Raw genomic sequence first — 142,766 nt, 5'->3', positions numbered from 1 at the left:
TTACCAGCCCAGAAAGATGTTTCAGGACACCCCTTTCCTCCCAGCTTCCCTGCCCTCTGCAGCTCCAGCTGGTGCACCCCATCTCCCTCTCCCCCTCCCTGCTAGGCTGGGCCCCAACAGGAGACCTTTGAGGTGCCTGAGCTTATTCTCTGACCTTGAGTACCCTTGAGCTACTGCCTCACTCTATTCCTCACTTTTCTTCTTCTTAAGGTTTCTAATTGGATTTTGCCAGTGTATTTATTTCAAAACTTGTCATCTTACTGACCTCGCTCATAGTCTCTTATTAGTTTTCAAGTTGATTCTCTTGAGTTTTCTGGATAAACAATAATATCATGTACAAATAATGATGGCAATTTCTCCTCCTTTCCAAATGTTGTGTTTCCCTTTGTCTTTTAATGTACTCTTGCTTTGGCTAAAACTTCCAAAACAATGTGAAATAATTGTGATAATAGCAGGCTTTCTCATCCCACCCTCACTAAAATATGAATGACCCTGGCTAGGTGTGTTATTGCTAAGAATGATGTTGATGGTTGGTTGCACATAGGTTTTTAAAATTATTATTATGCCAAGGAAATGTTCTTTTATTTTTATTTTACTAAGGGTTTTCAGCAGAGTGGATATTCAGTTCTATCAAATGAGTTTTTGATGTCAGTTAAGATTATCACAAAACTATTTCCTTTCTGGTAATTGACATGATTAATCATAGGGACTGATTTTGTGATATGTAAATGTCATCACTTCTAACGTAGACATCTGTGAATTGGGGAAGAGATCCATTGCCGGGGAGAATCTGGGTTGGCTGGATCTGTAGTGTGCTGAGTTCCATGGATGTGAACTCGTAACTTTTCCCTCATCACCCCCTACTCGGGGATGGCCTGTCGGGCGGAGCACTGTGATGCTTAAGGGCTTGAGCTGGGGCTCTGGAGAGCTGGATGGGGTGTCAGCTTGTCCCAGGGTGATCTTTCTAAAGGCCAGTCTGATCACGTGACTCCCTTTAGTGGCTCCCCATTGCCTTCAGCAGGAAACTCGAGCTTCTGTGTGCATTTTCCAGGCCTCTTACAACTGGCCTCTGTCCACACCCCACCCCCGCTTTTAACCCCTAATATCTCCCCTAGAACCATACAGGACCAGAACTCCTGGAAGGCGGCTCCCCAGCGTCTCCTATGCCTCTAGCCCTCTCACTTGGCTGCTCACCTGCCTGGAATGTCCTTTCCACCTTCCTTCCCAGGCAGGACTTATCAGTCCCTGCTCCTCTGACCTCGCAAAGCTCAGTTACCTGCCTCTTTGCTACTTACCAGGGGGAGGGTAGCTTCTATGTTCACCTCTATCTCTAGAAGCCCCAGGAGTTGAGGAACAGCCTGATCCACCCCATCTCATCTCCCAGCCCAGTGTCTGCCCCGCCGCAAATGTTTCTCAGTCAGCCCTAGGTTAAACATTTTGTTCACACTCGTGGACCACCTGCTTGACCCACCTCCTGTAACCCACAGGGTTCGCTGTCCCACTGGTGGGCGCTGAGAGGCCCCAGGCGCAGGCCTCACAGGCGGCTGCAGCCCCCTGGAGCCTCTTTAGAAAATGCAGTCGGCCTTGTTTCCTCCTCAGAAACAATGACTTAGCACAGCGTCCGGGCCCCAGGGAAGAGTATTACCCCCTCAAAAGCTGCTGCCATTGGAGACACAGTAGAGGAAGCCAAGTGGGCCCAGGAGGGACCAGATGACTTGGGATAGATGGGAGGGAGGGAGCCGGAGAGGCTGTGATAGGCTGCATCCCTTGGGGTTTCCTGCACATCCCAGATGCTGGCACCTGCTCTGGGCCTGGGCCTGGCAATAACTCTGTGTCTGGCTCTCCACCGGGCCTCAGGTTCATCCCCTGATTCCCCCAGAGTCTTCTCACCTCACTCTCCATGGGATCCATTTTCAACTCTCTGTGTTCCCCCCAACTACTAGGCAGCCAGCTAAAGTCCTCACCTCTTCAGATATGCCGATACTGATGAAGCATCCCAAGTCTGAAAATCTGAAACCTGCAATACTCCAACATTTGAAACTTTTTGAGCGTGGACATGATGCTCAAAGGAAATGCTCATCAGAGCATTTCAGATTTGAGATTTGCAGATTTGGGATGCTTAACCAGTAACGATTTGTAAATATTCCAAAATCTGAAAAAAAATATCCCCAATCGGAAATACTTATGATCCTAAGCAACCTGTATCAAATGGAGGCCTGCTTGGCTGCTAAGCCTGGGGTGGGACAAGAGCAGCCCAGACCTGCCTCTTCTTTTTTGCTCTCTTCTTCATCCAAGCAATCCTGAGTTACACAACACATTCCTGGCTACAATATAATAAGAGGTTAGGTGACATGACTTCAAGGGCATCGGAGTTGGGTTGTGGAGTCTGGCAGACCCAGGTTCAAATTCTAGCTCCACCTCTTGCTAACTGTGATTTGGGGCAAGTTACCTAGCCTCTCTGAGCCCCAGTTTCTTCGTCTGTGAAACAGAGTACCTACCTATGGAGGTGTTGTGAGGATTACATGAAATGACTGACTGACTATAAAGCACTTAACACAGTGCCTGGAATGTAGTAGGAGTTCAATGGACATTAGCTGTTTTATAAGTTACAGGTCAGCTCAGGCTGGGCCATAGCTGTTGCTTCGTGCATGGGCATGCGTGGGCGGAGAAACTGAGGCCCAGAGAGGAGCAGGACATCACATTGCTGCGTCCCCTTCATCGGCCTGGGCTGACACCTACTGAGGAGCTCTCTGCTGTAATGGTTTAAATCACAATGAGCCTGACGCATGGAGTCTTGGATCTCGGGCTTGCCTTCTGCACAACCTGGCAGCCTCTTATTTAACATACCTTTACATTGCACTAAATGCCAGGCACAGTTATAAGCCCTTTATATGTATAATAACAATATTATGCATATTAACCTTAATCCTTCTAGCAAACCTGTGAGAGAGATACTATCAGTATCCCCATTTTACAGATGAGGGAATGGAACAGTTCGAGGGCTTGCTTGCTTAAGGTCACACGGCTAGCAGGTGGGAGGGCCACTCTTCACCAGCAGGGATGCCACTGACAAGGTTTCCACCCTGAGGTGAACACAGCCTGGGCTCTGCGGTGTGATCACCGCAGGGTGATCTGGGGCGTCTGGAGCACCTGAAGCCTGTCTTCTCCCTGCACCTTGATGCTCGGGTGGAGGAGGCATTTTGGAGGGGACTTGGTGGCTTTGACTGGGCACAGTGGGAGCATCTGCTTTGTCCTATTAATGCCATTCACTAGATGCCACATCTCAGGCCACAGCAGGTATTTCCCTCGAGAGAGGACAGTGAAAACTTGGAACAGAAGAGCTTTTTATTATTCAGAATAACTGCACTATTTAATTTACTATTAATAATAGCTCTTGAGTCAACCTTCTCCTGAAGAGAAGTGAGAACTGAAAGGATGTCCCTCTCTTTTCTCCCCTCCTCCCTCCTTTTCTGCCTCCTTACTTCAGAATGCTGTGAACTCAGTCACGAATGATTGAGCTGTTTTGGGGGTAGGAGTGGGAGACATGGAGGCCCAGCTCATGCAGTGAGCCTGGTTACTCCTCCTCCCTGCAGAGCCTTGCTCTGCTGCTCCTCAGGGGTCCCTGGAGGCCACGACCCATCTGCTGTCAGATCCCTCGGGGTGAGTATGACCCTGTCCTCCTAGGCTGGGCTGGAGGCTAGAGGCCAGGAGGCTGCTTCAGCTGCAGCAAAGGGAAGGCTGCACTCAGCAATCCTTGCCCTACTTGTCCCGAAGGCAGTAGTGTGTGTGCTGAAATAAGAAGGCAGGGATCCCTTCAGAGACCCATCTTCTGCCCTCTGCATCCAGTGAAGGACTCAGTGTAAGAAGAAGCACGTCCAGAAAGGACTAGAGCCAGGAATGAGACTTGAACCCAAGTTATGGGAGGATTTGGCTTAGAGTTCAGAAGAGTTGGGGGACCGAGAACTGCTTTCAAAGAACCAGAGGGATTTGGTTCTTTATCCACAAGCCCTCACCGAGGGCCTGCTCTTCCAGGTGCTGGGAACATGTGAAGCTCCCAGAGGGGCAGAGGCAGTGAGATATAACTAATGCCACTGTAAGGCAGTGCTCCAAGGGCAGGACCACCATGTCTGGTGGAAGTCATAGGAGGTGAGGACTTGGCTTGCCTGATTCAGAGCTAGATGGGCCTCCTGGCTCCCTGAGGCAAGGGATACAGATGGTCTTCTAGGGTTGACTTTAGCCTTTGGGCGTTTATTCAACACGTCACCCACGCTCCTGGCACCAACGTCCTTGACTCTGCCTTCTGTATTGGGGCCCTCTGGGATCTCAGGTGTGTCAGGTGGCCCACTGGGGCTGACCTTCCAGAAGATAGAGCCCTGTTTCTCTCTTTCTCCTAATACCCAACTGTGCAGAGCTAGAGGACAGTGGCTGTCCCCACAAAGGTCTCTCACGGCTGCAGACCAGCATCCTGTCCACCTCCTCTCACCCCTGGGACATAGTCAACCAGCCTGCTCTCCTCTTGTCAACCTCCTCACACCCTGCCCATCTGTAGAGTGGACTGAATCCTAGATATCCTTAGGTGATTGAAGAGTGCTTTCTAACACTCTGCTGTGGGGTGGTTTCCGTCTGGCTTTCCAAACGTGCCAGAGCCGGGTTCCACATACCTGCATGCACATACACTCCTAAGCACACACGCTGCCTCCACGCATCCCGGCTCTCATTGTGAGGGCCCCACTCTTTATTCAAGGAGCGGTCTCGGGTGTCTGAATGGATGCTTGAAGGCTCCGTCTTTGCAATTAACACACTGCTGCAGTATTATTAGCCTCTGATAGGCAGGTCTGCCTTTGCCAGAGACTATAAATATGTGGGGCCAATGACTCAGCAAATCTGTTGCTATTTTTCTTGCAGGTCCGTGTGGATCTGTGTCTGTGTACACCATGGCCCCATCTCCCAGCAGCTCCCATGGCTTGTATCCATGGAAACGCAGTCCTCCCCAACTATGGTTCTCTGCTGACAAACCCTGGGAGTCTCCCCAGCCCCCTACCCACCTCGGAGAGGGAGCGTGGACCACACAGGCTCCAGCCAGCAGGAGGGCGGCACTGTGGAGGAGGTGGCCACTTTCTCAGTTGCTTCGAAGGGCCAGGCAAGGCCAGGCCTCCAAGACCTTCCTCCGTGGGTCTGTGGTCAATGCCTTGTCACCTGCTTAAGGGAAGCGGCCTCATGAGAGAGCCCTCACTGAGGCCCTGGGCCCTGGTGGGATTAAGTTGGTAGGGCAGTCCCTGAGGGCTGTTGGCAGTGTGGCAGGGGAGGCAGGGAGGGGTTGCTGCCCTCACCAGTGGGGAGCACTAGCACTTGAGAGAGGGAGGCTGGGGAGTAGGGAGAGGGCCAGTGGCAGTGAGGTGAGGGAAGGGGATGTGCAACGTGGGATTAAATCTTGGAGCCTTGGCCGGGCGCCGTGACTCACGCCTGTAATCCCAGCTCTTTGGGAGGCCGAGGTGGGCGGATCACCTGAGGTCAGGAGTTCAAGACCAGCTGGACCATTGAGAAACCCTGTCTCTACTAAAAATACAAAAAAATTTAGCCAGGCGTGGTGGCACATACCTGTAATCCCAGCTACTCGGGAGGCTGAGGCAGGAGAATCACTTGAACCTGGGAGGCAGAGGTTGCGGTGAGCCGAGATCGCGCCATTGCACTCCAGCCTGGGCAACAAGGGCGAAACTCTGTCTCAAAAAAAACAAAACAAAACAAACAAAAAAAACTTACTCAAATAAGCTATGGGATAGAGGAAAGAGCATGGCTTTGGAGTCCCTCCTTCTGTCCCTCCTTTTCTTCCACAAACATTCACATTTGCTTCTTCTGGACCAGGCTCTATGCTGGGTGTGAAGACCCAGAGATGGATGTTTCAGAATTAGACTCTTTCTCCTAGATGACCCACAGTCTTGGGAGAGAAGACAAATTCTTCAAGTCAGAGAGCTCAGGGGTCCTGAAGGTCAGGACGGATGTCTGTATGGGAGCAGTGGGGCATAGGAGGGTGGTCAGAGAGGCCTCCTAGGGAGCTGCAGCCCATGGGGCAGGCCAGGAAGATGAGGCAGGGTTGGGGACTGGCCACCTGGAGGTGAGAGAGGGCAGCGCCGGGAGCCGGTGGGTGAGAGACTCATGCACTGGAGTTCTAACTCTGGCTCCTGTTGGCAGTGCTCCCTGTGGAAAGCCACCTAAGGTCTCTGGCGTGTAAAATGGGAAATGGCAATACCTACCTCACGGGCCTAGATGAGGATTAAATAAAACATCTGGCCCCTCATTCAGCATTTATTGTATTCATTCTATGCCGGGACTGTCCCATGCCTTTTGCTTTCCTCCCTGCAGGGTCTCTGTCTCTTCATCTGTCAAATGAGGGAGCTGGGCCAGATGATGTCTAGAGCCTCTGACATTCCCTGTCCTCAGTTTCCCCATTTTTGAAATAGGGAGAAGAATCTTCCAACAGGCTCCAGAAGGGAAGGAATGGATGGTGGAATCAACAGATATTTACTAAGAGCAGCTTGGGACAGGGCACAGTGACTCATGCCTGTAGTCCAAGCACTTTGGGAGGCCGAGGTGGGAGCATCGCTTGAGCCCTGGAGTTCGAGACCAGCCTGGGCAAGAGTAATCAAAAAATCAAAACGCCAGGTATGGTAGCATGTGCCTGTAATCCCAGCTACTTGGGAGGCTGAGGTGGGAGGGTGCTTGAGCCTGGGAGGTCAAGGGTGCAGTGAGCCCAGTGAGCCATGATTGCACTACTGCACTCCAGCCTGGGTGACAGAGCGAGACCCTGTATGTTCAAAAAAAAAAGAAATATAAAAAAAAGAAAAAGAAAAAGAAAAAAGCAGCTTGCTTTTCCCCAGCTTAGGGAAAGCACAAGCCAGACAGATGTCACCACTGCTACCTCTATGGGATGTGGGGGAACAGGACACCCATCACTCCCAATGTGGCTGGAGAGGCCCAGTGAGGTCTGCAGCCATGGAACAGCGGCTCTGGGTGTCTCGTGTCGCTGCTCTGCTGCTCTCTCCCTTCCTGTATCTTGTGTGTCTTGGGTAAGAAAGGACTTGCTCAAGGCCCTGGGATCTGAGTTCTAAGGACCATCTTGCCCACCAGGGACCTTCAGACCCTTAAATCCTTGTACTCAAAACCCTAGGGAGGCTGAAGATCTGAATTTATTAACACCGCTTTGTCATATTGTAGTGAAATCTCACACGGAGCCTCTGAGGTAACCACTATTGCCCTCTCCATTTTGCAGGTGAGGAAACTGGGGCTCAGAGAGTTTAGGGACTGGCCTAAAGTCACCAAGATGCAATGGCAGGACCAGGATTTCAATCCAGGTCAGCGTGTCTCCAGCCCCATGTTCTTTCTGGGGTTCTGCACCCACCCTCTGGAACTCTGGTAGACCTCCTGAATCCATCAGGGAAGTAAAGGAGATATAAATAGCACGTGGGATTGTGAAGTGAAAAAAGCAAGTTGCAGAACAATACCTACAGGATTATTGCAGTCACGTAAAAGAACTACTTGAAACGATGCATCTATATAATGAGATAAATGCACAGAAGCAGGTCTGGAGGGAGGTCTATCCTGGGTTGAACGGTATTCCCCCTGGGTAGAGGAGTTCAATATATTTCAGAATTGGTTAAGATTTTATTACAATGAGAATGTATTTATGTACTACTTTTGCAATAACAACCTCCCTCTCCCATGAGGCAGGAGATGGAGTGACCCATCTCCTTATGACATGAGCCATGTAAGGGCTGGGGCAGGTGGTGACCTGCAGGGGAATGTAGGCTCATGGGAACTTTGGTGACAGAATGGCAGGTTTATGTCAGAACTCTCTGCGTGCTTTTCTTGTCTTTTAACAGCCTGGAAACTCCTTCAGTCATTTTATAGTGAGGAACCCTTGGCCGGGCGCGGTGGCTCACGCCTGTAATCCCAGCATTTTGGGAGGCTGAGGTGGGTGGATCATTTGAGGTCAGGAGTTCCAGACCAGTGTGGCCAGCATGGTGAAACTCCGCCTCTCCTAAAAATACAAAAATTAGCTGGGCATGGTGGCACATGCCTGTAATACCAGTTGCTCAGGAGGCTGAGGCAAGAGAATCGTGTGAACCCAGGAGGTGGAGGTTGCAGTGAGCTGAGATCTCACCACTGCACTCTAACCTGGGGAACAGAGCAAGATTCTGTCTCAAAAAAAAAAAAAAAGAAAAAAAAAGAAAAAAAAAAAAGGAAAAGAAAAAGAAAAAACGTGAGGAACGCTTAAATCTAGATAGCCTCAGCCCAAGGTCAGAGAGCTTCATTTCCATGGATTGGTTGCTTAGTAACTTGCTTTATCTTGAAGACAGACCTGGCTTTGACTTTATACAGTTAGTTACAGATTCTTTGAACCTCAGTTTTCCTATCTGTAAAATGGGATTGATATACCTCCTTTGAAGAGTGTTTATGACGGTTCAGCGAGGTCAAGTTTGCTAAGTGGCCATCACAGGACAGAGGTTCTTTTCAACATCATTTCCCAACTCTCTTTTCTCTTCCCTTTCTTTGTCTAAGGAATGCCATTCTAGACTCAGCATGGTGCAGATGAGACATAGGCCTTGGTGTGAATCGGGCCTTGGCCGCGTCAGTTCTTGGCATCTGACGCTGAGGACATATTAGATGTCGGGAATCATGCTAAGGGCCATACACACAACTCCCTTAATCCGAATCTTGCTGCCTACCTCAGAGGTGGGCACCACCTATTATTATTCCCGCTTTACAGATGTGGGAATTGAGGTATCAACATCACCCTGGCTTCGTAAAATGACTTAGAAAGAATTTCCTCTTTTTCTGTTATCTGGAGGAGTTTGTATAATAAGGTTTGTTTATTTACTCTTAAATATTCGCAAGAATTCACCAGGAAAATCATCGAGGCCTGGAGTTCTCTGTGAAAAGAGTTTGACTATAAATTCAATTTCTTCAGGAGTTCTAGAAGCAGTCCTGTTCCTCTGCCCCTGCCTCCTCCTTAATCCTCAGCTCCCAAATCTGAGTCCTGGAGGAGGTGATTATAATCGCAGGCCCTGCAAGGTACCCCCAGCTTTATTGTACCCATGTGGACAATGACCCTCCTTCTGGCCTTGACCCTCCTCCTCATTGAATGGCAGGGCAGAGTGGGGTTGGGGAGAAGGCAAAATGCCAACAATGAGATCCGACTTTGCTACCTTGGCTCCAAGCTTGCATCTCTCCCTGCTCTGGTAAGCTGTAAGAACAAGGCTTGTGGCTGGAGGACCCATCCCTGAGGCCAACCTTCTGGAACTGTTCCTGACGATCCACTATGCAAGGTGCACTAGGCCCTGTGACAACTTGGCACAGCAGAGCTGCTCCACCTGGCACTGGGATCTCTAGGAGAAGCTCAATAAACCTAGAATGAATGAATGAGCAAGTGAACAATGACTCACCGAATAACTGAAACACCTGCTGTAGGTACCCAGCTTAGAAAGGTAAAAAGACACTTCATCTGGTGCAAGGCAGACACAGGGACACGTGGTCCATGACATCTTTGGTGACAAATGCAGTGCTACAGGTGGCATGGGGTATTGTAGGGGTACAAGGGAAAATGTCTAACCCATCCTGGGGGTGGGTGATGGGGTCGCAGGGACTTTTTGGAAGAGGGGACACAGGCTGAGTCTTGAAAGACACCTAGGAGCTAGTCAGGAGGCTGGTGGAGCTGGGAGAGAGCATGGGGTAAGAAAAGCAGGGCACTTCCACAGAAGGGGAAGACACTGCCTGGTCCCTGAGCTCGGTCTGTTAGAGAAGCTACTGGTCACTCAAAAGTCAGCCTCATTTCCAGGTCATTTCTTGCTCCGAAGGATCCTGGACTCACAGTGCATGGAAGGGCAGTGTTCTGACCTTTCCTGCCAATACCAAGGTCCGGGGAAAGAGATCGCTTTCCACCTGAGCTCAGCACTTCTATCTGGAGGAGGATGGTAAAACAATTAAGGATGCATTTGGCAGTGAGTAAGAGAGAACCTAATAAACAGTATCCTAACTGTTTATTAGGATGTGGTGGGGTGAGGAAAGTATTTATTCCGTACAAGAAATTCGGGGATGGGCAGTCTGGGGCCACCAGGCCGTCAAGACTCCAGGCTCCTCTCATTGTCCCTTCCACCAACCTTAGTGTGAAAGCTTTTGTCTTCATGCTTGTTGCCTCATAATTGCAAGATGGCTGCAGCAACTCCACACCTAGGTCCAACTTCCAGGCAGAAAGAAGATGGAAAGGCTGAGGGGAATGCCAGTTCTGTACCTTTTAGAAAGAATGTCCTGAAGCCCTAGCCAATGACTTCACTCCTATCTCATTGACCAGAAGTGGGTCCCATGGCCGTCTCTAGATCAGTCACTGGAAGGTGGCTGGGGAAAAAAGGGCGTGAGGGGAGAGGCTTGGGTCAACCAGCCAGCAGCATCTGCTATAGTGGTCACCCTATAGCAGAGGCAGGGGGGAAGCTGGCCACTCCAGAAAGGCCTCCCTTCAACAGTCATTCAACAAATGCTAACCATTGCCCCCACTGTGCCCAGCAACGTGGGTCCTGGAGCCCAGTGGAGGAAGTGAGCTTTCAACACAAGGCCAGGCAGAAAGGAGAACAAGACACCAAAGCAGAGAGTCCCTCCTTGGATGGGAGCATCAGAGGGTCCCGAGCCTGCCAAGGCCTTTTCTTGCCTTTGAAGAAAAGAAGATTAAATAGGACCAGCCTCAAAACCCCAGCAGAAAGGACCTGGCCTCTTTATCTGACTGACCGATGAAGTGGTTTCCTCTAGGGGTTGAAGGAAGGCGTGCAGATGAGTGTGAGTAGTGCAGTTATGCCACGATCATTCAGGAAGAATTGGGGTGGTGTGGGAGTGGGGAGAGGTCACTGCTGTGCCATCAGTGTCAGCCTCATACGGTATTGCAGAGCCCAGGCCCGTCCTCTACTCCTCCCATTTCACTGATGTAACCTGACATAGCCTTCCCCTTGGAGGCCTGAGCCCAAGAAGTTACCTTCTGATGTTACCACCCAGCAAGGTCGTTCAGGCCTTCTTGAACTTGCCCCGTGATTCTGCCAACCAATTTCAGAGCAGATCACTCTGGGTCTAGTAGGAAATGCCCAGGGCTGGGCATCAGAAGGCCTGTGTGACCTTGGGCAAGTCAGCCAACCTCTCTGAGCCTTTACTGACACCTTGTGGCAGCTTCTGCCCAAAACCAAAGTGCTTGGGTGAAAATAAAAACCTGTATTTTTCCCTTCCACTACTCCCCTGCCACTATGCCCTGGTCTGAGTCACATCACCACAGAAGGGTAGCCTTCCAACACACCTCCCCATCCCACCTCTCCAGCCACCATCCTGGAAGAATCAGTGAAAAGATTTCCCAGGGAAGCAGTAGCGGCTCAGTCCTCCAGTCTCCAGTTGCAGAACTCAGTCCTGCACAGCACTAGTACTTTCATCAGCTCCAAGATGAGGACATGATGGACACGTGCTTATCACATGACGTCAGAAAATCTCCAGAGGCCAGGCATTGGTGTTTCACGCCTGTAAGCTTTGGGAGGCCAAGGTGGGAGGAGTGCTTGAGGCCAGGAGTTCAAGACCAGCCTGAACAACATGGTGAGATGAGACCTTGTCTCTACAAAAAATTTAAAAATTAGCTAGGTGTGGTGGCACATGCCTGTGGTCCTAGTTACTTGGGAGGATCGCCTGAGCCCCAGAGGTCGAGTCTGCAGTAAGCTGTGAACACGGCACTGCACTTCAGCCTGGGTGAAGAGCGAGACCCCGTATCAAAAAAAAAAAAAAAAAAAAAGGAAAGAAAATCTTCAGAAGGGAAAAGTCCACAGCCTCTCCTAGATTACTGCTTGGTCATATGTTTGTGTGTGTGTGTCTGTGCACATGTGTGTTCACATCTGTGTACACATACACCTGTGTGTGTGTTTTGTCATGGACCTGGGGAACTTCTTGCCAGGCTCCTGCAATGGGATGGTTTCAACCAAAGCTCTAGCTGGGACAGGGCCCCTCGGTTTTGGCTTTTGAGATGAATGCCCCAACCTAGTTAGTTATCAGTGCTCGGTTTTCTTGGCTTCCTTTCCTGCCCCATCTACACCCTCCGTCTTGCAATCCCACCATCCAAACCTGCTCCAAACCAGAGGTTAAAATGGATTTAATAAAACCACTCCTAGAGGCAGCTGTTCATGGCTAATAGGGGTGCCTAGAGTGGATGGATAGGTTGGGAAGGGCCTTCCAGGCCTAGCGCCAAGTACTATTGGTGGAATTTCAAACCAGGTCTCTGTGGCTAAAACATTTTCTCTTCCAGACTACTGGTCTGACCCAGTGGCATGAGGAAGCAGTTTTGGGCAGGAGGGAAAAGCTGTCCTGAGCTTTCCACACCTCCACCCAGCCATCTGGGAATTCTGGGGTAGGGTATGATCTGTGGATGTGGCGTGGAGACTTGGCGTGGACCTGCAGTGGTCGGCTGACTCCACTCCATCAAGAAGATTAAGAGGTAATTGAGCAGCTGCTCTGGATGAGGCAGCTGCTGCTTAAAAGTTGGAGGTTGGCCTGAAACCCTCCCATTAAATGTGCTTGTCCCTGGGATTCAAGAACTCTCTTCAAAAGGCAGGGAGCCCAACCAGGCCCTCCTATGGCTGGAGGAAACCAGTAGCAACCCAGAGCAGATGGGGAAACTGAGGCTCAGAGAGGAGTAGCTGACTCCCACTGTATCAGGTTAAGTGTCATGGCAGCTTGCTGCCTGAGGTTGGGTGGTATGGCCAAAGGTGGCTCTGGGCCGGAATCCTTCCTGCTGGGCTCCAGGAACCTCCTCTCCTGTTGGATCAGAGCCAGGAGTACAGGCTTTTGGAGCCAGGGTTCAGACCACCCTACTGGCACTGCTATATTCCGGCTTCTTCTCCCCACCCTACAACACTGTCCCTAAGGCATGTTTCCATTACTTTTGTGCTCTGAAACATTCAATGGCTCCCTATCACCTTCAGGGTCTGCTGCAACATTCCCTGCTGGCCCTCTCCCCACATCACCAGCCTCACTCTGTCTGGACTGCCTGCCACTCTCAGCACCCACCTGCCTTCTGCCCTCTCCTCCATCTCCACCATGACCTTCCTGCCATCCTCCCATCCCTCAAAAGCCATTTCTCCAGGAAGCCTTCCTGTCTCGGAAAAAATGAGGGAATAGCAAGATGCTGCCTCCAAAGGGTTGCGGTGAGGCTGTCACCAATGAAATATTGCATACCCAGGGCACATCACAGTGCCTCTTGTACAATGAGGATTCCAACAAAGGGAGGTGGGTCGATTTGATCATCATCATTGATGTGTTTTGGCTATGTCCCCACCCAAATCTCATCTTGAATTGTAGGTCCCATAATCCTCATGTGTCTTGGAAGGGACCAGGTGGAGATAATTGAACCATGGGGTGCAGTTTCCCCTATCCTGTTCTTGTGATAGTGAGTTAGTTCTCATAAGATCGGATGGTTTTATAAGAGGCTTCCTCCTTCATTGGGCACTGATTCTTCTCTCTCCTGATGCCATGTAAAGAAGGTCGTGTTTGCTTCCCCTTCTGCCATGATTGTAAGTTTCCTGAAGCCTCCCCAGCCATGCTGAACTGTAAGTAAATTAAACCTCTTTCCTTTATAAATTACTCAGTCTCAGGTATGCCTTCATTAGCAGTGCAAGAATGGACTAATACAATCACCATCTTCAACCACTCTTCCTCCTCCTTTCTGTGGAATAATAAGGGGATAATAAGAGGGACTCTGTGGTTCCCTCTTCTGAGCTGTCAGAGCCCCCTTGGTCCCTGTCCTGTGCTCTGTTTAATTAGAGGAGCAATGTGTGGGCATGCGCCCCTTCTCTCAGACTCCTCCATGGCTGGGTCCTGAACCCCTGAACTCCGGGGCCCAGGACAACAGTGCTCACACTTTTGAATCTCAGGACAGCCTGAGTTGCTAGGCTTTCTTCCTCAGCCCTGGAGAGCACTAATGGTGTCTTTCAAACCTGGTCTCCTGGATGTGTGAGCCTGATTGGGTGGGGACCCGCCCTGGGCCTGGTGAGAGCTCTCATTACCTTCCTTCCATGCCAGCTAGGCCTTGTGGTGAAGCCAGCCCTCAGTCTTTGATGGAAGGAAGGCTTAATTACCCCCTCAGGCAGAGGGAGAGGATAATGAGGAGCAGATGAAAAGCCTGGGGAGGCTGCTCCTTCAAGAGTCCCCCACCTCTTAGCACCCAGGCTGCCCCTGGCCCCACCTTCAGCCTCTTTGGCCTCAGGTTACGGCCTTACACCCTGGTCTGCAGAGGGCCCCAGCACCCATGGCCCTTGTGTGACTCACAGATAACAGGGATTACCTTGGATCCTCTCTACCACAGTGCCTGAAATCTCATTAGCACTTCCTATTGGGGTCACACCAAGCACTCCTACCCGATATAGAAAGAGTGGTTAGAATTTTTCACACCACACTGGAATCCTGGGACAGTTTGGATAAGGAAGCCAGACGTTAAGGCTTCTGGTTTGTATGAAACCTGAAATTTGTGATGGAATGGGAAGCAAAGGACAAATTTCACAGAAGGAAGCCAGTGGAAGGGGTCATAGGCCTGCCTCCTCATGGGGCTTGGCTGGGAATTTGTGCTTGGGACCACATGGCTGGGCTTGGAGACTTTCTTCCCTCCATTGCAGAGCAGCTGAAGGGCTTGGTATGTTCTTGGCTCTCAGCAGGCCGGGAGGAGGGGATGAGGAGGTGTCAAGTGTGTCTGGGCAACAGTGACAAAGGATGAGGGACAGTAGTTGGGCAGACAAGTAAAGATCATTCTTGCAGGGCAGGCCGAGGATCCTGGGTTCTTTCTTGTGGGGGGCACGGGGTGCTGTGGGGCGAACTAGGGTGTTTTGTCTTCCTGTTCCCTAACTCCTGGGCCATCCCTTGGAAATGCCACTGTGCTCAGCCCAACAGGGAAACCCTGAGGGCTCTGGCCCCACAGCTGCATACGAGGCTTGCAGGGTGCTTAGCTTGAATGCCAGTCTGTCCGCCCTGGTGTGGGCACCTCTAGAGCAGGACTGGTGGAGAGGGGCCTGAGGAAAGTACTTCTGTCTGGACTAGCACCTGCCCCGGTCATGGTCCCCCAAACTCCCCATTAGTGCTAGTTCTTCCCAAAGAGGCCTCAGAGGGGCAGGTAGGTGCTGGGGGGCACTGTGGTACATGCTGTCATTGACTGATTTTAGGGTCCTGGGCCAGTTACTTTACTCTTCTAAGACCTAGTTGCCCCATCTGTAAAATGGGGATTGTAACAGTATCTCAAGGTTGTAGTGAGGACTAAAAAAACATAGTGTATGTAAAATGCTCAGCGTAATGCCTGGCATGGGGCAAATGCTCCCCGCTGTTAGCTGCTATTACAGTTATTATTATTAATCCCACTGGGCAACGTTTCTCCACCTTTTAAATTCCAGGCTCACTTTTGATTGAGAAGCATACAAACTTCACACTCCTCCCATTAATAGCATAGGATTTAAAACGTCAAAGAAATAAAAGGTTGAGGCAAAAAACAAATCAAAGCACTTATTATATGGAATATGCTTTTTCAGAAGACAGCGCAACCCCCAACCACACACACACAATTGAGGCTCACTACAGGGGTGGGAGCTGGGAGGACTGGCAGCCCCCCTCTGAGAGGCTTCAGGGTGGAGGGCCAGGAGCACAGGGTGGGCTCTGGCGGGTGTCCCTCCTCCCTCGCTGGCCCACAGTGGCCTCTGGATCCCAGCCCAGCCTCCCAGCTCTGGCAACAAGGACTTTGAGGGAACAGAGGAAGCTCTTTGGAATACAAATACCTTTGCACCCTCTGGTCTCAGCCGGCGCCCTATTCTCATGCTAATACAGAGAGAGTTTGGGAGATGCTTGAAGGGGAAATTGCCAACTGTAGGAAACCCGGCCCAAGCCTGGGGCCCTGGGGACAGGGCTAGAGCCTCTAGGGTCCTTTCCAGTGTAGCTTCCCAGTACCCAGCGCTGAGTTCCAGCCCCATGCCCCAGCAGTCCTGGCACGTCCCCTGGTGGGCTGGGTAGATTCTACAACTCAGGGTCTATTTGCTGGACAATTGCCCCTTCCAGTTCTCCCCATGCAAATAATAATTTGCTTGACAATAATAGCAGCTGTTTACTGCAGCCCTCATTTGCCAGGCTTTGGGGAGGTGCTCCATGCATCTTAGTTATCTCCTGTAACCCTCACTGTGCAGCCCATGGAAATGAAGCTCAAAGAGAGTGGCAATTTGCCCCAGACCTTGCAACTGTGGTGCCAGGATCCAAGTGCAGGTGTGTGCACTCCACTGGACTCATGGGGCTGGTGGTTTCGGAGGCCTGATGAGCCACAAGGTGGCATCAGGGGGGCCTGGGAGGTGAGGGACATGGGGTTTGGCACATACAGTCTAGGCCGGAAGTAGTACAGGCATAGGCAGGACCCGCATGTCAGAAAAGGACTTAGTTGGTGGCTCAGGTCCAGCAGACAGTCTCCGCAGGTGCTGAGTCTGAGTTCTCAGCCCCCAGGCCAGGCTGGGGTAGAGGAACAGATGGAGATGGGTAGGCGCTCTTGAGTTGACCTGGAATTTGGAAAGGTGATCTGCTGATGGCTTATGGGGTATGCTGGGGGCAGGCCCTGGACCTGGACAATCTTTCCCTACAATCTCTCCCTACAGAGGAGAACACCTACTCCTCCTTCAAGGCCCAATTCAAACCCCAGCTCACTGGTGGAGGCTTCCCTGACTCTCCCAAGCTAACACCTACCTCCATACTCCTGTCTTCCCCAGCCTCTGTGTGGCATCATTCAGGTGCGGCTCTGCCTCCTGCCCTAGGCTGGGAAGTCCTGAGGGAAGAGGCCTTGCCTGATTCATCTCCATGACTCCAGTGCCCAGCATGGGACCTGGCACACAGCATGGCTTGGGAAATGTTTGCGGAATAAATGAGTGACTCTACAGGATGGCTCCAACTGAAGGAGGCTGTGATCTTCACTCTTGCAGAGTCTCCAACAAAAGGAAGCCACTGAAACCTAAGCAGGAGGGTGCTGCTTAGTATCCCGGATTTCTCTGTGCCCAGAACCACGTCTCCCCTGCTCTTCTCTGATTTCCACCATAGCTGTATGGATGGTTCTGGATGGACTTGGGCTCACCCTATGCTGGCCCTGTTCCCCTCAAGTGCACTAACGCCGGGAAAGGCAGCTTGACCGGTGGATCAAGGCAGGCTGGAAGTGCAGGGGAGCTAACACCTCCAGGACTGCCCTCAACCAGCAGGGATGGGAGCCAGTGTGTAGCTGCTCCAGGCTCCCACCTTCCAGGTGGGGAGTTCTGGAGACAGAGGCCCCACCTTCCACTGAGGGGCCCTTAAGGCTGTTCCCTTAGGTTGGCTGTCCGTCTTTCCTGGCTTGCTCTCCTGCTCCCTCAGGACAGTGAGCTATGCAGTGGAAATTTTGTAACTGTGGAGTCTTATTCTCACTGGGCTCTGACCCTGATTCCTGAGGCTTCCAGTCCAACAAAACCACATCTTGGCTTCCAAGGGTTCTCTGGGGGTATATGGGAAGCTCCAGTAGAAGAGAGTTATTCAGGGAATTATGTCCTGAAATTAAACTCCACTGTCCCCAAGGGAGGGAGGGAATAGGGCCTGGTGACGCTGGGATGGGGAGGGGAGAGAGAAGTTGTTGGGGGTTTGATGGGAAACCCATTTTGCCTTAATTGTATTGTGCACATTAAAACAACAGCTACCAGAGCAAAGGGGTGGGGGTACAGGCAGAGCAGAAAAATGGCTAGAATGAGCGGGCAGGGGAGGGCGTGTCTGTAGACTCATTTGGGATAAGAGGTTGGGGGTTAGGGATTCCTTGGTCTGTCAAGGACAGCCCCACCCACCTCTTGCCAAGTGGAGTGTAGAGAAGGTGGCAGGCAGAGGGCAGAAACCAGGACTCTGCTGCACTGACACCTGCTAGGTGCTAGGCATGGTAGTAGGTGCTTTGCTGGACGCCACTCACTTATAAGCTGCTTTACATGCACCACCACATGTAACCTTTGCAGCAGACCTTGAAGGTTGGCACTATTGCTATCCTAAGTTGCCATGAGGGAACTACACAGGGAGGGAAGTGACTTGCTCAGGACCCCCCAGCCATTTAACAACCCCATGCACCACAGCTGGATGAGCAAGATCTCTGCAGTGAAGGGAGAGAGGAATTGAGGCCAAGCTACTGGGGAGGGCTGGAGATGCCATTCTGGAGGATCTGTGATGTTGGCAGAGACTCTATCTACACAACAAGTCAGCTACCCCCTAACGAATGCATTGATTCATTCATTCATTCCATCACTTACTTCAGCATGTGGGCCTGCATGGTTGTGAAAACAGAATATGACCTTGTAAAAGGAGAAGCCTTGGGCCCTTGATACAAGGTAGGAGGAGGATGGAGAGCTCTAAGAGGTGCTAAGAAAGCTTCCTAGACAGGTATGGAAGGACTGCGGATGGGCTACTTTCCCTCTTTAGATTCTGCTGTGGGATGCTAGCACAAAGCCTGGAAAATGCACCTGACTTTGCCTAGAGGGGAATAGGTCTCTTCCTCAGTGCGGGGTGGGGGTGGGGGGTCACGCAGGAGGGTACCTCTCTTGCTAGTCTTGCCCAGAGCTCCTGAGGAAGGGCCCCTGTGACAGCTCCTCTCCCCTGATCAAGTGGCCTAGGCTTCAGGTAGCAGGACTAGTGAGCTGGTTGGGCAGACATGGCTGTCCCTGCCTGAGCCCAAGTAGTGCCAGCCATGGCCTTCCCAGAAGCCTCAGACTCCAGGCAGAGCTGCTTCACCCTGGCTGTCCTAGCTGCTGGATGCCTGCCTGGTGTGTCTCTCAAGGCCTATCTTCCAAGACTTAGAGAGTGACCACTGGAAAAGACACATCTGGACCCTGAGCCTCCAACAAACTTCAGATGTTCCCTCATCAGCATCTCATGTGGCATAAACTTCCCAAATCCTTACTGAGGAAGTTGTGAGCTGTACATATCTCTCAGGAGTCCAACAGCAACTGTCTATTCAACAAATAGTGGTGCTGGCCTTTATTCTCAATGTAGACTTCCATCGGGGCTCAGTGTGTGGCCAGGGTCAGGGCTCAGTGTACGACCAGGGTTGGGGCTTGGTCTATGACCAGAGTCAGGGCTCAGTGTGTGCCCAGGTTTGGGGCTCAGTGTGTGACCAGGGTCAAGAGCCGCTGCATAGACAGAGTCACGGCTCAGTCTATGAATGCGATCAGAGTTCAGCCTGGAGCTGCTGTCAGAAACTAATCTTTTTCGGGTCTTGACTTTCCTTTAGAGCAAGATTACAGGCTCAGGGACTGCCTGCTAAGAGCAAGGTAAGGCAAAACAGGCTGAGTTCGAATCCTGGCTTACCACTTGCCAACTCACCTGGAGCAATATCCTGATCCTGCAAACCTTGAGTTGCTTACCTGTAAATGAGAACAAGGGGATGCACCTGTCTTAGTTCATTCTGTGCTGCTGTAACAGAATTCTTGAGACTGGGTAACTTAAAATGTAAAGGTATTTAGTGGATCATGGTTCTGGAGGCTGGGGAGTCCAAGATGAAGGTGTCAGCATCTAATAAGGGCCTTCTTGCTGTGTCATCCCATGGTGGAAGCAGAGAAGACATGTGCACATGGGGAGGTGGGTAGAGCATAAAAGGGGGCCAAACTTGTCCTTTTATAAGGAACCCACTCCCAGGATAACAAACCCGCTCCTATGATAATGACATTAATCCATTCATGAGGGCAGAGCCCTTATGGCCTAATCACCTCTCATTAGACCCCACCTCTTAACATTATTGCATTGGGGATTAAGTTTACAACACATGCCTTTTGGGGGACACACACAAACCATAGCAGTGCCTCATAGGTTGGGAAGCCTTAACAAGGTGAAAAGCACCTATCTCTGAATGTGGCACTTAGTGAATGCTCAGGAAATGGCAACCTCTGCTTTATCCATTATAACCATCATACTAGAGGCTCAGGATCTAAATACTTTACACCTGGCTCCAGTCCTGCCCTCCTGATTCAGGTTTGAGTCAGAGAGTCAAAGGGTCCAGTCTCCCTGCTTGTCCATGGCCAAGGGAGTCACTGGGTCCTGGGAAACTTCCCTGGAGTCACGAAGGCTTGGGGTAGGGAAGCCTCTTGGGGCAAGATCTCACCCCTTTGATGACCATCAGTTTTTCTCAGAGGCTTCAAGAACTTTACCTGGCTACTGCTTGTGCTCTCTGGTGGGCAGATGAGCCCTGCAGACCTGGTCCCTTTAGTCCACAGATTCGGGATGAGGACCCCAGTCTCCTAGATGCAGCTCGTAGCACTCCCTCCCGTCTGCCCTACTCTGCTCCAAGGGCCCTTTGCTGCCCAGGCTCTGGGTGCCTCTTCCTGCCTTCTCCAGCAGTCCCATGACCCACTTCTTAGCCTCTCCCATCACAACACTCCAGGATTCTGTCACTGTTTTTGGCTTCCTCTCCCACCCATCTTCCATGTGCATGTTTTCTAAGAGGACAGAATTCTAACCACCAGCCAGCCCTTCCTGCCCCATCCAACAAAACAGATCATCTGTTCTCCACTTTCCCAGAGGAGAAGTGAAAACAAGCGGCTGAGATTGCAACAGGATTTGAGACAGGTTGTGTTGGCATGGGAGAGCTGTGGGAGGCAGGCACGAGCTGGGGATGGGGTGCTCTTCTGGGACTCTGGCCACTAATCTTGAGTAGCATAGGGACGTTTTGTCAGAAACAAAGAATGAACTGAGTAATCTAGAATCTCTGTTTCCCGTCTGAGGACCCCAGTCTTATCAGAGAAGCATTATGGATTCCCAGCCAGACCACTGGGGGCACATCCCAGCCCTGCATCTTCCAGGCTGAGTGGCCTTGGGCATGTCACTCAACCTCTCTGGGCTTCAGTTTTCTCATCTGTAAAATGGGCTGTTGTGAGAAGTAAAGGAGCACGAAGCACATGTTCCATGTAATTGTTAGCTATTATCATCTACTGTAGCAGACCCTCAACACTTCCAGCAGCTCGCTCCCAGCAGTAAAAAAAGTAAGTGTGGGCCGGGCGTGGTGGCTCACGCCTGTAATCCCAACACTTTGGGAGGCTGAGGTGGGCAGATCATGAGGTCAAGAGATCAAGACCATCCTGGCCAACATGATGAAACCCCGTCTCTACTAAAAATACAAACATTAGCTGGGCATGGTGGCATGCATCTGTAGTCCCAGCTACTTGGGAGGCTGAGGCAGGAGAATTGTTTGAACCCAGGAGGCAGAGGTTGCAGTGAGCCGAGATCACACCACTACACTTCAGCCTGGCAACAGAGTGAGACTCTATCTCCAAAAAAAAAAAAAAAATTAAGTGTGTCCCCAATACATATCAATATTAATTAATTTGTAAATTATATGCGTGTATTTCAGTGCTAATGTAGTCTACATGTTATAAAATGTATACAATAGTCATGTTAAAAGAATAAGATAAAGAACAAAATACAAATAGAAGCTCTAATACCTTCTTCCCATACCCCAGCGGATCCTTTTCTGCCCCCACTGGAGGCAGGAACAGTACTTTGGAAACCTCTTCATGTCCCGGTAGCCTGAGTAAATTGCAGAAAAGCTTCTGCCAGGGCCAATGTGAAAGAAGCTCCAGGGCCCCCACGTGGGAGCCAGGGAGTGCTAATGTGGGTGATTAAATCATTTACAATAATCCATTTGGAACAGCAGCCGTGTCTAACATGGGGCGTGATGACTGCTCCACAAATAGAAAGGTGGCCAGGGAGGCAGTTGGTGGGACGTATTCCAAGGGCATGGGGTAGGCACACAGACTTACCCTTGCTACTCACTGTCTTTCTGCAGTTATCCTGCCAGCCTCTGTGCCTGTCCAGTGCAATGGATCAGTCTGCCCGCTCCCTGCACAAACGTGCCTGTCCTCTTCTGCCTCTGAATCGGTCTGATCTCTTCTAGGAAGCCCTCATTGATGGCTCTTCTCTCTCTTTCTTTTTTTTTTTTTTTTTTTTTTTGAGACAGAGTCTTGCTCTGTTGTCCAGGCTGGAGTGCAGTGGCGTGATCTTGGCTCACTGCAACCTCCACCTCCTGGCTTCAAGTGATTCTCCTGCCTCAGCCTCCCGAGTAGCTGGGATTACAAGCACACACCACCATGCCTGGCTAATTTTTGTATTTTTAGTAGAGACAGGGTTTCACCATGTTGGCGAGGTTGGTCTCAAACTCCTGACCTTAAGTGATCTGCCCACCTCAGCCTCCAAACATGCTGGGATTACAGGAGTAAGCCACCACACCTGGCCCCTCAGACTACTTTCTACACTGTAGCAGGCTGATCCTTTGCTCCATACCCTCAGTGTCCTTGACACTGTGGCCTCTTTGGCCCTTGACGACCACCTTCCCTTACCACCCTGACTCCCCTCCTGTTGCTCTCCTCTTCACTCATTCTGTTCCGGTCACACTGGCCTCCTTGCTGCATCTCAACAAATGCTGATCACTTCCCCACCTCTTGGCCTTTGCACTGGCTGTTCCCTCTGCTGGTTATGGCCTCTAAGCCTAGGTGACCCTCAAGGCTTACTCTATCATGGCTTTTCCATCTCATCTCAGATGACATCTTTCCTGACCAGCCAGTAGAAAATAGCAAACCACCCCTGTCACCCCTTTTTTTTCTTATTTCCTTAGCCTGCTTTGATTTTCCCATAGCCCTTGTGTTTAATTGTTTTTTGTTTTGTTTTGTTTTTTACTGTCCACCTCTGCCAGCTAAGCTGTAAGCTCCTTAAGGTTAGGCCTTTGCTTTGTAAACTGCAGCATCCCCAGGTTCTAGAACTGAACCTGACACGCGGCAGGTGTTCAGGAAACACTGGTTGAATGAATGTGTTTCCATTACTATCCCATGAGGCTGAATCCTGTCTCTCCCTGGCCTAGGCCCATAGGAGAGAGGCTAGGGGCTTCTCCTCTTCCATCTCTCCCATTGATCAATGCTCCAATTTAATGGCTGGTCCCTCCCATCTGGCATTCCCCTTCACCATATCCATCACATGTATAATTACTTGTTGGGAAGGGGTCTAGCTTCCCCATCACCTAGCCCCCTAAAGTGCTCAAAACAAGTTTTTTTTCGGGGTGAGGATCCAAACAGTGCTGGATTAGAGGGAACCAGGAGGGCCCAGGAGCCACCCAGACAGCCCCTTCCAGATTTCCAAGTCAGTTTTGAAAGAGCAGGCAGTTACTTTGCTCCCTAATTACCAGCCTCACTGTGGACATCCTCAGAAGACACATCTTTCCTAATTGAAACAGCAGGGTGGATTGTAGGCTCTGGGCAGCATCCTTTGCTTTCCTGGTAGGAGCCAGAGGCAGGCAAAGGTGTTTCATTAAGAGAGCTGTGGAAAGGGAGTGGTCATGGTGCCCACTGCCTCCTGGAGGCCCACAATTTAGATGCACAATGAAACAGCAAATATGAGAATGAAAGAATCAAGTCCTTGATCTGTCTCCCCCTCTCAGGGCCTGGGCCTCGCCTGCCTCTCCTTCTCCCATCAACTCTCTCCTGTATAGCCACAGACTCCAGCCAAGCAGCAAATCTGCTGAGCACCTGCCCAGGTGACTTTTGGCCTCCTGCCATCTGTGGGCAGGGAGGTGTGGCTCAGGGGTGGTCCTGGGATTGTGGGCAGCCCCTCTCCTCCCTGGAAGAGATAAAATCTTGGCCCAGGCCAGCCAAGCTCAAGGTCTTAAGGCTTATTCAGCTTGCCGGAGTTACTGCTTATGGCAGAGCCTACTGAGCCTACTGACTGCATTCCCTGTACCTAGTCTCCCCCTTTTTTCTGAGTAATAAGAACACTTCGGTTTTCCTCTAGGTGGCAAGATGCCCAGCTAAAAGACTACATTTCCCAGTCTCCCTTGCAGCTACACATCACCAGTTATTTTGTAGGGTGGATTTTTAAGCAGATGTTGTAGGGAGGATTTGGGGGAACATCCCTTCAGGGGAAGACAGGCAGATAACATGTGCCCTTTTATTTTTCACTATCCTCCTTATTTCTGCTTCTTGCCCAGAATGTGGATGTGATGGATGGAGCTCAAGTAACCATCTTGGGCCCTTGAGGATGACAGCCCTATATAAGGGATGGTAGGTCAAAAGAGAGAAGGAAGGTAGATTCCTGAGCATCATAGAGCTTCCATACAAACTTGGACAGCTTAACTCCAGACTTCTTTTTTGAGAGAAAATAAACTGCGAATTTAGTTGAGTTTCTGTTATTAATGGCTGAAAGCAAACTCTAATTCACTGACCTCTTTAAGAATGTGGTAAAAGGTGGGACCTCACTCCACAGGTGCATACAACAGCAACAGACATGGACACATGTGTGCTCTCTCTCTCTCTTTTTCTCTCTCTATTTTTTACACAATTAGTGGGGGAGAAAAAGCCATAGACATTCTCCAAGTAAGCAGACTCAATCATTCTTTTAGTTTGTCACCCAGGCTTTAGTCCCTATTGCTCACTGTGTCTAGCTAGGGCTTTGAGGTGCAAACCCATGATCTGGCATTTAGAATGCATTTTATTGACAGTCCTTTGCATTCACTGCTGTGAGATCAAGTATTTGCATCATGGAGTAGAAAATAACACGGGACCTGCTCTTGTCAAGTCCTGGGTGGGGATCAGGAAGGAACACTACACTGGTTTATTACCAATACAGATGGGATAAAATTTAGATCTACAGAGGGCCACAACCAGGAGGTGCTCTGGATCTCAGGAAACAGCGGCCTGCAGGAATGAGAGAGGGCTTCCTGGAGGAGGAAGGAACACTAGACCTGAAAGGGCCAGCTGAGAGCAGTAAGCCTTGAGAAGAGATGTAGCGGGGACAGGGGTCACCTGAAGGCAGCAATTAAGATGACAATGTTAAGGGGACTTTGGCCTCGGAGTCCATAGGGGACTGAGCAGGCGAAATACCTTCTCCTGGAGACACAGAGATCATTATTGTCAGACCAAGCCCCGGTGGGAGGCTGAGGAGTGTGAACTCAGTCTTTTTATGCTAAGAATATCAGGAAGAGCCTTGACCATTGGGCCTGGCAGGCAGGACGTGGGGCCAGAGACCATGTGGGTCATTTCAGAGACTGGGAGGCTGGAGGTCCCCACACTTCACACCCTGTACCAGGTGCAGCTCATGAAGCTCTGAGGAAGCCGCCCTACGTGGTCCCAATTCCTTGCCTACACTGCTGGTTGTCAGTGCCTCGCTCTGCCCCTCTGCCTCTCTTCTCAAGGCTTGTGCCCTCCACTGACTCTTCCAGGTCTAGTGTTCCTTCCTCCTCCAGGAAGCCCTCTCTCATTCCTGCAGGCCACTGTTCCCGGAGATCCAGAGCACCTCCTGGTTATGGCCCTCTGTAGACCTAAATTTTATCCCGACCTCTGCCTCCAGGCCTCGCTCTGCCAGCAGTTCCCCTCCATGCCTTCCTTGTAGTCTCTCTCTTCTCCCACCCACAGATCTCCATGCTCTGGGGCTCTCAAAGAATTCAGGGACTGTGGCATTCAAGGCCAGCTGGTTGATGTCACTCCTTCTAGCCTCGAGGAGAAATCTGCTACCACGCAACCTATGCCAGCTCAGAGGCCCCCCTCCTCCCACAGATACCCACTCTAAAAAGTCCTCCTCCTCCTCTCACCTGTCTTCCCCCATAAGGGTGACGGAGGTCAGAGAGACATAAACAACCTACGGTTTCCAATTAATTTTTAATTGCAACTTGAAATTCTTAATTGCAGCTGACACGCTATCTCTGGTGGAGGCGCGATGGTGAAGGTGGGGGTGGGGGTGACCCAGTTAGAGATGCTCAGCCCCTGTCAGACCAGGCACTGAGCCAGCCGAGGAGAGGACGAGAGGGCAGCCTGAGCCTGACTGGGCATGCTGGCCAATTGCCCCAGGAATGCCACCATGGAACAGTTGTGCCTTGGGCCCTGGGCCTGCTCCTTCAGAGGCCAGGGGCCTGCACTTTGGCTCGTCCTCTGGGGAGGGCTACCATAGATGCCCCATTTGTCACTGTCTCATTATGGCCACTGAGGGTCCCGACAGGGCGATGTGGCAAGCTCCAAGTGGCCCATCAGGGCCTCTACTGGAACCTGTCTGGACGTGCGAAAACCAGGAAAGTTCCAGACAAACAGGTGAGTTGGTCACCCTGGCTGGAAAACAATTAGCCCCTTTGACAGCCTTAGATGTGGGAAGTGGGGAGTTGTCCCTGAGGCACTCCTGGATGGCTGGGGAACTGCCCCTCCCCTCTTCCCACAGCTGTTCCCTGACCTTAGGTGCCAACATTGGGTCGGTGCGACCACACGGTCTGTGGGAGCAGCTTGTCTCCTGGGCTAGCCACCTGTGCGTTCTGCCCCGCCATCTCTACCTCCCCCCTTGGTAGGGGGCTAGACAAGTAGATCTACCTGTCTATCTGTTCCACAGGTGGGTTGTTATCTGACCTGGAGCAAGACATGTGCCTGGTCTGAGCCTCAGTTATTCCCTTTGCCCTTCTTCTAGCTCAGGAGTAGCCTGGTAGTGCTACTCAGGGGGAGCCAGTAGTGTTGTTGGGACTAGGAGTTGCAGGACAGGAAGGGGCCAGAGATAGACAGCATCATCCGCCTCTGCAGCCTGTCCTGTGGGAGGAGCTCTCAGAGTGTGGGAGAAATCTCGCCCAGCTGTCAGCCTGCTGTGGGAGTGGGGCGCCCATGAAAGGAGCCAGTCCGAGGCGTTCTGCCATCCTCTGCTCACCCACCCACTCCTGGCATGCATTTGCAAATTCTTTGGCTAAGACAGCTGGTTCTCCACAGGCGCTATTACCTGAGACCTGTCAGCCAGTGACAACAGAAAGCCCGCATGTTGACGTCCCTCCTTGGCCTGCCTGGAAATCTACTCAGGGCTGCAGGACAGGCAGGAGCGGGGGCTGGGGTCAGAGTGGGGCAGAGACTGTGGTTGCTCATGGGGCAGGGAGAAGGTCTGGGCCGGGTCAGGGGCTGGGAGAGTGGGAGGATTGGAGGATGGGCTTTCCTGGGGAGCTGGGGGTGCATCCCATGGGCATGCTCTGTTGAGTGACCCAACTCTGGCTTTCACTCACTCATTCATTCATTCATTCATTCGCTCAACAGAGGTTTACTGAGCAGCTGCCAACTGCAGGACCCATCCTGGGTCCTGGAGGAACTTAAGAGAAAACAGGCCAAAGCCAGAATGCCAGTCCCTGGCAGCCTCCGCTTCTCCAGGGGTGTGGTTCATGCCCCCTCCTGGCCTGGCCCCCTCCCTAGTGGACCCCCTACCTTCTCCATCACCAGTCCAGGTCTGCAGTAAGGTAGACACAGGGTCCTGGGGTTCCAACCTGGTCCAAGGGAGCAGCCTGGAGTGTGCTTGGAAACATTGCTGACTAACAGGCTCAGGGACTGAGGACCTGGGGAGCCTGATCAGGGAGCCTGTGCCTGCCTGTCCCTCGATGTCATTCCCTCAGTCTTCCCGGCACTGAATGAAGCCCAGTATGGGCAAAGCCATGTCATCCTCAGCAGGGTCCTCCACCCCAGGGCTTACTAGGCACCCCAGCTCCCCAGAAGCCACTCAGAAGCTGCAAACTCTGCCTTCTGTACTTCAAAATTCATCTGTCCTGTCACCCCTTCCTTCAGACTCCCTGGGAGTCAATGGGACTCGAGGGATCAATGAAATAACCCAAAGTACATTTATTATACAACCCCCTCAGCCATGCATTCTGCATCTCCACACCCCTCCAAAGCCCTGCCCTTGGGGAGCCTGGAGACACATGGAGAGGGACCTGTCTGGGTCCTAACAACTGTAACATGTTAACACTGACCCCAAGTGACGTGGAACCCTTGTGACATGGCAGGTGACACACTTAGCACTTCACATACAAATCCACATGTACTGCTCGTAGTAACCCCAGAATAGGCACTATCACTATCCCCACTTCATTGATGAGGACACTGAGGTGTTGGGAGGGCCCTCACTTGCTCATGATCATTCAGCCGGGGAGTGGGACCTCACACACAAACTCAGGGTCTGACTGCTGAGCCCGTGCTCCTAACGGCCACACGGCGCCCTTCTACGAAGCAAACCCAACAGCGTGGCATGGTTAACGACAGATGAGGACAAAAGTACATCAGCCTGTTGGTGCTCAGAGGGGACGAGGCCGCCCCTGTAAACGGAACCCTCAGCGAGGGGCCCTACGGGAGGGGGCAAGGGGGCTCCTCAAGGCAGATCCTGAGCAGAGCCTGCCTGGCACCTGCTCCCAGCCTGGCAGGAAAGCTGAATGAAAGAACACCGTGCGGATCTTCCTCTGGCTCTTGGAGGCTGTGTCCTCTGCTCAGAGAGGAGGAGCAAGGACATGAGCAGGAAGGGCTGCAGAGTGGGCTAAGGTCTGGAGGTGAGGATGACTCTGGTAAGGCCTCCCTGGAGAGCAGGCTGAGGAGGTAATGCCTGACTTGGTGGGGGTGGGGGTGCTGAGGACCAGCAGGCCACTGTGGAATTGGACCCGTCTGGCTGAGGCAAACGCCTGGCACTTATGTTGCACTAAGTGGGCCAAGAGGTGACCTCTGCTTTGGCCCGACTTTGGCCACAGAGCTAAGAATCTGGATACAGTTGGGCTAGAAGGGCCTTGGCAGACTGCACAGCCCAGCCTGTCTTGTGCAGGTGGGAAATGGGAGATCCAGGGAGGAGGGGCTTGCCTGCACCCTCCCCACCTCCTGCTCGGGTGTGTGGCCCTCCCTCTGGATGGGAAGAGCAGACAGGAAACATTGTCTGAGGTTTTCTTTTTTTTCTTTTTTCTTTTTTTTTTAGACGGAGTCTCGCTCTGTCGCCCAGGCTGGAGTGCAGTGGCACGATCTCGTCTCACTGCAAGCTCCACCTCCTGGGTTCACACCATTCTCCTGCCTCAGCCTGCCCAGTACCACGCCTGGCTAATTTGTTTGTAGTTTTAGTAGAGATGGGGTTTCACTGTGTTAGCCAGGATGGTCTCAATCTCCTGACCTCGTGATCCACCCACCTCGGCCTCTCAAAGTGCTGGGATTACAGGCGTGAGACACCGAGCCCGGCCTGAGGTTTCCAACCACGTAGGAGGAACCCTGAAAAGACGTTCCAGAGAGAGGCAAAAACTAAGACCTAGAAAAGACAGAGGCTGATCTCACAGCCCCTGACCTCACAGCCCCTGACTTCCTGCTTCTGCCTCCCTTCCCAGCCCAGGCCAGTCTCTTCCCTGTCGTCACACCTTTGCTCAGCAGTTCTTTCCAGCAGGAACGACCACCCCCACTTTCTATCTTTCTATCTCTCCAACACTCACTTGATATTGGCTGGACTTTTATGCATAGTTGGGCCCAACCCTTAGAACTAGCTCCAAGGGCTCTGGTTCCTCCAAGAATTCTCCCGTGATCGCATGTACCTGCTGACCTCTCACTCCCTTGCGTGGCTCTGAACCTGAGTCTGGCCCTGACGAGACAAATGGGGTGCTGTGAAACTGGGGTTTCTTCCCTCATCCTTCCACAGGCCTGCTGCTCCTCCCCTGCCATGTTGTGAGCTCCCTGAGGAGGTGACCCTGCTGCAGGCTGCCCTCCAGTCCTCTCTGCAACCCCCAGAGCAATCAAACTGGAGAAGAGAAGGCCACCAAGGCCTGGGTCCCAGGGGAAGCTGAAGACGACCCCTCCAGCTCATACTGCCTGTCCTTGTCACCTGCATGGACAGAGAAATGGCTTCTGTCCCTGCAGTCAGACAACCAGGCTTATAGGCTCTGTAATCTCCATGACTTTATCCATCCTTCCCCTAAGGCTCTTACTGGATATCTTTTTTTTTTTTTTTTTTTTTGAGACGGGGTCTGGCTCTGTCGCCCAGGCTGGAGTGCAGTGGCTGGATCTCAGCTCACTGCAAGCTCCGCCTCCCAGGTTCACGCCATTCTCCTGCCTCAGCCTCCCGAGTAGCTGGGACTATAGGCGCCCACCACCTCGCCCGGCTAGTTTTTTGTATTTTTTTTTTTTTTAGTAGAGACGGGGTTTCACCGTGTTAGCCAGGATGGTCTCGATCTCCTGACCTCGTGATCCACCCGTCTCGGCCTCCCAAAGTGCTGGATTACAGGCTTGAGCCACCGCGCCCGGCCCTTATTGGACATCTTTATCTTTCGATCTCTCCTAGACGTATTCGGCCAGAGTCTTTATCACACTCCTACCTGGGCTTATCCAGCTTCTCTTGCATGCCTCCAGTGACAAGCTGCTCACTATCCACAGGGCCACTTCTTATCCTACCTGGGCTGGTCAAAACCTGTGTCTCTTTAGGTCAGCAGTGCCTGGTGCCAGAGGTCCTATCATTAGGCCCAAAGCTGGATGAGCAAGACAAAGGTTGGGTAACTCATTGTCGTTGGCCACCTGGGCATGAGACCAGCCTTTGCTCTCCACTCTGGCTAATTCTTTTGTCTGGGGCCACATCGCCTCCCTGCCCTCCCTCCTTCTGTGCGATTTTCTTCTTCTTCTCTCTTTCCTCCCCCCACTTCCTTGTATCTAAGGATTGCATGAGTCACTTCACTTTGAGCTGCCAGATGTCGGTTGCAGTTGGGCTCAGAGTGGAAGCCAATTTTTTCCCTTTACTCAAAAAGAGCTTGTGGCTGATGAAAGCCCCCAACACTGTCATCCTGGATTTTTCAGGAGGGTAGGATGGCTGCGTCAGCTAGCACCACTTCTCCCAGGTTCTGGCCTGCCTGCCATCCATTCCCAACTTGGGAGGGCAACTTGTCCTCTCACAGGCACCAGGCATAGAGCCAGACCAGCTCCGTGCAGTCCAGGGCACGCTCAGAATGGCCCTCATCATCCGGCCATACAGAGCTTTGCCAGTCTGAGAGGAGCCCAGGGCTCAGGGCCAATCTCTGCTCCATCCAGGGAGTTTTCAATGAGAGCCTCCTAGGTACCCAGCTCCATGCTGGAGCTGTGGGGGAGACAGGAAAAAATAAAGAAGGGCCTCGCCTTCAAGGAATTGGCAGTCTGTCTAGGGAGACGAAATTCATACAAACAGTGGTTCATGCGTTTCTGTTTGGACTGTGCATTCACTCCCAGACACGACCTCATCCAGTTCCCACAGCTCTTCAGCATGGTGTCATCATCCTTGCTTTACAGATGAGAAAAATGGGGCTCTGAGAGGTTAAGTGAATTGTCCAGGTCACGTAGGTGCTTGTGGAGCTGGGCCCTGCCTCAAGTTCCCTGGGCTCCAGAGCCTGGCATCTGTGGTCAAGTTGGAAAGGAAGGAGGGATGGCTTCCAGGAGGAGAAGGCCCACTGTCCTCTCCCCATCTCTTCCAACTGAGGCTGGGCTCTCTTCCTTTACCATGAGAATATGCCTGTCTTGAGCGCATTCCAGAGGTGCTAGGCAGGCCAGAGATCTCGTCTGTTGGGGAGTATGGAAGTGGTGGGGTGCTTTCTTAGTTTGGGCTCCCTTGAACGTAAAGCCTGAGGCCAGGACTTAGTTACAGGAAGTGTATTTGGGAGATTTCAGGAAGAGGGTAGCTGGGAGTGAGACAGGGAAGGAGGAAAAGCTGATATAAAAGAGCATTAACAGAGAAGCCGCTGTGGAGGGCAGGGCTCTACTCCCCTGGCATCTCCCAGGACTGGAGGGCCTAAAGGATGGAAGGCAGGGGGGGTTATATATTGGCTGCTGTCACCCATTGGTTGGGTGGGCTTCTCCAGGGAGGTGATGGCTCATCTGGCCTCCGGAAAGAAAGTGGAATCTCTGGCCTCAAGAGCTTGAAGTGGATGCTGAACTTGCACAGAACTGCCTACCCCAGAGTGTGGCTGGGCTGCAAGTGGCTTCTGCTGCAGAGAGTTAGGCACATGTGGTTCCGGGCAACCACATCTTAGGCCCTGCTGCCACCATGGAGGGCCCTGCCTCAGTGACCCAGTGGGCAAGTTTCATTGAGCAGTTGCTGGTGGGCGCCTGGCTGGGAGCCCCGGAGTCAGGTCGAGAGAGAAGTAAAGATTTAGGGGAAGGGGAAGAAAAAGACGTATACACACTCCTCATTCATTTTGCATACCATCAACATCAGTTCCCTCAATTTCTCCCCTTCCTGCTGGCTGGCTTGTCCCTCAAGGGCAAGAATCAAGTGCTATCCATCCGTGTGCTCAGCTCCAGCACAGGGCCCAGCCCTTAGACGCCCAGAGGAGCCACCCTGAAAATCCATCATGGACTTATGGCCCAGCCTCGGCTCTTGGCTGCCAAGGATTGAATGTGGGTCTCTGGGCTCATCTCACAAGGCCCTGGGTCTCCAGGACAGGGGAAATGAGGAGGAAAGCCACCCTTTTTTTTGTCATTAACAGAGTCAGGTCTCTGGCTCATAAAGCCCTGGGATCCCGCTCCCTCCCTTCTCTTTTCACTTGATTACTTGTCTCTGGAATGAAGTGGTTTCAGGCTGCCAAGTGTTTTGGGGAAAATATCCTGTATAAGAAAGACACATTCCCTCCATAAACTTGTATTGTGTTTTTGATTGTCTCCCATAAAGGAAGAGATGTATCTTCCAGTTTATGTTTACGAATGTGTAGATTAAAAAAAAAAATCAATTCTTTCACTCTACATTTTTCAGCCAAACTTCCCCCAGCAGCCTTTCTGCTGGGCCAACAGGCTGATGCCCAGAACTCGGGGCTGGAGGTTCCTCTGCCATCTGCAGGCAAGCAGGAGAGGCCACAGCCTTGGACTGGCTGCAGGCCTGGCACAGGAAGGGAACTTCTTGTCCCTGCTTGATTTCTGAGCCAAGTTGGCTCTGGAAGGCAAGGGGTTGGCTGAGAGAAGGTGGCCAGCAGGGAAACAGGAGGCAGCTCCAGCCTGCACCAGCACCCTTCACCAGGCCCAGTGAAGCCTCTGATGGAGGTGGCAGGGAGCTCTCCCTGACCAGCCTCAAGTGCTGCTGCCTCTTTCATGAAGCCTTCCTGATTGCCCAGGGTAAATGGAACTCCTTGATCTGTTAGCTTCCTTGCTGGACCCTCTAGATTGATTTCTTATTGATTTCTGTCTGCTCTAGGGTCATTTGGAGTGGCGGTTGCCTGGTGGTTGAAAGCAGAGCTCCTCTATCAGAACATTCTGGTTCAAATCTTAGCTCCTGTCTTCCTCACTGTATGACCTTGGGCAACCAACCGACTTAAGCTTTCTGAGTCTCACTTTCCTCAACTGGCAGATGAGGGGCACTTTGAGGACTAAACCAGGGGTATTTTGAGGATCATGGTTGGGTTTCAAACCATACCTTCTTTCCTGCTTTCTTTTGCTCCACATCACTTAGCACCATCTCACATCCTATGCTTTGTTTTGTTCAGTGCCTGTCTGCCCTCACTCCAGGAGGGCAGGGGTGCCTGTGCGTTGCTCACCGCCGTATGCCTGGCACAGAGAGGAGGCTCCATGGAGCCAACCGGATGGATGGCGCAGGACGAGCACCAGGCTCTGCATCAGGGCACAGTAAATGTTGGCTCTGTGCCCTTTCATGTCTGGAGTCCCAGATTTGGCATTGCAGGCAGGGGAAGCACTGTCCATCCAAGGCCAATCCTGAAGGTGGCCCATAAGCCTGTCCCCAGTAGCAGACTGCAAACCCTTTAGGGACAGGGACTGTCTTCCCATTCCAGGGTCCTCAATGCCTATCAAGGGGCTTGCTCACATGAGCCCTCTTGGGATCAGAATTTCTTCCTGTAAGAGGCCAGAGAACTGATGGAGGGTGGTTTTAGTCTAAACCATGCTGGCGGGTGCCAGGCTGTGGGATGCCCCGTGTCTGTCACCAAGCTCAGCCCACATGAACCAGGCATAGGTCACCAACACACTCACCCACCAGCTCAGCCCACAGCTCACAGTAGCCTCAGTTATCTGGTTCCAGTTTGCCAAAAGGCACTCTGACTCCAAGGTGGAGTGGGGAAGCCACTGGCTTCTGTGTCTGGCAGGCTCCATTTCTAGAGAGTCAACTGAGGCCAAGCCCAACCTCCTTGAGCCTCACTTTTGACATCTGTAGAATGGGCGTGGGAGGAGATTTCAAGCAGGAAGGGAGTTCTCCAATGGGACCCACTCTCCTGGCAGCCCCTTGGCTTGCCGCAAGTTCCAGCATTTACCCCTCACCTCCCTCTACCTTTCCTCAAACCCTTTCCAACCTTTTATTTTGTCTAATCCCAAAGACAGATTGGTGAAAAAGCCATCAGGAGTTATTATGCTCATTTTAAAGATGAGGAAACTGAGGCCAAGAGGCAAAAATCATGCTTAGGGGTAGGGGGGTCCCCCAGCAGCCTGGGGCCAGACAGACAGTTCTCCTGCCTACCAGGCAGCCCCAGCACCAGCTCCAAGCGTCTGGAAGGCTGCAGCAGGGCTCCGGGGGGCTGTCGCGTACCCCTCCCTCCCTCCCAGCTCCACTGGGGGGCCTGCCGGGCTCTTCTCCCTCTGCCTTCTAATTGCTTGGAAACAGAGCTGACGGCAGTGGGAACAGCTCAGCCGCTGCTGGTCTCATGACTGGAGGCTTTTGTTTGTTCACAGAATCATATTTTTACACTCTGGCTTCCGCTAATTTATGCCGCAGACTGAGCTCTCCCTTGCTGAAGATTGAGTTTGGGAGGGTGGGGAGTTGATTCCTGGGTTTATTTAGTCATCTTGGAGCCTATCAGAAGCCAAGCAGGGGATAAATTAACAACAACAAAAAGTAATAATAGCCAGGCTCAGGGTTTATTTTCTGGCGGTTCCCTCCTCCAATAGGCCTGCCGTGTTCCCTTAGCTCATCCGCTGAAGGAAGCTTCGCTGGGAAAATTAAACGGCTCCTCATTTAAGATGGAGCAATCAGCCCTGAGCTAGTTGCTGCTCAGCACCTATGGGAGCTCAGCTCAGCTCAGCTGCAGGGGAGAGGGAGGCAGGGAAGCCTCAGAGCACCCCCAACACACACACACACACACACACACACACACGCACACGCACTGTAGCTGCTACATCGCTCTGTGTGAAATGATGAAGCTCAGGTGCACAGCTGCAACATCCTGTAGGAAATTGGGCTCAGTTGGAAGCAATCCAGGAGGGCTTCCTAGAGGAAAGGACCCAGGGATCTGAGAATGGGAAGGAGTCTGAGCCTGACCCATAACAGCCCAAAGGCGGGAATGGGGACAGCACTGCCAGGAAGAAGTGGGGAGGGGAAGAAGGCCATTTGGGGAGCCTAAATTTTTGCAACATCTCTCCTGAGATAGGCTCTGCCTCTACAAGTGAGGGTTGGGGCAAAAACGCTCTGTACCTACTGCAAATAAAGCGAGGGCTGGTGCTGATGAAAGGGCATGGAAGGACCTCCCCTCAACTCCTGCAAGCCCCGGGAACATAAAACAATTGTCTTGTACTTAGAAACTGAGCCAGGAAGGGCCTGAGAAGACCCATGGAGGTCAAGTTCATGCACACAGGTCATAAGAGCAGGGAGAGGGGATTGATGGGAGCAAGGGAGAGGGAGCCAGCCCTGTGCCTCAAAGCTGGCACGTAGTAGGTGCATAACACATGTTAGTTCTTGGCTCCTTCTTTCCCTCTCGGGACATATGTGGCTACCTTGTCACCTGCCATGTCCCCCAGGACCAATTTTGCCAGTGGGCACAAACCTGCGAATTGTATTCACCCATCCATCCACCCTCCCACCCACCAGTCTCCCTTTCATCATCTGCCCCTTCACTCATCTACCCACCCATCCACCCATCATTCCACACCCAGCCTCCGATGCAGTCAGCCCTACGCAATGGAGCCAGCAGAACCAGCACCGAGCCTCGCCGGCAACCCGGCTGGCTGCCTGGAGGTCTCTCATGGTGGCATCTACTTTGAGAAAGTACCACGGGCCTCGCTGCCAGCACTGGAGACAGAGGAATCTGCTTTGGTGAGCTGGGTGCTAAGGAGATTCATTTCTCTGTGGCAGATTCACATTTACCAAGCTCACAGGGACGGATATTTATATACATACCCCAATGCCAATTTATTAATTTATAATAAGAAATGCTACTCAAGTGCAGCGGATGTTTGTCTTGGCAGGATAGCACCGCTCCCAGTAGGCAAGCTACAGTAGGAAGTCAAATTACCATCAAAACGCTGGGTTAGGAATTCACAGCGAGAAATAGAACTTCTGAGGGTTTTCTGGGTACATGTATACTCCTGGGTCCACTTCTCTCCCCAAAAGCAAGTTACAGGAGAAGATGATCCAAAGGCTCTCTGATGAACCTGAATTAGAGAGCTAAGGTGGCATGGGGTTGTTGGTCATATGATTTGCTGTCTAATGGCCTGATGCGCCTGTCCCACCACAGCCCCAGATCTGTCTCAGGCATCCTCTGGCCTGGAGGTCAGTGAGTTCCCACCCCCACTGCCTAGTTTTTAGACAGCCTGCAAGCTAAGAATGGTTTTTACATTTTAAAATGATTGAGGGGGAAATGAGAAGAAGAATAATATTTCATGACATGTGATAATTATATGAAATTCAAATTTCAGTGCTCCAAAATAAAGTTTTAATGGAACACAGCCACATTTGTTCGTTACATATTATCTATGGTTGCTTTTGCGCTGCGACTGCAGAATTGAGATGTGGCAACAGACTGTTTAGCTTGCAAAGCTGAAAATATTTCCCTGCTGGCCCTTTATAGAAGTCTGCCGACCCCTCTCCCTTTGGTAACCTTTGTCCCTTTACTGAACTGCTGCCATTCTTCAGCTCTGTTGACCTGAGATCGTCCACAGATCACCCGGCCTTCACAACTCAACAAACTCCCAGCTTTGTTTGAAACTTTTATCAGAGGTGAAAGGCTGGTGAGAAGACCATGGTCTCTCCAGTGGTTCAGGCTTCAGGTACCCCGGGCGGGCTGTCCGTCTCCAGGGAGAATGTTCTCTGATGGAGAATGAATAGCACTACTGAGACCCTGCGGCCTTCCTCTGCTTCAAGACTGTGAAGCATCGTCTGGAGTTCTTAAGAGGCAGCTGTGTGGGAGAGAGAGAGAGAAAAAGAAGAGGAGGTGAGGGAGGGGAAGGGGAGAGGGAGCAAAGAGACAGAACAAGAAGGAGCCCAGGAGAAGGCGGGAGGGGAGGAGAGAGATTCACTGCCCTGTAGGAAGCATGCAAAGCGTTCAAATGGCAGTGGCTCCAGGCCCACTGATCCATTCTTCCAGGACTCCTTTGTCCTGAGCCTGGGAGGTGTGGGCGAGCTTGTCCAGGAGTGCCCAGGGTGGTATGGGCACAGCTGGGTGCTCGGGCAGCCAGGTTCTGGTTACGGCCTCCCACGTTCCCTCTGCCCAGCTGGGGACTGGGTTTCTGTCTCCTCTTGAGCAGCTGGGGAGGCTGGGCAAGATTCAGCTTGAGCTTTAGGGGCATTCAGGTTGACAGGCCCCCTCAAAGATTGAGAAAGGGGGGCTCTCTCTGCATTTGGTGGCACCTGTCCTGTGGTCCAGAGCCAGCTCTGACCCTGCCTCAGCTGGCTCCTGTTGGCCTTGAATGTAGGCCCTGGGCAGGGTAGTGCAGACCACACAGAGGTGCCAGAGACGACGGGGCACTGAAACCCGGAGTCTGAGATCCTTGCTTCAGACACCGTCCCCTACTCCAAACTGCCAGGAGAAAATAAACCCTAGTTGGTTTCACACCTGCCTCACTTAGCCAGGCTTCCAGAGGCCGTGGATAGAAGGCTGTAATTAAACAAATAAAGCAAAGAGAAGAAAACCTTTAAAATAAGAATTAAACAAACAAAGCAAAGAGAAGACAACCTTTAAAACAAGATGTCCACTGGAAAGCACATTTATTGCCTGTCCTGCTACTGGCACAGACTTTAAGCTGGAAGCACCTGTCCTCCCATTTTATAGGTGGAGAAGTCAAGGCCTCAGATTACAAAGAGCCAGACACAGCCATGATGGGTCTTAGGCCTCCTGACCTCAAGTCCAGGACTCCTGTCTCTACAGAGAAGCAGTGTAACATCACAGAACGGTTGAGACCTTGGGTTCTGGTGTCAGAAGACATGAGTTCAATGCCTGCCCCTATTCCTGGACAGTGCGAGTTTCAATCTCTTTTATGAAATGGGAATGTTACAAAGAGAACTGACCTCACAGGTTGTTTTGAGGAATTAAAAAGAGACTCCTTGTCAAGCGCCTGGCACATGTAGTTGGCCAACATGTGTTAACTTTAAAAAGTCTCTGCCGGGTGCGGTGGCTCACGCCTGTAATCCAGCACTTTGGGAGGCTGAGGGGGGCAGATCATTTGAGGTCAGGAGTTTGAGACCAGCCTGGCCAACATGGTGAAACCCCGTCTCTACTAAAAATACAAAAATTATCTGGGTGTGGTGGCACCTACCTGTAATCCCAGCTACTTGGGAGGCTGAGGCAGGAAAATTGCTTGAACCTGGGAGGCAGAGATTGCAGTGAGCTGAGATCGTGCCACTGCACTCCAGCCTGGGTGACAGAGCAAGACTCTGTGTCAAAAAAAAAAAAAAAAAAAAAAATCTCTATTATGCATTAGATGCTGGGGTTAGAGAACTGGAGAAAACCCTCTATGTAAGGAGGCACCCATTTAGTGGGGGAGTGATACCGACTAACTGTCGTGGAGGATACGGGGTGCTGTGGGGTGACGAGAGGAAGGGAACCAGAGGTCACTTCACAGAAATGGCAGGTGTACTAACTCCTGGAGGCAGAGCCATTGCTCCTCAGGTGGAAAAGGAGAGGGAAGAACATTCCAGAACATCTAGGCAGAGGGCCCAGCACAAGCAGAGGCAGAAAGAGATGTGTGTCCCTCCCAGGCGTGCGGCTGCCTCACTGGGCAGTCCTGGGGGGATTCTCTTTGCCAATGAAGGGTGGCAATTTGGCCTCCCATGGCCTGAGCTCCGCATATCCTCCCTCCAGTGTCAGCTCTGGGAAAGCAAACTGGTTCAATATTTGCTGAAGCCAAATGCCATTTTGTTTCAGCAAATTTTCTGATGGAAAAAATAATTCTGTAATGAGGTCCCAAGTTAAATAGACTCGGCGTTTGGAATTATCTGGCCCTATGTTTTGCCCGGTGAGATAGAAATGCAGTATGAGGATAAGGGGGATTAGTCTCCTTCACTGTCTCCCTCTCCAGAAACCCTTCCTAGCTTTTACCCTCATGGGCACACACATAGATAGACCCCACCACCACCACCACATCCTAGCACCATTTAGCCTACATTCAGAATTTCTCTCACACCCCACCCAAGCACCCTGCCACAAATAGTTAGGCACAGTTACACTCACCTGTGAGCATACCAGTCTCCTGGACTTACGATGTTATTGCTTCTGTGCACAAGTGCACGTGCACACACACACACACGCGGCTGCTCTGGGTGTTTCCTTAGGCCACTGCTCCACTGCTGCTTCTAATAACCTTCTAGAGGCTGGAGAACAGAAGAACTGGGGGGTCCAGGACCTATGAAGGACGCCAGCCTCCCATTTGCTGCCGTCTGCTTCCCCCAGGCTGGGAGGGCGCATGCAATGCTCCTACCCAGCGCTGGCTGTGCAGAGCCCAGAAGTGTAGGCACCTGCTCTAATCCTGGGCTCACTCGGAGTCGGTGGGGGCACTCCAGGAACACTGGCCAGAGCCCAGGGAAGACCCCATGGGAGGCAGTGGAGTCACGTGTGTCTGGTTCAGAGGGGCCTGTGGACTAAAATCGTGTCACTGCCAGGCTCCATGGGGATGTAGTTGGGTCTGACAGTCCTTGACTAATCTGTGCTTGTCTTCCTGAAACCCTGCCACTCTGCCCCCTGCCAGCCCAGCCATCCACAGCCCTGGGCACTACCTCAGCTGAGACAGACCCAGGAGAAGGAGGAAGGAAGGGAAGAGCAGGGACAGAGACCCAGTTCCAGAGCCAGAGAAAGACACCACCTCAGACACATGGACCCAGACGGGCTCTGGTTTTCAGAATGAAACCTGGAAACTCTGGACTCTGCCTATGTCTGTTTTCCTGCCTCTCACACCTCTCCCAGCCTCAGTCACCTCTGCAGATGGGTGAGCGTGTCCCCAATCTGGGGTCAGCAGGGAGGGGTGCCATCCACCCAGCAGATGCTGACTCGCACTCACAGCCTGTCACCCCACAGAGCAGGCTGCACCCTGGCTGCTGAGATATGCTGGCTATTTTTGTGGATGAAGTGTGATGTCACAGGTACAGGGACTTCCTGGATCTCAGGGGGAGTGGCAGCTGGGAGGGAGACCTGTGCCTGCTCCACTGCTTAGCTCCAGTGGTCCCTGGTCAGGGCTGGTCTCCAGGGTCATCAACAGCTTTCTCTTTCCATTGGCCTGCCCGTCCTGCAGGGGAGGAGTCCAAGCATTTCCCAACATCCCGCTGTGCCTAGGCCTGAGCCAGGGTGCTCTGGGGACAGAGCTCACCAACAGTAGGAAGATTCCTGGTGCAGTCAGGTGCCCAACCCTGAGTGCCCCAGGTGTTCTGAGATGAGGATTCTCCATGGTGGTGCAGTGGTCAGGGAAGCCTTAAGAGAAGGAAGATTTGGACAAGAGGAGGGGCATCCTAGCCAGGGCTGGTAGGAGCCAAGACTCAGCAGCCAGGGGAACAGTGAACATACCCTGGGGGCTCACCATGAGCCAGCCCTTGTCCCAGTGCTTGTGCATGGCTCAGTTTCCTTAACCTTCACAACAGTTAAGGCACAGAGAAGTTAAATAATTTGCCCAAGGTCACACAGCTAGTTAGTGACAAGGCTGGGATGTGAACCCCAGGCAATCTAGCTCAGAGACCATGCTGGTAGCCACTTAGATCTGCTATGTATGTAGAAATTACCCAGCTAGAAGAAGGGTTTAGAGTGGGGGAAGTTGGAGAGGCAAGGACATGGGGAGGGAGTTGTAAAGGGACTGAATGCCGGGTGCGATGGCTCACGCCCGTAATCTCAGCACTTTGGGAGGCCGAGGCAGGTGGATCACCTGAGGTCAGGAGTTCAGGACCAGCCTGGCCAGCATGGTGAAACCCTGTCTCCACTAAAAATACAAAAATTAGTTGGGTGTGGTGGTGTGTGCCTGTAATCCCAGCTACTTGGGAGACTGAGACAGGAGAATGGCTTGAAGCCGGGAGGCGGAGGTTGCAGTGAGCCAAGATTGTGCCATTGCACTCCAGTCTGGGCGACAAGAGCGAAATTCCATCTCCAAAAAAAAAAAAAAAAACAACAAAATGGAGGACTGAAATGCCAAAGAGAGGATATGAGAGCTGATCTGATAGGTGACAAGGAGTAGGAGAGATGATAGTCCCTGCATGACCCCTATACACTTCCCTAACTATATCAGCCCCACCCCTGGCTCAGAGGAAGAGGGGATGTTGTAGGTGAACTGAGATGCCTTTTGCTTTGTCTGTTCAACCCCCACCCTTCTTCTAGTAACAGAGTTCCATTCCTCAGGGACCTGCCAATCACAGAATGCCCCCGCCCACAGGGACAGGCACGTGACCCAAGCGTGGCCAGTCAACATCCCTTGAAAATATAGAACCCGGGAAAGACAGCCCTTCTCTGCAGGTAGTTCTGGGTAGAGAGAGCCCTGGAGCAGCCTGTGGGTAATACGCTGGCCTGTGGAGAGGGCTGGCAGGAGAAAAAGAGGCTGGCAGCCAGTGGAAGCAGGGGAGACCCCGAGAGGGAGGCCGTGTGGCTCAGGAGTCTCACTTTCAGTCTGCACGAGGCTTGCTACTCCCCTGGCCTTACCTACCACTTGGTTTTGGGATCTAGTAATATCTCCTTTGTGCCCAACTAGCTCAAATTGAGTTTCCATCATTTGTTACTACAAGGGCCCTAAAAGGTAGTGCCTCCTAGATTAGAGGAGAAGGGACCTTTGAGAGCCCCTAATGAAGTCTCTATGCAGAACTCAGGGGTCCCTGATGGATATCCACTCACCTCTCCCAAGATGGGGAGATCACCTTGCACATATGCTCTGTCCAAGTCCAGTCTGGGCAATGCTGGGGTCAAGGATGAATGGGACAGTCTGTGCCCCTGAGGCTCTAAGCCTGACAGGGAGACAGACCTCAGACAGGGAGCACCCAACATAGCAGAATGGAGCCTGGATGGTGCGGAGGTGCCGTGACAGCCAGCCCCCATCCCCTGATCCTGAGCTGCCGCCACCTAAACTTTTGGGGGATGAGGGGGAAGACCAGATCTGGAGACCCAGGGTGTATCTGGCCTGGCTGCCTGCCCCAGCCCTGGGAAAGAGCCTGGCCCATCTCTAAGCAGATGTGCCAGCCTGGGCCAGGCACAGCAAACACTGTTTGCTGGTCTTCCCCGGGTGTTGACCACTAGCCCTGGCTACGGTTCCAGCGGCAGGGCCTGCCTCCAGACTATTTAGGCAGGTTCTGGAAAAACAGCAACAGTACAACAAAACCTCAACACAGAATCGTTGGAGCTGTCGTTCCTTTCGCTGGAGCCAGTTCTTCCTCCCACAGTGTCAGCCCAGCTGCCCTCTGGTCAGGTGGCTGTGCTGGTGTTGGCAGCTGTGTGCTCTAGGTCAAGGTGCCTGTTGTCCAGCTATGTCCTCACCTTCTTCTGTGTGTGCCTTCCACTCTCTGTTCTGTTCCAGGTGTCTGGCTGGTTTCCTCACGCCTCTATCTCCCCCTCTCTCAGACAATGGTCTCTCCGAGATAGACACTGGAGGCCCAAGCCTGGGTGACTCCATTTTCCCAAATCAGCTGCTGTACCCCACCCTCTCTTCCCCTTCTAAGCCGACCAATTTCTTTCTCTCCTTAAAAATAGTTTTAAAAAAGTGTTTCCTAAATCCTGGAGTACCGAAATTTGGTGATTGTTCACCGAGATTTGGGCCAGCTGTTTCCTGTGCTGGAGCTCTAGCAGGGCAGTGATAAGGGAGGGGAGAGGAACTCAGACCCAGGGAGGGAGGGAGGCCCTTGGTGGGCTCAGCAGCAGACCACCAGAGAGGACACTGTGTGAGTCCCTGCCACATTGCATTTCACGCTGGGGATCTAGTCTCACTCAGGAGCTGTGATGCCAGGAGAACAAATCGTGGCAACACGCTCCATTTGGCTTTTGGACTTAAAAGTGTAACCCAAAGGGCAACTGACAAATTATGAATTACTCTTTCTGGCTGCCTAGCTTGGTTCCAGGCCCCTTGTGTGTGTCTGTGTGCATGTGCATATGGTTATGTGTATACGTACTTGGCCCAATGTCTGCCTCTGAGCTCACATGTGCACACAAGCATGTATACATGCCAAGGCTTGGCTACATCTGCCCCTGTCTTCTGCTCATGACAAGAGCTAATCTATAGCAAAGCTGAGGAGTTTGAAGATTCTGAGACTGGCACCTCCAAGGATGCTTTGCTGTCCCTGGCCCTTGTCACCTTCCCAGCCAGGCCTTCCTTTCTGTACTGGAATCCCCATGAGGTGCCTCTCCTGACTGACAGGTGCTCAATTTAATTCAATTTGTGGGTATATGAAGAATACTGTTTATAAATGCAATATTTTCCTTAAAGCTTTATAAATCAGATTCGACACTTCTCACAGTCTCTGGAAGTTATCTTTCCGTAAGAAAAATATTAGAACATCTGCACCTTGTCCCCACCCCAGGGGCTGCTCCAGGCTTTCTCTAGCCTTTCCCCAAACTCACTCTTCTGCCTCATTAGACCTTTCTGGACCCTCATCTCTCCACACACAAGAGAATGAGGGGTGGGAGAAGGTGGCCTGGGGCCATGGGAGGACTGAGAGTCCTTGGGGGGCTCTCAGGTACCAGTCCTGTCTCTGCCAATCACCTTGTGCAAGTCTCTGCCTTTTCCTGACCTCAGTTTTCTTCTGTATAAATCGGATACATTAAGCAACACCAAGCCCTTGGCCTGGGGGATGGTCAGAACCTCCAAGGGTGGCTTTAGAGGTTTGCAAACTACTCGTTTAATTCACTGAGGCTCTTATTTGTTTTAAATCATTTTACTGGTTCCCTGTGGCTTCTGTAACAAATTACCACACACTGGGTGGCTTAAAACAACAGAAACTTAGTCTCTCACAGTTCTGGAGGCCTTAAGTCTGCAATCAATAGTACTGGGCTGGAATCAAGGACTTCAGCACAGCCACACTCTCCCTGGAGGCTCTAGCAGAGAAGCTATTCCTGACCTCCTGCAAATTCTGCTGGCAGCTGACATTCCTGGGCTTGTGGCCACATCACTTCAGGCTCTGCCTCTGGGGTCACACTGCCATCCTTCTGTGAACCCATCAGATCTCCCTCTTCCTCTCTCTTGTAAGGATACATGTGATGGTATTTAGGGTCCATCTCGTTAATCCAATATAATCTCCTAGTTTCAAAATCATTAACTTAATCACATCTGCAAAGACCCTTTTTCTAAATAAGGTAATATTTGCAGGTCCCAGAGATTTGGGGCTGATATGTTTGGGGGCTATCATTTGGCCTACCACCACCAAAGGTGAAATAATTTAGAAATGTCGCTTACCGCTAAAGGCAAGAATGAGACTTTTATATTTAGCAAAAGGAGGCAGGAGTTTTAAAAGCTTGAGTGAACAAAACGACTTGCAAGGGTCCTCCCTGTCCAATCACTGCAATTTTAACTGCCATATGCTGAGGGAGACACAAATTAATTGAGTTTCCATCAAAGCAAAACACAATCAAGAAGTGAAATCCATTACCACTAGACAAAACTGATCCCAGGCACATGGCCTGAGATGCCCCTGTGGATAAAATGTTACCTGGATCCATGAGGGTCTTTGGTTCAGTGGGGGAACCCCATCTCAGGGCCTCAAACGTCACTGGCTCCTGGTTCCATGGGGGGGTCCCAGGCTCAGAACAGACAGAGCTCAGGTCAGGCTGGTGGACGGGTTGGAGAGGCCAAGATTGCAGGCCTTCTGAATGCCCCAGAGATTTAGGGCCACACCTCAGCAGCAACACAGCCCAGGAAGAGGGGCAGGTCCTCTGGTTATGCCCTCTGGCCATGCTGTGAGAAGAGGGCTATTCTCAGACTATTCCAGACAAGCCTGTGGAGCCTACTGCCTCGAATTAGGTGCCTGTTACAATGGACTCCTTTGCTTCCTACATGCCTGGCACCTCCCTGCCTGCAGCCTTATAGCCTCAGGGAGCAATAACCTGAGGATAGGGATGCAGGCAGAGTTTAGAATCAGACAGTCTCGCGCTCAAATCCTGGCCCTGTCATTTGCTGGCTTTATTTGCTTGGGCATTGATTTCACCTCTCTGACTTGGGGACTGCATCTGTGAAATGGAGACAATGCTCTCTGGGTCCTTGGGAGGCACGAGGGTGGAACTGTGCCCAGTAATAGTGGCCATTTTTTATTTGGCTGGGGAAGAGATTCACAGCATGTACTTATTAGCAGCAAATGCTGATGTAGAAAAGCCAGGAGATCAAGGAATCCAGAGAGGCTGGGTTAGGTCATGTGCAGCTGAAGTGAGTGAGGAGCAGAAGCTGTGTAGGAGCCTGTGTGACCTTAGGCTGTAAGAGCAGAGATGGCAAGTTGGAGGCAGAACAGAAGGAAGCAGGCAGGATGACATTCAAATGCCTTATGGAGGTCTACAAGGCCCTATATGGCTGCCCTGCTCACTTCTCTGGCCCTTTCTGCCCCTGCTCCTCCAGATCTGCTGTGTCCAGCCTCACTGGCCTTTTTGTCATTCTCTCAGTGTTCCAAGCTCCTTCCCACCTTGGGGCCTTTGCACATGCTGTGCTTCCTTACCACCCAGCTAAACTTACTTACTATTCAGCCTCAGCTTAAACATCACTTTTTCAAGGAAGCTCTCCCACAAAGACAGTTTCCCAGCTCTGTGTTCATCAGCACAGGTCACTGGTTCATTAACACTGGAGCACGTGCTGACCTACCTCTGTCCCATCAGCAGCAGCCAGGTGAGGCGATTGCTGGTGGGACAAAGCATGGGGCTCAGGGGCTGTGGCAGGGAGGCCTTCCTGGGATGCAGCTCTGAGCAAGCAGGTGCCATAAGACATGTCCGAGGCGCACAGAAAGAAGATAGGGAGGTCAGTTGATAACCCAGAGCCCCTAGTGACCAATGAGTCCACATCCACTCCCTGCCGGGGGATACCTGTGACGGGGAGGGGAGTGATTTGCCTAAAGCCATTCAAAGGATGAAGGCAGGGCTGGTCTCTTGACCTCAGCTAAGGATACCTTCTAATGCCCTGGGCTGCAGAGAGAGGAGCTGGGCTAATGAGAACTGGGGCAAAAATCGGGAGCCCAGGGCTGTTTGTGGCTGGGAATTCAGAGAGGAAGAAGGTGGGTTTGTGTAAAGACACTGGCAGGGATCTTCTGGGCCGATGTGACCCCAGGCTGCCCACGCCCGGGCTGCCTTCTCCTTGGCCAAGCTAGCCAAGGTAGCCCTGCTTGTGTCCAGACTTCCAGTGCTGGGCAGGAAAGGATGACTGCGATTCTTGGCTGATGGCATCTCGAGTCCTTCTTTTTCCATATCCCTTTTCTTGTTTTATTTTGTTGTCTTATTAAATAAAAAGAAAAGTCTCTTCTAGCTGGACCCACACTGCAGGTCCTGAAGGTAGAAGCCAGGCCACCAAAGCAGGGATCTGGAAAGGGGTGAGGGGTGTTCTGCAAATTGTGGGCGAGTCACCATTCTCCACCTGGGGAAGCTGCTGGTGCACTGTGAGGGTCTTTGGAGGGCCCTCCTCTTTTGGCTACGAGCCTCTCACAGAGCCCCTTTAATTCCACTCTCACCCAATCTGCTTTACCATGCAGGCCACTGAGAGGGGTCGCAGCCTGAGTCCTTGTGTCTTTGAGGGAAGTACATTTTCTTCATGATTAGAAGGTAAGGCACCAACTGCTGGGGCTGGGGCCTCCATGGGGAAGCAGGAAACTAAGGGAGACTTGGAACCTTCACTGCTTGGGGTAAGCCCGGTGCCCTGGATGGGATGGGAGGAGTGAATGTAACATGGGCAGTGAGCCAGGGCATGGGCGGGGGTCAGGGTCCAGTTCTGATCACTTTTATATCTTGGGTCTGGTGTTAGGTTGGGGATGTGTGTAATTAGTTGGCTAAAATCAGGAGGTCTATTGTGCCCCTAAATCCTTACAGGCCAAGCAGGGGTTTCCTGCAGTAGCCACACCTCCTCCACACAGGGACCCATGGCATGCTCTGTGGCTACGCCTCACCTCACTCTGTCGGGATAAGAGGCCTGGGTGGGAGACAGGCTGGCCTAGTTATGCCCTTTACAGATAAAGGACGTAGATATAGAGCAGATAAACTAGGCCAGGGATGGGAAGAAACTTGCCAGCACCCCTGCTCCCCTGGCCAGCACAAGAGTGGCTGCTGCAGGAATGGAGGGCCCAAAGAGGGGCCTTGGACCCAGCAAAATAGCTCCAAGGCCACACAGGTCAAAGCCCTGGGTTGCCTTGTTCCCCCAAGCAGCAGCAGGGGTGGCGAAACAGGAGGAGAAGGCAGGGCAGGCCTGGTGCCCTCCAAACCTCAGCCAGCACCCCAGGCCCAGGCCTGCCTCTGCTGGTCCCACTATTAGCCACATGGGTTGTAACTCAGGCTACACAGCATCCTGGGCCATCTCTCCTCTTTTGGGGACAGTGTGTGCTGTCCTGTTCCTGCCCATGTGTCAAGCCACCTGAAGGCGGCTGTGCTGTCCCACCCCAACATGGTGTCCCCCTCTGCTCCCCTGCCCTTGGAGGGAGGACCACGCCCAGAAAATGAGGGCTGGGAGGACTGAAGTGGTCTGGGCAGCTGCCGGGAGGAGGTATGTGAAAGACAGAAGGACTTTGGAGAGGGAGGCAGACTCAGGGGAGGGATCCCAGGAGAAGGGAGATGCACTCTGAGCAGAAGGAAAGATGACTGGTGTTGGTGGAGCCCAGGTGGCCTTCATCCTAAGGGAGGGAGCAGGAAGGATCCTTGTGCAGGGCCTTGAGTGATCGATCAGTCATGAGAAGAGGATTTGTCTTCAGGCTAGAGAAGGATCGCCCTGAGGCATTCCAGAGCTGGTGGGGACACTCCCTGCACACTCGCTCCCACCGCTCTCCAGGGCTGCCAGCCGGCCTCCCTCCCTAGTGCTGCCATCGCTCCTCCTCTCTCCTGAGGACTCTGATACTGGGCTCAGGCTCCAGCTCCTTTCTATGGGGTGAGTGAAACCAAATGGGTGGGTTTGCTGGCAAGGGGCAGGAGGCACCAGGGCACGGTGGGGTGAAGAGGAGGCCAGTTCCAAAGGCTGGGGTCTGGGCTCCACCCCACACTCTGCATTCGCTGCCTCCTCCCTGAGTAAACCAGGCATTCTCCCAGGCCTCAGGCACCTCCTGACAGCCAGCAGGATGCCGGCTTCTCCTGGGGCTGCACCAGCATGGGGCTGTGGCACAGGGCCGGGTGTGAGCAGCTGGTCTGCCCTGCAACTGCTGCAGAGAGCAGGCTCCCATCCTTGGGGCAGGGGCCACGCGGTCTGTATTTCTCAGTGTGTCTCCACCTCTGCTTTTCTGTCCATTTTCCTCTGTGTCTCTTGGTAGTTGCTTTCTTCTTCTTCTTCTTTCTTATCTTCCTCCTGGACCCTGGAAATCCCTATAATTCTGCTGTCAATCTCTTTCTCTTTTTGAGTTTCTTTTCCCCACTATCTCCCTCACCTCCGAACACCCACACCCAGACAGCTCCACGTGTGCTGCACTTTTCTCGGAAGCAGCTCTCATGGCTGTCCCCTCTCAAGGCTGCCACCCTGGTTCAGATGGCCAGTGGCCTCTGTCTTAAATTGTTACAGAAATCTCCAGTGGCTCCTATTTCTTTCTTGAAACCACTGCCAAAATATTTTCCCAGAATATTTTGACCTCCCTAGGTCAAAAACAGCACAATTCCCTGTGCCTTGAGTACCAACCATTCCTCTTAGTACTCAGACCCTCTGTTCTCTGTCTGGGTCCCCCAGGTTAGGGCAAGGAAGAGATTGGTATATGGCCTGTCAGAGGTAGGGTGCTGCATACAGTTAATGGGGCTTGGGAGTTGGGGCTAACTTGGAGAGGATAGGGACTTCCCTGGTGAGTGTTGGAGGAGGCACTGCTGAAACCAGAGGCAGAAATGTAGCTGGAAGGAACCGGGAAGCACCCCGGAGAACGTGCAGAGTGGCAATAGAAGTGCCAGGAAACTGGGGCCATGACTGGAGAATCCGGGTGGGACAAAAGAATTTCTGCATCTAAAGCTGTTCTCTAAGGTCAGCAATCATAACTACATTCCTGATCCAAGAAACTGCGTGGTCCCTGGACCAGCACAACATAAACATGCCAATAAAGTCAGAGGCTGGTCTTTCTGATGCTACAGGGATCAAGATATTTTTTTGTTGTTGTTTGTTTGTTTTTTGAGACAGAGTCTCACTTTGTTGCCCAGGCTGGTCTCGGACTCCTGGCCTAAAGCATTCCTCCCACCTCAACCTCCCAGTGTAGGGATTATAGGCATGAACCACTGTGCCCAGCTGGTTTCAAGAACTTTAATGGGACTTTGCAATGCAAGATTTCATAGTTTATAAGGTCTGGCCTGCCTTTGCCAGGATATACTAGGCATACTGAACCTTTTGACCAAAGAAACACTAAAATATTTACATTCGACAATTATCATCTGTGGTCACGGTGATGTCACCCCTAGTTTTGAAGTAATGGCCTCCCCCAGCTTCAGAACATGCTCTAAGCCTATTTGGAACACATCTCAGGCTAGGGACAGCTTGAGACTAAGTCAGCCCAGGCAATACAGTGATGCTCCTCATCTGTTTGGTCAGTGCTGAGTGGAGACAGAGTGGATCAGATGATCCTAGGAGTCCCCTTCCTCATACTGCTCTGGTTCTATCACTGAAGTGATTTCTGAAGATGTTGGACATCACGCATAAAAACTCAAATTGGGCCAGGAACAGTGGCTCAGTGCTTGTAATCCCAGCACTTTGGGAGTCCAAGGCTGCTGATCACTTGAGCCCAGGAGTTCGAGACCAGCCTGGCAACATGGCAAAACCCAGTCTCTACAAACAATACAAAATTTAACTGGTTGTGGTAGGGAATGCCTGTAATCTCAGGGGAAGTGGTATCTGTAAGGGTAGAAGTGTAGATAGGAGTAGCCAGGCAGGGATGGGCATGGGAGAGGAGACAAGCAAGGTTTGGAGGGCTGAAGACTAACTTGGGCAGAGGCAAGAGCATACAGAAAGGCTCAGAGACGGAAGAGAACATGGCATCTTTGAGAGCCTGAGCAAAGTTTAATACGGCCCACGCATTGAGTTCACTGGTGGCAGGTGGGACTTGAGAAGGAGGCAGTGCAGGATAACAAAGGGCTTCCTAAGCCATGTTAAGAAGGCAGGATTGGACTTCCCCTTGAAGGTAATGGGGAGCCACTGAAAGTTCTAAACAGGAGAATGAAGTAATTAGATTTGTGCTTTAGAAAGATCATTCTAGCTTCTCTAGTAGAGGCAATAGAGGAAGATATTGGAGATGGGGGGAGTTAGGAAGCTCTCAGGGTGTGAGATGGTGAAGGATTGGACCTGGGCAGTGGTGGTGATAGGAAGAGGAAGAGCAAGAGGAAGAGGAAGTGGGGAGGATGCCTGAAAGTCTGGAGGCTGGAAGAATAAGCTAACCCAGACTGGAGGCCACGCTTCCTCTTCCAGCAGAGTGCCTGGGGGCCTGCTGCATTTTCCCATGCACTGTAGTCTGTTGTCAGAGACGAAGACACCTAAGAGAATGGGTTGTGTGGGCTGGAGCTGTGGAGGAAAGCCTGCGGCATGCCATTAACAGGATGGGCCTCAGGTCAACAGGACTTAGCCTCTAGGCTAATCCCCTTGGAAGGAGGAGACGGCTTTGCTTCCTCCTCTAAGCCCCAGGCCAGCGTCAACCTGTCACTTTGCGCCTTGCCTGTTCTCATATGAGCTTCCTTCTTGCCTGTTCGCCTCTGAGGCTTCCCACCTGAATAAGCCCAGCCACCGCTTATGCTTCTCAATCCCCTGATCCAGTTCCTCACACTGTAAGAAAGTCCTGTGCCTCCCCAAGGAATGTCTCATGTCACGCTCCTACCTCTAAGGCAGCCACTTGCTCTATGCCTTTGAGCACTCTTGGCTCTGAAAGTCTTCTATTCATGGAGAGCTGGTGCCTAGTGGAACCAAGTGGGCTTGAGTCCAAAAAAGTGGCTTCTTTACTCTGGGAGTGGGTTAAACTCTCCACCTCAGACAAACCCATCCCAGACCCAAGCTATAAGATCAAGCCAAAGGCCCAAGTCCTGGCTCAGGGCTCCCAAGGGTATGGTCTTTAACTCCCAGCTCCTCTTCTGCACACACCCCATGAGCCACAAAGGTCCTTCTCCCATTCTTGGTGAATATTCACATCAAATATTGATGTCGGAGTGAATATTTCCCCCAAAATGCTCCATCCATGAGCACTGTGGGAGAGGAATGTGAGTGCAGGGTTGAGAGGCTCCCTTAGCTCTGTAGATGGGAGGCAGGGAGCAGAGTTCTTAAGCCAGCCCCTCCTGGCAGCCCCACCACTGCCTCTGAGCACTAATTAGAGATGAGCTCGGGCCTGTGGAACATATGGTTTGTCAGTTTTGTTTCCAGGTGAAGCCAAGAAAAGGAGATGGAGAGGAAACTCTGGGCAGAGAAGGAGAGGCTCTGAGGAGGGGGCACCCAGAGGGTCCAGGGCTCCCTGGCCTTTTCCTCATGGATGGGTGATTATCAGAGCAGATGCCTCTGGCTGTAGGTCATCCAGCCCAAACAAGAAGGAGTTTTATCATCTCACAGAACAAGAAACCCAGAGGTGGAGTGGGCTCCAGGGCACCAAGGTGGGCTGCTCCGGCTCTGCTGCTCCTCCATCAGCTGCACTCTATTCTGAGGGAGACTGGCTCTCTTCCTGCAGTGTTTAAAAATCAATGTGAGATCATTATTCATACCTCCCAGCAGACTTTCTCTCACATCTCATTGGCCAGGATTATTCAAAGATCCATTTCTAAAACAATTAGCAAGGGACATGGGACTGTTGGGACCACCCCGGGGAAGCCCTTCACCTTCCAGAGGAGGCGGCTGTCCCTGAGCCCAATCCAGGATCCGTGGAATGGGAGAAATGATTGGTGGGAGCATGGATACTGGATAGGTAACCAAGGCCAGCAGGGTGAGATTGACACCAGTCTGGACTCTTTCTCTGCATTATTTAGAAAGAAAATGCAATCTTTCTAATAGTAAGAAAGAAAGAGATGAGAGTTGTGGCAGATCAGGGACTAAACTGGACATTTGGACTCAGAGTTCTTCCCATCTGTACTTTCTGCTGTTCGCAGCACTTTTCTGTCCAATGTCTGGTTCAATAATCAAAATGACCCTGTGAGTAAGGCAGGGAAATGATTATCATCTCTCCTTGACTGGTGAGAAAAAGGAAACACAAGGAGCTAAAGTGACTTCCCAGACCCCTTCCAGGCATCTTTTAGTCACGCCACCTAGATATCCTGGCATGTCATGTGACTTATTTTTAGATCTTTTAGGAAAAAGTTTCATTCTCACCAGTCTCACCAGAGGTCTACCTGAGGAGTCAAGTGTCCAGGGATTCAAGGAGCTTCCAGAATATCCATGACCTTTTTTCTCTTCCAATTCACGGAAGGAGATACAAAGACCTCCTTCCTGATGCAGAGCACAGGTCTTTTCTATTATTTTGGAAACAAGTTGCTTCCTAAATCAACCTTGCTATACAGGGAGCAGTACTGTCCTTGGTACTGGGCACTACTTCCTGTCATTGGCCGTCCTCAATTGCCTTTCCTTTTCAGCTTCAAGGCTGAATTCTTAAACCAAGATCTAGAGGGATTACAGGAACTATAGTCAACCCTAACATCACACGTTGTTACCCCACTGAGGAATTCTTCTATGGTAGTATGTTAGGCTGTTTTTTTTTTTTTTGAGTTGGTATAAAGAAATACCTGAGGCTAAGTAATTTATAAGAAAAGAGGTTTAATTAACTCATGGTTATGCAGGCTTTACAGGAAGCATGGTGCTGGCATCTGCTTCTGGTGAGGGCCCCAGGAAACTTTCACTCATGGTGGAAGGCAAAGTGGGAGTAAGCATCTTACATGGCAAGAGTGGGAGCAAGGGGTGGGGGTGCCACACACTTTTAAACAACCAGATCTCATGAGAACTCACTATTGCGAGGACAGCACTAAGCCATGAGGGATCCACCCCCATGACCCAAACACCTCCTACCAGGCCCCACCTCCAACATTGGGGATTACATTCCAACATGAGATTTGGGTCGGACAAATATCCAAATCGCATCAGGTAGGCAAGGAAGGAATGGATTTGCAAGTTCAAGACACAAGCTCCCGGGCTCTCCTGTTGGCTTAGCACATGTCTACAGCACTAATTCAGGGGCTGACAAACTATGGCTCACAGTCAAATCTGACCTGCCACCTGTTTTCGTAAATAAAGTTTTATTGGAACTCAGCCATGTGTATTTGTTTACTTACTGTCTGTGGCTGCTTTTGTTCTACCATAGCAGAGTTGGGCAGTGGTGACAGAGACTGTATGACTTACAAAGCTAAATATTTACTAACTGGTCCTTTACAGAAAGAAGTTGCCAACTCCTGCTCTCGTTTATTCTCTTTTGGGCCGATTTTTGTTCTGAGCACAAGCCTGTGTTACCAATAATTCCCTTTATCCCTATCGACACCCAACCCCCTAGCTTAGGATCCATGAAATCCTGAAAGACACAATCCCAAATGTTTACATCCTGAAAGCTGAATTCTGGGAAAGGGATTAGTGCAGTCTGGGTTACAGCAGCATAGCTGCGTCATATTAATTGCATCCTGTTAAGCGGAACTATTATCTTGTTATTGTATTTGTTGGTTTAAGGAGATGCATGTGGGGGCCAGGTTGACAAGGGGTAGACTTGGGGAGTTAATTTTAGATGTCAATTTGACCAGATTAAGGAAAACCTAGAAACCTGGTAAAGCATTGTTTTGGGTGTGTCTGTGGGGTGTTTCCAGAGGAGATTAGTGAGTTCAGTGGACTAGCTGGAAAAGATATGCCCTCAGTGTTAGCAGGCACCATCCTCTTAGCCAGGGGCCCAGAGAGAACACATACAGAGAGTGGACTGCACTCTCCGAGAGCTGGGACAGGCTTTTCTTCTGCTGTCTTGGACATCAGAACTCCAGGCCCACCAGCCTTTGACTCCAGGCCCACCAGGATTGACACCAGCGGCCTCCCAAGTCCTGAGGCTTTCTGTCTTGGACTGAGAGTTACCCCATCTGCTTCCCTGGTTCTGAGGTCTTTGGACATAGGCTGAGCCATGCTACTGACATCCCAGGGTCTTTAGCTTGTAGACAGACTGTCAAGGGACTTATCAGCCACCATAGTTTTGTAAGCCAATTCCCCTAATAAATCACCTCTCATGACTGTATACATATCTTATTGGTTCTGTCTCTCTGGAGAAACCTCATTAATGTAAATTTGGTCTTGGGGAAGCTGAATATTATTACTTCTTATGGTATTCCCTACAACACAACAGAAGAGATCTGTAAAATTGTTCCCTCAGAAAAAGGCTGTGATAAGTTAAGTGACAAGTCTACTTAATGGTGAAAGATAAAATTTTAAAAGCTAATTATTATTGGTGCTGCAAAAGCAGAAAATTGCCTAATGGCAATGGCCAAGCAATAACCAGACTTTCTAATGGACAACACATCTTTACAAAATTTGTAGACCACAATCACTCTCCAAATACAAGTGCAGTGAGTGTTTTGAAGAACATACACGAACTGAAAATGCAGGTGAAAAATACAAGAAATCTCCCTTGCCAAATTAGTCAATCATGTGTGACTTCTGCCCCTTCATGCATAGCACCTATTTGCTATGCTATGTATTTCATCTTTGCATCATCCTCGCTATTGGAGGTACAAATTGTGTAGACCTTTAGAGAATTCTAATTTGTTTTATGCATTTTTTTTCAAGTTTGACTCCATGGAAGTGCATTATCACAATGTTGGCTTTGTGTGTAAGTATTGTGTATGTACGTAAAAATGTCTAAACTTCCTCAAGAAATGAAGAGATGTCCTGTTTGTACATCTGCATTTGTGAAAGATAAAATTTCTCGAGATTTCAACTCTTTGGGTGGCTGCACCCATTGTAGTTTCAGATCAATCTCATCTAAAGACTTAGCGTGTCTATCATGGTACTTCAGATGACCTCAGTTATAAAGCTGGGTACACACAATTACCAAACATAGTGATACGCATGTAGAGCTTTCACTTTTTGATCTATTTCTTTATGAATGTGACTCCTCTGCTCGTAACTGTTACACCCATGTAACTGTTGTTAGGACACTGAATGTTTATGATTACAAAAATACACATACCATCATTGCCTGTATTGTTGTGTAAAGGGGTCAATGAAGTGTTCTGTCATGTTTTTACATGTTTCTCAAATAATCCCTTTTAAAAATGAAAGTAAATATTTTTTAAATAATAAAATTTTTTTCAGAGTTATATTTTCAGGATTTTCATCTTTCAAGAATGTGAATGTAGGGATTTTAGACTTTAGGGATTTTGATATTTTAAGATTTTGACATCCAGGATTATGGCATTTGGGATGTGTCTTTCAGGACTACGGCCCAGACCATCTAGGAAGGGGTCTTTTCCCAGCTTTCTCAGTTCCTGGGTAAACTGACTTTATGACCTATTTGGGTCCTAGGTCCATCCCATCTCTTTAAATTCAAACTGCTCTCAGATACAAACTCAGTGGTCCTCTCTGGCCTCTTCCCACAGATGTTTCCCAAACCCATCCATCTAAGGCTGAGCACACAGCCTACTTAGCTTCCCTGAGCCAAGCCTCTAGTCTAGACAAGGCCAGCAGTTAATACAGGAGTCACCCCTATGAGACATACTTCTTTATAATCTTTCTCAGTGTGTCAGGACTTTTTCAGTTGAAAATAACAGAAACATGATCCAAATTAGCTTAATAAAGAAAAAACAATTCTGCAGAAAATTCCAGAAGTAGATCTTACTCCTCCCAGCACACAGGTGATGCTGTCAGAACTCAGCCCCATGTTCCATCTTGACTCTGCATTCCTCAGTATTGGCTTTGTTTAGACAGGCCTCCAAATAGCTTTGGCTCATGTCTTCAGCAGAGAAATCCCCTTCGTTCTAACAAAAGAGCCCAGAGCTGAGTCTCACAGCTCAGGTGGATCACATGATCACCTCTGAGCCAATCACTATGGCCTGGGGGATGGAATGTTAGGATTGGCCAGGCTTGGACCACATGGCAATGCAAATATTGGGGAGGTAACCCCACTGGACAGAGTGGCAGAGGGGTGATCCAGAGTGGAGAATGCTTCTGCCTACCAGGTGAAGGGCCAATGCAGGCTGGCCAGACAAGGACAATAGGTGAACATCTCACCTCACCTGCCTGGTTTGTGTGACTTCTCACTCATAGATCGTCATTTTCTTCTTCTCTGAGGTCTTCTCAAGGGGCTATAACAGTGTTCAAGTCTCTCCCAGCCTACATGATAAAGTCTGTGCTGCTTCTTAGGCTAAAATACACCCTCCCTGTTGTCTGCCTATCAGCCTTGCGTCCCACCATCTCCTCTATCTCACAAGCTCTGGCGACATTGAGCTTCCACTAGCTGTGCCCCAGTGGTCCCAGGTCTACAGTCTAGCTTAGCACTTTCCATTTCTTTTGCCTTTCCCACTTTGTCTGCATGGCACACTTCTGATTTACTGCCCATATAAAGAGTCCTCTCCTCTGGGAAGTCACATCCTCACCTCTAGGACAGAAGAAAGCACCCCCTCATCTGTGCTATCACTGCCCCGTACTAGAGTTCCATGGGGTCTATCTCTCTGTCTCTTTCTGCTTATCTTTGTCTTCTCTTTTAGACAATGAGCTCCTCAATGGCAGGGATGTTTTCGGGCAATGTTTGTTGAATGAAAACATCTTCCCAGGGAGTTGGCCTTTGTGTGGCTTCTCCAACTCCAGCATTAGAGCAATGCTAGATCCTCTAAAATCCCACAAGATTAGTGGGAGAATATAGGCTAAAAAGGGGGATAAAGCCAAGTAGATGCATTGCTAATTAATTCAGTAGACATCTAGCAAACACTTTCAGTGCCAAGCGCTGTGCTAAGTGATGGGACCACAGAGGTGATTCGGGCATATTCCCAATCTCAAGAAATTACTATGGAATAGAGAAGTGAAGTTATCAAGCTGCTTGTATTTCCCTCATTCTCTGGCCAATATCTAACCTAGTATCTGACACATAGGCTATGCTTAATAAACAGTCACTTACTCAATAAATGAATAAATGAGTAAGTGAGGGAACAAATGCTATGGAGGGTACACATAAGGCTGTGTCAGAGTATGGGGTAAGAAAAGAGTGCTGAGAATATCCTTTCATCATCTCTCATTTACTGAGGCACATGCTGGTTGTTGGGGATTCAGAGAGAAGGGGCCCTTGTCCCCTGTTCTGGAGGATCCTATGGCCCAGGGAACTGAAAAAATCAATGCTTACAAGACTGTGTGAGAATTACTGAGCAGAGATATGCTGAGAACTGTGATAAGAGAGCATGGTGGGGGAATGCATGGAAGAGAAACCAATGAATTAATTGATTGACCAGTCAGTGTCCTCTGTAATGACATCTCTATGTTCTCCGCCCTTTCCTGGTTTTTCTGTGGGAGCCCCAAGAAAATACTAATTCATTTGGTCAAGGAGATCTTAATCAATACGGGGGAGGACCACTCACGGAACATTAAGCGAAGAGTCAAAATATTGGACAGTGGTTCCATGCTAAATCATGATACAGAAAGTCACAGAAGGGAGAGCTCAGGTTCCTGGTGGGCCTAAGTGGTCAGGGAAGGCTTCCTGCAGGAGAGGCATTCTGAAAGGCAGGCTCTGGGGCTACAGATCTCTGACAGTCTTCAGTGCGGGGCTGGGTACCTTTTATACCTTTTTTTTTTTTTTTTTTTTTTCCTGAGACGGAGCCTCACTCTGTTGCCAGGCTGGAGTGCAGTGGAATGATCTGGGCTCACTCTAACCTCTGTCTCCCAGGTTCAAGCTATTCTCCTGCCTCAGCTTCCCAAGTAGTTGAGACTACAAGTGTGCATCACCATGCCCAGCTAATTTTTGTATTTTTAGCAGAGACGGGGTTTCACCATGTTTGCCAGGATGATCTCGATCTCTTGATCTCATGATCAGCCCGCCTCAGCCTCCCAAAGTGCTGGGATTACAGGCATGAGCCACTGCACCTGGCCTTTTTATACTTTTATAGTTTACTCCATAGCCAGCAAAGAGTCATGTAAGAGTAGTGAGCTGGGGAGGGGTGTGATCAAATATGGATTTTAGAAAAATTACTTTGGGCATAATATAGAGAACAGGGGAGGCAGATGGGGAATGCAAGATAGGATATAGGGGAACAACTTGGGGGCTTTGTCATAGAACTAGTGAAAGATTATGACAACCTCAGCCTTGTCCTTCAATTGCGATAACTTGGCTTCCAGTAATAAGAAGGTCATTCCAAACCGTTTCTTTCCCTTGGCTCATGGCCAAGTTAAGGTTTCTTGGGGGTTCCGATTTATTCAAGAAATATTTATTGCACTAGGCAGGAATGGAGCTAGACACTGAGAATAGAACTGTGAACAAAACAATACTGGCTGTCTTCATAGAACTTCCATTCTAATAGTCATCTCTATGGCTGCAGGTGGCTCCCAGGGAGAAAGGAAGCCTGGTTCAAAGTTGCCTTTCAGGATGGCACAACTGGGAGATAGTCTTATCAGTCAGTCCACACATCCCCCCACCTATAGTCCCCATGGCTAATAAGCCATGTGTTTCTTCCATTTTATCCCATTTAATCCCGATCCCCAGCAGAGATTAATGAGGTAGGTGTTGGTGCCCATTATGCAATGATAATGAGTGGGCAAAGACTCCCTGGGATACCACTGACAATACTTCCCTTAGAGGGTACTGAGGCAGCTGTGGGAAGATGCTTTTGAGGATCAGGTGGGGAGTGTGCAGGCAGGTCCAGTCTCAGGCAGACGGGGCACTTCCTCAGTGCCTGCGTTGGTCCTTTGGACTCCTGGGGAAGGCTGCACCACTCACCAAAGCAACACTGAGAGCCACAGAATGCCAATCAGACTCAGACATCAGGATCTCAGACAATAACTGCGACGCCCAAAATACACAGAATAACCAGGCAGCCTTTGTAATTAACTTCCGCTCCCTTCCAGCAGTCATTTGGAGTTAATGGTTTCTTAATTCAGTGCTCATTTGGTGACTTTAATTTCCAATTAATTTTGCCGATTTTCCTCCGAGGTGCTCATGGTGTGATAGAAAATTCCTGTATGGTGAAGTCCCCACCACAGGGACCTGGAGTGGGTGGGGAAGGAAGGAACTGGGGTCGGGCTGCCACCAGAAGACCAGACTCCTGCCTGAGTGTCAGGAATCAGCATCTCCTGGGTTCAGGAGGTCCTTGGGGAGTTCCGAGGTCCATGAGAGACTCTTCCCCTAAGAGGGGGCTGGCAAGAGCTGATAAGGTGGTGCAGGGGTTGAAGGTACCCTGAGTTTTTCTAGCTCTTGAGAGTTTTGAGTCACAGTGGATGGGGCAGGAGAGGAAGCCCAGCTCTCCTGGAAGAATCAGGGAAGGGGTCAGGACCAAGGACAGTGCCCTCCCTTCCATCAAGCAGAGGCATTTACGAGGTCTTGGTCCAGATCCCCTTTGCTGGGCCAATGCCCGCATTGCCCAGCTGCTGCAGGTGTCAGCTGCTATCAGCTCACAGCCTACCCCTTCTCTAGAGTTGCTTTTGGCAAATGGGATTCACCCCTTCTGGGAAGTTACATTACCCGTGGCTTGGGACATTCTGTGCACAAGCACTGAGTTGTATAGATAGAAGGCTGCATCCCTTCTCCTCAGTCCCCCTCCCTTTTGCCTCAAGGTGAGTCTGCCACTGTGGTGCAGCTGGTATTCCAGAGTGGTGCAGCCAGATCCAGCTGAGGCCACATTTTTGCTTAAGTCCTTCCTTCCCTTTCTTCTGCCAGGACTCCCTCAGTAAATCCCATGCACCTGAATCTCTGTCTTGGGCTCAGCTTCTGGGGAACCCAAATGACAACAATAGTTTATATATTAAACTCTTGTCCTCCTCTTACAGTGTACAAAATGCTGTTCTGAGTCCTTTACGCAAAGAAATCCATGTCCTCCTCATAGCAACCCTACAAGGTAAGTATTGTTAGTGTCCCTATTTTGAAACAAGAAAACAGACAACAGGAGATTAAGGGACTTTCCCAGGGGCACCATAGACTGTAAGTGCAGAACAGGAACTTGAACCCGGGGACTCTAGTTCCAGACTCTGTGCCCTTAACCATTATGCTGCCCAAGATGGAACCACTGACCTCCAGCAACTTCCCTAAAGGCATGGCTGATGTAATTCAAGAGGCTGAGCCACTAAAGTGTGAGGGAGAGCTTTTCTCCAGGTCCTTTTTCAGAAGGATTGAGGAACAGGGGGGTCTGGAACCCTGGAGCTCTGTCCCCATGATGACAGAGCACTCTCTTTTTGAGACAGAGTCTCACTCTGTCACCCAGGCTGGAATGAAGTGGTGCGATCTCAGCTCATTGCAACCTCTGCCCCCAGGGTTCAAGAGATTCTCCTGCCTCAGCCTTCTGAGTAGTTAGGATTATAGGCACCTGCCACCATGGCCAGCTAATTTTTGTGGTTTTTTTTTTCTAGTAGAGACGGGGTTTTGCCATGTTGGCCAGGCAGGTCTCAAACTCCTGACTTCAGGTGATCCACCCGCCTCAGCCTCCCACAGTGCTAGGATTACAGGCGTGAGCCACTGTATCCAGCCTAGAACACTCTTTTAGGCAAACTTTCCCCTCTGGGGATGGGCCTGAAGATCAATAGCATCGTGCAACAGGACAAGTGCTGGGGAGTGAAAGTGAGACATCCAAATTCTAGTGCTCACTGTGTCTCTGACTCTTTGTGACTTGGGATGAGTCATTTTCCACCAGTGGGCCCTTGCTTCTTCAGCTCTACTATGTGAATGAGTTAGTGATAAAGTCTTGAAGAGCCCCAGCTATAATGTTTTGGCTTTATGAAGTGGGGACACTTTATGAAGTGGTCCTTCCCAGGGGATCCCCCATTACAGGATGAGAACAGATGTCCATGGGAGGCAAAGGAGCTACTTTCCATGACCTGTGAGCATCAATGGCTCTGTCCCCAAGGGATTGAGGAGGGGATCCACAGGGCCACAGAAGAATGTAGGTCACAGTGACTGCTCAATGACCATGTATGGAACATTTATTCATCAACAAGCACTTACAGGGTGCCTACCTCATGCCAGGGACTCTGCACGTGTAATTCATGTCTCCCCAAGCTAGGGCGCAATGAGGCACAATCACAGCAATTGCCATCAATTCATTGACCCTTTCCCTACTTACCATTGAAGGCCCAATCCCATGTAAAGACACCCCACTTCCATACATTCCATTTTTGGACTTTCCATGGGTATCTCCATTGTACTCAGGGATACATGCTTTCTGTCATTAAATAGGGGGTGTGCTGTGTCCTTAGTCTCCGTTCCTGAGACCCTCACAGTAATGCTCACTGTCTGCGGAGTCATAGGAGGGGACCCTGCTGCTGAGGCCTTTTATAAGAAAGCCACATTCCCTCTGCTTCCAAAGCTGCCAGTCCACAAGTGCCATAAGTGTGATGGTTTCTCTGACCTTCATTGCTCCTCAAAGGAAGAGGAGAACCCCCTCAGTCCCCTGAAGCGGGGCTAGGCCAAGGGGAAGGCAGTGAGGGAGGGTGAACAGGAGTAGTATAAATATTGCTTATTTTCTTCTCCCCTATCCTGACTTCCTCCTTGTCCAAACTTTAGGGAGACCATGTCCAGGGGCAGCTTCCTCCCACAGACCAGGGAGGCAGGGAAGTGCAGGGCAGCATTTCATCTGCCTTCGTCCCCTCTGTGAGTCCCACCCACCTCACCTGCCCCCAAATCCCAATCCTCAGAAGTGTCCACAGCACAGCTGCTGTCAGATCAAAACCTCTGCTGGACAGCTCCGCTGAGGCCCTTGTTGGGGAACTGGAGCTGTTGTGGCTGTGACTGTCACAGGTCCCAATCCACAGCTGGTAGGAGCTGTAAAGTCCAGCCAGCCAGGACTGGTTTTTTATTTTTCTAAATAAAATAAAAACAGACACCTTTGCAGGGAAGGAGACCAACTTTACTCTTAGAGCCAGGGCATTGTGCCACAAAGTGGCCTTGTGCAACCCCAGGGCCTGCCTCTGTGACTGGAAGAGTCAGCCCTGATGGAAGCTTCCTTGCTGTGCTTTCAGCTTACCTCCACTCTTCATCTTACCCAAGCACAGCTATGACTATGCCCCACTCCTGGTCAAAAGCCTTTAGAGGCCTTCAAACATCTGCTGGGTGAAATATGAATGGGCCTCTTGGCATCAAAGGGCTGCCATACTCTGGCTCTAAGCCATCTTCACTCCTATCACAGATTACAGCCACACCTAGAAACCGACTCTTTCCCATACTTGCCCCTTGCTGCCAATCCTCGGGACCTTTGCACAACATTTGTTCTGCGTGGAGCGCGCCACACTTTCCCATCTCCACCTGTAGAAACACTCTTTCCCTGGGGGACCTGAGATTCAAGGAGGACCATGGCCACGGGGGATCTGACACCACATCTGCCAATGCTCTCCTCTACTTTTCTCTCTCCTCTCTCTCTGTGCCCTCATTCCCTCTGCAACTCCTTTGGCTTCATCTTCCTGGATCCCATGAACACAATCGAATTATAGTTGTCAGGCTGGAAGGGACATGAGAGCTCCATGTTCTCTCACCCCCACCTAGGTCAGTGATTCTCTCTCAAACTTTGGGAGAAATCAAATCAGCTGGATAGCTTGTTAAAACATAAATTGCTGGACCCCACACTCAGAATTTCTGATTCGAGAGGCCTAGAATGGAGTCCAAGAATGTGTATTTCTAACAAGCTATCAGGTAATGTCAATGCTGCTGGTCCAAGGACCACATTCTAGGAACTGCTGACCTGGATTTGGGCTCGGAAATTAACCTTGTATCTCTGTTTCCCCTGAAACAAAGGGTCCAATGCCGGCACTCTTACTCTCTTGGTTTGGTACCCACTGACGGTTGTTGTGGCTCTTTTTTTTTTTTTTTTTTTTTTGACAGAGTCTTGCTTTGTCGCCCAGCCTGGAGTGCAGTGGTGCAATCTTGGCTCACTGCAACGCCTGGCTCCTGGGCTCAAGCGATCCTCTCATCTCAGCCCACCATGTAGCTGGAACCACAGGCTGTGTGCCACCATGCCCGCCTAATTTTTGTATTTTTAGTAAAGACGGGTTTCTCCATGTTGGCCAGTCTGGTCTCAAACTCCTGACCTCAAGTGATCTGCCTGCCTTGGCCTCCCAAAGTGCTTGGATTACAGGCATGAACCACTGCACCTGGGTGGATGTGGTTCTTGATAGGAAGGTAGGGCTTCCAGGCACCTGCCACCCAGAGCCCTGGGGAAGGTCTTGGGTTTCATTATTACAACAAATTCACTGACAAGAACACAAAATTCTCTGCAGGGAAAATAATCATTGTGATTCGTAAAGAAACATACTGTAACAACATCAATATTGGTAATAATAGTAATAACATGATTATAATATAATGTCATCTGCCCTAATGTGCTAAATCCAGATTGGTCTGAGCCATATAAAAGAATTACTGACATACACAAATGCTCAGAAAGTCTAGCTTAGACATATTTGGGGCTATTTAGGTGATGGCAATGATGATGATGACTGTAATAACAAACCACATTTATGCACAGCTTTAGCATTTCTAAAGCACTTTTTACCAGTTTTATTTTAGCAGCAACTCTGGAAAGTAAGCAAAGTGGGTAAGCTTCTTCGGTTGATAGATGACGCTCCCGTTTTCTCCTCCTTTCAGGCCTCATTCAACAAACATGTGTTGTGTGCAGGTTAGGTACAGTACAGGGGCTGGGATAGGGTTGTAGATAAAATGCAAATTAAATATAAATTCAAGACTGGGTGCAGTCACTCACACCTATAATCCCAGCATTTTGGGAGGCCGAGGTGGGAGGAGGGTTTGAGTTCAAGATCAGCCTGGGCAACATAACAAGACCCCCAACTCTACGAAGATAAATTTTATTTTCATTTATTTTTATTTTTTTCTGGCACTTAGTTCTGCTTCACACAAAGAAATTTTAAAAAATAAATAAACTTAATGCTGATTAAAATATAAATTAAAATGAAATCTGAATTTCAGAGAAACAAGAAGTCAGTTTGTGGTATAACTATGTCACAAATATTGCATGGGACATACTTAAACTAAAATTATTTGTTGTTCATCTGAAATTCACATTTAAGTGGGTGTGCTATGTTTTTATTTGCTAAGCGTGTGGTACCCTACCGGGGAAGATAGGAGGGATAAAAAGAACAAGAAATATTTCTTGCCCTCAGAACAATCTCACAGTCTGGTTGGACATCACAGAGCTCAGATGATTCCAGCCCACATAGTCAGTGGTCTGGTGGCAGTATTTCTCAACGTGATGTGCAAAGGGGGCACCTGGGGATCTTGTGAAACCGCACACTCTGATTCTGCAGGTCTGGGGTGGGGTCTGAGAGTCTGCATTTCCTAGAAGCACCCAGGTGGCGTGGACGATGCTAGTCCCTGACCACACTCTGAATAGGGAGGGTGTAGGGAGGAGCAAAGAGGCTGAGGGGGCTTAGATGAAGTACTCAGCCCACCTTTGGGCGTCAGGGAGAAGGTGGTAGGTAACTGGTGGGTCTTGGCTGGTAAGCACTTGGGGAGGGAGATGGAGAAGGTGTCCCAAGAGGAGGGAGCATGATTTTTGGAGTCTCAGAAGTGTGAGAAACTACTGCAAATCTGGGAAGGGTGGGGGTGAGTGTGGATGGAGGCTAGATTTGGGGTTGCAAGCAGTGCTGGAGTCTGGGCATAAGAAATTCATCAGACAGACGGGGTCCTTGTCATCACAGACCACACGAAGCCCATCAAATGGCAGAGCCAGGGTCACGGACAGACCAGCACCATCCAGTGTGGCCAGGGATGAATTGGAACCAATCACTGGAGTGGGGGATCCCAGGGAGGGAGCCATGTACTCTGCCTGGGAGTTGGAGAAGGTGTCCTCCTACACAACAGGATATTTGGAGACAGGGTCTTGGAGGTGAAAGGGACTTTTTTTTTTTCCCAAGGGCTGAGAGGGAGAGAGGTGAATGTCTCACAAGAGGGGCCAAAATGGAGATGCAAAAAGCTTGCTGTGTTTGGGAAGAGTGGCTTCCTTGAGGACAGCAACCATGTCTGAGTCCTTCTTCTCTGGATTCCCGGTACTCAGCATGGGGCCTCGTCAGTGTGGGGCAGAAGGCCAGGCCAGCTGGCAAGGTAGCCCAGAGCCTCTACTCCAAGCCCTCGTTCATTTTGCTTTATCTCTCCACACCACGGTCAGAACATCAGTGGCAGAGGAACCTGTCACACTGGCAGACTTGGATTCACGGCTGGGTTCTGGAATCTGTAGTAGTTAAGTGGTCTTGGAATACTTCAGAGTTAGCAGAGTTGGGGTAGTTGCTCTCACAAGGCTTGTTCTCATCTTCTTAGGGTTTATCACAGCACCCAGGACAGATTGCTAGTGTTCTTCTGTGTCCGTTCTCTCCCTCTTCCTTGGCTAAATAGATCGCCTGCATTATAGCTGGGTACATGGCATTTCAGAACAAAATCTGCATTTCCTAGCTTCCCTTGGTGGTGTCATGGTACCAGGTTCTGGCCAGTGGGGTGTGGTAGATGTCACTTGAGAATCAGTCTGGGTGTAGCACAGGAGGCAAATACTATTCTAGGTATTCCAAACAGAAAGGGATTTAATAGAGAGATCTGATTGTTTACAAATTCCTGAGCAGGGCTGGAAGCATGAAGGTTGTGGGATGTTGTTAGGGTTTCCAGTCACATCACAAGAGCTACAAACAAGAGGTCAGGAATCTCCGGGAAACTGCTGCCAATGTCATAGCCACCCCCAGCTGCAATGAGGCCAGACCGTGGACTGGAGGATCCCAGGGGTCAGAGGCTGCAGGCCAGGTGCTTCTGCCGCCTAAGGCAGAACAGCTTCAGCCTTCTTTCTCCCTTGCAAATAGCATGTGAGTAAAGCTCATTGACTGGAACTAGTGACATCCAGAATCCTGGTGGCAAGAGTCTGACAAACACAGTACTGAGGTTCCAGGCTCTGTAATACAGTGAAAGCATAGCAGGCGGGGAGGGCGAGCAGGCTGAATGCTGCCTGGTGATATTCACTATTGCTCCTTCCTGCCAGCTGGGGTAGGATGCGGTGGCAAGGACAACTTCCTAGGATGGCAGAGAATCATGGTAGCAGTCACAGAAATGCCACCCAGGCTGGACCTTTGCACAGACAAGAAATAAACTTCTACCTAGTTGAAGTCACTGAGCAGCCGAGCCCGTGTCCTGACACACCGCTATTAAGAGTAAAATGAGGTCTGAGAATTGTCACTACTCCAGCATGCGTCATGTTGATATTACTGTAGTTTCAGTTGAACCTGCCTGTCAGGAGTGCAGCAATAAAAACTCTTTGACAGACAAAGCAATATTCAGGGCTGTGTATAGCTGTTGCCAAATGAGAGCCATTGAGTCTATGCTGAGGGAAGCTGGAGAGAGCTCAGAGGATATAGGGGTGTTGGAAGCCTTCCTGGAGGAGACATCGCTGGAGATGGAGAGGAGAAGAGCTCTCCAGTGGAGGCCATTTTTCTCTTCCCTCTCCAGAGTTGTATCAGCCAGGGAGCTGCCCCACCCTGCCTCCAACCCTGGCCTCTGCTGGTCAAGGCTGTGAAAGGCCAGGAGGAAGGAGGCAGGGTGCCTGCAGTTAACCTGGGGAGCAGACTCATGAGCTAGCGCACAATAGAGACCAGAAGGATGGCCTGGGAGATGGGAGGAAAGGAGGGGCTCAGCATTGCTGAGGGAGAGGCCCGTGACTCTGAGACAGTTCTCAGCTGTCTCTACAAGACTCTGAGGACAAAGATGGGGACAGATACATTCAAGGAATGGCCTCAAGGTCATGAAGTGGTGCTTGATTCTGCCTTGCCCCCTCTCTCCTCTGCCTTGCAGCTCCTCCCCAGGAAGAAACACTATTCGCCCTTCACACAGGGGGCCTCAAGTAGGCCTGTGACCTGGGGAACAAGGGCTGTCCTATGAACCCATGACAGGCACAGGGCTTGGGACGCACCCAACCAGCTATTCTCTCTTCACCCATTTCTGTGAGAAGTATGTGATTAGGATGTGGGGATAGACCTAAACTGGCCAGGGTCAGGGCTGAGTTTCAGTTTATGACCAAGGTTTAGACTGTTCCGGATGAGAGAATGGTCCAGGGACGGATCAGAGATTAGACAGCCACAAGGACCAACGTGTGGCCACAGCTTCGTCTGTGCCAGAACCACCGCTCAGTCTAGTACTAGAGTCTGGGTTTTTTGTTTTGTTTTGTTTTGTTTTTTGAGACAGGGTTTCAGTTTGTCACCCAGGCTGGAGTGCAGTAGCATGATCATGACTCACTGCAGCCTCCACTTCCCAAGGTCCAAGCAATCCTCCCTCCTCAGCCTCCTGAGTAGCTGGGATCACAGGCATGTGCCACCACGCCCAGCTCATTTTAAAAAATTGTTTGTAGTGGTGGATCTCACTGTGTGGCCCAGGCTGAAGGATTCACTTTTCATGGGGAAAGAGTGTTTAACTAACACAATAGATGAGTTCAATTTCATTAGTTCCCCTGGTAATAAACTAAAATGAAAGGCTATAATTGTGATTTATTCCCTTATATCATAGTTAACCTTCTTTTCACTTCTGGGGGCCCTCTTTACTCTTCCCCAAAACTTGTGGTTTAGACCTTCTGACGCTTTGGTACAAGAGGATATGCAGACACAGAGGAGGAAAATGAGCTGCCTGAATTCTCATGCAACTTCACAAAGGGCTAGAGCCAGGCGAGAAGCCAGTTGAGCAGGTGCCCAGCACAGAGCAGCCTGGTGGACTCACAGCTTCCTGCAGTGTTTTGGAGACAAGCCCCAGGTCACCCTGAAACCCACAGGCAGGCAGTGGGCAGGCGGGCTGACAGCCGGCTGGAGGAGTTGGCAGCAGGGATGTCCCGGATCAGAGCCTTGGACCACAGCCAAGGATGTTTTGTTGGGGCAGAGGATGGGGGTGGCGATTTATTCAGCCTGCTCTACAGACAGCCCCAGGGCAGGTGCCAGCAATTTTCTAGTCCTGAGTGATGGAGCTGGGAACCGCTGAGTGGCCTGGAAGGGCAGGGACCCCCCCCAACCCGCCCCAGGTCCTCGTGGGCACACTCTGCTGCTGAAGGAAATATGAAGTGACGGTAAGTGACAAAATTGAAAATGTAATTAAGACAGATGGAACTAACTGGCGGGGATGATAAAAGCTATTCCCCAGGCTCTGAGATTTAAAGTGAGGTCACAGGACGACCCTGTCCTGGCCACACATCTGGCAAAGAGGAGGCGAGGGAATGAGCTTGAGGACAGGAGCCAAGCTCTGTGGAGGACAGTGAGCAAACTGGGATTTTGCCGCACTGAAAGAGTTAGGTCAGATACAGGATGAACTTCCTGAAGAGGAGGGTGGTTAAACACTGGTATAAGTGAGACAACTTCTCCTTTTCCCAAGGACATATATATCCCTCCTGCGCAGACTTGGACACGGGAACCTGGGCAACCTGACCTTGCCAAGATCTGTGGGAATGTGAAATAGCTCCATTACCAAATGAGAAGGCTTTACAGGTGGAGGTGGGTGGCATTTGGGAAGAGAACAAAGGGAAGTGGGCTGAATGTGTAGCAAGCCCCAGACAGCTTCCTGCTGACCAGAGCTGGGAGAGTAGGAGTCAGCCAGGCGCCATGTGGGTTCCACGCAGAGGCAGCAGCACTGAAGGAGAAGAAAGGGTCCCTCGGAGACCTCCTCATGAAGAGTTGGATTAGGAGTGAGAGGGCATGGTGGCCACTTCCTGCACCCACAGAAGCAGCAGTCAGGCAGCCTGACCCCGGGGTTCTGCAAGGCTCTGATGGAGGGAAACCAAGGGACTACAGAAGAGCCTGTGTAGACCCTCACAGTGGGTAGGATGGCTGGGATCTGTGGCAAGATTCATGCAAGAATTAGGGAGCTCAGCACTGACATCCGGGGCAGCCTTGCTTTGCCAACCACAATGGAGAGAGCAGGTTTAGCTTCACCATGATGGATTGAACTGGCCAGCTTTGTCAGCCCCCATTTTTTCATATTCTGTGCCAGTTCCCCATGAGAGGCAATGGGCAGGCCAAGAAAGTGGCTTCTTTATGTTCAGTGAGCTCCTAGATTGGCGGGAAGGAAGAGACTCAAGTTCCCATTCAAGGCGGTCGTTCATGTCACATTTGTTAAGCACCTGCTCCATGCTAGGCGACAGCAGGGCAGAGGCTCACTGTGATGCTTAAAGCAATACTTTAAGAAGTTTACAGTTTTGGTGTGAATTAAAATATATGAAGCAGTCAGACATTAAGGAAATACTTAGGTATTCATTCAAGGTGACATGTGGTTCACATGGTAAGGGCATAGGAGCTGGGGGAAGGAAGAATTTGGTGCAAGATTCTTAGAGGAGGCAGGCCTTTGCAGGATGAAGAAGAGTAGCTTAAAAGATTAAAGAGGAGCATATATCTTGGGTGGGTTTCATGCTTAAGTAAATATGTAGAGGTGAGAAAGAGTATTCAATAAGAATTTTCTGAACCTTAGGGTAGAACTAAGGTCGGGGTGGAAAATAGATCCTTGGGTGATCCCAGCAGATCCAAGGCCACTCTGGGACCAAACGTTTCTCTGTGAGAAGAGCTTGTGCCCAGGGATGACTTACTGTCCCCAAGTGGACAGAACCATCAGCAAGAGGTCAGTCCCAGGTCTGAATGGCCAAGGGCTCAGGCTTTCCCCTGACTCTTGGGTCTGTGGAACAGCTGTCCCAAGCCCCAGCTCCCCAGGCCACAGAAAATGAAACCAGATTGGAATAAAGGATGCCCCTCTGCTATGCTGATGGTGAAGGATCAATGTCATTCTGCACCCTTCCCCCACCATGGCCAAGAGGTGGCAAGATACGTGCAATGGGAGAGGATACCTGTGCCCCACGTACTGTCCTTCCAGCAGGAGCTGGGCCACGGGCTCCTCTGGTTCCGAGGCTGATCATGCAGTCCTTCCTTGCCAGGGAAAATGTAATAGAGACAGGTTGGTCTTGCCGCCTCCATCTTTCAATACAGGACATGTCCTTGTTATGGATCCTGAGCATAGAACAGGCCAACATTATCTGAGAGATTGGAGAGATGCTCCATCACTTCAAGCACGCTATCCATCCATCCGTCATGGGCCCAGCATTTATGCCTGCAGCCAGGACACTGGAAAAGCACATCAGGATTTATGGGGGGCATTAAGCCATAATTTATGCCATTTTATTTCCCTTTTCAAGACAGTCTTTCTGAAACATCTCTGTCTTCCTGGCTCACCATTAAAATGACCCAAGTGTGTGTTTCTGCCTGCCCACCTGCAGCCTGCTTTTGGGGGTGCTTTCTCTGTTACCTCTCCCAATCCCATGGGTCAGCCTCTTGCCCTGAGGAAGCCCTTGCCCCTAACCTGGGAAAAAGGATCTCCAGAATTAGAAACTATGTGATGCGGAGGAGACAGGCCCCTATCCTGATTTGCTGCTGGATCCCCTGAGGATATGGGAGTTCCAGAGGCGCCCCGAGTCCCTCACCGGTGATGGCTGTAGGGGAGTAAACAGCTATTCCAAGTCCCAGCTGTGTAGCCATGGAGAAGTCACTTTCTTCACTTGGGTCTTTCACCTTCTCCATAAACAAATGGGCTCACAGATGACCTCTACAACTTCTCCCCACTCTAAAATGGAGGAACCACGTGTCCTAGATGCCTTCGCTCCTTCAGAGCTAAGCCTGGCAAAGGGCAGGCATTCTACTGTTCCAGAGAGAAGTCAGAGCCAACTACGGAGGCTGGGCTGTGAAGTGAATGCTCCTAGTCACCCTCACGCTGGAGGGATCCCAGTGGGAGATGTTCCTTTGCAGGGGGTGCTGGGGTGACACTGCTGGCTTTACCCCCCACCTGTTCCTCGGTTCTCTTATTTCATTCCTTTCCTTTCCTTCCTCCCTTCCTCGTCCTCTCTTTCCCCCTCTCTTCTTTCTCATCTGGCTTATGTCTGCCTGGAACTTTGCCACCTTGCTTTACCAACTGCTTACTTCAAACCACATCTTGCCAGACCAGAAATAGTGCCAGCGTTGACCCCAACCTGAGCCAAGATTTGAATCGAAAGCCCCAGTCTTTGAACTCTGACTGTTATGGGCTAATTTGTGTCCCCTCAAATTTACATGTGAAGCCCTAACCCCGAGTACCTTGAATGTGACTGTATTTGGAGACAGGATCTTTGAAGAGGTCATTAAGGTGGACTGAGGCTATTAGGGTCAGCCTGAATCCAGTCTGACTGGTGTCCTTGTGAGAGGAAATTTGGACTCTCAGAGACACAACAGGGCTGAGCACCCACAGAGAAAAGGCCCTGAAAAGAGGCAGCAAGAGGGAGGCCATCTGTGAGCCGAGGAGAGAGGCCTCAGAGGAAACCACTCCTGCTGACACTTCGATCTCAGGTTCCAGCTTCCATTTCTGTTGTCTGAGGCCCCAGTCTGTGGTGCTTTGTTATGGCAGCCCAGGCAAACTCATCCATTGACATCGAATGACCCTGGAATCTGTCTCAGTAAGATAACCCTTTGGGCAGACAGCAATGATGGAGAAACATTCTTGATCCAGAGCATTGAACGTTGAATGTTCTCAGAAACTGAGACACTTTCACTCTGATTTCCTCAGTCAGTCTGCTTGGCACTCTTCTGAGGTTGTAGTTGGTTCTGTCCAAAGCCATGAGCTGCAGGGGCCCTTTCACAGGCAGTGGTCCTGTGATAAAATTGTATGAGGTGTGGCTCGACATAGGAAAAAATTGTGTGGCTCCAAACACTGGTGTTAATAAAACAGTTTTGCATGGCTGTGACCAAGTAGAGACTCTTTTGATCAGATATATACACCCAGTATATATATATATATATATGTATACACACACACACACACACATACATATATATATATATATCATGTATTATATATACACACATGTATTAGAATTTTTTAAAAATCTGAAATATATTCACATGGTTCAAAAGTAAAATGTATAAAAGGTATATAATGAAAAGTTTTCTTTCACTCCTGGCTGAGATTCTCCCAGTTCCCACCACTCCCTGACAGAAACTGCTATTAATTTCTTGTGAAGCCTTCTAGATATTTTTTTAAAAATTTATTATTGAGAGAGGGACTCATTCCATTGTCCAGGCTGGAGTGCAGTGACACCATCATGGCTCACTGCAGCCTCGACTTCCCTGGGCTCAAGTGAACCTCCCAACTCAGCCTCCTGAGTAGCTGGGACTACAGGTGTGTGTCACCATGCCTGGCTAATTTTTACTTTTTTAAAGAGATGGGGTTGGGAGCAGTGGCTCATGCCTATAATCCCAGTACTTTGGGAGGCCGAGGCAGGTGGATCACCTGAGGTCAGGAGTTTGAGACCAGTCTGACCAACATGGTGAAACCCCATCTCGACTAAAAATACAAAATTAGCTGGGCATGGTGGCACATGCCCATAATCCCAGCTACTCGGAAGCCTGAGGCAGGAGAATTGCTTGAACCTGGGAGGGAGGGGTTCCAGTGAGCTGAGATCACCCCATTGCACTCCAGCCTGGGCAACAAGAGTGAGACTCCATCTCAAAAAAAAAAAAAAAAAAAAAAAAAAGAGAGAGAGAGAGAGATGTGGTCTCGCTATAATGCCCAGGCTGGTCTCGAGCTCCTAGGCTCAGGCAATCCTACTGCCTCGACCTCTCAATGTGCTGGGATTACAGGTGTGAGCCACCATGCCTGGCCTAGAGTTTCTGTATAACTGTATAAGCAAAACCAAATATTTCTTCATACCTCCCCCTATTTTTCACAAAAGTTAGTATCCCATACACACTATTTTGCTCCTTTCTTTTTTCACCTAATGAAATATCCTGAAGACTTGTTTGTTTCTTAATAAGCTCCCTCATTCATTGTTCACAGGTGCACAGTATTCCATTGCAGGATTAACCTACAATTCAAAATCCTCCTACCTCCTGTTGCAGAAATGCATAACATAGGAAGTTAGACTCACTCAAGTACCATTGCCCAGAGGAAACCACTGGTAACAAGATGATGCATTTTTATCTGACTTTTTAAGAATAGTCATTATGGTTTATTACAAAAAATTTAAAGTAACATTTTTTAATTCTTTGTAAGTTTTTAATGATGGAGTTTAAAATTTTTTCTTATTTAAGGCTCAGGATGTATTTTAAATTTACAATTTATTTCTACATTTAATCCTATCATCAATCATTTATTCTTATAATGGTTTTCAAGTACTACGTGTAGAGGTTTACTTTATCACTTCTATATTCATTTTAACACATATAATTAAACATATAATTAAATGTATATTATATGTTAAAAAAAATTTCCTGCATCCAAATACATTTTGAGGTTAAGGAGAGCATATCCTCACTAGAGGATGTTTAAGATTGAAGATCAATATGACTCATCGCAGGGGATCTCAGATTTCGGCTTGCATAAGAATTGACTAGGGATGCATAAGACACCCCCCAGCCCCACCACAGGATTCTGAGCTCAGTCGGTCTGATATCAGACCAGTCAGCTGCACTGGAGCAAGTTGATTCTGTTCCAGGCATCTACAGTCCTGTTTGAGGAGCCCTGGTCAATGGGAAAGGAAGTTAAAACTACATCCTACACTGAAAATATTAAGGTTGTTGCAATTAATCATTAAACTTAGCTCTGAGGTTTCTGGCAGCTCAGACCAAAGTAGAACCAAAAGGATATAGTGTTCTTCTCCCTGCCAGAACAAAAGACCAGTTCTTCAGGAGACATAAATGTTTTCCTGGCATTAATTCTAAGCAGCATTTATCATGGAGGTCATTATTTGAGATACCCTGAGCTACACAATGGGCAGCATCTTCCTCAAGAGCCCCACGGAAAACATAGACACAGTCGCCACTGTTTCTCTGCAGAAGTCATTGCCCATCCCCAAACCCAGCTCAGGACAAAATTCTGCAGGAAGCTCAGCCAATGTGAGCCAGAGGCATGAGAAGACTCGGGCTACCTCAGAGTGAAAGTACAGGCCTCTTGTGACACCATCAGAAAATCTGCATGGGGATGCTCAATGTGCCTGAGAGAACACGAAGGCACACCCCATACCTATGGCTTCTGAACTCAAGGGATGACAGGGTCCCTGTCCCTGACCATGCCCAGTGTGAAGGAGGCCTCTCACCTTACCTTAAGAAGCTCCCCGGAACAATGTGGCAGGAAGGAAAGGAGGATAGATAGCTGTTTCCCCATTTTCCCACCTAAAGCTTTGAGTATTTTCTGAACCTTCAGCAACTGGGGCCACTTTCTCATTAAGCATGCAGCTCAGGGATTGGAACACGGTAAACACTCATGAAAGGAGGGGGCAGTAACCAACATGTTCCCCATCCTGCTGTTCCTAGGATATCTTGAAAACCTCTAGAGTTCTATGGATTCCAAGGGACAGGTGGAAGTACATATGCTTAATATCCTAAACAAGGTACTCAACCCCGGTCCTGTGTGCTTAAAGTTAGGCAAGCCAAGACATTGTAAAGCCCATCCCTCCTCTCTCTCTTTGGCTCTCCCTCATTCCAAACTGGAGAATGACCTTGGACTCTTGATTGCCATCAGGATGTTCAGGAAACTATGTCACTGAGGCTAGAGCTAAGTGGGGATAGATGAGTGCATGCCTCTGGAGTGCATTCAGCTGATCAAATGAGGCCTGTGAACCAGGACAGATGCAAGAAATTATTGTTCCTCTAAGATGGATGAGACCTTGGAAATGATGGTGGAGATTGCTGGTTATACACCAAAATCCATTGTCCCCTTCTTCCATAATGATAGAGTTGTAGCTAGTCATGTGGCTGCTCAGCTAGGGACTATGCTTCTCAGCCCCCCTTGCAACTAAGCATGGTCATGGGACCAGGTTCTCAACAATAGAGTGAACACATTATATGCCATTTCCAGGCCTGGCTCACAAAACCTTGGAAATGTGTGCCACTGTGCTCACTTCCCATGAGTCCAAACTCAGATAGGCTTGGGCCCCAGCTGCAACCAAGCAGATAAGTGCAATGCCCTAGAGTAGTGGTTCTTAATCTTTAATGTGCATCAGAATCACCTGCAGAAATTGTTAGCTCATAGATGGCTGGGCCCCAGCCCAGGAATCTCTGATTCAGTATCTCTGTGGGTGAGGGCTAAGAATTTTCATTTCTAGTGTGCTCCAAGGTGATGCTGATGCTGTTGGTCCAGGGACCACACTTTGAGTAGCAAGTCCCTGAGTTACAACAGAAGGATGAGATGAAAATCACCTCCATCCCTGAATGATCACATGGAGCACAGCCTCTGTACACCCAGAATGTGCATCTTGGATTGATATATCAGACTGTCTTTTTTAAAAGCAACTGAGTTCTTGCTGGGTCTCTATGGTTCAGAGCACAACTTGACACTAATGAACACAGCAGTCATCTAGCTCACTCGTTTAAATACAGAAGGGGATGCTGGGGCCCAAGAGGAAAAGGACCTGCCCAAGGGGGCAAACGAGAATGGGAACACCAAGCCCCAGCTCCCAAATGGGAGCCTGAGCCCCGTGTGTAGATGTGGGAGCACTATAGTCTCTTTCACTAGGTGTGACAGGTAGAGTGATACCCCCCATTCCCTGGTCAAATGTCCATATTCTAATCTTTGGATCCTGTGAGTAGGTTAAATGATGTGGTACAGGGAAAACTAGATTGCAGACTAAATTTAGGTTGCCAATCAGCTGGCCTTTTAAAATAGAGAGGTTATAAAGGTTGGCCCAATGTAATCACAAGGGTCCTTAAAGGTGGGAGGAGGCACTATCATGCTGTTCTCATGATAGTGAGTGAGTTCTCATGAGATCTGATGGTTTTATAAGGGGCTTTTCCCCACTTTGTTTTTGTCCATGTCAGTGTGACACAATGTTAGAAAGACTCAGTTGGCCACTGGAGGCTTTGCCAAGGAATGCAGCAGCCTCTAGAAGCCAAAGGTGTCAAGGAAACAGATTCTTCCCTGGAACCTCCTGCAGAGAACACAGCTCCACCAGCACCTTGATTTCAGCTCTGTGAGCCCTCACCAGACTCCTGATGTCAGAACTATAAGAATATTAATTTGTGTTGTCTTAAACCACCAAATTTGTGGTAATTTGTTATGACAGCTATAGAAAACTCCTGTGTGAGGAAACTGTTCCCTGTGTGAGGCAGGTCTGACCTTTAGGCTGGGAGCCTTTGCCTCCTCCACCTCCCCCACAGCACCTGGCTCAGGGCTGGGTCCCGAGGGATGGGAGAGAGAGGACACACAATGTGAATAGGGACATAGGCATTTTTCCCCAAAACCAAAGAGAAGGAATGTGCTTGTATCACTCTTTGGGATGCACCCTGATATGATCTGGCTCTGTGTCCCCACCAAATCTCATCTTGAATTGTAATACAAATTGTAATCCCCACATGCTGGGAGAGGGACCTCGTGGGAAGTGATTAGAACATGGGGGCAGTCTCCCCGTGCTGTTCTCATGATAGTGAGTGAGTTCTCACGAGATCTGATGGTTTTATAAGGAGCTTTTCCCTGCTTTGTTCTGCACTTCTCTCTCCTGCGGCCATGTGAAGAAAGACATGTTTGCAATCCCCTTCTGCCATAATTGTAAGTTTCCTGAGGCCTCCCCAGCCCTGCAGAACTGTGAGTTGATTAAACCTCTTTCTTTTATAAATTATGCAGTCTCAGGTATGTTCTTACAGCAGTATCAGAATGGACCAATACACACCTTAACTCTTGTAACCAAACCCTCACTCTGTCCGAGATTGAACCTAATTTAGGGCCCAGCCTGAGCCTTCACTCCACTAAACATTTTAGAAAAATATGTTGACCCCTCAGGGGGAAGCTTAGGGTGTGGGTGGCACGAACTAGCCCTACTCCCATAGTCCAGCTTATCAGGTCTTATCAAGGCCACTGCGGCCTTGCAGAGAGGCAGAGGCTGCTGGTGACAGGACAGGCTCCCAGGCAAAGGGGGAAGTGGGGAAGGAGGGTCCTGGGGGAAGGAGGGGAAAGGGTGAGAATGGGATCCAGGCTCCCACTGGAGGCCTCAGTTTTTGGAAATCTTCAGAAATGGCAGGCTGTGGGGGCAGCTTGCAGGCCCAGAAAGGGCATTTGGCCTCTGGGATGGAAGCCTCATTTGTGACCAGGAACTCTGTAGGTCTGGAGGACCTAAGAGGTGGTCTGAGGACACTGCTGAGTGAAGCGTTGTGCAGTTGAAGAAGCAAATGTCTACCAGTGTGAGGGACTGATTTGAAATCTTCCCTGGGCCTCCCAGGTCCCCCATCTCCCAAAAGGAGCCCGTCACCTCATTCACACTCTTCTCACAGAATTGCCCTGATCCCACAGTGAACTGCAAGCCCTCCCCAGGTGCTTTTACCCAGGAAGGCCTCCCTGACTCCCACCCTGCCTTGATCTGCATGCTCTGACCCCTTCAGCCCTGCCTTGCTGCATCTTCCTGCTCCCTGGGCCACGCTCCTCTCTGTCCACCATAACAGAAGCATCCTGAGAACAGAGCCCTGTTTCTTCCTGAAAATAGGCACTTACGTTGAAGATGGAAGACCTGGAGGTAAAAAACAGTGGCTGAGGATGCTGCTGCAGGTGGCATTTGCTGGTAAACCATAAAAGCAAGTTAGGGGCTCAGGAACCCAGAGTCAAGTGCAGGAGCAGAAATTAGGAGCCCTGGGATGTAGACTCAGCCTTGACTCTGTCTCCCTGTGTGACTTTAGGCGAGTATTTTTACCTCACCTGCAGATCTTTACTTTCCTCATCTATAAAATAAGAATATTCATCCATACAAGTTCAACCATGGGGGATGATTTTTGGGGTAGGGCCTTAAAAATGTTAGAAATTCTGATTCAGCTTTCAAATTAGGAATACACAGAGGGAGCCAAGCCTGCACACCTGGTTGGATTTCCCATCCATTCTGGGCTAGAATGAGGGAAATTATGCCAAATAAGGGACATGTGAATTAAACCCAATAATCCTACACTAAAGTAAAGTTCTGAGGCTTGAAGAGGCTGGAATGTTGTGGCCAAAAGGAGAGAACATTAGAAATGTGTGATCTATCCAACTGGCCAAACAGCTCTGGAGGGAAGAACTGCATGGAATGGCCCCTGAGAGCAGGCCAGGCATTGTTCAGACAGGAAAGAGCCTAGCCTGTCAATCATTTACAATTTGGTGTGAATTGTGTGGCTTGTTTGTCCCTCCCCAAGGACTTACCTACTAGCTGGAACCCTCCAGGCAAATGCAAGATTCCATCTCCTAGTAAAAGACTCTTGAAACTACCACCTTAACTGTGAAACTACCACCTTAACTGCTCTTTCAGCTTGACTCAAGCACCTCTGGATTCCAAGATGCTGGAATGGTCCATCATGGCCTTCCAACCAGGGTAAGCAGAGAATGCCCCCATGCCGGTGAGGTAGTGAGTTCCCCACCCCTGGGGAGTTCAAGCCTAGGAATAGCCTTCTGGAGCTTGCATTGACAGCATGCAGGCTTCCTTATATTTCTGAAAGGCTCAGATTCTAAGATTCTGTGTGAGGGACAAACAGGCAGGGACTGTAAAGCCCTATTCCCTTTCCCCAAAGGTGGGTGTCCCACAGGCCCCCTTGGACTCTCTGACCCCTTTGTATGAGGTGACATTGTTGGAGAACACCAGGCTGCAGGCCCAGCCCCTGGAACTTACTCTCCAGGCCCTCTGGAAAAGGAACCCGTGAGCAGCCCCCAACCAGGTTGCTGGTCTACACAGCCTTCCCCAGCCCTGCCCAGCCACAAGCCTGAGAATGAGTTCAGGTGCAGAAGAAGCCTCAGCCTGGGCATGCCTCTGTCCCATGCCAAAACTCTCAAACTGCAGGTGGCACATTTTTCTTCCTTTGGAACCAGAAGGAACTGGCAGTTTCTCTACCATTCTGGCACTGTTTGGATGAGGATTCATGCCAGAAAGGGCTGGGGTAGACGGAAGAAGATGAGAAGGGCAGGAAACTAGGAAGGAATTAACATTTAGAGAGCTCCTCCTTTGTGCTCAGAACTGTGGGGGCACTTTGCAAGCATTTGTTCATTCTTTCAATTATGAATTCATTCACAGATTACTTCTACAGATACATAGTGAACATCCACCACATGTTAGGCGTGGTCCTTTGAGGACCTGCCTTTGAGGAATCCACAGGATAACAAATGCTATGAAGTTTACTTCATTTATTTTTTTTTCAAAATCTCTGGGAGCAGTGTATTATTTCTCCCACATTACAGATGAAGAAAGGGAAGACTAGAGAGGTAAAGCAACTGACCTAAAATTATACCATTTTATGTGGCAAAGGTGAGAAGCAGAACTTGGTTTTCAATTCTGTTACTACCATCCCTTCCTACTGTGTGTCTGTCTTTATCTGTAAAATGGGAGTGCAGCTCCTTCTCTGCAGGTGCTGATGAAGATTAGATACAGTGCATGTTAACCACTGCATGACATGGGTACTCAATAAGTGGTTCATGATGCAGAGTCTCTTGTGGCTCCAAGCCCTCTAGTCTCTCACTTCCTCACATGGTTTTTGGACACAGGCTGCTATAGAGCTGGACTTAGGAGTTGGGAAAGGAAGGAAGCAATTAAGAGTTTGGGAAAGCCTGGGTCCTGTGGGAGGCAGAATGTTTATCAGTCTGCCACCAAGTAATAATTGAGCATCAGCCGTGTATCCTCGGGATCTGAGAAGGAGATGGAAGACCCAGAAGATACAACCCCTACCTTGTGGGAATTCTCAGCATGGTAGAGGAGGCAAGACTGACAAATAAAAACAACATAGGAGAGAGAGGCCTGGCTATGTGCTCACAGTATAAGTGCTATAGGGACCCGAAGTGGGCATGGACTACCAGGAAGCTTCCTGGAAAAGGGCAAATTTGACCTGGGCCTCCACATGTTCTGAAGGCGTGAAGAGCAGGCAACTGATCAGAGGCTCATAAGCAGGCCACTGGGTTCCCTATTTTTATTTTTATTTTTTAATTTTGAAATAACTGCAGACTTCAAGAAGTTGCACAAATAGTACAAAGAGTCCCCAGGTACCCATTACCAATCTCCTCCTAGTGAAATGTAGGAATGTGGGGATAGCTGCAGCACAATATTAAAACCAGGAGATTGACTTTGCATAATATGATTAACTAATTTATAGATCTTACTTTGCTTTTACCAGCTTTTTGCAGGCACTCTTTTTCGTATGTGTCTATGTATAGTTCTAGAAGTTTATCACATGTATAAATCCATATTGCCACCACTACAATCAATGCATAGAATGACTGATCACCACATAGGAGTTCCCTCAAGGGCACCCTTTTTGTTTGTTTGTTTTTTGGAACAGGGTCTTGCTCTGCTGCCCAGGCGGGAGTGCAGTAGCACAGTCACAACTTGCTGCAGCCTCAACCTTCTGGGCTCAAGCGATCCTCCCACCTCAGCCTCCCAAGTAGCTGGGACTAGAGACTACCACCATGCCCAGTTAATGTTAGTATTTTTTGTAAAGACAGAGTTTTGCCATATTTTCCAGGCTGGTCTCGAACTCCTGGGCTCAAGCAATCCACCTGCCTTGGCCTCTCAAAGTGCTGGAATTACAAGAGTAAGCCACCACCCCACATTAAATTTAAATTGCCCACGTTATGCCCTGCACAGGCACTAAGGATGTGTGCCTGCTCATCACTCTAGGAAAGCCTACCTATCCCATCTTGCTCCGCACAAAGAGACCTTTCCAGGGAAAGCAAGTTGGGGACTGAATGTCCAGAAAGAGATCTTCTGAGGTTGCCTGAAGCCCCCTGCACAAAACCCCTGTGAAGAGGCTCACCTTATCACGTTACTAAGGAAGGAGAAACTGAAACCCTGAAAACCTGGTCCTCCCAAGGTGAGTCTTGGACAAGCTCCCTGAGGTTCAGCACCACGGACAGATCCAGGGCACAGGGTAAGACAAAGAGGGTTCATAAAGAAAAGAGAGGGCTGGGTGCTTCTCTGGGTCACCTCGTAGCCTGGAGATAGAGAAACTCTAAGTGAGTACGTGACCCACTGCACCCCTCCCCCAACAAACAAGGGCGCAGGGCAAGGAAGAGGGGTGCATTTCAGGAGAGAGATCCCTGCTTGCCTGACTCTTCCCCGTTATTCAAAGCTTATCCTCAATCTCTTCTGTTCTGAGGATCTCTCCTTGACTTTCCCACCTTGCTGGCTCCCTTCTCTGAATTAATTTACCCCAAAAACTGGCAGCACCATCCAAGACAGCCGAGAGCACACCATGTGCTTTTCTCTGCCTGCTCCCACATATGAAGCCGCACCCCCAGCCAGAATGTGAATGCCTGGAGGAAAGACCAACTTGTCCTTCACTTGTCTCTTCCATTTTCTCCCTTTTTTCCTCCCACCCAATGTAGTTCCACAAAGGGTTAGGAAATCAGGGTCTTTCTTGGGGACATGTTAGCCAAGGGATGGCTCTGTCCTTATTTGATTCTCCTTCCAGAATCCCACCTTGGGCATCCTTTCTCCCTGGCACTATTGGGACAAGGAGCAGAGGGAGCATATTCAAACCTCAGTTTGCCTTCCAAAACTTCTCAGCCAAGCTTCCTTCCCCTTTTCCCATAAACTGTAAGACCCTTGCCCCTTGGGAATCGTCATTCATGGTACCTTCCCTGGAATTATCTGTGCATCCTGGAGTTAGCCTCACCAAGCCTGAAGAACACCATCCCCAGCCACCTCCCCACCAGCAGCACTGTCATGGGTGCTGTGCTGCACCACCCATATGCCCCCTGAAGAACTAAAGGGCTTACTCTCCCAGCTGCCAGGAAGATGATTTTTTGACACTTCTAATCTCTCAGCCCCTCTGGGAGTTGTCTCAGCTGAAGAAAGCATCCGTGCCTAAGATAACACCCTCGTCCCAGGGCAGTCCACATCCAAAGACAGGGTATTAGGGCCCAGTTCCCTCACCCCAATACTGGATGACTCTGAAGGGTCCTCCCAACCTCAGAGCTCCTATGGAATCAGTGGAGGCTCTCATGGAAACTGCGTTGCTGCCCAACTTTTCCCTCTGCCCAATCCTGCCTCCTCCCCTCCCCTACAGGCATTGGTCCTGAGACCACTTCCTAATGCTTTCTGCATACTAGTTTTCTCAGAGTATGCTTCCAGGGAACCCCAACCTGTGACATCTCTAAAGTCTTGGCCCTGTGGGATCAGGGTTCTAATGGCCACCAGGCTGGCTACTCAGATGAGGCCCAACAAGGCGGAGTGGAGCTGCCCTGTTTATTAATTTCCCACAACTCTTCAGAAAGACTCTGTTCACACCACATTCTATGACAGTCCTCAGCCTTGCTCTTAGAAGTAGTCCCGCCACCCGGAGGTCCTCTGGGTCTTCTGGCATAGTGAAACAAACTCTGAAGGCAGGCAGATCCTGCCTCCAGTGCCTCCAGGTACTAGGTAGGTGCCCTTGGGCAAGTTCCCCAATCTCCCCAAGCCACTGTTCCCAGATCTGGAAGCAGAAATGGTAATGCAGACATCATAGGCCCATTATGAAGGTTAAGTCATACAACACAAGTAAAAACATTTACAAAGCACAGTTCCTGACATATAAATATGTGCTCAACAAATATAAATTCCCTTCCCTTCTTTTGAGTCTGAGGGCATTTTGTAACAAATTGCCAATTAATATTTTTAATATTGAAATATGACATTTTAACAGTATTGGCCACCACAAGTACAAGTGTAGTATAAATCTATAGAAAACGTTGCAAATTTTTCATGTGATGGATCAGGGATGTGGGAAGGTGGTCATTCAACTGAACTCTCCCTGTATGCTAGTCGTCTTCTTCACATCATTGGAAAATTCTTGGCATCTAAAGAAGATTCCTCATAGTGCAAAGACTATCAAGTGTTTTTTTTTTTTTTGCATCCTAAAGGAAAATGGAACCCAGCCAGGCCACCTCTATACCTGGCTGGAGCAGAGAATGTATCCCCATAAGACAGCAGAATCAGCCCTTCTTCCTAAGCAATAGGTAAATGGATTGGAGAGGAGGTGGTACCTTAAATTATGGCTGCTTTGGCCACACAACTGGGTGCTAGCATCTGGAAGAGAGGATGTGAGAAGACAATCAGCCTGTTAAGAGAGTTTTATGAAAGTATAAGTTGTCCCTAAAATAACAACGCTAAGTATCCAACTCTCTGACAATGATCTCTTCCCCAAATGCAATGATCATCCACTCCCTGAAGCATCTTCCTGCTCTCTCAGACTTACTTCCCCCAGATCCTTCTTCCCCTCTCCCCGGGCAAGCTGGAGAAGCCCTGACCTCCCCAGAATAGGTGCTCCTCCCTCACTGTGGCATCTGTGGCCTGGGTGTGTAGGGTGGGAGCTGGAGGGGTCTTGGGGAGCCCAGGGAGGGAAGCCACACCCTGGGCACACATTTTACTCCAGCTGGGCCTTTTCTGACAACTTTGGACCAGCACACAGATACACCCACACACAAGCACTGGGCTCAGAGAGTGCTGAATTCAGCCCCAATTAAAGGGCCATCTCAGGGCAGGCTGCCGGCACCAGCAGCTGCTATTTTGGGACTTGGTGAAGGCACTATTTTCTCTCTTGCTCTCTCCTCCATCTCGGTTTTATTTTTCTCCTCTCTCCCTTCTCCATTTCCATTATCTCTCTAGGATTTTCTACCTGAGTATGCATTTATTTTTGCCTCTTGGCTCCTCTATCTCTCCAGCTGCCCCCATCTCTGTGGCTGGATCTCACTCTAGATCTGTCTTATCAAATCAACTTGACAAATACTTATTCTCCACTCCACTGTACCAGGCCCTGGCTGGGCTCTGGAGAAGAAGCGTTCTGCAGGTCCCTGATTTTGAAGGGCCCTGAAGTGTGGTCTGCCTTTCTCTGCTTCTCTGTGCCCATTTCTGCATCTTGACCTGCCCTGCTCACCCAGCCCAGGAACCCAAGGATTGCTTCTAAAGGCCAAAGAGAGGATTCACATTCCAGTTGTCCTATCTCCTGGTCCACTTGCAGTTTCTGTGCCCCAGGTTCCCAGTCCTGGCTTTAGAGGCTGGGGACTTCTGTCCTCCTCCAGGCTTCCAGTTTCAGCAGAAAAAGAAGGGCTGGCATTTCCAGGGTGAATCTGTGGCAGCAAAGGCTCTAAAATGCCCAAGAGGCCCACGGCCAGGCCTCCCCATCATCCTGGCCCCAAGGAGACCTGGCCCCGTGCCTGCAGCGTAGAACCATTTGGTCTCCCTTGTGTGGTGAATTTCACTGTAATTTGGTCTCCAGGTCTGTCTCTTGAGATTGGTCATAAGCCAAGATAGCTACTCTCTAGGAGAGCCGTGATGGGGGGAACGTTAGGTTTGCGTGTGTGAGACACAATGAGGACGTGAAATTAAAATAAAGAAGGATGAGAAATTTATTACTTTCAGGTCCCAGATAGGTTAGGGGTGTCAACGGTGTCCAAAGGAAGTCCAAAGGTGACAGGGAGTTCAGCTTGGGGGCAGGGGGAAGAGAGAGAAAGAGGGGACCTGTGGGACTTTGCCTTTATTAAAGCCTATAGTGTTATCATTTGGGCTTTCCCACAGGGGTTGTGGATTGGCTGGTTTAGAGAAAAGACACACGAAGGGGGGATCATTTACATGACTCTGGTGTTGACCATTAGGTTTCATCGTGGTCAGAAGCTGTGGGACCAGTGGTATTGGGTCAGTGGGATGAGGGACAAGCAGGCTATATTGCAAACAACTACATGGGGAAGGGAAATTTTTGGGGTTTTAAATAATTTATATTAAGGCTTAGAATAGATGCTGAGACAGCAACTACCTTAAAACAAATTTATGACACTGGGTCAGACCAGCAGGCCGTGCTCCTTGTCAATCAAGATTCAGGATTCATAGACCAAGCCTCTTCTCTGTCTTCTCCTCATTCCAGAGGAGCCCCCTCCACTGTCTCCTGCCCCAGGCACTGCAGCCCTGGTAAGCTATCGTGTACTCACGGCACCGAGCTCTCCCATCATGGTACCTGCTGGCTGGATTTAACCTGACTGTGCTCTTTGACACCGAGTGTGGAGTAGGGGCAATAATAGGACCTGCTTGCAAACTCTCTGGAGGTCCTTCCCCTCAGTGGATTCCCTTCTTGGGCTTCCCCATGTACTGGAAATAAGGGGTACATGGTAACTTCTTATGTGTATTATTAAATCAATAAATTTAAAAACTTAGCCAGACACATGAGTATTTTCAGATGTATTATCTTATTCAATTCGTAGACCAGTCTTATTAATCTCATTTTAGAGTTGCAAGAACAGAAGCCCAAAGAGGTTACACAAAGTCAAATCACCAGGGCTAGGGTAGGAAGCCAGGCCCCCTGATTCCCTAGTCAGGGCTTGCTCCGAAACACAGCTCTTGCCTGTCAATAAAAGAAGGGGAAAAAAACACTTCTACACAGCACAGTTCTTCCTCAGAGAGTTCTTCATCTGAGATCCCAGGGCCTCAATGCCCTTAGCAGCTGCTTGAGTGATAGAACCAGCTCTTCAGGAGAGACCGTGCAAGGCACCCGCACACTGAGCCAGACTCAACCTGGCTGGGACCTCGGCAGAGCAGAGAAGCCCTGGCTCTGGGCCAGGTGGGCACAGCTGGTGACAAGTTCTCAGTCAATGGGAGCCCAGGGAGGAAAGGAAGCCTTAGGGAGGAAGGAATGCTCTTTGAGCTGGTGTCAGCCAGAGGCTCAGAGGTGAAAACATCGAAAACTCCCAGGTGGTTGGCAGGACTGAGACCCCATCTCCAGGTGGGAAACAGGAGGCTGACTTGGCAGGGCCACCTCTGAAGCTCCTCAGGGGACGGACATGCCACTCAGGGCCTCCCTGGTGAACAATCGTGCCCCTCAGGCCTGTGGCACAAGTGGCATCTGAAGCTGGCTTTGGGGCTGGGGAAAGAGTAGTTGGGAAGGTGCTTTGATACTGCCTGTCTTTGGTGGCTTTTTCAAGCTCGCCCTGCTCTTTGTCAGCAGTACCACATCAGGGTGTGCCAGATTAAGAGGAAGCAGGTGGTGGAGCCTGGGTGTGCCAGGCTGCCTTGGCCCAGAGCTGCTATGCAGAGTCAAGGACCCCAAGCCTGTTGGTACCCTGACCTCTAGAGACCCCTGGCTCTGGGCTGGCCTGCCCCATGTCTCCATGGCTTCTAACCAGCAGACTCCCAGAGCCAGCCCTTAGACTCCAGGGGACCCCCAAACCCTCAGCCCCGGGCCTTGAGCGCCACATCCTGCAGGTCACCAAGGCCTGAAGAGTCGAAATCCCTTCTCTAATCCACTCTCTCTTCTCTGGTTCCAGCACCTCTGCCGGGTTCTGGTCTTCCTCATCTCCCCCGGGACTGTTGTTGCCCACGATCTTCTGGCTTCTGTTCTGCCCTAGCCACCCAGAGCCGGCTTTCTGATATGCAGGTCAGGCCCTGCAGTCTCACATTCTTGCTTCCACTCATCCTTCACCTGACATCCAGGGCTCAATGACTTGGCTCCTGTCGACCTCTCCAGCTTCCTCCCCACCTTTGCATCCAAGGTCCCCTCCTCAGACGTGTCCACCTGTTCTCGCCCTTGTACCTGTGCCATGCTGTCCCCAGCTATGACAGAATCCTCCCACTCTTGCCTACAGGCACTGGTCTATCCTAACCTTCTACTCAACTTCTAGACTCCATTCCAGCTTTGCTTTCTCAGCAAGCCTTTCCTGGAGGCTGGGCTGGGCCTGTGCCTCCCTTGGGCTGTCTCTGTGCCCTGTGTGCCTGGTCTCACTACTTGCCAAGCTGGGCTGTCACTGCTGGCAGGTGTGTCTTCTACAGGAAACTGGGCTTCACGGAGGGCAGGGGTCATTTCCAAGTCACCCATGTGGCTCCACAGCCGAGCATGTAGTGTGAAAAATAGGCAGCCCTGCACCAGTTCCCACCGTATGGTTGAGGCAGACATACACGCACATGCACACACACACACATACACACACGCACAGAACTACTGAGCTCTCACAGGACCGTGTAAGCTAAATTGAGGGCAGAGTCAGCAAGGAGGGTTCCCTTGAGAAGGCAGGATGTGAGCTGGATTCCAGAGGCATGCTCTGCACCTTCTGCGGATGTGAGTGTAGACACCCGAGCCAAGGCTGGGTGGCCAATGACTGGTGCACTGCATTGCACTGATAGCCTAGTGCTTCCTGCTCCCTCTGTCTTTGCCCTCTGCGGCGTGCCTTTGTATTACTCTCCCACTATGGACAGTGGTTACGTCACTACCTCACCTCTTGATTTGACCCAGCCATGTGACCTGCTTTGGCCAATGGGATACTAGCAGACATGCTGCAAAATGAAGTTTGAAATGGGCTTTCACATTGGAGCCTGCTTTCTTGTGTCTCTGCTTGTGGTTAGCTTAGGTCAGCCAATAGCCAGCTGACCTCCAGAGGCAGTGACCCCATCTGCAACTGAAGAATCACCCAGCAGAACCCAGACTAAATTTCTGCCCCACAGGATAATAAGTTAAATACCTACTATGTTAAGCCACTGAATTTTGGGGACTTTGTTATACAACAACAGTGACTGAGGCCGAGGCGACCAGCCTCTTGAAGGTCAGGCTCATCCACAATGGTGCCCACGATGGGTTGGCCATCTGAACAGGACCATCACTCCTTCAGCATTGCCACTGCCCCCTCTGCCTCAGCCACCTTGGGCTCTATGAGACCTCACACATGTCCTGTGTCTTTGCACAACCTGTTCCTTCCTCCTGGAAGACCCATCCTCATCTTGTCCTCTGAATCCTATTCACCCTTTAAGACCAGCTCATACCCCAAAAACTTTGTAGGTTCACAGCCTCTCTGCCACCATCAATCTTTTGGGAATGAAGTAAGGTATAAGTGAGTAAAATCTCCCCTTCTGTCTCCTGTCTTCCTGTATCCCCCTGTGCTCTGCCGCTAGCTTTATTGCAGCACATCCCCTTTCATAGTTACCAATCCATGACATGGCTCTTGACCACTAAGTAGGGAGGGAGGCTCCACTAAGTGAGTGGCTCTCACGTAATCCTGGGTCTCCCCAAGCTTCAGCACTAGCCCAGGTACCCAAAAGTATCCTTGGAGAAGGCAATGAATAAAGATGAACAAGCTTTCCATCTACTGATTTCAGAACAATGAGACATGGTGCTATGTAAAAAGCCCACACTGAAATTCAAAGACCTGTTTTCAGTCCCTACCTTGCCCTGCAACATTTGCCAGGGGCTTGCCTCTCTCTGAGCCTCAGTTTCCCATCTGTATAATGAGGGGCCAAGCTGACTAATTTCCCCAGACCCTGTCAGGGCTGAGCATCTATGGAGTGTGCTCAGGGATCTGGTCCTCCGGCTGCCAGCTCTGGCCTGGTTCCTCACTGGCCTGGGTTGTGTGACAAAGCTTCCCACCTCCCAGCAGCCTGGCCAGTCCTTTGGATAGTGGTGGCTAATGAGCTGGCCTGGGTTCTTTTGACTGCCAGCATCTTCTACTTTCTGAACCTGCCAGTGGGATAAGGAGGCCTTGGTGTTGGGAGACATCTCTTCTGAAAGCTCTACTGGTCAAGGCTGGGTCCCTGCCTGTCTGATCGGAGAGGCCTGGCCAGTCTTCGGGAAACACACACACACACACACACACACACACACACACCATCCAAGGCTCTCTCCTGGAAGCTTCTGCTGGGCCCCTAGGAAGGAATGCTGACTGGCTGTGCCTTCCTCCCTTGGCATCCCCTAGAATCGAGTAAGAAGAAGAGAGAGAAAGGGAAAATGGGCCAGTGCAGATTTAACCACACAGAAGAAGACTTTTCCACTCCAGCTCACTGAAAACTAGGATGAAAGATCTCAGAAGCCAGAATCCAGCCAGGTTCACACCTAGGGAACAAAGTTTCCTGGGATACAGTGCAGGAAGGGAGGCTAGATCTGAACTAGAGCTTCTCCTCCAGCCAGTATTACCGCTGCTCACTCCAGCCTCACTCAAGGAGGTGGGAAAGCTCCAGAGATGCTCACCTCATGCATCTCCCTGGCATACCAGGAAGAAGTCTGGGGCAGAAGTTCATGGGGTCTCTGTGGCCCTAGGGTAGGGCTCTATTGCAGCCCTAGGGTAGAGGGCTAGGCCACCGGGGCTTCCAGATTGCACCCATCACAGACAGTGAGGGGCTGACACGATGTAGCCTCTCGGGTTCTGCCTCCTCCCTCGTCTGACCCTCTTTCCAGCAGATAAGCTTGAAGGAAGCAGGGAGAGGCTGTTTGTGGATGCAGAGGAGCTGCTCACTCACTGTTCTGTTCTCACGCCATCTCCTCGCACCACACCCCTGTGAATGCTAGAGGCAAAGACTAAGGCTGAAAGTCTGGAGCCTTGGGTTCTAGTCTGGGTGTTTTCCCTTGATATCTTTGTGACCTTGGAAGTTCCAATTCTTCTTTTGGACCCTGGATATTTCTTCTGCAGGTAAAAGGTCATAACTCCCACTGTCAAGTGGCTGCAGGATGGAAAAGACCTTCTGAAACCATCAAGCTGTTTACACAGATGTTTTCATTATTGAGTCCAGAAAGGTGGTCCCCAGTGTGCTTGAGGCCTCACTGTTCCCTCTTTGCTAACCTCTTTGCAGCCCAGGCTTTGGGAAACACAGCCAGGACCTGGCCTCTGCTCCCTGCCTCATGTTTCCCAGCCAGCAGCCCCAGCGGTCCCTGCACAGGTTCAGCACCTGTTCTGAGCCCATCCTGGGGCAGGGCTGTCAGGGACATAGAGAGGGACCTTCCCTCCAGCTCTCTCCCTGGGTACAGAATCACCCAGAGAAGAGTGAGAGGCTGGAGTGGGACAGAGTGTGAGCAGAAGCTGGTGTGTGGAGTGTAGACGCTCAGAGAAGGGAGAGGGTGGCGTGGGCTGGAGGAAGGGAAGGGCTTGAGCTGGGCCATAAAGGACGCGATTGCTGTGTGGTGAGCATGGGCTTGGCACATTAAGGTCACACAGCTCTAGAGGCAGGAGAACCTTGCTCCAAAGGCATGTTCTTGCCTGCTTATCCCAGTTCTAAGGAGCAGACCCCATGCATAGAAGTCCACAGTCTGGAAGCCAGCAGTAGCTGGGGGCCGGAGGACGTTGAGGCAGACATGGGGATGGTACTAATGGCCCAGGTGTCCCCTTCTGCTTCTGTCATAGCAGCTTTTGCTCTGAAAGAAGAAATGCCAGATTGATGAATGGGTAGTTAAGAACACAAGCCCGTGAGCTGCTGTCTGCTTCTGCCAGAATGGAGGCCAATTATCCGGACAAGGCATCCAACTTCCTGTCAGGAAACAGGACACCAGAGAATCTGGCTCTGTCCACACATCTTATGGGTTTGTCAGTTACTTGCTGTCATCTCCTGGGTCTGTCAGTTACTCTCCACACATCTCCTGGGTCTGTCAGTGACTACTTACTTCCCCTCAGAACTAAGCCCTCCACATCCACACGTTGTCTGAGCCATGTGAGGCTTGGATGGGCAGAATGGGAATTGTCACATTAACCTAGGGAGGAGGAAACTGAGTCCCAGGAAAGAGAAGGAGCTTGACCTCAGTTCAAGGACTAGAAGCTGGGCCTCCTGCTCTTCAGTTGAGTCAGTGTAGCCTCGCTACCTGAATAACCTAGATCAGTGCAGACAAGTTAACTAGGTAAAATGAGGACAAGGGATCCATTTTGGAATAAAACTGTGGAGATGCAAGATGACCACTGTGTATACAAGCGCACCGTGTGCTAGGCATGGTGCTGGAGACTTTGCACAGTGCCTCATTCAGTACTCAAATCTAGCCCCACAATGAGGTATCTTCAAGCTACAGAGGCTTGGAGAGCCTGGGCAACTTTTCTAAACCACCCATGAAGAAGTGGCAAAGCTGGGGTCTCAACACCAGTCTCTCTGAGGCCTGAGTTCTGCATCTTTCAGCCACCACCTGCCCACACCAGAGAACTGTCTGCATTGTCAAGAATGGCTAGGGCAGGGAGGAAGGAGCCATGCAAGCATGACAGGAGGGAGGGTCCCACTGTGGGCCCTCGCTTCAGCTTGGCTTTCTCACAACCTCCTCCAGGGTGAGGACTAGGGCCTGGCACCTCCGGGAATTGGCTCGGAGAATAGCACCACGAGCAACAGCAATAATTTCTTTTTTTTTTTTTTTTTTTGAGACAGGGTCTCGCTCTGTCACCCAGGCTGGGGTGCAGTGACTCAATCATGGCTCACTGCATTCTTGACCTCCCAGGCTCAAGCAATCCTTCTCACCTCAGCCTCCACAGTAGCTGAGACTACAGGCATGTGCCTCCACACCTGGCTAATTTTTTTATTTTTTGTAGAGACAGGGTTTCACCGTGTTCCCCAGCCTGGTCTCAAACTCTTGGGCTCAAGTTATCGACCTGCGTCATAATAACTTCTTCTCTTACTGGTGCCTACTTCTTTTTTTTTTTTTTTTAGATGAAGTCTTGCTCTTGTCACCCAGACTGGAGTGCAGTGGCACGATCTCAGCTCACTGCAACCTCCGGCTCCCAGGTCAAGCGATTCTTCTGCCTCAGCCTCTGGGGTAGCTGGGATTACAGGCGCCCGCTACAACGCCCGGCTAATCTTTGTATTTTTAGTAGAGGCGGGGTTTCACCATGTTGGCCAGGCCGGTCTCGAACTCCTGATCTCGTGATCCACCCGCCTCGGCCTCCCAAAGTGCTGGGATTACAGGCTTGAGCCACTGCGCCCGGCCTAACTGGTGCCTACTTCTACAGCTTTCTCTGTTAAGCCCTTTACATATACGTACACTGCATGCAAACTCCCTCACTTAATCTTCAAAACAAATCTTCAAGACAGGTCTTTTTTATTGCATGTTATACATAAGGAAACTGAGGCACAGAGGAGTAAAGTTCCTCTTCAGTCTGTCTCCAAAAGCTTGTGTTTTCTACAGTCTGCACTACCCATGGATTTCAGGTGGAGAGAAAATCATCTCTCTGACAGTGAGAGTTGCTTGAGAGGGCTGGAAGGAAGCGCCCTGTAGATGAGGCTTTTTTGGTGAGTGTGTGGGGGCTTGTGCACACAGAAATACTATTTATAGCTACCTTTTAAAATTTAATATGCAATTGATTAAGGATACGCATATAAAAACATAGCTTTTTAGAAGGAAGGATTAAGCTCCACTTACCCGTCTTATTGTTCTATGTATAAATGCAATAAAATAAGAACAAGACCTTCACTTTTTCTTCAATTAAAGTTTGATTAACTCAGATTGAAAAAACTACTCCTTTAAACAATCAGTGCCATTTACAACTTAATTAAATTTGCTTAAACAATTTCAGCTACATTTAAACATTTAATATATTTGATTTTCCTACGTAACTTAAATATCTAATAGAACAAGCAAAATCTTCTTATCATGTACTTGAAAATCCACTGTAAATATAATAAATTAGATTTATAAAAATACTGCCTGGGTGTGGTGGCTCATGCCTGTAATCCTAGCATTTTGGGAGGCCAAGGTGGGCGGATCACTTGAGGTCAGGAGTTCGAGAACAACATGGCCAACATGGGGAAACCCCATCTCTACTAAAAATACAAAAATTAGCCAGGCATGGTGGCATGTGCCTGTAATCCCAGCTACTCGGGAGGCTGAGGCAGGAGAATCACTTGAACCCGGGAGGCAGAGGCTGCAGTGAGCTGAGATCATGCCACTGCACTCCCACCTGGGCAACAGAGTGAGACTCCGTCTCAAAAATAAATAAATAAAAATAAAAATAAATAAATAAATAAGTTAATTAAATTTATAAATAGAATGACTTTTTACGTTATCTTAAATATTGCAATACTGTTAGCAAAATTTGTTACATTCTCCCATACCTTTCAACTTAAAATTACATGTCTACAGGCTTCTGATTACAGCTAAGATGGAGTAGGCAAACTTCATCCTCTCTCTTCCACTGCTTACAAATAAAATCCCTGGAATGAATGCATACAACACTGTTTAAGAACTCTGAAAAAAATAAATAAGAGCAGGCAGATTTGTGGGAAATAAATGCTCAAAGAATGATCAATATGACTGTGAGTTTTCTGGTATTTTCCCTCCAATATCTCCTGGCTTGGATGCTAGAGGGCCAAAATACCACTACACAGTTGACAAACAAAAAAGCTCCAAGAGAAACTTTTCCTTCTAGCCAGAGGACTGGGAACAGGGACCCTGCAGGTCAGAGAATGGCCCCAATTGTTCTCACTTTTACTCTCCTGGGTATGTCTCAAGGAAAGCCCCAATCATGAAACTATACTCCTGTAATGTTGGTAGTGCAAGATCTAAAACCATGAGGAAAATCCTTCTCTCTGGCCAGAATTGGGAAAGGGAGCCCCTATGGAGGTGTGGGGAAAACTCTGTTGGTTTTTCTTTCTTTCATCTTTTTGCTTCACCCAGGAGGTGGACCCCAGGCAGGGGAAATATGCAACTATTTGGGGAGGGAAAAACTCCAGCGTTGCAGCACAAAGACCAGGAAAAGGGCCTCTGGGCACCAGAGAGTGCAAGGGAAATCATGGAGTGCTAAAGAAAAGACTTCCTTAAATCTGTGGGTGAAGTCCTGGACTCATTCTTGAGCAGGGCATGTGTAGAACTGATCCAAAGCAGAAAGCAGGTCAGGACTTGTGGTCTGAACCAGATAGGATTGATCACGTAATATTCAAAATGCCCCAAATTACTCCATACACAAAGAACCAGGAAAATCTCAATTATTTTCAAAGAAAAGATAATTCACTGATGCTGGCCCTGAAATAATCCAGATGATGGAATTATCACACAAAAACTTTAAAGCAGATATTATCACCATAGTTCACAAGTAAGAAAAAATGATCTTGAAATGAATGGAAGGATAGAAGCTGTCAAAAAAGAACCTGAAAATCATTTTAAAAAGAATAAAATGGACATTTTCTTGCTAGAAAATACAATAACTGAAATTTTAAAAATCACCCCATGGTCTCAACTGCAAAACAAAGATGACAGAAAAAAGAATCAATAAACTTGAAAATAAATCTATAGAAATTATCTAATCTGAACAATAGAGAAAAAAAGATTGAAAAGAAAAAATAGAGTTTCATGGACTTGTGAGACAATATCAAAATGTCAAATATTCTTGTCATTAGGTTTCCATAGAAAGAGAAGAAAAAGCTTGCTTGGTGAAGAAAAAAACTTGAAGAAATCATGGCTGAAAACATCCCAAATTTGGTAAAAAGACATAAGTGTATCGATTCAGCGATCTCAGTATATTCAGAAACCCCCAAAACAATAAATTCAAAGAAAACCTCACCCAAAGACATCTTAAACAGCTGAAGACCAAGGATAAAGAAAAAATTAAAAGCAGCCAGAGGAAAGCAATACAATACATATAGAGGAAGAACAATTAAATTGACTACAGATTTCTCATCAGAAACCATCACAACCAGAAGACAATGGAAAAAATTCTCTAAAATGCTGAAAGAAAAGAGCTGTCAACCCAGAATTCCATACCCACTTAAAAAACAAAAGAAAACAAACAAACAAATGAAAAAAAAAACCAAAACCTTTTTTAAAGGCAAAGTAAATATATTTTTATATGAAGAAAAACTAAGAAAATTTATTGCTGACGTGCCAGCTGCAAAAGAAATGCTACAGAAAATTCTTCAGGAGAAAGAGAAATGATTCCAGTATTTGGGAGATTTTTCCAGATGTCTTTCTCTTATTCATTTTGAGTTGCTCCTGTAGCCCACTGCTGCTGCTACTCTCTTGGAGAAGGTCATACTCCCACTCAAAACTTGGAACTTTAGGAGTAAAGGAAGATGACAAAATTATAAAGCTAGGTAAACATAATAAATTATTTTCTCCTTAAGTACTTTAAAATATGTATGACAGCTGAAAGCAAAAGTTATAACACGGTATAATGAGGTTTTTAATGTTTATAGATGTATATAACGAGTACAGCATGGAGGAGGGAAAAGGACTTATATGGCTGCAAGGTTTCTATATTTCACTTGAAGCAGTAAAATATTAACTCTAGATAGACCATGAAGAATTAGGTATTTGTATTATAATCCCTAGAAATTTTTAAAAAGTACAAAAGATACTTTAAAAATACACTTAAAAATACAAAAAGATATAGTAAAAAAGGCAACAGAGAAAGAAAAATGGAATACTAAAACAATATTCAAATAATCCAAAAGAAGACAGAAAAGGGGAAACAAAGAAATAAAACATAGATGGGACAAACAAAAACCAAACAATAAAATGGTAGACCTAAATCCAACCATATCAATGAATGTATTAAGTGTAAATGGTTTAAACACACCAATTAAAAGACAGAGACTGTCAGATTAGATTTTTAAAAAATAAGATCATCTCTATGCTATATATAAGAAACTCACATTAAATATGATATAGATAGGTTAAAATTAAATGATTTTTAAAAATACCATGCAACTTTTTTTAGAAAGTTGGAATGGCTATATTTATTTAAAGCAAAGTAGACTTCTGAAGAAGGAAATTTATCAGAGATTAAGAGGAATATTACACAACAAAAAAAGGATTAATTCATCTAGAAGTTGTCACAATCCTCAATGTATATGTATCCAACAATAGAGCTTCAAAATACATGAAGCAAAAAATTGAGAGAAGTAAAAGGAGAAATAAACAAACCCAGTTATACTTGGAGACTTTAACAAAACTCATGTTTCACTGACTGATGGAAAAGTACACAGAAAATCAGTGAGGACATAGAAGACCTGAACAACACTACCAATGAACTTGATCTAATTCATATTTGTAGAACACTTCACCATCAACAGCAGAATGCACATTCTTTTCAAGTTGCCCCAATATAGACCATATTCTAGGTCATAAAACAAACCTTAACAAACTTAATAGAATAGAAATCATACAAAGTATGTTCTCTGACTGTAACGAAGTCAAACGAAATGAATAAAAGAGAGATATCTGGACAATCTCTCAAATACTGGAAATTAAGCAACACATAAAAAATTCATGGGTTAAAGAATGGTGAGGTTGAGGAGCTGGGATGCTGGCCAGGGAAGTTTGCCCATGCTCTTAATCAGTAGGCCACATGGCCTCTCAAGGTTTTCCAGAGCCTTGAATGCCTGGCTAAGGACTTTGAAATTTGCATTTATTCAATGGATGAGTGTTTAAGGATTTTCACATATAAGACAAAGCACTATTTGCAAACAGATGGAGTTGGGTATAGTTTGTGAAGGGGCAGGAGAAGGTGCAAGACAAATCTATTCTGCCCCACCAGGGAGGCAAAGTGAAATTAAAGATTTGGATTTTTCAAGATTTTTTAAATTAAGACATTTTTGAAACAGAGCCCATCCCTCCTTTTTCACAGAGGTTATTTCCATAGTCTTTTGGGGTTGTAACTATGTTACATGAGCTGGCAGCTCTAGAGGGAGGAGCCTGTCTTTACCATCAGACAGGGGCTTTCAGACAAAGGCCATATAACCCTGCAAGAATGGGGGTTTCCCAAGAGATAATTAGCTTATGGCTCTAGAGAAGTTACTTAACCTCTCTATGCCTCAGTTTCTCATCTGTATGATGGGGATGATATCAGTTCCCACTGACTGGGCCCTGGCCTCGGGCTAAGCCGCCTGGAAAAAAGGCTAGAAGGGAATTTGAACTCCTGGCTTCCGGTAGCTGCGGTGGGACCCTAGCTGGAAGGTAGGTGGGAAGGTGTCTCAATAGTTTGCAGTAAGGCTTGGAGGAAGGTCTTAGCATGACAAGAAGTGGGACTCCTACCTCCAGGGACCCAGAGTGGAAGCAGGGTAGGGCATATTAAATATCCTCTGCAGTGACTTTGATCAACTACCATGACAGAGAGGGTTTCTGTTCTCTTTGAAGCAGAAAAAAGATCAATCCTTCTTCTTATCTCAGCCTCTTTGCACAGTGGCATCACGTGCTCCTGCAGCCACTGAGGTTGCTACTCTCTCGGAGAAGACCGGAACAGAGGAGGCAAAGCCCAACCCAGCCCTGTCTCCTCCCCCACCCCCGCCCCGTCTCCCCGTCTCCCTGCCTCCCTGTACCCCTCCATCCCAGGGATGAACAGAATCTGCCACTTTCTGGCCTTCATTTGGCCCAGCTTCGGAAGGAAAACGGAGGAAAACAAAATACCGGCCAGGCGCGGTGGCTCACACCTGTAATCCCAGCATTTTGGGAGGCCGCGGTGGGTGGATCACGAGGTCAGGAGATTGAGACCATCCTGGCTAATGCAGTGAAACCCCATCTCTACTAGAAATACAAAAAATTAGCCGGGCGAGGTGGTGGGCACCTGCAGTCCCAGCTGCTCGGGAGGCTGAGGCAGGAGAATGGCGTGAACCCGGGAGGCGGAGCTTGCAGTGAGCCGAGATCGCGCCACTGCACTCCAGCCTGGGCTACAGAGCGAGACTCTGTCTGAAAAAACAAAAAAAAAAAAAAGAACACCTATGCACCGGGAAATAAGACCTTCCAGGGGGCTCCTTCATCAAACTTTAGCTAACCTGGTACTCCTCTCCTCCTCACAGTCTGACTTTTAAAACATTGCCTTCTGCTGCGATCTAAAGATAACTGGGATAGGAGGCAGGAGACTGGATTCTAGTTACCGGTATGCCTTTGATTTGCTGTGTGACCTTGAGTAAGTTGCTGCCCCTCTCTGAAGCTTAATTTCTCATCTACGAAGCAGAGTTGCTGCAAATGTTTTTCAGGACTCAATTTAAAACTCTGTAGTCAAGACCAGACTGTGGCCAGGGCCAGACTTCATTGTGCCTTCAGGTTGTAGAATTGTCTTTCTCCGATCCTCTCACAAAGGAATTGCCCCCATAACCTTGACCTCACTGACTCCTTCCTATCTTGGCCAAATGTTTTTCTGCACAATCTATTAGTGGAAAGAGCTGCTTGGCTAGTGGAGCAGCATCTGGAGTCTGCAGGCTCTGCCCATGAGGGGCAGGAGCAATTCTCATCAGTGCTTCCTCCAGCTTGTTCGAGGACTGACGACAGCAGAGGAGAGGGCTTGCAGGGTCACTCTGCCTTTGAAAGGCTGGGAGAAGAAGAGAATAGGACATGGGGCAGGATAGGGAGGAGTCGAGGTGGGAATAAGGGGTCGTGGGAGGAATGTCCTGGACCTCCTGCCTCTGGGTGTTGTGTCTTTATGACCATATCAGGCTGGTGAGTTTGGGTAAGGGTCAGGGGTTTACCCCATGCAGGTGTAGCCCCTGCCCATTTCATTGGGTGAATGAAAGAGTTTCAGACACAGAGGAAGTGAGATCCTCCACCTGGCCCCCTGCCCCTAGAGGAGGTCCCAAAGACAAAGGGCAAAGGCCACAGGAGTCGTGCTCCTCCAAGCCAACCCAGTGAGCTGATGCTGCTTCCAGGCCACAGGATTTGGAGAGCTCAGTAATAAGCTTCTTGTATCTGGTCTCCAGGATACTGACAGGTCTACTGTCAGGCCAGATCCAGGGCCCACTCAGAGTCTCACAGGGTATAGAGGATGGAATAGTTCCAGAAAAGGGAAAAAATGAGGAATGAAGTGAGAAAGAAGTAATTCCAGTCTCCCTCCTTCTGCCCGACACTGGAGCACACCAGGCCAGATCTGAACCTCTTCTCTGCCTCTAGGACTGAGGGTGTCAGTGTCCTCCTCCTTTTCCTCCCCCAGCCCCAGCTTCGTGTGTCCCTTCCATCACTCCAGGCTCCTGGGGTCTCCTGCTCTGCCCTCATGAACCCTGACCCCTAATAAGTCCCCAGGGTCAGCCCTTTGCCCACTGCCCAGGCCCCTCAGTGGCCCCCAGCTTGGGATCTCTCCAGGAAAGCGAATCATCTGTGAATTGCTGCCATGACTGGTAAGGCCCAGGGGTGCCATTCTTGGCATCCTGCCCAGGTATTTGGACCTACAGGGTGGGTGTATTTGTGTGTGTGTACAAATGTGCACACTTCAGAGTGCAAGTTTTGCGTAGAAGTGAGGTGCCCGGATTGATTTCATGCTGTTTGGGGGGAAACATGTAGGTGTAGGCATGTTGCAGCATGATATATATGTGCTTGTACACACATTACGTGGGGCTATTCGTATTTCTGTGGATCTGAATATGTTGGAGAGTGAATATTGAAGCATGTGGTCCTGCATTTTATGGAGGTTTGTGTACTCCTGAATTTCAGGAGTTTCATGTATAGCTTGCAGAGTGATATGTGTGCCCATGGGCAATGCGTGCTGGGTACCTGTGAGCTCTTGAGTAACTTTGCCACTTTCCCTTTGCCTGGAGGAACTTCTTCCTGGCTCCTTCCTCTCTGCCTCTTCTACATTGGAGGAAGAGCTGAATCTTGGCCAAATAGTCCATCCAAGGTCAAGGGTCAGCAGCAAATTTAGTACTCCATGGTCCTTGCTGTCTGACCCATGTGGCAATGGCAGGCAAGTGGGGGTGGGGGATGCTGATTGCAGCTGGAGAATCCCAGGAGCAAGCATCTTGAGGAGTTCAAGGTTAGCCTTGTTGTGCTCTGAAACAAGTGATAACACAAACAACCACTGTTTACTGCAAGGGTGAATATACTAGATACGGTGCAAAGCACTTTGCAGACATTATTTAAACCACACAATAATTTTACGAAGCACCCGAAGCACCCCCTTTTACAGATAAGGGAATTGAGTCTGAGAAATTAAATGACTTAAGTTGGGTCAAATAACAAGTAAGTTATAAGACTAGAATCTGAACCCATGTCTGTTTGACTCTAAAACTCATGATTCTCTCTCCCTATTCTGGTCTACAGATTATGCTAGAAAGAGGGGAGAGTGGAGGAGCTCCTCTTCTCCAAAAAAATCACACTTACCAAACAGATCTGTTTGGCTTGTTAGAGGTGAGCCTTCATTTCGCAGAAGGACCTCAACTTTATACCCATAGATTTAAGATCTGGAACTCCCGGATGGAGAGAATGGAAAGGAGAGGTGGGCGGAGGAAAATAACCAGAGAAGGCCTCCTGGAACTGATGGAGAGAAACATCGCGAGCTTTGGTGGGGGAGGGAATTGGATTTACAGACCTTGGTCTGCACCCAGTGTCCTGGAGCCCAGATGCTTGGTGTGTGAGGTTCCCTTGGCTCGCTCCTGTGGCTTCCCTGGGAAGACTGCTGTGTGGTCACCCTCAGGATGAGGATGCTGGTGAAGCAACTCATCAAGGTGAGATGGTCAGAGGCACCCCTGCACATGCACAGCTACTCTAGTGCCCACTGGGAGACTCTGCTCATTCCCTTCACTCCCAGATTTAAGTTGCAGGGAAAATGCATTATTTTTTCTTTAAAAATTTGTTTTGGAATGGATAGTCTTCAGAGATGTAATTAGCCACATTATTTCTCTCCATCAGTAGTCCCTGGCATTTGCTGGAGTTTCTTGTCCTTTTTCCTCTCCATTTCACTCTTTCCATCCTCTTTATAATCTAGGTTGCAATACTTCCCCACCCCCACCTCCAACCAGCACCACTTAGTCTGTTTTTAGACTGAATAACTATTTTAAAATCTGGAGAGGGAGTTATAGCAAACTCCCCCCCCCTCCCCACTGGGCTGTAGGATTACAGTCCCCTGAGCCAGCTAGGAGCTCCACGATGCCCACCACTGCCAACAGGATAGGGGAGGCAGCTCCACGTGACACTGTGACGGCCTGGCTAGTGGCAAAGCTAGGCAGAGCTAGGAAGGTTGTTGGCTCCCCACGTTCTGGCTGGATAATCCTAGGTAAGTTACTTAACCTTTCTGAGCTTCTGTTGGCCTCACAGTGTTCAAGGCTGGCACTCACTTAGGTAAAGCACTTCACTGGAGGTATACAGCAAATGCCCAATAAAAGGCAGCTGTAGTTGGGAGGTCCATAGGCAAGAGGGAGACTTGGGGACAGAATGAACAGGAGATATGGGTAGCAGGAAAGGCATAGCCTGGGCTTGGTGACTCAGCTACCTGCTTTTGTGGTGACCCAGGAGCCTGGGCTGGGGGACAGGTGACAGGTACAACCATGAGGAAGACCCCTTATGGAGCAAGCCCCACTGAGTGGAGGGAGCACTCAGGAGCTCCGCCTCAGCTGCCCACGGCTGAGTGTCCCCCTTTTGTCCAGAGTTGCTCCTATGGGTTATTTCTGGAATGCAAGAGAGCTACCTAGGAGGTGGGCTCCCCAAGACCTTAGAGATGGCCCAAAGTGCAGTAACTCCTTAGCCCTCCAACTAGGTCAGGGGACTTCTAGGGTGGCTGGGCTGGCTATTGCTCTGGGGAATCCAACTACCTTGGTGCTCAGAAAGGAGCGGTCTCCACCACTCCCCGTCCCTGCTATCCCATGCTAGTGACACATGACATGCAGCCATCTCCAGCATTGTCAGAAATGCCATGCTCCATGGAGTTGAGGGCAGAAAGCCTGGTGCCAAAAATCTAAACTTACCCTGGTCCCCCACAAAGAGGGGTAAAGAGAAAAGTACAGCTTCAGCATGGAAGATCTTCGGCATTTTGCAATGAAATAAAATCAGAATGCACGTGATTTATATCAAGATCTAAAGTGCCGCAGACTTAGACAGTCATGGGTAGGTATCCTTTGAAGGGGTTGATACTTGTTAACGGAGACAGAGTTGCATGGTGTTTTACAGAGTTGTGTCTTGTTGCATTGATGTGAAGGGGACTGGAGTGAACCTGGTTTTTAATACTGGCCTTACCTGCTTTTATAGTAATCCTGGTCCCCTAGGTTCCCAGAGACATGCAGAGAAGTGGAAATTGGCTCAGAGGGTCTTTGAACTTGTACATGGATGTCACTACAAGCCTCATGGAAGCAGGCAGCATCTTGACGTGAGTCTAGTTCACAGAAGGAAATTTTCCTAGTGATTTTTGTGGACAAGTCCTAGGCATTAGTAATAATACTGGTGATGCTGAGGATAATAATAACTACCATGCATTGGTAATAATACTGGTGATGCTGAGGATAATAATAACTACCCTGCACTCCAGGGCCATGCTGGGCTCTTTACGTACACTGCTTCAGTTAGCCTTCAGTTCTGTAAAGCATTACCATCCTCATGGCACATGTGAAGATGCTGAGACTCGGGCAGGGTAGAGAAGTCGCAATGTGTGGAGGATGGCAAACAGCACAACAATGCCCGCCAACAGGAGCAGCAGAACCAGGATGCCAGCCCACTCCATGGTTTATAGGTGTCGCCACGAAAGACACGACTCATGCAGGCACTAGATGGAACAACACTTTACTCACACAGAGAAGAGACAGAGCAAGATCAGCTGCAATCGCAGGTTCAGTCCCTCATGGCCAGGGGTCTCTTCCTACAGCAGACATAAGGTGATGGTCTGCATGCCTCCCTCTTGTGCAGCAGGGGGTGGACCCTGTTTCCTCCCCACCTGGAACAGATATAACAGCGGGGTTGGCCAGGTGCCTGCCACATGACGCACAAGCTTAAGCAGAACAAAAGAGTACACACTGAGTCTGGAACAGGAAAAACATATTCCCACACAAGGCGATAAGCCCAACACAAGCTATGAGAGTTCTTTATCTCTTGGTAAGCAAGTGTTTTTGGCTCAAGGCCATTTGTATGGGGCTGAGCAGAGGTTAAAAGACCACACGCATGAGACTGCCTTTCTCAACCAAGGTCATATCATTGGTGTGCAGCAGAGCCAGGATTTGAACCAGGTCTTTCTGGCACCAAAGCCTATGAGCTTTCTCACGGATGAGAGGTCTTCCCCAGGCCCCTCCAAGTCTCCTCTCTCTCCTCACACCACAGCCACATCAGCTAATGGACAGCCAGATTCTGCAGAGAAAAATGGACTGAGTGGTTTTCTCCCTTCTTGGACTTCTTTAATGCAAACACCTAAAATGATATTTTCCCTGAAGAATCCCCATGTACAGAAGTTTAAAGCAGAAAGCTGAATTCCCATCAGAGATGAGAAAATGCATAACAGAAAAGCAATATATGGGAATCTAAGGCACTTGGGCAATTATGTAAATCAATGGACATGGTAAGGATCATTCAGCCCTGGAAAAAAATGGACACATGTAATTCCCTTTCAGAATCTGAAAAAAGAAGAAAGAGAGATGGAATAAAAGCCCTTTTTGCTTCAGTCACAGAGTCCTGCAATTCTGTTTAAATATTAAGCCTCCATGTGGTTGCTATGGGGCTTTTGTAATATGACTAAACTGTATTTGCTCATTTGGGGAAGGGTTATCACCTGCAATTCACAGATAGGATGCCAGAGGTTAAAAGAAGTTCGGTAGTTGATCTATATTCACCATGTTCATTTTAGAAGCCAGGTTGAATTTAGCCCTCAGATATTTCCAATTCCCGACCTGATCCTCATCTTCTCGAGGAAAAATTGCAGTGAATTCTCAGTTGCCTATGTGGTTAATGTGGAAGAATAGAGACACATATAATTCTAAATGATGTCTATGTCCCTTGCTCTAAACATTTGCTTCGGAAACTTCTTGCAGATCTTAGAATGAAGCCACCCTAATGTGCAAGGGGCCCCATCCTTACTCCATACCTTCCCTACTCAACATTGCCCACCTCCCACTCCATGAAGACCTAGGGGCAGTAGATAAAAGGGAAGAGGCTCTTAACTCTCTCCTAGGTTGGGCTAGGGTAGTGGGTAGTGGACAGAGGCTGATAATAAGGCATTTTGATTTAAAAGGGCTTCTGCAGTGCCGCAGGCAAGCAGAACAGAAACAGTAAATGAGACAATGAATTGTGTCCGCGGAAGACTTCCATATGGATGGTGATTCATTATGTTAATAAGGAGGTGAAAGCCAGAGGTTTGACTGTATTCTGATTTCATGTCTGGGGAATCTGTAGCTCAGAAGCGGGGAGCATCCAAATTTGAGGTCAGAGTCCAAATTCCAATTCCCAGCTCCTGATTCCAATTTGGTTGGTCTAATTACTGTCATCTTCTAATGACTAAGGATGCTTTAGAGCCAGACGGGACCTGAGTAGAAGAGCAAGCAATGCTTAAGGTGGAGAACAGTGATGCTGGAGACAAGCAGAGCCAACTCCTTGGATCCATGCAACAAATATTGAGCACGTACCAAGTGCCAACTGATGGCAGAACTGGTATTGGGAGAGGGAACCACAGAAGAATCTGATACTGACCCTGACCTAAAGGAACTCAGGGTAGGAGATGATAAGGGGCATGCACAAATCTCTGTCATACATACAGAGAGGGAAGTGAGATGAGGTCTAAGACTGCTTCATTTATTCTCCCATTCAATTAAATCATTAACTCAGCTACTCAGGCACGATCCTGAGTGCTCTGGATAAAAAGCTAAGTAAAACTGATCTCCACCCCAGAAGCTACCATTCCAGTGCTGAAGCTGAGTCACCCCAGGAGGCATATCAAAAACATTCCCCAGCCCCTCAGGCCCCAGCCCTAACATACTGATTCTGAATCTGTAACTGGTACCCAAGACATCTGAAGCCTGGTTTCTAGCTATTCTCCAACTTTGGGCACTGGTCTGATGGAATAGGGAGGGAGTCCAGCTAAGAGAGTCCAGAGGAAGAGTCTGAGATAGAGAGCAAGGATTCATGACCCACCTCTCCCTGGAAGCCCTCCTTGACCAGCATAGCCCACACTGATCCCCATGTCCTCTGAATCCAACCTCCACCGTGTGTACTGCAGTTTTGCTTTTTTTTTTTTTTCCCCTAACTAGCAGCTTTAATCCCTCCTCTCCTGCTTGTGTCTCATCTCTAAAGGTGGGTGCTCCTATCTTCCAGGTCATTGTGATGAGGGTTCCGGGGGCCTTGTGACACACCGCTGGCCGGCCCTGTTCCAGTGTGGGAGGTCAGGAGCAGCCAGTTCCTCCTGGGAATGCAACCCATCTCCGAAAAGGAAGATCACATTCCTCTGCTGATTAAGCATCACTAGGGCTCCAAGTGAGTTCTGATCAGAGGCTGTTTGGAAGACAGCAGAGGCCATGACCACCCTCTCTCCTGAAAACAGCCTCTCTGCCAGACAGTCAGCCTCCTTCATCCTGGTGCGTGTTCTTCATCAGTTCTGAGTGCCTCCCTCCCCAGCCTCTGGTTGACACTGGGACCATTTTCCCCTGCTGGGTGGGAAAAGCTAGAACCCTGAGCTAACATAGAAGGTGGAGCAAGGGCAGTTGTACCTTACTCTTACCATCAGCCCAAGAACAGGACTGAGATATCCAAGCACCCTTTCACCTTCTTTCCAAGCCAGCAAAACCTTCTCCCCAAATGTGCTATTCTAACTTTATTGAGTTGTGTAGGTTTGCAAGCACGTCCCTGAAGATCCTGATAGATTTTCATCAGCGCTTTTTGCCAACAATTTTGGTATACGGCCACCAGGTGGCAGTAATGCTTTTGTTAGTAGCTAGTTCTAAACCCAGTTTACAAGATACAGCTATTTGTTAGAAGTCGGCTTCAGTCATAAAAATTTTCCACACAGTATTTTTTCAAAATCATAACTAATTACAATAACTTTAGCCAATCTCAGGTCTCATTAATCATAGTGATTAAGAGAGTGATACATAAAAATGCAAAATGGACACCCCGTCCCTGAATTTTAAATGTTATTGCTTTATTGCAAATTATCACCAGGCCTTGCTTTAAATTTTCTTTATATCTTTCTCATTTCTCTGAGCTTAGAGAAGGCTAATAAAATAAACTATCACATAGCATTTATTATATACGATGACTGTTCTAAATGCTTTATTTATAGTCATTCATTCTCATCACAACTCTATGAGGTGAATAATGCTGTTATCTTCTTTTTATAAATGAGAAAATGGAGCCACCGAGACTTTGTCACTTGCCCACAGTCACACAGCTTGTAAGTGGCTTAACTTGTATTTAGACCCAGACAGGTGGGGTGCAAAAATCAATATTCTCAACGTGTGGCACCCAAACTTGCAGCATTAGCACCAACTGGGAACTTGTAAGAATGCAGACTCTTGGGCCCCAGATCCTCTGAACAAGAAACTTGAGACAAAGCCCAGAGATCTGTGTTTTTTGTAACTCATCCCTCCAGGGGACTCTGATGCACAATTAGCTTTGTGAACCACTGTTTAAAACCATTTTCTTCATCACTGTGCTGTACTGATGGTACACCCTCCACACCTGGTGTGGTAATAATTGCTGAAGTGGGGACCCCCTGTTATGGTTGGGAGTGTATCTTGTCCTCAGGTGAACTGGAGTAGAAAAGAGAACCTTGTCTGGGCGCAGTGGCTCACCCCTGTAATCCCAGCACTTTGGGAGGCCAAAACGGGTGGATCACCTGAGGTCATGAGTTCAAGATCAGCCTGGCCAATATGGTGAAACCCTATGGCTCTGACTATTCAGAGAAACTTGACATAAAAATTAGCCAGGCATGGTAGTGAGCCCTGTAATCCCAGTTACTTAAGAGACTGAGGCAGGAGAATCTCTTGAACCAAGGAGGTGGGGGTTGCGGTGAGCCGAGATTGTGCCACTGACAGCTCCAGGCCTGGGTGAGCGGAGCAAGACTTTTAGAGGGGCTGAGCCACTTAGGGCTCCCACTTCTGATCCCCTTCCCCAGGGGAAGAATGGCCAAGGCTTCCTCAGATTTGCTGATGTAGAACTTTAACCTGCCTAGACACACCCTGAAGGTGAGAGATTTCCACAGCTGCTCTATCTAGCACTATGCTTCCCAGGAGACTAGGAAAGGCACCATTGCAGAGCTGGAGGTAGCCAGCCCCTCGCAAACTGCATAGTTCCCCTCCTGGATTACCAGCTCATTATATCCAGTGTATGGGAAAGGGTGTTAATAGGTTGGTTGAGCAAAGAACAGAGGAACATGGGAAGATGAAGGTTGATTTGAGAAGCCACTGTGCTGACAATCTCCATCATGTTAAAGGAGCCTAGATACACATTCTCTGATTTCTAGCATAGGCAGGTAGGTAGTGTGCATGTAGACAGGGGGCTTCTAAGTGACATTTCCCCCTTGGCCTTCTACGGGTCAACAGCCTTCTTGTTCTGGTCCTTGGCTTAATAGCAAGTGTCTTAGATAGTCTTTTGGGTGGCCTATAGTTTGCTGAGGTTTGGAAAGATACAGGGAACTGGTGGGTGTAGACAAATGAAGTTTCCTAGAAGGAAGAAGCAGTGACGTTTTATAAACAAATTCAACCATGGCAAAGTAGGCAGATGGCCAATTGTTGCAGGTAGAGGTTTAGAGATGCAAAGTCTCTGAATACTCAACAGATGTCTTCTTGTGATGTTTCTAATTATTTCTGTCTTGTTGTGTTGATGCTGTATGTTTTGTTATGGTGTGCTGTGCATATTACTTTAATTTCAATATTACCTCTCCATTGTGTTTGACATTTTTTCATACCTTTGTTCGTCGTTTATTTTTTAATCATTGTAGGACATTTGATTTTAAGGTATTTCTTTTGTTCACAGCTTACGTAAGATACATATTTTTTATTTGAGTGGAAAATCCTTGCCTTTTAATTCCTTCCCACTGCCCCTCCCACCCCCAGCATGGCATTAGGGTTAGGCCTCTGACTCTTGCATCAAACAGCTTTGGGTTCAAACTTCAGCTCTGATACTTTCTGTGTGGTCTCAGATATGCTAATTAACCCTCCTATGGCTTCAGTTCCCTGATCTGTAAAACAGTTCAAGAACTATACCACCTCATAGATACTTGTGAAGATTAAATGGGTTGATATATATAAAGTGCTTAGAACAGTGTCTGGCACATCATCAATTGCTTTTTAATGTTTACAGCTCAATAAGAGAATGTAATGCATTTATTTTCATAATTAATTTATTTGGATTTCTATCATTTTTATGCTTTATGCTTTTATTAATTCCTTATTGTTTCCTGTATTGCTTGCTTTTATTTTTTAAAGTGAGTTAGAAGGAAGATGTCCTGTTCCTTTAAATTCCTAATGTTTAAAGTAAAAAATAAAGCAATTTCTTTTGACTCCATCCTAATATCTAATAAAGAAATGAAATCTGTAGTTAAAAACTTTCCCACAAAGAAAACTTTAGCCCAGATGACTTCGCTGGTTCTACCAAATATTTTAAAAAGAAATGATACCAATTCTATAAAAACACTTCCAGAAAACTAAAAAAAAAAAAAAAAAAAAAAAAAAAAAAAAAAAAAAAAAAAAGAAACACATCCCTACTCATTCTGTGAGGCCAACATTACCCTGATACCAAAATTAGAGATATTACAAGAAAAGAAACTCACAGGCAAATGATTCTTGTGAACATGGATGCAAAAATTCTAAATTTTAGCAAATAGAATCCAACAATGTATAAAAAGCATAGCACATCATCACCAAGTGGGGCTCATCCCAGGAATGCAAGGCTTATTTACCATTCAAAATTATTCAGTGTAATTTACCATCCTAACAAACTCAAAAACGAAAAGCCATATGACCATTTCAATAGATACAGAACACTATTTGACAAAATCCAACATCCATTCCTAATTAAAAACTCTGAGTATGCTAGAACGGGAAGGGACTGTCTTCAACCTGATAAAAGGCATCTGTAGGAAGCCTAGAGTTCACATTATACTGAATTATGAAAGCCTGAATGCCGCTCCTCTAAGATTAGGAACAAAGCAAGAATGTGTTCTCTCATCACTTTTATTCAACGTTGCACTTGAGTTCTAGCCAGTGCGGTAAAACAAGAAAACATAAATAAAAGGCATCCATACTTGAAAGGAAGAAGTTAAACTGCCTTTATTCACAGATGAACATGCTCATCTATGTCAGAGTTGACAAATTTTTTCTGCAACGGTCACAATAGAATTTTTGGCTTTGTGTCCATGCAATCTCTGTTGCAGCTACTCAACTCTGCCATCATAGCATGAATGCAGCCACAGACGAAAATGAATGAGTGGGTGTGGCTGTGTCCTAATCAAACTTTATTTAGAAAAACAGATTGGAGGCCACATTTGACCCATGGATCACAATTTGCTGACCCCTGGTCTATGTCATAAATCCCATGGAATCCACAAGAAAACCACTAGGACTAATAAGTGAGTTTTACTAGGTTGCAGGAATACAAGATCGATATATAAAAGTACATTGTATTTCTATTAGAAATTTTAATTTTAAAATGATGCTTTTTATAGTAGCCTCTGAAATATAAAATACTTACGGATAAATTTGACAAAATATATGAATGACGTAGACACTGAAAACTACAAGACACTGCCAAGAGAAATTTTAAAAGACCTACATAAACGGAGAAATATACTGTGTTCATGGGTCAGAGGACTCAATAGTGTCATCAGTTCTCCCAAACTGGCTTACGGATTCAATGCAGTCTCCACCAGAATCACAGCTGCCTTTATTATAGAAATGGACAAATTGACTAAAATCCTTATGGAAATGCATTTCTAAAGTTAAAGCATTTCCTTTTATAGTTAAGGATCCCGGGACACAGCCCAGCTTTGCCTGTTCCCTTCTGCTTCCTGCCACATCGCATGCTGAGTGTTGCAGTTTCTGAATGAGTGTAGGTTGGGAGAACATGATGACAGTCAGAGGGGCAGAAAGCTCGCTCTGATGAGTGGCAGTGTCTATGCAGGTGCGGAACACATCAGGGCAGACCCTGCTTCCCAGGGTTAGGACCACACCGAGATTTGTAACTTCTTGGCCCATATGTCCTATTTGGGTCCAGATGACAGGGCATGCACGAGTTATTAAAGAATGTGTTTCTCAATCCATTTCCATCAAACATACAGTTAGTGGAAATTATCCCGATTTGGGGCCTGTGGGCTCTGATTTTTAGTTAACAAGGCTGCTTTGCCTTCATTTATTTCTGTATTTATTTATTTGAGAAGGAGCCTTGCTCTGTCACCCAGGCTGGAGTATAGTGCCATGATCTTGGCTCACTGCAACCTCCGCCTCCCAGGTTTAAGTGATTCTTCTGCTTCAGCCTCCCGAGTAGCTGGGATTACAGGCACCCCACCACCACACCTGGCTAATTTTTGTATTTTTTTTTAGTAGATACGGAGTTTTATCATGTTGGCCAGACTGGTCTCGAACTCCTGACCTCAAGTGATCTGCTCGCTTGGGCCTTCCAAAGTGCTGGGGTTACAGGCGTGAGCCACCATGCCTGGCCTGTTTTACCTTCTAATACTTTACTACTCATGTGGTTTGTGGGCCAGCAGCATCACCTGTTACTCAGGAGCTTGTTAGAAATACATCATCTTGGGCCCCACCCCAAACCCTCTGAATCAGAATCTGAACCTGCAGAAGATATTTAAGTGATTTGTATGCAAATTTAATTTTGAGTCACATATTCAGATGTATACTAATGGGAAGTTGGGAGTGTGTATATTTACCTGTCTCCTCAGCTCTGTCCATCAGCACATCTTTATGTCTGCGATGTGGCATTCCAAGATATTCTTCTCTCCAGTAGAAGGGAATACCCCAGGAAGAAAGGAATCTTCTCTTATTCCAACAGGAACCCTCACTTTTTTTTTTTGTCGTTGTCGTTGTTGTTGTTGTTGTTATTATTATTAGAGACATTATTATTATTATGTGCTCTGTTGCCCAGTCTGGAGTGCAGTGGTATGATCTCAGCTCACTGTAACCTCTGCCTATCGGGTTCACTTAATTCTCCTGCCTCAGCCTCCTGAGGAGCTAGGATTACAGGCATGCACCACCATGCCTGGCTAGTTTTTGTATTTTTAGTAGAGACAGGGTTTCACCATGTTGCCCAGGCTGGTCTTGAACTGACCTCAAGTGATCCACTTGCCTCGGCCTCCCAAAGTGCTGGGATTATATGCATGAGCCACTGCACCTGACCCTAGTTATTGTTTTATAAGCATTTTGAATTACTTTGCATACAGTGCACTCACCTCTCTCCAGCACATATACACACACACACGTCCACATACACATAGCACACAGATATATACAACACACATACACATACACACACACTCCCTTATCAAAAGCAGAAACCATCCCTCATAATGAACCATTTTACATTTCCAGGAAAGGTAAAGTGGAGCTCATAACTGTGTCTAATTAATGCTTATTTTATATTTTCCTATGATCAAAGCAGTATACATTATTATAGAAAATTTTAAAAATACAAGAAAGGCCAGGTGCGGTGGCTAATGCCTGTAATCCCAGCACTTCGGGAGGCTGAGGTAGGTGGATTACCTGAGGCCAAGAGATCAAGACCATCCTGGCCAACATGGTGAAACACCCTCTCTACTAAAAATACAAAAATTAGCTGGGTGTGGTGGCGTGTGCCTGTAGTCCCAGCTACTCAGGAAGCTGAGGCAGGAGAATCGTTTGAACCTGGGAGGCGGAGGTTGCAGTGACCCGAGACCACACCACTGCACTCCAGCCTGGCAACAGAGTGAGACTGTCTCAAAAAAAAAAAAAAAAAAAAAAACAAGAAAAAGGACAAAAAGTACTTATTTCCTACCACTCAAAGATAATCACTGCTGTTTTTAGTTGTGGGGGGGACTTTTTTGTTTTTTTTCAGTCTTTTTCTAACAACTTTATAGTAGTCAATGCATTATATATTAGAGTTTATGCGGGGTGTTATTATAATACATAACAGACACAATACATAGAGAGGTATTACTATGAGTGCCATAGTTGTACTACAGAGTATAGCACATAGAGAACATGCTAGATACACAATTCTGTATTCTGCTTTTTTCTGTTAACATTTGTATTTTTTCAGATTATTATTCATTCCTTGTAAACAACATTTATATGCCTCAAAATATTCCATTGAGCACATAAACCACAGTTTACTTAACTACCCCCTTATTGCAGAACATTTAGAGTGCTTGCATTTTTCATGTTGGTAAGTAATGTGCAATGAAAGTTATTGTGCATACAGGATTTTTTCTGTATATTTTTAGTAATGTCCTCAAGATAGATTTCCAGAAGTAAGTCGGGCTGTGTGCTTTGATTCATATTGCAAAGTCCAGAACGTATTATTTAAAATCACACTTAAAAGCTGAAGGCTCCTAACATAAGGTGGAACTGGTTGCTGCTTTTGCCAGGTGAAGAGAAAACCACCCATTGACAAGACGGAATGGGACAGCTTCTTTGATGAGAACGGCCACTTGGCCAAGTCACGGGACTTCATTTGTGTTAACATCCTGGAAAGGGTGGGTCCCCAAGCTACCCTTGGCCTTGCCCTGGAACTGGGAGCATGGACGGGCAAGGGGCAGGTGTGGCGTTGGATGAGGCCCTTTCGGTAGGCATCGAAGAGCCCATGACCCCTACCTCCCACCCCCACCCCAGGGTCTGCACCCCTTCGTGAGGACTGAAGCCTGGAAGTTCCTCACGGGCTACTTCTCATGGCAGAGTTCCCAGGATGAGCGGCTCACGGTGGACAGCATGAGGAGGTAGAACACTCCAGACCCTGTTGGGACGGGAGAGGGCCTGCAGGTGGCAGGTGCTGCCTCCCCAGCCTGCAGACTGTCTTCTGCCCCCATGCAACTTCTCATTCCGAGAGGAACCCCACGCCTCCTGACCCAGGCACAGCACACAGGAGGTGCGGCCAGTTCATGCCAGTGCCTTCTCTCCCTGAGCTCCATTTACCAGCCTACCAACTGCCAGGCATGGGCTTGGTCCCAGCCACTCCTCCCACCCCTGGGCCCCCAAGTCCCATCCTTCCCTAGGGTCTATGCATTCTCCCTCTGAAGCAGCCTTTGAACACAGTCTGCCACCCGCTTCCCTGGGTGCCACCCCAACTCCACCTCCTCCCTGCCCCCTGTGGCTGAGCTGCCTCCTGGGTCTAGTCTCCCCACTCCCCGCCTGTGTCCAGTGTTTCCTCCCAGTGCCCAGGGGGAAGGTACAAAACCCGTATGGGCTGCCCGTGTCCTTAGATGAAACACTCCCAGTGGTATAATTGGTAATGTTTCAAATAGCACATCTCTTCCAAAAACTTCCTGATCCGAGCTCCACATCGCCCACTATCCCAGAGCCTGACATTCCAACCACACTGACAGCCTCACTGACTCCTCATTTGCCCGCTCCTGCCCCACCCCTGCCCCAGCACAGACCACATTTGCACTCCCCTCTGTCCTTGGTTCACCCTTTCCCCTTCCTCCACAATGGATTTCTATCATCCGCCTATCAAAAGCCCACCCTTCCTTCAAGGCCCATATCCCATAGTGCGCCTCCTCCAAGCAGCCCTCCCAGATCTCCCAAGGGAGCCAGGGATGAGGCACTTTGGTTCAGTAGACAACACACTAGCTTTGAACTTGGACCGTCTTGGATTTGGAAACTGGGTTCAAATTTCAGCACTCTGATTTACACGCTGGGTGAACTTGCCCAAGAACTTCAGTGCTGAAGTCTCAGCCTCCTCCTTCATAAAATTCGGGTTACAGTTTATTTCACAGAGTGGTTGTGGGGGCTGAATCAGATAATACAGGTAAGGCACCTTGCACAGGGGAGGAATGAGTAGCTTTTATGATTTTGACAGGAATGCTCCCTCCCTCAAGCCAGAGGCCCTTGACTTGCACTTCCAAGACCCCAGGCACTTGGTGCCACAGTAGTGAGACTGGAGCCTGTGTCTTCCCTCCCAGGTTGAATGCAAATAAGGGCAGAGGCTGCCGCCAGTTTGCCTTTGTCTTGGGCCCTCTCCTGACCTTGCCTGTCCGTGGGAGGTCTCCGTACACACTGGCTGAGTCAGACTGACTCCACTGCTGAATATTTTCCGAAGACTGACTCCACTGCTGAATATTTTCCCTTCAGGGGAACGGACTCCTTTGGATTGTGGCTGTATCACGGCGTAGCCTGAGGTGGACTCACGGGTTTGGGAGCCTGAAGCAGGAGCTAGGCCCAGCCCCAAGAGAGCATCCAGACAGGATGTGGAAAAGATTCACATGCCGGGGCCAGCCAGAGTGACCGGGGTCACTCTGGGACGGGGGTGTGAGGGCCGGGCTGGGGAGCTCAGAGAGGCTCGGGAGCTCTGACAAGAGCTCACCTGTGTTGGTTTCCTGAGGCTGCCTTAGCAAGTACCACACGCTGGGTGACTTCCGACAACAGAAACCTGTCCTCTCACAGTTCTGGAGCTGGAAGCCCAAAATCAAGGTGTTGGCTCCTTCCAAAGGCTCTAGGGTAGAACCCTTCCTTACCTCCCAGCTTCTGGTGGCTCCCAGTGTTCCTCGGCTGGTGTGCCTCATTCCATTCCCTGTCCCCGTGGTCGTGAGGCCTTCTCCTCTCTGTGTGTTATAAGAACACATGTCATTGGATTTGGGGTCCACCTGGAAAGTCTTAAGTTAAGGATCTCATCTGGAAATTCTCAGCTTAATCACATCTACAAAGACTCTTTTCCCCATATGGTTACATTCACAGGTCCTAGGGGTCAGGACATGGATATGTTTTTTTGGAGGCCACCATGCAGCCAGCGATACCAACTAATCATATTCTAATAATGAGGACAAAACACCGCCTCACTCAGCACTTCCAATTCTTAGGCACAGGTGCCAGTATTATGCCCATTCTACAGATGGGGAAACTGAGGCTTAGAGATGGAAAATGACATCCCCAAGGCTTGCCCCCAGTGGCAGACACCCAGTTATTAAGGTGTAGAGCCAGGATTCAGGTGCAGTGTTTGGAGTACAGAGCCCAGGAGGTTAAATCGTCTCCATTCTGCACTCCAGGTGCACGTTGGAGGACAGTTAGGGTGGCACAGGTTGAGATTAGGGAGAGCATCGCAGGTAGCTGCAGCTGCTCGTTCTCCACTTATCAGAAGGGGAAAGCCACCTTGTTCAGCCTCAGTTCTGTTCTCACAGGAAAAACTACAAGGCCTTATGCCAAATGTATGAGAAGATTCAGCCCCTTCTGGAAAACCTGCACCGGAACTTCATAGAGACTCGCAATAACATTGGTGAGCAAAGTGGGGTGGAGAGGGCTAGGCAGAGGGAGGGCTTGAAGCCGACTCTGCCCCCTTCTCAGTCACTTCCAGGGAGGGATGGCTCCAGGATCCTGGGAGTTGCTTTGACTTATGCCTGGAGTTTTGCCAGCTGAACCTTGGTTAATCTACCCCACCAGTCTCTCCTGTGTGGCCCTAGATGCCCCATACCATGTTTCCCTGGGCGCATGACGTTCCTGCTGCCTGGTCTTCCTCTCTCCTTTCTTTGGCTTTGAATGAGGTTGGATTTGAACTGGACAGAGAGGAAGGGTGGGGGAGGACATTCCTGGCTGAGGGTATGGCCTCATCAAAGGGTTGGAGGTGGGAAGAAACACAGACAGCTCAGGGTGTGGTGAAGAACTGAGCCTGGCAGGGGCTGATGTACCTTTCACAGCTCCCTCTCCCTCCAGGATGTCCTAGGGCCTGCCCATTGGAGTAGGGGAAGAAACTCACCCATAGCCCTGCTGGATGTGATCTGGTGCCACCCCTTGCCCCTTGCTTCCAACCTAGCACGTGACATTCAGAAACTCTACGACAAAGACCCCCTGGGCAACGTCCTCATCGACAAGAAGAGGCTAGAGAAGATCCTGCTCCTGAGTTACGTCTGCAACACGCAGGCAGGTGAGCCTCAGCCTCCCCTTGTCAATGCCCTCCCGGGACCTGGCCCAGCCTAAGCCAAGGGTCCAGGCCCTCCCACCCAGCCCCTCCTCCCCAACCCCCTCTTTGCCACAGAGTACCAGCAGGGCTTCCATGAGATGGTGATGCTCTTCCAGCTGATGGTGGAGCACGACCACGAAACCTTCTGGCTTTTCCAGTTCTTCCTGCAGAAAACGGTGAGGGCAAGGCCTGAGCTCAGGGATGCCCCTCTCCACCCCCTACTACTCCCCAAACAACTTCTTGAGGCTGGGCAGGCATTGGCAGCCCCAGCCATTCCCTCCAACCCCAACCATTCCCTCCAGTCTTCTGGGTCTCAGAGGAGCCTGGGAGGGTGATGCTAAACCCAGTGGTTCAAAGTAGTGGCGGTGGGGAGGCATTGAAGTGGAGAAGGGAAATGGAGCAAAAGCTCTGGGTCCACCTCTCAACAAACCTTGAAAGAGCATGAATCCGCCAGGCCCAGGGATGGCGCCCTCTCCTGGCATTTTCTTCCCCAAGCACGGCTCTCCTCCCTCCTCACCTCTCCTTCCTCAATGGCTCCCCGTGGCCTCCAGAATAAAATCCAATAACCTTAGCCAGTTATTCAGGGCTGTTCCCTTCACATAACCTGAATTCCAGGCACACCAGGAAACTCAGTAGTTCCCAGGAACTCCCTCACAGTCCAAGTTGAGAGGTTTTGAAGGTGCAGCTCCCTGGAACACCTCCCTGGAAAGCCTTTCCTCATGATCTGTGAGAGGCTGCCCAGAACCCTCCCTCATGCCTCCCTCCACCCCACCATCCCTGCAAATGTGCTTGCTGCCTTTCCCTTGTCCCAGTCGGCTCTGCCCCAACACTATTGTGTGAGGGAAGAACTGGGCAACCGGACTCACTAGACTGTGAACTGCAGTTGAGAATCTCTACTACACACACAGACACACACACACACACACACACACTCTCTCTACACAGCCACCCAGAGGTGCACAACATATACAGACAAACTTGCATACAGATCACAGTCACACAGATATGTGCACACACACACACACAGACTTGTAGAGACATGGGGGCCCAGCGCACAGATAGACACACAGAGCCTCCAGAAGTGAAGCTGGGGGAAGCAGAGTTGACTCTTACAGTGCCCTGAGGCCCAGGAGGACTCGGTCTGTCTCCCACCGTCGTGTGCAGGAACACAGCTGTGTCATCAACATTGGCGTGAGCAAGAACCTAGACATGCTCAGCACCCTGATCACCTTCCTGGACCCCATGTTTGCTGAGCACCTAAGTGAGTGGCTCCCACCTCCTGCCACCTCACCCACCCCCCAGGGTAGGCATGGGAGAGGGGCTGGGACCCAACTGTCGTCCCTAATCATGGGGGGCTGGAGAGCAGCAGAGTCATTTGATTGCCTCTCCAGGCCCTGGGAAGAGGGTTATCTGGATGGGGTTGGAGTCTGGACAGTTGAAAGTTGACTCTAAACCATCTCCTAGGGCAGCTGGAAAAAGGGCAGCAAGCTTTTTGTATTTCCCAAGTGTTTTGCAGGCTCCATAGTTTGGCCTCATCTGCATGTGTTTGCTGCATCATGTGTGTTTTCCCTGACTACAGCCTCAGCTTCTCTCCCCACAGAAGGGAAGGGTGCAGGAGCTGTGCAGTCCCTCTTCCCCTGGTTCTGCTTCTGCTTCCAGCGTGCCTTCAAGTCCTTCGATGACGTCTGGAGGCTCTGGGAGGTGAGGTGCCCAACCGGGGATCATCAGGCTGGGCTCCACCCCTCGGGCAGAGTGGAAGCTGCAAGTCTTCCTTGCGTCTCCCTTTCCTTCTGGCTTGGATGGAGTTCAGTATCTTGGGGTTTTGTTGGGTCAGCAACCCTGCTCCCATCTTGCTGGAGGAAGCTGGAGCATCACTTTGTCCATATGTTCATTTAACACAAAGGCCTCACTGGCTGTGCCTTCTGTGGGCAGTCAACACAGGAGGGCCCTCTGGCCTGTGCGGTGGGAGCCTGGGCCTGCAGCTCCACTTCCCTGCTTCCCTGCCCAGGTGGCCTCCCCACGCTTCCACTTCCCCAGCTGTCCCCCCAGCCCTGGCCTTCCCCTTCCCCAGAGTGCTGCTCCTGTGGAACTCTCTCACAGAAGGTGGGTCCCCAAGGACACCTGTAGTCCTGTGACCACAATACCCAGAGCCATCAGCAGATGAACCCCCTGAGCAATGCCACGCCCACCCATCACTGCCCTCCCATGGCCGCTGCTGCCTGCAGAGTCCAGCCCAACCATCCACCTGACATGTAGGGTCCCACAGATCTATTCCCACCTGCCTGTCCCTCCCTCTTGGCTGGCTGGTCTCCATGCCCAAGTCCATGACTACACCCAGGCCTTTGGTGACACCCTTGTGTCATTTAATTCCCATCAACCCTTGCTTGCCAAAACCTCACTCAAATTCGACAGTTTCCTAGTGTCTCCCACCCCTCATTGCCTCCCTCCCCTTCCTCTATCTAATGAATTCCCTGAAGCCTCAATCTCTGAATCCCCCATAAGACAGCACAATGCCTAGAGTCAGGGGTACCTGTGAGCACATGCCTGAGTGAATGGATGAGTGAGTGAATGAAGGAAGGAATGAATGAATGAGCAAGTCAGCAGCAAGACCCAGGAATGGCTGACCCCGGGCACGTGGTTGGTGGGTACCTCACCATCCTCAGGGCATCTGCAGTCTCAGGCTACGGGGCCCAGACTGAGACGCCCTGACCCACAGGTTCTGCTGACGGGGAAGCCCTGCAGGAACTTCCAGGTGCTGGTGGCCTACAGCATGCTACAGATGGTGCGGGAGCAGGTGCTGCAGGAAAGCATGGGCGGGGACGACATCCTCCTGGTGAGAGCACCCTCGGGCAAGCCACCAGCCCAGCTCCTGGAGGCCCTGACACCCCACCCCAGCTGCAAGACCAGGGCTCATGGGGTGCTGGGCACCAGTGCCACCTTTTCCCCCCAGGCAGGAAGGGCAATGAGAGCTAAGGTACGGATTACTGTGCCAAGGGCTTTTAATAGACTAGCTCATTTAAGCCTCACCACAAGCCTGACACAGAGAGGCTATAACCATCGTCATCACTCGTAGTTAACATATGAGGAAACGGAGGCCTTGAACACTCCCTAACCATTAAGCTCTACCATCTCGCAGTCAACCCTGTGGCCCTGGGATATTCCTGAAGCAGAAGGACCTAGAGTTTTCCATCATTTTAAAAAAGCTACTGAAGTCTTTGTTGGAAGAAACAAATCTTAGGTGGCACCCCAAATATAAACCAAGTCATCCTTCGAAGACCCTAAGACACTTGGTGGAACTCCAGGACTCCCTAGAGCCTAACATGAAAGCTAACATTTACCATTGCCCCCAAATATCAAATTTTAGGCATTGAGCCAAGCAGGCTGGGGAGAGGTCAGGTGGTCCTCAGCAACTGCTGTGAGCAGCATCCTTCTTCCCTGGGTGCTGCAGGCAGCTGCCTGTGCCCAAGAGTGCAGGGAGACATTTGCCCCAGCCCCATCCACAACAGCTTCCATGCTCCTGCGCAGGCCTGCAACAAGCTCATTGACCTTGATGCTGATGAGCTGATCTCCGCTGCCTGCGTGGTTTATGCTGAGCTCATCCAGAAGGATGTAAGTTACCCCAGTGATTTGTCCTCCTCCTCCTCCTTCTCCTCCTCCTCCTCCTCCTCTTCCTCCTCCAAGGAGCCTACCCTGATCTCCCAAACACAGCCCATGGCAGGCACATTCAACTTCAGAGACACAGACTGTGCCGCGTTCTCTACCACCAACCCACGCATGTTGCTCCTCATGGTCTTCTTTCTGTTTGCACATGTAGCTCCTTCCTCCCTGAGCAGGCTGTGCTACTTGACAGCATGGCCTTCATCCCCACCGCATTCCGTGTCCATCCCAGTGGGTCTGGGTACCCAGGGCCTCAGGAGAATGTCACTGCTTAGAAGAACTGAAGAATGAAAGTGACAGACCAATGTCTGTGCACCTCCCACCTGCCTCCTCCCTAGGTTCCTCAGACATTAAAGGATTTCTTCCTCTGAGGACACCAAAGCCCACAGTGGACCGATGCCCTCGATGGGCAGGATGAAGGTCAGGGGCACTGGAGTGAGGGAGTAGATAAAACAGCTGCAATATAAACAGTCCTCTGGAATAATGGTTTGTGGTGGGCGTTATGTCTTCTTTGACCTCAGGGGCTGGGATGCACGTGAGGGTTGAGACAGGGTCGTAGGATAGGAAGAGAGGCTAGCTGGCTAAGAGACACGTTCTGAGGCTAGGGAGGGTGCTTACTGGAAGAGACTGGGTCAGTGGCTCCTCCTCAGTGGAGGGTTTTCCAAGGCTGCAGTGGATCCACATCTGGAAACAAATGGTTAGAGTAGAACCAACTCTGAGAGATTTCCAGACCCCCGTGGAAGACAAAATTGAGCACATTTAATAAAGATTAATTCATTTGGACTCAGGTCCTGAGAGGAAGGCTGGTCCTGGGACTCTGACCCCACTCCCACTGCTCCCCTGAGTCCCCCCATATCAGTTGCACAATTAAGTCATTTTTTCCAGAGATTCCCTGCTAGTCTGTGGAAGGGGCTGGCCTGGAAGGGAGAAATATCTGACGAGCAGGCAATTCCCTTCCTGGTTTCAAAGGCTCCCTCATAATTGTGCCTTCATTTATCAGCCTGTAAATGTGTCCTCAAGCTACATTTTATTTTCCAGCCTTGATCAATCTTTTTTGAGAATGCACTCTGTCCTTGGCCAGGCAGTCAGTTGCTCCGTGAGGAAAAGGTGCATCACACCTGCTCCCCCGGGCTATGCCACAGCCCTGAGCCCCTGCCCAGCCTGCCCCATGCTCTGGCTGGCCCCTCTGAGGGAAAACATGTAGATGGGCTGGAGAGGCTGAAATTGCAGGAGGGTTGGGGCTTGCTGTGTGCCCCCAGAGCTGCTCAGCAACACACACACACACACACACACACACATAAACGCACACACATACACACTGCCCTGCCCAGTGACTATAAGTTTTCAGGAGGGCTGACATTATACATGGGTCGGAGGGTCCCTTGTTTTTGCTGTGAACTGGTCCTTAGAGGTAAGGCATGACCATCCCTCTCACTCTTTAGCCAACTGCCCCTCCCTCTGCTCCCATCCTGGCACTCTTAGTGACCATCACTCCAAAGCCATTATGTCCCCAGTGAGTGCTTGGTCTCCTTCCCCTCAGGCGACAGTCTCCTATCCAGGACCGGTTCTGAGTCTGTTAGCGGCTGTATCTTTGCTGGAAGGTCAGGGAGGAATGCTGAAGAATGAGGGACTGTCCCCCCAGCAACATCTTCTCTGCATGGCTAAAGAGCTCGTGTTAGCTGGGCAGGAAGGCACATGGGTAAATTCATATACTACACTTCTCCTTTGCTTTTATGTTCCTAAGGCAGTTTATTTAAATAAGGATTCCTGCATGAAAGACAGTTCTCCAAGGATGAAGCTGTGTTTGCATTTTGCCAGAGAGGCAGAGAACCAGAGTAAAAGACATCTTGCTGAGCTAGTTTTGGCCTTGGGAAGAGAAGAATCAATAGAAACATCAAATGAACATTTTCTAATGCTTCTTTTAGACTGGTGACTTTAGATGGCCGATCATTTTTTTGTTGGGACCTACACGCAATGCCAAACATCTATTTTAAAACAAAAATTTAAGAACTCACCTTCTAGACCACTTGCTGCCAAACCTGTTTTTAAAATCACTGGAGCACTATTATTACATGGTCCTTCCCAGAAGCCCAGTGGATGAAGTTTGGGTGTAGATCCCAGATCCCTCTCCCCGCACAACCCCTCTCAAGCCCCCCTCATTGAACCTCACATCATTTCCTGTGCTATCTGCAAGGAGCCTCTTGTCTACTAGAGCACTTATTTGAAAACCTGTTAGGTCTTAAGGACGAGGTGGATTCAGTCTTGACACCTAATTGATCCGGATTCAGATAAATTCCAGGTGATACAGTGATGAAAGTAACAATCTTGGAAGAGTGGAGCTTCTCTCAACTCATCTGCAGCACTCCCAGCCCGGTGGACTGTAGATTAGGATCTTCCCACCATGCTGCTATGCAGGTCCTAAAAAATAATACTGGGCTGTATAATTCATTCATTTATTCCCCCTTCTCTGGCTCACTTAGTGAACTCACTTAGTTTATAATTTATACAGCCCAGTGTTGTTTTTCTCTAGTAGGGTCCATTCCAGAGAGAACCATAGGAAGCATTGAAATCCTAGAGCCTAAGTTTGTGTTATGATAGTCTAGTTTGTTTCAGGATGCATTTATTGAGTACTGTCTTAGACCATTTGGACTGCTCTAATGATGGCAGTGGCGGCCCATCTGGAGCAGCCACTGCCATGATGCCAGCTGCAGTGGGGGAGGCGCAGTGAGGGCTGCATGCTCCATGGAGCCAGTGGGGGCCGGAAACAGGCAGGAGCCCCGCCCCCTTCCTAGTTGGAGGGGTGGGAGCCCCACCTTCCCAGGCACAGCTGCAGCCACCCTGCCACGGCTGTGGACCCAGGCATCTCTGCACTCTTGGGGGCCCTGGAAACCCCCATGCCCCCACAGACTCGGAACTGCCTGCTCCCACTGCCTGGCCTCTCTCCACTCCTGGTGCCCACTCTGATTTCGGAGCAAAGTTGTGGCTGAGCCCAGGTGCTGTCACAACCTGGCCAGGTGTGTGCACACCTGGGCAGCACTGACACGCCAGCCCCATGCCTTCTTGGCCCCCCTCTGGACTTTGGGCACCAACAAGCATGGAAGAGAGGCTGAGAGACTGAGGGGGTGCTAAGGATGGCTCAGCATGGGCCTGCAGGCACCCCTCATCATGAACAGCCTGGGCACCATGGATGGCAGGTTAATGACAGCAGGAGGCAGGCAGACCCTGGGTGGGAAGGGGGCAGATCCTGGTGAAACCCCACCTTCAGGCCAGGGACGTTCTGAGGCCTGTGGGCCAGGCTGCCAGTTCCGTGGACTGCAGTGACAACCTATGGGGCTTTTTCTGGGCCTGCCCGTGGCCACCCATGGACCAATCAGCATATACTTCCTCCCCTCTGAAGCCCATAAAAACCGCCAGACTCAGCCAGCTCAGGCAGACTACCAGATGACCTGCCTGTGGAGAGGAGCTACTCACTGAGGGTCTCTTCTGAGCTGTTCTGTTGCTCAGTAAAGCAACTCTTTGCCTTGCTCACCCTCCACTTGTCCACATGCCTCATTCTTCCTGGATGTCGGACAAGAACTTGAGATCCACCGAATGGCAGGGTTGAAAGAGCTATAACACAAACAGGGCTGAAACCCACTCCCTGCTTGCCATGTTGCAGGTGACAGGAAGGAGAGAAGAGAGAAGGAGAAAAGAGCTATAGCCCTTTGGGGAGCCCAGACCTAGGAGCTCCCTGAGCCAGGGCTGTGACACCCTCTTTGAGGCTCTGTGGTTCTTGGTGTCCCCAAGCTTCCATGCACGACTGCATTCCCTTGTGCCAGCCATGGATGCTGCTTGTGGTACTCCTGGTCCAGCCACCACCTTGCAGGGAGCCAGCGCCCATGCCAGCATCTGGAGCTGCCCCTCCCACCACAGCTGGCATGCCTGGCTGTATGCAGTGGCCAGACCCCACATTCACTCGTTTGCACACCCCTCAACACTCCATGTCTGGCTCTCCCTTGGCAGGTGTGGGCGCCAGGCCAATAGTGCAAGCCTAATGCAGCCTGCCAGGCTGAGTGGGCAAACAAGCCCAGTAGGCCCAAGCAAAACCAGGCAAAGGTGTCACTGTCCAGAGAGGTTTCCAGCTGGAAAAGTAACACCTCAAGGATTCCGTGACAATAACACAATAGAGTAATGTCAGAGATGATGGTGGTGATGGTGATGGTGATGTCGGAGACGTCAGTGATGGTGGTGAAGCTAATTATATGGTGGTGTTGGTGGCAGAGGTGTGATGTCATTTATGATGGTGGAGGTGCTAGTGATGGTGACATCAGTGGCAGAGGTGATATAGAATCTGTCAGTGGTAATGATGCCATCACTGGTGGTGGTGACAATAGTGCTGACTTTCATTCTGCCAACAAAAACTGGCTGTTTCTAATGGTATTCCTTAAGTAGCGCCAGAAGAAAAGATGTGAGATTCAAGGAAGGGACTGAAGGGGATTGCAGTGGGGAGGGCTCTGATATTGATGATGGCAGTGGTGATGAGGGCAATCATGGTGGAGATGAAAGCAGTGACTAATTCATTCTGAAAAAACTAGTGCCCAGCACACTTCCAATGAGCAAGACCTAGACATAATATCTTTAAATGAATCACCGTGGCCATGAGCATAGAGATAAAGAAAATGGAAGCAGCCAGGCCCTGTCCAAGCTTTCCAAAACTTAGTCCTGAGCCAGATATGAAAGCTTGGATTGGATTGGCTGCATTCCTTCCATGCTCTCACTCTCACCTCTCTTTCTTTCACTCTTCTTCTAAGCGTCTTCCCTGGAGAATTCATTCATTTATTCCTTCTTCTCTGGCTACATTGAATGACCCCAAGGCCACTCTTTGTTCCTGAAGCTAGGATAATAGCTCTCTGCCCACTAACAACTGCACAGAGGCATCATGGATAAAACTCCAAGTTCTCCGGACCCCAGGGTCTGTGTTTCCCCCCTCAGAGAGGAAGAAAGAGGGTGGGCTTCTGCACCCACCCTCAGGCTTGCCAGTAGAACCCAGTCCTGGCCTGAAGCCACCAGACCTTTGGTCAGTGAGGAGGAAGAACAGAGCTACCAGGAAGGGCCTCCACTGCTCAGGACCCAACTCCAAAGGACAGTCAGTGGGCTGGAGCTTCAGGAGGTCACGAACAAGATCACGTGACCCCTGCCCTCACAATTATACAGAAGCTGTACTAATTGGGTAATTAATATGTTCCACGCCTTGTGCTAAGCACTCACATGCTTTATCTAACAGAATCAGAATTCTGATTCTGATTTCACCCTCATGACTGAATTCAAATTCAGAAACAGGTGCAGTTATTGCCCTCTCATTACCAGCGAGGAACCTGAGGCACTGGGTTACACAGCTAGTGATTGGCAAAGTCAGGATTTGAATGCTAATGGGTGAACCCCAGGGCCCCACCATTATGCCGCGGCATTGGCTCTTGGGCAGCTTCCGTTTTCACCTCTTTCCCTGCCCACAGCCTCACTTGGCGTCTGCCATCCTCCCTCAGCCCACACTGAGTCTCCTGTCTGGTCCTCTGCAGAGCAGGCCCTCATCTCACAGGCCACCCCACCCTTGGCAACAGAAGCCCCACCGATGGGCCGAGATGGTCCAGGGCTGGATGACGGGGGTGATGTGTGCAGGAGGCTCTGCCCTACTTCCCTCATCCCTGTCCATGCTTTTGATGACCCCAGTAAGTGTGGGAGGGCCCAGACGCAGCCATGTTTACTGCATCTTGTTTTGAAACAAGGCTCTGAACATTCCTTCTGCATTCCTTCTCCAGGATGGGGAGTGGGCTGGGGATCTGGGGTTGCAGGAAGTCAGTCTGCAGGGGTGAGTGTGGGGACCGAAGATGGGGCTGGCAGTTCCCACACAATAGCAGCAGCAGCAGCAAAGCCTGGGCAGCTGGGGTGGGCCAAGTGTGTGAGGGGAGAGCCGCGCAGCTCTGGGAGACAGGGTGGAGGAAGACTGTGCAGAAGTAGCCTCTCTTTCCTATCCCTGCCCCTGCCGACCTTTCTCTGGACCAGTCCCCAGGGCAGAGACCCCTTGGATGGAACAAGACCAAGGTGGAGAGGAGGGAATTTCCAGTCGGTGCCAAGTGCCATCAGCCACACTGCCCAAGAGGGAAAAGGACTTATTTCTGGGACCTCAAACAAAAGCACTAGCTCCAAACTGTCCTGCCAGACCCTGGGACTCGCTGAGCTTGTAGTGCAGAAGAGATTCGAAACCAGAAATGAGGGAGGCTGGTGGCAAGCGTAGGGGGGCGGAGTCACAAGCAATAACATTTAGTCTGGGTGCACATTAGAATCACCAAGGGAGCTTTTTAAAAATAACGAATTCCCAGGGCCCATCAATTAAACCAGCATATCTGGGGGTGGGGCCAGGGCACTGGTCTTTTTCAAAAGCTCCCAGGTGGTTCTAAAGTGCGATCAGGAATGAGAACACCTGAGTTCAGAACAGGAGCTTAATGAAGGGGGATTAGTGATCAGCTGGTTTGACCCCTTCCTTCCACTTAGAGGGAGTTCAAGGAAGTCCTCACAGTGAGTGATTATGGCCCAGAGAGGACAGGAGTGACTGTGCAGGGCACTGTCCAGGAGCAGAGCTTGTCTCCGCAGTCGATTCTCCTGTTACTCTCCTCCCTGGACCACACCAATGGCTGCCCTCTTTCCAGGAGCTCTGGAATAGACCTCCCTACACTCCCACCTTAGTGCCCTTCAGCTGACTGACTCTAGAATTAAGCATTCCAAGTTCTATTCTAAGCCAGCACATAAAAGAATTTATTTAGGGAGTTAATAAGAGCCAAAGTCTCAAAGGTCTGACCCTTACCTGCAGTAATATGCAAATGGTACCCGAACACTGGTAGTGCAGCATTCAGAGGCTGGGAGCAAATAGGATGCAAATGTATGCAATCATTATGCAAACAAGGGCAGCCCAGATTAATGGCCTCAATCGTTCAACTAGACAGCAGCTGTCTCTTTAGGTATGGGCATGGCTGACATGGAGGACTGCGTTGTCTCCTGTCAATGACCCTAAGTGGGCTGCAGTGTGAATTGGTTAGTCCTTGGACTCTGAAATTGGGCTCCAGGTAATGGTTGTGTGACCCTGGACAATATACTTAACTTCTTTGAGCCTCTGTTTTCTCACCAAGAAATTAGAAATAACAATACATGCCTTACAGGTTGTAATATCGCTATGTCTATGATGCATTTAGCCCAGGAAACTTCGACTCAAAGAAATGGTAGCTGTTGGAAAGGCACAACAGGAGCCAGGCTCAGAATTATTTTGTAACCCAAGAAACTGTAGCCACAGGAGAGAGGACCTCTCCAGGATCTGTGGCTTCCCACAGACATAAGGTGCAGCCTCCAAGACGAGCCACCTTCTCCTTCCTGTGGAGCTTGCACTTGCGAGTGGCAGCCTACAGAGGGCGCTCCTCCTCCTCTACAAGCCCAGGACTCCATGGGGAGGCCCGGTTGCCCCAGGGACCAGGCACCCTGCCCAGGTTGCAAGAGTCCTGGGCAATCCCTGTACTCTGGGGCAGAGGTGTTGCTGAGAGGGAGGAAGCCTAGCTGGCTGGCCCAGAGCTGCTTTGGGACTGAAAGGGGGTCAGGGAGGACTCTGTTGTTGTTCATGGCTCTCAGAGGCCCTATGCCTTCTACTCTGGCTGCAGATTTGCTGGGGAAGGAGCTTGGGACCAGGGTAGCCTCGGGTCCCCCCGGAAGCATTTCCCGGCAGCCCTAGGACCCCGTGAGCAGGTGCAGTGGGACCCACGCTCCGCCTCTACTCCTCCTTTCCTGGCTGGGAATCCCGCCTGCCCCCTCAACACACACACACATTCTCAGTGTGGTTCCATATGATTTACTGTGAGTGGTCATCATCGTCCTAATGGCCCGCATCATGGCCTGAGGACAGCAGAGACCTCAGATGAGTCATCTTCCCAAATGGTAATGAGGGCAGTCTGGAGAGGATCTGTCCTTCAGCCTCCTCCCTGGGCTCTCGGTCTCCATCCCCTCATCATGCACAGGCTTACCCAGGGAGCTGCTGCTTCACCAGCGGGGGCCTGCTGTGCCTCTCCAGGTCCATGTGGCACAGGGTGCAGCTGTGCAAGCCATGCCCTCTGGCCACAGGGCAGGACATTAGGCCAGCGCTCATCCCCCGCCAGGGTCAGGGTTGTGTGGGGCTGGAATCAGAGGCCTCCTCCATTTTCTCAACCTGATTCATAAACATTACCTGTTTCACTGTGAAAAACCATCCACGGACCTCTCCTGTGGTTTTCTACTCCCAAGACCAGCAGTGTTCAATAGAAACAGAATGTGAGTCAACCACAATTACTTTAAAATTTTAATAGCCACAATAAAAAAAAAGTGAAAAAAATGTGTTTAGCCCAATATATTCATAATATATTGTTTCAATATGGGCCAGGCACGATGGCTCATGTCTATAATCCCAGCACTTTGGGAGGCTGAGGCGGATGAATCACTTGAGGTCAGGGGTTCAAGACCAGCCTGGCCAACATGGTGAAACCCTGTCTGTACTAGAAATACAAAAATTAGCCGGGCGTGGTGGCGCATGCTTGTAATTCCAGCCAGTCGGGAGGCTGAGGCAGGAGAATCGCTTGAACCCAAGAGGTGGAGGTTGCAGTGAGCCAAGATCGCACCACTACCCTCCAGCCTGGGTGACAGGAGATGACAGGGAGCCCAGGAGGAATCAGGGGAGAGAAGAGAAGAGAAGGGGCTATGGAGAAGGCTCACCCACTTCCCAGGAGGTTCTCAAGGGCTGGGCTCTTGAGAGAGAGGAAAAGCCATCGCCCTTGGAGAGGGGTGTGTGTATGAACACTAAATGCCGAGCCTGGACAGAATGGAGCCATGGAAGTCTCTGAGACAGGGAAGGAATTTCAGTGAGATCAGGATTTGAGGCACATTAGTCTGGGGGCTGTACAGAAAGGGCTGGGAAGGGAAAGATGAATGGGGAAGTAAATGGGGTAATTAAAAACATAGGCAGGAACGCAGAGCACTTGGACCTTCTGTGGTTGGCCCCAGGGAGCTCAGCCTGGGATGCGGGCCTGTGTGCCAGAAGTCTGCACAGGGAACTGGGCCAAGGGCTTTGAGGTGGGCAGCGAGCCCTGGGGCCCCGCCTCCTCTGCCTGTCTCCGGGAGAACCTGGACAGCTCCTACAGAGAGATTTGCAGAATCAGTGGCTTCTGGGGATGTGACTGTGAGTTGGGTGTGGGTTTGCTTCTCCCTCCTGTACATCCATCACCACCCGTTCTCTGCCCTGAATGCCAGGGTCTGAGGGCTGAGCTGCCAGCTCTGGGCTCCTGCAAAGCCAACATATAATTCCGGGCCACTGAGAACCCAGGCAAAGCTTTTGTGAGAATTAAACAAGACAGGCCCCTCTGAGCAGACACAGCCTCTTGGCAGATGGTGTCTTTGTGCTAAGCAAAAAGTGCCCGGCGCGGGCTGGGTTTCAGTCCCCACCACACCCTTGGCTGAGGCCCGGCACATGAACCATGTAACCATGCACGACAGTCCTGCATAATTCCCAGTGCTGGGGGAAATGGTATGAAAGGGGTGAGTCATACTTGAAAACCACAAGGCACCAGAGAAGAGACCTTCAAATGAGACCACCTACCTGTCCTGCTTTCTCCTTCTCCCCTGGACCAGGGGCCCAGAGCTACTGGGGGACTGGGCGAGGGGAGGTACGGCAAGAGCAAACTCGATGAGTCCAGGGAGTCATAGCAGCAGAGTCTCGGGCCCAGGCACAAAGCCTGCATACATCTCCTCTCTCCTGGAGTCAAGTGAGAACAGCCCTAGGAGAGAGGCAGGACAGAGACTAGAGTCTTGTTTTTTTAAAAAAAAACAAAACAAAACAACAACAACAACAAACAAACAAACAAAACTGAGGCCAAAAGAAGTTCAGTGGTCTATTCAAGATGACCCAGCTAATAAGTAAGGGTGGACAATGAGAGGCAAAGTCACAGGGCAGTGAAGAGGCATCAGGTGGCCTAGGGAGAGTCCTGGCTCTGACTCTGAACATTCATTGAAGTTCTTCAAGTATCAGTCTGCTCACCTGTAAAACGGGGCTCATAGCTACGGTTATTCCTAGGATTAAAGACAGCAGTGTATGTAAAGCACTTAATGACAGTTATAGAAACTGGGACTCAAACCCCAATTTCCTGCCCAGGGAGAGATGTGGATGCATTGCAGAATTCCTCAATAGATGATGAAGTCCAGGATATTAGAAAGTTGTCAAAGTACCAGGCCCATAGAGCAAAGGAAGAAGATTCAGAGAGATGCACCTTCCACAGCTCTGGGGGATGCATAGCTTGTCCCCGGGGCCTGCTTCAGGACCAAGGTGAGAGTGGCCGAGGGCTCAAAGTAGGGTCCCTCTCCATGAACTGCTCTTGGCCAAAAGGAGCTGCCCTGTTTAAGGCCACATCCCCTGCACAGGGAAGCCCCATCCAATGACTGTGTGAGTCCCCGGGCCAGGCTTTCCTGCCTCAATCTCGGTAACTCTGCAGGCTGCCACGCCCTGGAGCTGCCCAAGGAATCACCTGCAACTGCCCACCTCTGCTTTTCTCTCCCCACAGGTGAGGGGCACGCCCCCAAGAGCACTCCTCATGCAAATTCCCGTGTGTACATCTTCATCACAGAGTCTGCTTCCTGGGTGTATTGTTTCTGTGGCTGCTGTAACAAATTACCACAAACTTGGTGGCTTAACACAATGCACATTCATTCTCTTACGGTTTTGGAGGCCGGGAGTCTGAAATCAGTTTCACTGGGCTTGAGTCATGGTGTCATCAGGGCTGGTTCCTTCTGGAGACTCTAGGGGAGGATCTGTTTCCTCACCTTTTCTGGCCTCTGGGTGCTGCCTGCATTCCTGGGCTAGTGGCCGCTTTCTCATGTTACTCCAACCTTGCTTCCATTGTCACATCTCCTACATCCTCCTCTGAACTTTCCTCCCTCTTATAAGAGGAAGGCCCACCCAAATAATCCAGGATAATCTTCCCATCTCAAGATCCCTTTTTTTGTTTGTTTGTTTTGAGATGGGTCTCACTCTGTCACCCAGTCTGGAGTGTAGAGGCACCATCATGGCTTACTGCAGCCTTGACCTCCCAAGCTTAAGCAATTCTCCCAACTCAGCCTCCTGAGTAGCTGGGACCACAGGCGCACACCACCTCACCCAGCTAATTGTTTTTAGTTTTTATGTTTTGTAGAGATGGGCCTCACTTTGTTTCCCAGTCTGGTCTCGAACTCCTGGCTTCATGCAGTCCTCCTGCCTTGGCCTCCCAAAGTTCTGGAAATTACAGACATGAGCCACCACACCTGGCCAAGATCCCTAACTTCATTACATCTGCAAAGTCCCTTTTGCCATTCACAAGTTCTGGAAATTAGGATGTGGATATTTTGGGGGACTATTATTTAGCCTACCACACCAAAGAAAGCAGCTGCCTGCTGCCGTGGCCCTTCTCATCACCTACCAAGCATCCTCTTGTTGACACCTCCCCAGCAAGGGCAGTCTGACTCCATCACAGGATGGTAGGAGGGGTCTGGCTATGGAAGGCCTGTCTCTGGAGTCAGTGAGCCCCATCGTCCTGAGGGTGTGTGATACCCAGCTATCAGGAAAGCTTAAGCAAGCTGGAAGCCTTTGAAATCCAGAAATACCCGTCCCCTCTTTTCTCCGCCTCTCAGCCTATGTCACATTTCAAGACTTTGCTGCTGCAAGAAGCCTTCCCCAGAGCAGACAGAACAACTGCCTCTTCTCTAGCCTCCACCATGCTCGATGGTGGCACCACTGGTGCCCACCCCACAGCCTACTGCATGCGTCTGTCTTTGCATGCCTACCTCTCCCATCGACTATGCAGTAGGTCTTTCTCATTTTCCCACCCGCTCGATGATTAGCATGGCGTCTGCTCCCCTGGAGAGCAGAGACCTTGTCTGCTTCCAATCAGTCAAATAAATGCTTGCAGAACTGGGTCATGCTGAGCCAATCCACAATTTCCAAGGAGGAAGACGGAAGTGTGAGGTGTCAGCCGAATGTCCTGGCTGCTCAGTCGGAATCAGTGCAGGCTGGGGTGGCCTGGGGAGGCCCCCCTCTACATTTCCATCAGTCCGGGTCTGGCAGCTGGTGAGATGACACGCTGCTGCTCCTGCAGGTCTGCCTGCTTGTCTCCCTGGCTCAGAGCAACTCCATAACCAGACCCAAGCTTGCCGGTTCCCCAGCCCCAGCGACCGTGCAACAGTTTTCCCACTGTCCATACTTTTCAGAGTAATCCATAGTCTCTGTGTGTCCTTCTCTCTCATTCTCCCTGTAACTCGCTCCCCTTTTTCCCATTGAAACTGCCCTCCCCAAAGTCACGACCACTTCTGTGCTGCCCAGTCCACAGGACATCACTCAGTCCTTACCGTAACAGACTGCTGCTGCCTCCTGTCCTGGCACAAATGCCTCCGGCTTCTGCATCTCTTCATGAGGGAACTATCTGGCCCACATGGAATGCCAGGAGGATTCACACCCCAGGAGCAGCCCTTGAAGGAAGGGCAGGGAGCTGGTGGATACATACCCCAGATTCCCCACCCCTCGATGGGACAAGTCTGAGACCTGTTCTGTACACTCAGAGAGTCCATAGGGGGCTGAACCTCCGTGTTCCACAGCAGTAGCTCCTGGGTAACTCACTCTTATCTACCTTTTTCTCTTCCCTGTCTCACTTCCCTACTCCCTCACATGCTGCCTGGGATCACCTTGAAAACAAACAACTTCACCCAAATCCTTGTCAAAAGGCCTGTTTAGTGGGGGCGGGGAACCAACCTAGGGCAACATATTCAATCATATTACTCTCCTCAATGCTAATAAGAAAAGACCAGGCCCCTTCACTCAGTATTCAAGACCTCAGTGATCCTGTCCTCAGTCTGCCTCTTTGACACCATCTCTTACCTTTTCCAGCCTCAAATGTCTACTCTGGGCTGGGCACGGTGGCTCTCGCCTGTAATCCCAGCACTTTGGGAGGCCGAGGGTCTTGAGGTGAGGAGTTTGAGACTGGCCTGGCCAACATGGTGAAACCTCTTCTCTACTAAAAATACAAAAAGTTAGCTGGGTGTGGTGGTATACGCCTGTAGTCCTAGCTACTCAGAAGGCTGAAGCAGGAGAATCACTTGAACCTGGGAGGCAGAGGTTGCAGTGAGCTGATATCGTACCACTGCATTCCAGCCTGGGCAACAGAGTGAGACTCCATCTCAAAAAAAAAAAAAAAGTATTCTCTGGCAACACAAAATTTCTCATCTGTTTTGTGTCTTAGCCCAGCATTTCATCTAGGAAGTCTTCCTTCCAAGTCTAGAGGTCAGTGGGCTTCCTGCCCCATCCTAAGGTGAGCACTTCTATGAGTCAGCCACAAGGAAGAACTAACCAGGCTGGAGTGGGCTGTTGGCCCAAAATTGAGCTCCATAAGGCTACAGTGGGCTGCTCTGTAGCCAGCCATGTGGGCACTCTCCCAGCCCCTGCAGCCATTCAGGAAGCCCCTTCTTGCCTAGTGGTGTGCTGAAGTCAGCTTGCACTGGCTCAAAAGAATGAAACTTGTGTACCTCTTCCAGTTCTGCATTCAGTAGCATTATGTGGGTTGTCTGAAATCGGCCATGGCAAGAGTATTTACACCATGGAAATGGGCACATGCTACAAATCAGGAGTTTCATTTTCTTCAAAGAGTGACCATGGCCTCCCACCATGTGCCATAGTCCTGAGTATGTCTGTGGGTTCCTAGTACAAGTCCCAGTTCTGAACGTCCTTCAAGAGGCAGGGCAGAATCAGCTTGGGGGAAGGGGTGTTGATTGGCAGCATGGTGTCAAGACAGATGTGGAGCCAGGGGTTACAGTGCAGTTGGGTGAAGTGGAAACCGAAGGAGGGAGGAGAGGAGCGCATGGGACTTGGGGAGAAGGGCCAGGGGTGTGTGTGTGTGTAGAAAAGAGAGAGACTTCAAGAGAAATGGAGAGAGACAGCAAGGAAGAGACATGGAGAGAAGAGAGAGACATGAAGACACAGACAAAACAAACAACACAGAGGGAGGGAGGAAGACAGAGTGAGACAGCAAATAGAGACAGAGGCAGAAACAGAGAGCGAGAGACAGCTTGAGACTGGGAAGAAATGACAGAGTGAAGGAAGCCAAGGGCAGAAATAGAAGAATTCAGCGACAAAAACATAAACTGGAGAGTGACAAACAAAGACCGTAGCAGCAGAGAGGGCCCAGGAGGGTGCAGCCCAGGCCTAGCTGGGGCCCATGGTGCATGGGGCAGCTTGCAAGAGAGGCTCAGGGCCCACTTAGGACAAGGCCTCCCTTGCCCCCTAGCCCCAGCTATCATGTGAATACCTCCTTAACTGTCCATCAACTACTTGAAGATGTGAATGTTTGATTGCTTCTCCAATTTAGGCATTAAATCCCTCAGTAATTCAATAGTGCATTGTCCAGTTACCCACATGACACACAACTTTAAATTAGGAAAAAATATTTAGACAATTCAGTTGCTAAGTGATCTGATTGTTTCTGAAAGAAATTCCCTCATAACGCTCCCTTGAGTTATTCTCCCTTCTTAAATCAACTTGAGAAAGGGATGTGCACACTCAGCAGTCTGTTTCATGGCTCTACCTGGCTGAATTCAGCACAACCTTTAGATTAGAGTCCCCGGATTTAGGCCCTTTACCTTGTCCAGTGGTGTGCTAAAGTCAGCTTGCTGGATAAAAAAAATGCAATTTTCACACCTTTTCTTAATTCTGCATTCAGTGACATCATGTTGATAGCTTGAAAATGGCTGTGGTGGGAGTATTTACACCATGGAAATTGGCAACTGCTACAACCCAGGGCATTTTTTTTCTTTAAAGAGCCACCACTGCCTTTATTCACCTCCAATACTCCCACCTATCTGTGGCCCCCAAGTGTGATAAAACCCTGAGCAGATTTGTGGGTTTACAGCATTTGCTCCAGGGCCCAGCTGGGAGCCTCCCTAAAGGGGCAGAACAGAATCAGTTGGCTTGGAGGTTTGGGAGAGTCAACTGAGCAGCATAGGACCAAGCTGGGGATACCAGGGACCTTCCCTGGCCTTTGTCCCAGGGATCACTGTGCCTCCCCATCAAGACAGCACAGTCCGGAATGAGGAGCACCTGCCTGAACATTGGGAGAACTCAGGTATCACTCAGTGTTGGTCAAGGAAACCCAGGCTCAGCAAGGGACTGGCTCCTGGTCACCAGCAGGGTGGGTGGGATGGGCATGTCTGCTGGGCTTTGGTTTCATGTCCTGTTTTTCTAAGCTCCTCACACTCAGAGTCCCAGAAAGTTTGCTGTTGTGCACTTCTAAATAGAGAAAAATTTTGTCTCTATAAATTTATACTCTCCACTGCCTTCTCAGGAAGCTGAGTCCTGGTCACTGGTGGCCCTTTGTGCTGCCATCCTGAGGAGCTGGGTAGACAAATTAGGGACAGGAGGGGCTAGGGAAGTGGGAGACTTATGTGGGAGGAGGTTGGGGAGAGGCTGGAGAGAACTCTGGAAGCCTCTATGGAAGAAGGATTTCATGTGTCTCCTTGGGGTATGAGACCATCTTCTGAATCTTCCCAGCTAAATTGTCAGTAAACTCAACCTTGCTCCCTGATGTCTTTGAGTGAGTGGAATCTGGAGGGGAGAGCGTGGCGGCAGGTTGGAAAGAAGGATGAGGGACCAGCCCCACTGGTTACATGTGGAGAGGACAAGGTATGTGGAGGAGGAAGGCAGGCTTGGCAGAACTCAGACATCTGTGGGAGGAGGAGGCAGGTTCTTGCCTCTCTCTTCCTCTGGGAAGCAGCTTGTCTGGGAAATCCAAGCACAAGTCCATCCAGAGCAAGTTCCTTGATTTTCCCTTGTGAGGAAGAAAAGGGCTATCCTGACCCAGGAGGAAGAGAAAACTGAGGTCAAGTCAATCAAAGGGACAAAGCTAACCCCTATGCCATCAAGGATGTATGTGCAGTGCTGAGTACTATTCTTTGGATCTGAGCTGTGCTGAGTGTTGGTTTACAGAGCTCTAGAACCCCCAAGTGTAGAACGACTCATTCACTGATGTCGTGTGTGTAGAGAAGAGACCCGCAAGCCTGGAAGATTCTCCTCTGCAGGCTCTTGTTCTCTGTCCCACCAGCCTAGTAACATGGGCAGGTCTTAACTTCATGAAGAGGCCCCGCCAACCACAATTCCATGCAAAGCTTGCTGCAGAGACTGAACTCTGAGGGCAAGGACCCCAGGCCAGACAGCAGACAACTGGGCATCTCTCTTTCTCTCTCTTTTCCTCCTCTTCCTCCTCCTCCTGCTCCTCCTCCTCCTCTTTCTTTCCTCCAGTCTGAGCCCTCACTCCCCACCAGCTAACTAGCCCAGAGCAAGCAGCTAAATATAGTTCCTTATTCTTTGACTTGTAGAAATCAGCCACAAACTGTCTGTCAACATGAATTTCTCAGCTCAGTGGTTCTAGCCATGAGCAGCTGCTGCTCCTGATACTTCACCGGGCTGCTCTCAAGTTCATGTTTGGTGGGGTCTGCATGGGAGGAAAACACAAATTCGAGAGGGCAGCTTTAGAAAGTGTGAAGCGGGCAGAGACTTTGAAATTGGAGACAGGAACCAAATCTTAGCTTGACCACTTCCTAGCTGTGTGATCCTCTGCTGGCTCAATTGTTGAGCTCTTACTTAAATTCTGTGAGATACTCTAAGATCTTTCCGATAAATCCTCATTTTGGTTCAGGCTAATGTGAGTTGGGCTTCTATCACTTGCAAGCTGAAGAATAAGAACTTGCTTCTCAACCCCTTGGGTCCTCTGCTGATGGCCTCTTCCATCCATCCTCACTCACACGTTCCATTCCCACATTTTTGCAATCTCTTACCCCTAAAATGTTCCAAAGCTGTTTTCTTTCTCTTTTACTTTTAAGAAAGATTTTTTTCAAGTGTAACACACTTATTGTATAGTCTCAATTTGTTGGGGTATAGACGTGAAATTGTTTTCTAACTTCCCTGAGCCTCACTGTCTTCATCTGTACAATGGGACTACTATTGCCTGGCTCACAGGACTGCTAGTGCAGTCAACCAGGGAACCTAGATGGAAAGCTTCTAGCCCAGGCCTGGCACGGTGTGGACTCCTCTCCCTGTGTGGAAAGTTATTCTTTACCTATCACACAGTAGAACAGAGACTAGAATTATAATGCCTGCCCCCAGGAAGTGGCTTTATTGAGATGTACAAAATATTCTACACGAATTTTTATTTCATCCTCACATTTATTGAGATGAACAAAATCAGTGTTGTAGATCGTTATAGACACAGTATCTGTCCCTGTGCCCTGACCCTGACTGTGGGACTGTCAAATATGCTTCCTAGGGAAACCAGACACAACAGACACACCACACACACACACACACACACACACGAACACATGAAGCCAAGCACATTCAGAGACAATTTGATGACTGTAATACACACACATGCACACACACGAGGGCATGTGCACATTTGTGAGTGCACTGCAGGACCATGGCTGGATGAAGCATGGGAAATGGGGGAATCCACAGGCGCACGTAGCCCCACCGTCTTGGCTCCCAGCGCTCTCCTTCTGGGCCAGGCCTGGGCCATGGGTGTGTTGAGAGGCTTTGGCGCCCTCTGCTGACTGTGGTCCTGCCTGCAGCCCTCTCCAACCTAGCCAGACCCGGTGCAGCAGGCCCAGGGAAGCCAGGAGTCTAGGAAGGGGGAAAACCAGAAGGGAAGAGAGTGAAAGGGGGTAAAGAATGAGGGAGAAGAGAACCAGGGCCTATACTGTCCCCAAAGCCACCAGGATGGAGGACCCAGCTATGCAGCCACTCACTGACCACAGCAGCTGCTTACAGACAGGAGCATCACCTCCCAGGTGCTCATGATGACTCTCTAGAGACCTTGTAGTGGCACAGCTGGTGGTGTGAAGGGCACAGGCTCCAGAAAGTTCCTCAGGCTCTGGCTGTGATGCCTTGTAACTCCACGTGGCAGAACATCCACCAGACCAGTGAACTTTTCCACCTCCTCTGGGAATGCCCAGGCCCAGAACTTCAATCCTGGAGGCTAGGGAGCTTGATGATGGAAAACATGGACTTGGGAACCAGACTGACCTAGGTAGAATGCCTGCACTGCCCCTCACTAGCTGTGTGACCTCGGGCTCCTAATCTCTCCATGTCTCTGCATCCTCGTCTGCAAAGTGAGGGGAGTAAGACAGCTGCGGTCAGGATGAAATAAAAATCCATGTAGAGGCCAGGCGCAGTGGCTCACACCTGTAATCCCAGCACTTTGGGAGGCCAAGGCAGGCAGATCACTTGAGATCAGGAGTTCGAGACCAGCCTGGCCAACATGGTAAAACCCCATCTCTACTAAAAATACAAAACTTAGCTGGGCATAGTGGCACACGCCTGTAATCCCCAGCTACTCCAGAGGCTGAGGCAGCAGAATTGCTTGAACCCAGGAGGTGGAGGTTGTAGTGAGCCGAGATCATACCACTGCACTCCAGCGTGGGCAACAGAGCGAGACTCTGTCTCAAAAAAAAAAAAAAAAATCCACGTAGAGTGCAGCCCAGGACCTGACACAAAGTGCATAATAAATGCTAGCTACTAGCATTACTGTTGTCGTGTTGTTGCCCTTGCCACGGGCTTCACGAGAGATGAAGGACATAGTTTCATCAGGGCCTCTACAGTTGACATGACTCCTGGGAAGTGGAGGGAAGGTGGGATCATCAGAATCTCATGTTTGCATAAGGCCATGATGTCAGGCTGTTAGACTCCTGTTGGGAACACCTGTCCCAATTGTCTGACCTTTCTTCTAGGGTGGCACAGCCTTGTTCCTCTGCAGGACTCACCGCTCATCTCCCTACATGAGGCTGTTCACCTAGGCCGAGCTGACTGTCCAGGGCTGTGTGCCTGGCCTGAGCTCAGCCAGGGAGGCCCCTCTTCTGGTGTTTTCAGACTTAGGGACGCGGAGACTCACTTCTTTCTCATGACATAACCTCCAAGTTACAACACTCAGAAACTGTCAGTGGTCGTATTTTCTGTCTTAGACAAAACCAGTCTTCTGGGGAAAGAACGAATGAGGCTGACCTGCAGCAAGAAGCAAAAACAAGAACCTGGTGGGGCTGCCGTGGCTTGCAGATCCCTGGTCCCAGATGTCTCTAAGGCCCACCCACATCCCTGCCCCTCTGCTGGCTCAGTTACTGAGCTGTTTCTTAGATTCTGTGAGATGCTCCAAGATCCTCCAACAAATCCTCATTTTTGCTCAGGCTAACTGTGAGTTGGGCTTCTGTCACTTGCAAGCCAGAGAACAAGGACTAGCTTCTCAACCCCCTGGGTCCTCTGCTGAAAGTCTCTTCCATCTGTCCTCACTACTCACATGTTCTCATCCCACAGTTTTGCAATCCTCTACTCCTAAAAAGTTCCAAAGCTGTTTTCTTTCTCATTTACTTTTAAGGACTTTTTTCAAGTGTAGTACGTTTATTGTAGGGCCTCAATTTCCTAGGATGTAGACGGGAAATTGTTAATAAGCTCTCCCGCAACACACACACAGAGTCAACTGTGCTCTTTGAAATCCTTTTCCTGCTGGGTGGTAGGGATCTTAATGACATCGTGGCTGCATCCCACAACTCCGCTGTCACTTTCATCTACTAGAACTGTCTCATTTCAGTAACCAAGACTTGTTCCTGTTTGTCTCTCCTGCCATTCCCACTTCTGCCCAGACAAGAGCGGTGATTGTCCCTCCCACCCCAACAAGGCCACAATGGAGGGGAGCATCCCGCTCCTGATCAACCTCCCTATCACTTTTCTAGTCTCTTAGTGACAGGGGGCCCAGAAAAGGGACTTGGAAGCAATTCTCACATGTCCTCTCCTGGGTGGATTGTCACTGCTTCTCTGGCTACTCCACTGTCTCCTCTCTGCCCTGGTGACTGTCTTGTGGACAGCCTGTGCATTCTCTCAAGCCCTAGAGAGATGCCCTCATGGGTGAGACACCAGCTTGTCCACTTGAGCCCAGCCACCTCACACAGCTCTCTCTCTCCACCCTGCCATCTGTCTCGTATTGCCCTCTTCCCCAACTCAGGTAGCTCAGAGGTATACAAGGGGGTTCACAGACTAAGGAGATGCCCCCCTGGGGGATGCTATGCTTGTCTCTCAAGAAATTATCTTACGTTATCAGGGAGGAAAGGCACCCCACCCTACCCCTCATCTCCCGTGAAGAGGGGAGCAAGCAGCCTCTACCACAGACACTGCCCTCCCCACACGGCAACCACCGACGGTTCCATCCCCTGCTCCTCTTCCAGTCGCTGTGGGAGGTGGTGGTGGTTGATGAGAGAAGAGCCATCAGCCCTGCGGGAGGGAGATGGTACTGGCTGCTGACCACCCACTGACAACTCTCTGAATGCAGAAGGCAGGGTCCCCGGTGCCTTTTGTACTCAGCTTTGGGTGTTAGCTGCAATTCCAGAACAGGAGGAAGAGTCCCACACAATATCCTGTTATGCTGGTGCAGAACTCTCCTCCCTCCCAGATCCCAGCTGAATTGATCAAAAGACTAGGAAAGAAGAGAACGCCTGTTGGCCTGGACTGAAAGCCAGAGAAGGTACATTCTCGTGCCAGGAAAGCTGGGGATTGCTGTAAAATGTGCAAGAGACAGATTAAAAGAAGACCCCAAGGGCTGATTCACAACTCTAATTTTTGAGAAAGCAAAACTATACCATGAGAAGTAGATGAGGTCCTGGCAGAAAGTACTGACCCTCAATTAGGGCAGATGGTGGGACACGGGCTTGCAGGGCATCTTTGGAAAGCCCTTTCCATACTACCAACTGCCTTGGGAAGGAGCTGACTGGGCGGTGGGCTGGGGTGGGGTATGTGGTTGCCATGTCAAGTAGATAACTGAGCTGGGTGGGGTGGGAGGAGTTCCTCCCTCAATCAATTTCTCTCTAATACCATGTTCCTCCTTCCCTGTTAGAGTGGGCAGAAGTCTTATCATAGCTATGTTGAATACCTACAGGAACAGCCTGGAAACCCTGGACACTGGGCAAATAGAGCTGGTCCTTGGTGCAGAGGAGGCAAGGTTCCCTGCTGGGCCTGGCCCCGGCCAACCTCCACACATTCGTCCCAGCTAGATCTCTGAGCTGGTAATGCCCTTAGAAGCTCTACCTGGAGTGGGGAAAGAATGGGACACTTGCATGCAAACACTCACACAAAGCTGCAGCCAGCTCGACTACTGGCTGGTGCCTCTGGTGATGAGTGAGTGGGGAGGCATGTCATAGACGGTTTGTGTTCATAGCCAACTGGTGATGAGAAATTGCATTAACCATTCCTAAAATATGACAGGACAATTGGAGCAACATCCAGGCGAAGGGTGACCTAAAGAGAATCCATTTCCTTCTCCTCGTTTGGGGGAAAATAACAAGATTTTATCAAACACTCATTTTTAGCTCAGTGTGGTGGTGCCTGCCTATAATTCCAGCTGCTTGGGAGGCTAAGGCCAGAGGATCACTTGGGGTCAAGAGTCCGAGGCCAGCCCAGGCAATGTAGTGGGACCCAGTCTCTAAATAAATAAATTTAAAAAAATAAAATGTAGAAAAGTTTAAAACACTCATCTTTAAAGTAGGAGTACAGAGAAAAGCAAACACACACCCCCACACATAAACCCACATGCGCACACATATACTTGGAAATACACAGAGCCTTTGAAAAGACTCTGCATGAGGCAAGGAAGAGAATGTAGCCCTAAAAGGGCAGAGAAAAGTAATTCCTTTGAAAAGATTTATCACATAAACATAAATAACTTGCAGACCACATCTGCTCTGTACTCAATTCATTTAATTAAAGTGTGCACTCTAAGAAATGAGAGTTGAAAAATAAGATGGAAAGAATGAAGTGAGAAGGCTGCTGGCTGAGAGGCAGGTGGAAATCAAAAACAAACCAGAGGAGAGAAAGAAAGACTGCAAAGAAACTAAAAATGCAGCAGAATTTTAATTTCCATCAAGATGGTAAAGAACAGAATTGGAACTACAGAAAATGGAATCTGTAAATATGAAGGACAGATAGAAGTTCTCTGAGACTGCAGAGGAAAAGCCCAACAGGATAAAAAAACAAAGGGAGAACATGATAGGTATCCGGGCTTACAGAAGACACTAAACAAATGAAATAAAAGCAAGAATTACAGGAGAAAGATGTTCCTGAGCTGATGAGAAGCCTGAGCTTATACATTTAAAAGGTTCCTCCTTAAGTCAAATTAATAAAAAGAAATGAACACTTAGAAATGCCATGTAGAATTTCTGAATTGCAAGGATAAGGAAAGAATTCTGTCAGCACCCATGCAGACAGAAATATGGAGAAATATCTCCAACATTTATTGTTGTTGTTGTTGTTGTTGTTGCTGAGACAGGGTCTCACTTTGTTGCCCAGGCTGGAGTGCAGTGGTGTGATCACAGCTCACTGCAGCCTCAACCTCCTGGGCTCAAGTGATCCTCCCACCTCAGCCTCCCAAGTAGCTTGGGACTACAGTCATGTATCACTATGCCCAGGTAATTTTTTTGATTTTTGTAGATATGGGGAGTCTCACTATGTTGCTGAGGCTGGTCTTGAACTCCTGGGCTCAAGTGATCCTCACACCTTGGTCTCCCAAAGTACTGGGGTTACAGGTGTGAGCCACGACACCCAGCCCAGCATTTCTTAAAGTGTATAATTGGAAGAGAGAGTCCATGGAATTTTGTTAACTATTTATACTGGGGAAAAAAGTTTCTGTCATAAAATAAGCTTGGGAAATGCTGAATTAAACAAAACAAGATAAAACCCTATGCTGAGGCTTTCTCAGGGCTTTTAATGTGTTCATGCATGTTGTTAAACTGGCAATATTAGCAAGCACAGTTTTCCAAACTTATAATGACTATGAAATCCTTTGCCATAGACTATGTGGTAAGACTGGTGTTCAATAGAACACACTTTGGGAACCACTCTTCTATAGAATTTTGAGAGAACAGTTGTGACCTTACATTTTAACAATTTGCCTGGTGCATTCATGCATGAGGACAACAGAAAAAGACTTTCCTACATGCCAGAACTTAGGACACATGCCATGTATGGCTCTACTTTTCACGGGGAAAAAAGTACTCAGAGATGCACTCTTTCCAAGCCAGCAAGAGTCAAAATAAGTAAAATAATAGTAAGTGAAAAAGCAAGTCCTGGGCTGCAATTCTCAACCCTGGCCCAAATAAACTAAATTAAAAAAAAAAAAAAAAAAAAATCCAGCCTGGGCAACATGGCAAAATCCCATCTCTACAAAAAATAAAAAATAAAACATTAGCCAGGCATGGTGGCACAAGCCTGTAGACCCAGCTACTCAGGAGGTGGGCAGATAGATTGAGCAGGAGAGGTCAAGGCTGCAGTGAGTTGTGATTGCATCACTGCACTCCAGCCTGGGCAACAGAGTAAGACCCTGTCTCTAAACAAAAACAAAAACAAAAACAAAAAAAATCAACACAGAGAAATTGTATAAAAGCCCTGGAAGTGAATATTAAAAACATGTTAAACACATGGTTATGCACATATCAGTCAGGAGA

At 49.5% G+C, this 142,766-nt stretch overlaps 1 protein-coding gene and 2 long non-coding RNA genes across 4 annotated transcripts; 1 reads left to right on the top strand and 2 right to left on the bottom strand.

Moving 5' to 3' along the window:
* Positions 1–80,629: 80,629 nt before the first annotated feature.
* LOC103885931 lies at positions 80,630–104,745 on the bottom strand. The gene is made up of 7 exons (XR_001904461.3): positions 104,571–104,745; positions 103,216–103,380; positions 102,248–102,390; positions 101,700–101,835; positions 99,246–99,521; positions 92,885–92,983; positions 80,630–90,218 (listed from the first exon to the last, which is right to left on the bottom strand). It is a non-coding gene; the product is annotated as an uncharacterized LOC103885931 (long non-coding RNA).
* Positions 104,746–104,789: 44 nt separating this feature from the next.
* TBC1D21 (TBC1 domain family member 21) lies at positions 104,790–119,669 on the top strand. 2 transcript variants are annotated; one of them, XM_003901168.5, is made up of 11 exons: positions 104,790–105,010; positions 112,006–112,113; positions 112,250–112,353; positions 114,751–114,845; positions 115,380–115,490; positions 115,602–115,702; positions 116,691–116,787; positions 117,127–117,227; positions 118,243–118,359; positions 119,052–119,135; positions 119,522–119,669. In XM_003901168.5, the coding sequence occupies exons 1-11, from the start codon at positions 104,951–104,953 to the stop codon at positions 119,552–119,554; spliced, it is 1,011 nt and encodes a 336-aa protein (XP_003901217.1). In that variant the 5' UTR covers positions 104,790–104,950; the 3' UTR covers positions 119,555–119,669. The 2 variants fall into 2 exon arrangements, with proteins under 2 accessions (XP_003901217.1, XP_003901218.1); XM_003901169.5 differs by lacking the exon at positions 112,006–112,113.
* Positions 119,670–136,441: 16,772 nt separating this feature from the next.
* Positions 136,442–141,645, bottom strand: LOC103885933. Its single transcript, XR_001904467.3, has 2 exons — positions 138,051–141,645; positions 136,442–136,911 (listed from the first exon to the last, which is right to left on the bottom strand). It is a non-coding gene; the product is annotated as an uncharacterized LOC103885933 (long non-coding RNA).
* Between the last annotated feature and the right edge of the window lie 1,121 nt (positions 141,646–142,766).

Source organism: Papio anubis, chromosome 7, assembly GCF_008728515.1.
Source record: "Papio anubis isolate 15944 chromosome 7, Panubis1.0, whole genome shotgun sequence".
Lineage (NCBI taxonomy): Eukaryota > Metazoa > Chordata > Mammalia > Primates > Cercopithecidae > Papio > Papio anubis.
This window is presented reverse-complemented; position numbering and strand designations above follow the sequence as displayed.

Coding starts and splice junctions, on each gene's coding strand:
- TBC1D21 (XM_003901168.5), top strand. CDS start 104,951: ATGACCACCCTCTCTCCTGAAAACAGCCTCTCTGCCAGACAGTCAGCC. Junction 105,011..112,005: donor AGTCAGCCTCCTTCATCCTG/GTGCGTGTTCTT, acceptor TGCTTTTGCCAG/GTGAAGAGAAAACCACCCAT. Junction 115,703..116,690: donor AGTTCTTCCTGCAGAAAACG/GTGAGGGCAAGG, acceptor CGTCGTGTGCAG/GAACACAGCTGTGTCATCAA.